Source organism: Varroa jacobsoni, unplaced genomic scaffold (assembly GCF_002532875.2).
Source record: "Varroa jacobsoni isolate VJ856 unplaced genomic scaffold, vjacob_1.0 scaffold_282, whole genome shotgun sequence".
Lineage (NCBI taxonomy): Eukaryota > Metazoa > Arthropoda > Arachnida > Mesostigmata > Varroidae > Varroa > Varroa jacobsoni.
In genome coordinates, this window is record NW_019213184.1 from 79,690 (window position 1) to 209,501 (window position 129,812).

Consider the following 129,812-nt stretch of genomic DNA (forward strand, 5'->3'; position numbering starts at 1 on the left):
TCACGTTGAAAATTCACAAGGAGTTCTAACAGAGGAAGTAATCTGTGCAGTACCTGAGAACATATGAAAGAGTCCAAATGCCTCTGGTTTTCTCTGATTAGAAAGTAAGGTTTATCGTATGGTACTGTCTTTAATAATAGACCGTCAAATTCGTAGTTAAAATGATTACTGTAAACCTTTCGTTCGAACCCAAAGGCCAAACGACGTTATTCGCTAAGAATATTACAAACAACCTGTATATAAGCTGTAAACACAGCTTTCCTAGTTACGCAAGCGAACGTTTCAAGATCTTACATTAATCCTTTCGGGTCGTGTCCGCTAATGTAGCCCCCTGTACTGTCCCCAGTCTAAGATAAAGGCTAAATCTCATCTTGAGCTCTCTAAATCCCTATCTCAGCGGAAATAAATTGACTATCAACATTTCAACTTCTGCTTTTTGCTTGCGGTCTGTTCGAGTTGTATAAAGCTTCTTTGATCAAGTCCTTAAGTCCGAAAAATCGGCCTATTTCTATGAGCGCCAAAACAGAACATTGCTAAGAGAATCAATAATAGATTTTCGAAAGTGCAATCCACGCTCCAAGATATGACCGCAGTAATATGTCGCCATACATATTGGTATCAAAATATGAGCCTGCTTTAGGGCCGTTCTTTGACCAGTTTTTGGGGTTGGTTCCATTATTCAGTATAAGCATACACGAAATTTTTATCAGAGATTCGCTGATGCTTAGCATACTTCCTGGATAATAGTAAATGCCCATTATTTGCTCGTCATCGAGCTTGAAAACTAGGTAAACACCTTTGTATATTATACATGTCCACTTATCGTTCGCTGGAACACCATTCGACAGAAGCCGATATGAGTATGCACAAAAAAGATAACTCCTGTGTTTTTGGACAGCCACCCTCGTGCTGGGTTGGACGTGCTGGAATGTTTTGTCTTGTTTACATTAAACGGCATTTACTTTCGAAATGTCATTGACTCGAACTTTTTCAAGTGGTTTCAAGTCTTCAGGCAGGTATTACCATATATTTGAATTACCATTTACGGCGGTGGCTTTGAAAGCATATGCGGATTTCCCAAAGACAGCCATTTTGTTCTAGTCATCTACCACGTACCATAATAGATTAGGATGATTAAAAAAAAGTAATGTTTTCATGACGTAATGTTATGTAACGTGCTTTCATCAAAATTCGACCCCTTCATATTATATACTCTATTGCGATCGTTATACGTTATTCGTACCAAAACTAAATGGGGATATCGTTAACTTAGATGGAGTGTGTGACTGGCCTTGATTATATGATTTTAGATACTCATATTTAACGTGAAGGTTTGTATATCGTCTACAAAAAATGCGGAAGAACGTAACCTGACTGATTCTTAAGTTATCCTTCTCATCCCCTATTGTCCAGTTTAAGATGAATATGTACTAGGGTAGCTCTTCCGTGCTTTTGTGATTTGTGACGAAATCCGTTATTCCCCTCCATACTATTGACCTTAAAACGTTCTTGTTGCTAGTAGGTAAGTTGTAGCTCGCGATTCCTCTTCAAGGTCTATTTTGCATTCGAGAAGACGCGGACGCGCAGTCGACGCAGGCAAAAAAACTGCTCCGTATCGCCACATATCTCCCATGGCCTACCCCCTAATCCGTCATGGAGTCAATGTAACATCTACCTGTAAGTTACCACACGTGTGTGAAACATGACTTGCTAATACTCAATGACGTTTATTATTTTTGATTACCATGTGCAAACTTTTCTTTGGATAGCAAGGGAAATCGATCAGATATCAGAATTCAAGGCTCATTGAGCCTTGTACTAGATAGCGTTTTCGTTAGCTAGCCATTAATACGCATAGGCAATGTAGTCCCATTCGATGTAGCTTGATTTCAGTCAACATTTGCTATCACCTACGCTTGGGCTGGGTTATTATATTGGTTGCGTATTGTTCTTGTTACGAATTATCCTTCACAGTGGATCGATGGACAGCTAATCACAAGGCAAGAAATTCATTTTGATTCACCTTTGAGTACAAGATCAGCAAAGGGGTCACGTATCTGTGACGTTATCCATGACGAAGATAAATTTGCGTTGCAATTTGGTACCCTGTTCCACATAGGCCGCGAACACTTGAGGCCATTAAGGCTTCCCCCATTGGCTTATCCAGAATACCAGTGTAATCATGGCTTCATGCTTCCAGACCAACGTAGCGAAAATACAGGATTTGTTTGTTCAGCGCACCGTGAATCCGGTAACACTTTACACTTCATTCTGGGCTCAATGCGATTGGATGAAAATATCTGTAACTCAAATAAATACAAAGTGTTGCCTGTTTCAAGGCTCTAACTAAATTAAGTAAAATTCATTACTAACACTCTTATAGATCTTAGATTATGGGCCGTTCGTACGGCTCTGAACTAAGCTTCACGAAGAAAAAAATAATAGTATTTGGATGCTATTCAACGCAAGTTTGTAGTCGGTATTCTATAATTGTCATACTAAATCTTGACTGCGACGAAAATGCGTCGGCAGAAAGTATTCCCACTATACTATACAATACGATTGATATTTTTAAAGTCAGTTGATAATCATTTCCATCAGAAAATTCAAATGAGTCTAACGTACATGCAGATACTGTAGGAAGATCTCCTTTATAGGCATAACGAGAAAAAAAAACAGCAAAAAGACCATGGCTGTTTTCTTTGAAAGCTCCCTTTGACGAAAGAAGCCCTTGGCCCCGCTGTCACTCAAATAGAGTACTATATCGAAGAAGCGTACGGTCCATTCAGAGAAATCCACAGCTGAAGCTCATTCTACATTTACCTGAATCTGATCATTTATTGATCGCATAAAATATTGCCGATTGATTTATGTATGATAAAAATTGAAAAAAAAATGTTTGTGTCGCTCTCGCGAAAAAAAACCGTTATTGTTTACATAAGAAAAGGCTCTTTCCTACCTGCTTTCGTACTCATGGACGGAGTACCTGCTTTCTCGATAACATGGCTAACCAATGTTTTATAGTGCACGCCGCAACGGGCACAATGGAAAACCATTAGCTCATCTATAAAATTGCAATGCCTCTTCAAAAGCAATGAACATAACGCGGCGTAAAGCACGTTTATGGTGATATAAGCAGTGTTTATACAGGCAAACAATATGGTTAGAGGGCGCACGTTTGCTAACCGCATTCTTACACTAAAGCTATTGAGAACAACATTGAGTATATATTAGCTTAATTAGAAAGCAACGGCGGTCTCATTTTTAGATGTTCGTTCCTTATACTTGTTCATGATTTGTTTACTTGTGTGTATATACCTTCTGCGCACGTGGTAAACGGAACTCATATCTAAGTTCGTGTGTCTCTCAAAAATAATGCGCATTTTGCCGAAACTTTTATCAGTCATTACGGTCAAATACAGTAATTCACTGATGACAATGAAGAGGATGCTAAGAACAGACTGGATAAGCTCTTCGACATCGGACCTGAAGGTTCCTGACAAAACGAAATAAATCAATTGGCTGCATGGCAATAGGAGGTCGTAAAGAGTGATAGCGAAAAAAACTTGTCGTTAAGTTATGTCGTTAAGAGATGCTTTCTGTTCTCAGCAACCCATGATTGGATCCAAAGGAAGTTCTCTTCAGTATCTGCCAAGAGTTACTGACAACTGCAGTTATATCAATTAATTCTAAAAAACTGTAGGTAAAGAATATTTTATTAGAAAGTAACAGCTAAGGAAACGAAGCTAACTAACTTGTAGAAAACTTTTACCTATAGCGACTTGTCCTAGAAAGCTTTGGGATGCTTTGATGTTGTTATTGCTTGGAAGCGTTTGAGTCTTGGTAAATGTACGTGTTTTTTGGATGACAAAGAAACTGAAAACCGGGCGATACAATTGAGAACGTAATTCGAAAATGGTTCCCGTTGTGGACTTTGCATAAATTTTCCTTGGTCATTTGTGAAGTTGAGGCGTTCCGATAAGCGCACGTTTTGCAGATGTCTTCCCCTGCCCAAGTAAATGACGGGCCTTGGTGATTTCTTCGCTGAGCCGTACAGAGGGCAGCCTGGTCCCGCGATTTCGTTTCAATCAACTTCTAGAGGGTTAGGGAGACGTGCTTGGCCTGTCGAGTAGATTACGCCATCTGGACAATAAGACTGATGTTTCTCGATAATATTGAGCTTCATTTGGGACTGCAATTATTAGATGAAGCCGAATGTTTAAAGGAAAAAGAAAAACGCGTCTGCACTTTCGGCAGTATGAATGACCACGTCTACCATTCTACAGTTGAACTTAGACGAAGAATTTTGCCAAGATACTTTAGTAATATATGTTTGAATCAGACACAATAAAATAGATTGATCAAAATTAACTCAGGACACAAGTTGCTCTGACGAAAGCAAGATGGAGTACTTTACATGATTACTATTTCGAATGCTCGACCGCAAATGGGAAGTCTTCTCTTCGAAATACGTCGAGCCCGTGCGTTTGCTTACGATCAGATGGTGAATCTATCACTACGTTCTTATAGCCTGATCTGCCAGAAGAAATAACGGTTAAAACATTGCTCAGGTCACTAAACATCGGCCCGATGCGCTGTGGAACGTTTATATTCTGCCCCATCACTAGATAGCCCCTAACTCGAACCCTAGCGTTTGTTTTTTAGAGGGCGCCACCTACAAACGACGGAATGCTAGCAGCAGACGATTACCCATGTGCTTCAGTGGTGGTCGCAAGAGGTAATATGGTTCTCGTAGTAGGGACGGCAAGGAACCGGAAATAAGCTTCCTATAAGCTTTGTTTATGCAGTTACACGTTCACATTTCGCAACAGTCAAGTCCATAGCATTTCTAAAAATACTGTATTTTACTGACCATTTGTCTTGCCACTAGCAATAAACTCTGTGGACCTTCGCTGTATGAATAAATCAAATACGAAGGTAAAAGCAGCAGGCTACAAGGTTCGAGGACAACTAGGGAGCAAGCGGAGTTTGAAATGAAAAAGTAGTACACATTCAAATTCTACTATCTATGCAAAATGCATAAATTTCTATCGGCTTTATAGGTACTAAATAAAAAGACACACTTGTTTTTGTATGGCACAGTTCAACTTCATTCACTTGATATCGTGCACTTTATTTATTCGAGTTTCTTTTTCTTACCATATTTATATTCATCTGGCTGAAATTAACACCGTTACTCCGATAATAATGATATTATTATCATTCTTTTTCGTTATTTTTTCCATTTTCAGTGTATGTTCTCAATCAGCCATATCATCATGTGCGAGCGTGTAACGTTCAACTACCTCTAGCGTGCGATCTATTCTCCTGATATTTGTTTGAAAAAATTATTTTCTGTATATGAAAATAGAGTGAATACGATCATTTCTGCGTCAACATGGCGTATCAGTGTGCATTTAGCTGCGTCTGTGAATGGAAGTTGTGTACATACGGGCTTCGAGAACGTGTTCATAAATGTTTTGCTTTATTTATACGAAATAGAAATAAGAGCAGTGCATGACGTTTGGCTTAGAGGCACTTAGTCATTGGCCTATTCCAATGGATACGCTACCTAGCGGCCTTTGAAATACTCGTGAACTGGTATATGTCCATTGCTGCCTTTATCGGTGTTGTGTCTACGGTAATTGCAAGGTTGACAATCAATGGCTCTATTTTACTAAAATCATGAGTCGCCCGAGCCGCGTACGCGTTATTTTTCTTACTACGCTCAGCGATTACATGCGTAAAGATAGTAAGTTGTCCTAAACTGTCGTAAAATTTATCAAAATAAGCTTTATTAAGGTCTTGATGTCGACTCGACTTTCGAAAAATAGACCTGTGCCATCTCATTTTTTGCATATCTAGCCATAAGTTAACTAAGGGGATGTTGTCCGTAATTCACGACGACAGCCATTTTTCGAATGAGTCCTTTACGAACCATTAAAAATTGATGACTAAAGATAGTAAATATAACAGTAGTATAATAGATCAGCAACGCTATTCGGGAAGCAGTTTTCACGGTACCTTGTGATGATGCCCTGAGTTAAAATGAATAGTAAATAGCGTATATTGATAATAAAAAAAAAATAGCGAATAGTGATATTCGTATAAAAAGGTTTCAGCACAGCCTGATAATAGTATATTTTCACCTGTTATATTCTACGGGTAGCGCTTTGAGGCAAAGGGTACTAAAAAATTCCAGTACATTTTTTGCTCTATATATGTATATATATATATACACGCCCAAAAGTGCTTGATAGGCCAAGTGCGTGGGTGATTGTACATAAGTATATGTATGTATAATAATATATGCATATGTCTAGTTTTGTCTTGCGGATTTTTTGGTGAAGATGGACTTCCGTAGACAACCAGTTTCACTGTGTCACGGTGTGAGCTCTGCGATCGATCGACTCAAATAGAAGTACATCACATCGGTACTAAGTGCCCACGCCCGTTTCCGTTGGGCCTAAGGGAACGAATGTGCGAAGATCGTGTCGTCGATGACCAAGTGTGCACAGGATATAGAGGCTGGTTAGCGGTCTTTCAGGTGTTCTATGTGAGAAAAGCTTAAAAGCGGTTACTTCATCACTATGGACCATTCGTTGATTGGTCTCTGTGGCCAGTTATGCCTATCCATAGTCTTTCTAAACCTGATAACCACACTGACTTAATTTACGACTATAGTTTTTGCTTCAAACCGTAATTTGTCCCCAAAATTCCCTGCCTTCTGTTTCGTATTTTGGTCGCTGTAATTTTACCTTAGATATATCTGCATTATCATATTGTACCTTTACGTTGTTTTTTCTCTCGTTTGGTTTGAGTGACAGTTACCGTTGTGGGCTAATTTTCGCGTGTCGGTGCTATCGATGGAGTGTAGATATTTTGTCGCTTGCGATGGGTTCTTGGTCAATCGTATCATTGCTTTAGTGGGCGTTGTGATGACGGTGGACGTTGCTTCTGTTGCAATGGACTATTACAGTCTTTTTCGCTGTATTTTAGCGGTGACGCCAGCTTCATACGTGTGCTTTCAGTGCTGGGCAGTTTCGTCCCGGCCCTCGAAATTGAACTCAGCTGAGCTCATTCGAGGGGAAATCTGATCCGGTGACGCCGCCTCTGAACGGGATTTTCTTGTTTTTTTATTTATATTCTTAGTTCATTTTAAAGGTGCAGTAGTATCATAGTTATAAGGGGTATGCTTGCCTAGAGCTTATTACATGTTCTTTAATACTCATTTGCTTAGCTGCCATCCTTAACCTTTATTTTTCAAGTCCAACATATACTTTCAACCCTTATTTTTTCGATTTTTAAAATAGCTACCCCATATATATATATATATATATATATATATATATATATGTATATATATCATTTGGGCGTCGGTCCATGCCGGGACCATACGCCTTAGATTTTCGTTGTTTATGAATTCTCAATTTTATTGTCAAGTTGATCTGTGGAGGGCAAGAACAAGCAACGGATTCGCTCAATTCCTTTAAGGCAGCGTGAACATGTATTATCTTGTGAGCATAGCTAGTTTCCAAAGTGACGTGCTCAGGTGCTCATATTGGTGCAGTATTTGATTTTATCGTGGCTAAACGAATCCTGTAATCACTGTACGCCTTCCCGGTCGCGCCCCGTCTTCTTTTAGTTGCGGTTATTCTTTTTTACATTGATAGCAACAATAGCAATCCTATCAGAACAGACTCACCCCCCGCTGGTATACCGATGGCGAAGCGTGATCGAGATGTTTGTCGGGTAGGTCTTCTACTTTGATCAAAACTCTGCTTGTCGGCCAGCAAGGCGTCAACAGAACGCGTTTCATGAATCGATGGCTTTTTCATGCTACGAGCTTGTTTCTCTTATATATATATATATATATGCATCCTCTTTTTCTTATACCGGCCTTACGGACGTACGACATATTGCAACGATAATTGAGTGTGATTTTCCTAATGTAGTGCGTATGTTCTGGTCGGTGTCATCATCTACCTCGCTCGTTGTTGTTGCGTGGTCACCTCACGCAGAGCGTAAGTGGTGTGCTATGTGTTTGGTAATGATTTGAGCATTACGTGAAAACTTAATATTATTATTACTACTGAATAGAAATGTGTAACGGTCAAAATACGGACAAAACGGCTTCTTACTTAGTTTTTGTTCTTTTTTAATCTATATTTAGTACACCTACGATAGATACTTTATACGATGTATTTTTAAATATAAAAGAAGGGAACTGTGTGTGTGTTTATATGTACGTAAGGTCGCAGAAAAATCCACGCACGGCCTAACTGCGCTGACTAGTGGTCCCAATAAGGTACTGGGCTTCTTTAAGTGTTGACATGATTGGGCTTCCGTCTATTGATGTTGTTGTTGTTGTTGTTATTATTGTTATGACAGTTAACGTCGAATGGTTAAATTGTTTGACGGACCGGCCGCCGGTCTGCTAGCATTAGAGCTTTGCCACTTGGGAGTACTGACGGAAACGTTGATGCGAGTGACAAGCTCTGATGTAATGATTCGCTAAAAGTACCGAGGATTAGCGGGGCGGGCTGAATACTGCTTGCGTCGATCTTACAAGCAGACACCTTGGTTTCAGTTTACGGCTCAGGCTTTCTGTTGATGTTCAGGGGGCCAAGCGAGATCACGCGATCGTGGTCGTTCTTGCTTTTCAGCATACTCGTACAGCTGTGTTTCTGGTCGATGAAACTGTTTAGAGAACACTGCAGTGTTAGTAAAGCTAACCAATTAATTAATTAGTAAAATTCGACTAAGTACTGCTTATTTGATAGCGATAGTGGTATTTGTATAGGTAACCGCTTTAGCCTACGTGCACCATAATATTAGAACTGATTTGCTAAGATCAATGACAAAAGCCAAAATGGCTTTTAGAATACACACTCTAGTGGGGATCTAGCCACATATTGCTCTGAAAAATGGCCAAGGTAGAAGTTCCGGAATAGCTTTTTGCACATGGATTGTTTTATTGCCCTATTTATAGTTATTCCCATTGAATCCAGTAAAAGATCCGCATATGCTGCGGTCGTATTGCAACAGCTGTGGACAACAAGGATCAGTCCGCAGTTCGGAAAGCACTAGCTAGATATTGCAAGTTAATACAAAAGCAAAGATGTCCGTTTTTTGTCGGTGTTTTGATCCCGCTTGACACAGAATCGCTAATTTTTTTTCTTAAAAAAACATCACAATATTTTTTCAGTGTTGCAGTGTAGTCGACGCCAGAAGATTTTATGCGAAAAAAATCATTTTATGATATTTGCTGTGATAAAAATGCATATATATATATATATGCGTTGATGCATGTATTGGTCCCCTCTCAGTCCCCGGTGAGAGATGACGTAGAAGCAGTTTAAATTCTATATATTTTTCCTTTAGACTGCACACATTAGAAGGACCCGCAAAGGATTCGTATCGTCTGCGCAGATCGCAATCAACCCACCAAACAGGCAGATTCTAAAACAAAAAGGGATTTTTCCTTACAGCGACAGCAGAATTGTACAAGCTGTTTGCTATTGCCGACGGCTATAATGGTCGCCTATGAAATCGACAGGCCAATCATGCCGTGATCATTAGACAGCTATTCAGTCCTATGAAGGACACGATCGGAACATCAACACGATAATCTATAACGGCTTGCTCGTCTGCTGATTTCAATTAAACAATTTATTGTAGCAATGGGCCTCGTCTCGTGTGATATCGTCGTGGTTATTGAAAATATTACATTATTTTTTAAAAATATTGGAATCGGTATTTCCCTCCTACGCGCAGAGAGTAAACGAGAGTGGATCTGCAGCAAACGGCCAACATCGGTTACCCGTTCAACTACTGATGCACTACAGATAGTATGGATTTCTTTGGAAAAACTTGTGCTTTATCATCGAACAGTAAACAGGCGCAACAGCAATGGCAGCAGTACTGGGCGGTCAGCAACAAATGAGGTGCTGGACCTTGTCACCACTGTCTTCATTCATTGTCTTTGGTATCTATTGCCCCAACCAGGGGGCAAAGGGGGGGGGGGGTAAATAATCAATTTTCTTGCAGCGTGGGGATCGTTGACATCGTTCAAAGATTCGGTGGCGGCATAGACTGGCTCATGAACATTATCATCTGTTCTTCTTTTTCGTGTGGAACTCGAGAGCCGCAGAGCACCGTCGTAAGGCTTTTTTACTGTTGTTATTTGACATTATCAATGTAATGATATCGGCAGTAACGATGGCAGTGTGTCTACCAGAACAGAACGTACAGAAGAGTCTGAAAGAAATTTCGTGCACACGGCTCTTTTTCCGGCCCCGAATGCTTTAATATCCACGCTTATCTGAGTACGAAGAAAACATTTCGAGTGTTAATTTGTTATTGTTAAGCGATGATGCCGTATGTTGTTTGGGAATGATCTTAATTCTACATTAGTATTTGATTTCAGCTAGTCACTCCTCACTCATTGAAAGGATTACAGAGCCTTTTTCGAAATAGGCTTTGTTTTTCATGCTATCATAAATACGCCAACATTTGAAATGGTCAGGGGGAAACTTGCCATTGATACTTATTTTGTGTTTTTTTAGAAGGAAGTCTAGCTAAGCTGCCATACTTTCCCATAGAGTTTCGCCAGCAAAAAGCCCGCTTATAGTATAATGCTCGTTCAAGGTAACTTATTTTTGATATGTTCCTTTCAATTAAGGTATCTGGTTCTATTCGAGATTTAATTTGTTCGCGTATGTAGGTAGTCGTACTTATCGATCTGTCTATCTACCTAAAATTAATGATGTTCAATATATCAGTACATCAACAAAGGTCACAGTTCCTGCGTCGAAGTCAGATTGAAATAGATTCGCCACTTCATAGCTAGTTTCAGAGGGCAGCTTGCTATTAGTTGAATGGATCTTATCGGAAACGGACTTTAGCTAACGGTTAAATTGTATACCTCCTAAATTGTGCATTGTGTTGTGGTGCCAATCATTTCAAGACAGTCACCGTGAAAACCATTAAGCAGAATCGATTGAGACAAGCGATGTTATTTCGGATAATAATATCCTTGTTAAAGAAAAACTGTTCATAAATGTCATTTTCTTCTGGTAGGAGGCAGGTCCGATAAAACAGAAAGAAAACTGATTGGTATTCCTGATTCCTGAGAACTGATTGAACTGAACAGACGCTTTAGGTCAAGCTAAGCATATATTATCTACCTACTTTATGTGTAGCTAATAAAGATGTAAACAAATGACGCTGATCGAAAAGATACAATACATCGCACGGTATAGTTAATTTAAAGTCAAACTCTGACCTTGAAGTATGGCGCCAAACGTCCTCGCATTCTAAATTTAAGACCAAGCCTCTCTGAAGGATCCCAGTATTGTGCATACTCTGCATGAAGTTAACAGGAATTGAATACGAGCGACAAGCACTTCACATACCGTAGAGGGTGCATTAAATTATACGGAAAAAAAGCAAGCCTATATGTTCTGTTCTAGAAATTGGCTTTTGGAACAGCTGTATTAAATTCTTTAATAAATAATCCAAATTAGTAATTGCCGTAGAGTTAGCGATCTGAAATACTATAAAGGTTTGATCACAAAAAGTCTTGAGTTGGCAATAGACTTTGCGTCAAAACCCTACTTTGGTTTCTTCATTCTTTGAGCGAATTGGATAAAATAATCTAGAAACAGAATGTGAATATAAAAACCACACGAGCATTTACCAGGACGCTACGACTCATGGCATGGATACGCCAAACACGCATGATCCAGCAAAACCCTTATCTGTACAGCAGTCAATAATGTATAAAATATAAAAATAAATCTAAGTCAGTCCAATTATCCGTTCCCTTTGGACACGTGTCTTGCTTGAAATCACAATATACAGTTTTATCTAAGATATATACAATGATAGACTTGCAATATCCCTATTCGAACACATTGTGTTGTTGTTAGGACCTAGCATCTGCCATTCTTGGTGCGTCCCATAGAGGCGCCCTAGCCGGAACCGAGTAGAAAGAAACCATATATGCTAGGTCTATATACCTGAGACTGGATGGTCCAACGCCGAATGAATCGAACAGCTTGCGAAGTTTATCAGCGACGGTGTTATCTAAATCAGGTCGCCTCGAGAGGATCATTCCATTTTTGCGGTGGCCCATTCCAGCGGCGTTCACGCAAGAAAACGTCGCCGCGTACGTATCGTAATCGGTGTCCATCACAGTGAATGGCTCCACCCACGCGCCTGGAAGGCATGATTTTCATCGTTTTCTATTAGTTGTAATTATATATTGTTAATAATACAATAATCTCGTCTATGTCGGTTCCGGAATCCATTTAGACGCTAGCTACGTACAATTATACGTGTTGAACTGGCGATGGTCGTCAAGAAAGTAAATTACCTATTCGATAAAGAAGAAGCAAGAGTTGACGCTTAAAAACCAAACACGAAAACATTCTGCCATCTTGATGTGGTGTAGAAACTGCGCCCAGACACACGTCTCACTCGATAACGTAATTAGCTGCGTTTATTAGGCATCACTACGTGAATAAATATAAATTCTATAAATTCCATATGTTAGTTTTTTCAGTGTCGTATATGTGTAGCGAGTCGGCTAACAGCCTCGTACAATAAAATGTCACACAATAAAAAATCTCGTTGAATTTTTTTGTGTGACGAAAATCAGCCGTATAAACAAACCACTCAAAGTACGATAACCGACTTACGGCATTTTCCTCAAGACGTCTTCTTCAATTATCCGTATGATACATGGCTTGCCAGATTAACTTAGCAGAGTCGAACAAATTTATTGGCAGCCTCTCCAATATGTTATTAGATATCGTATCCGTTCATTTGTTTATGATATCATCCTCATCTACTGTATAGCCAACTTTATGATCCGTACAAAAGGACATTATGTTTCACAATATGACAGAACCGTTACAACTTCTCTTTGTGCTCCCGTCTTGCCGCTAGCCACTATTGCGACTTCCTCGCACTCGGTGCGCCTCGAAATAGTTATTTCGTTCAATGTACATCGATTGGTAGTAAGAATCCAAGTAAGTTTCCACGCATATGTACACAATATACTTCACACAGACAGAGCTCACGCAGCAAGGGTATACACTTTTTAACTGAATGCATGAAGTGTTTTTTTTTCGCTTTTGTTTCGCTCTCTCATCTTTGCCTTTGCCTTCGTTTTTTTCTACTACTACTACTACTACTACTACTACTACTACTGCTACTACTGCTGCTACTACTATTACTACTACTACTACGTTACAGCCAGAGAGTAACTGAAAAAATTCAACAATCTTCGGTTACCAGACATTCGTCAAGTGATTGGATAGATACATATGCATACGCGCCTGGCTTTCAAGATTATTTATCGTAGATCTTTGATTTTCGTTCATCTGTGGATCAGACAGACGACCAAATCAGCGGCTTGCGATGGATGCCATCATCGCAGTAGATGTTGGCGACTTGTAGAAGAGGATAACAAGAAAAAATGTTCTGTCTAAAAATGATTTTTCTCTTATATATATGACTAGATATACGACAATCTTTAGAGCACGTCATTTTAACAATAAAGCCATATAAAAGTTGTGTGCAATTTGCCAAATACTAACGAACACCCAGGCAGAAAAAGCCAGCGATATCCGGTGATATCCGGGTGGCTTTCATAACGCGCAAATAATATTATATTGAGCCTATATGTGTGTATATCTTGGTGATACGGAAAAGAAAAGAAATGTATCATGCCCTTCGCCATGATTGTTCATTACTTCAGCGATTCTCAGGATCTTCGGTGAGCGAAAAACGAATCCGAAGCCCAGCCTACCGATACCCAGTCACAGAATGAAACACTCATATAGAAGTACAGCTTTCTTTTCGTTTCTCTTAAAATATGTTCCCATCTCTTTGTCTATAGGCAAAAATATATTCTTCTACGTTATCCCAACAACCCCTACGACAAACAGCGCTATTACAATTATTGCTACAAATATCGTCCAGTTAGCAATGATCAGTATACTGTTAGTTAGATCACTAAGAACAAAGCGGATACGAAGATAGCTATCGATGAAGGAACAGGTATGATGCGTTGCAGGGGCAGAGCGGCAACAAAATAGGAAGATTAGCAGGATCATAACTACATGGGCCGAACGCGTCGGCCCAGTAGATGTACCTAACAGAGTTTCGAAAAAACAAGTTCGTAAGTATTTTTTTGTTTGTTTGAGTGCCCATATGCTTTTTCCCTATGCAGCCTCTTACGAAGGCAACTGTATTTATATGGTGCGCAGATTGATATGGTTCTCCTGCCCGTGTATACGCATGTATCGAATACGATGGTGATTAAAGCAGGCTAGCGGTGAATTTAAGATAATGCGAGTTTTTTTTTTTATTTACTATTAAAAAATCGAGCCCCGCTGACTAACTGTTCCCTAGGCGGCCGGGCAAGGTAGCTCGTCATCGTAAATTGTACATCTTCAATATAAATTATAGTTATAATAACAGGTCGAATGTACGCATTGATTGTAGGTTTACGTATAAATACGAAGTGGAAAAATGTATTCAGTTAATCTCGGGCAACAAAGTAGATTAGTAAAAACGACGTTTGTTATTGTCTAGCTCGCATACACTGCGAGCTAAATAATAACATCTCAAAAATGCACCAATTTTAACTTGACGAAGTAAGTACGACGTATTATAGTCCTAGTAACAAAACATTTAGGCCCATAAAAGCGATAATTATTGGAGCACAAAGGGTGAGCCGCACATTATCTGGCACAGAGTTTCTCATATACATTGGTTCTTTCTTACCCTATTGCTACTGCCAGTCTTTGCGCAAAGGAGCCCCACCACGAGCGATGTGACCATTATTAAGTTAAAGAGTATACATTAACTAGCGTCGTTACATGAAGCAAATAAACACATCTATAACCACAATAACGGCTATGTTGTACAAGTTCCTTTCCAACTTAGTTTAAGGGAACATTTTTATTATTTTAAAACATAGTTATTTAACATTTTTGGTCAGACGTTAAAGGGTATCCCTTGGTACCATGGAGGGCACGCCTATTAACTAAGATCCTGAATATTCTTTTTAACAACCCTCTAAGCCATGCTCTCGTTGTTGTATTGATACACACTCTTGCCTAAACCTAAAGGCTCAATTTGAGTGAGATGTGAACATGTAAAATCATCTCAGTGCTAAGGCTTTCTGAAGGTTTTCGCAAGAGGATTTAATATTTCTCGACGCCACCATATGGTATACAGTATTGAAATCGAATGCGCTCTCATTTTTACACCTGTAACAATTACGTTGATCCAAGTTTAAATGCGGGGACGCTTCCTAGCAATGGCTTCCCATTTTGGGGTTGATACATTCGTTCGGGATGTATATCTGTTCCGTACTTAATTTTCAATGAAGAGTAAAAGCACGCGCAGATTTCGATTTACGAGTTGGACTTTCTGCATGATATCGTTGATGATTTTTCGTTTTGAGGCGACAAAAGCCTAGCGCGCTAATCTATAAAAAGGACAAATGATCTTTCGTTGGTTACAACTGACTACAGTCGAATACGGGAAAAGTTATTGTCAATTATATTAATAATAGTCGTATCCGGCTCAACTCATCACTTATAGCTTAGTTATTTGGGCTTCGCGTTTCCTGTTGCTAGGGAGAAACGTAAGTTGTAATCCCGTCGACTGGACCAAGTCCCTCCAGGCTCCTTTCCATAACTTTCCCCTTCTCCTTCCATAACTCGTTTTTGCTTTTCGGGCGCCAACAGTTGAAGATAAGTGGCTCGCCTCAAAATAGAATATCTAAATCGACAACAGCGGGCCCCCATACGACTATTACACAATTTCGATTTGCTGATTGGATCGGACTGCGCGGTACCGTGACACTGGCACAACGTTGTCAGCTTTACGCAATTCGTGGTGTCAACATGAAACGTAACAGAAATCTGGCTGGGAGATAAAAAAAAGCTTCGAGTAGAGAAATAAGTGAGAATGGCCGATTTGGAAAAAGGTTTAGAACAAAGGGACCGTTTTGCTGAAGTGACGATTACAATATTGTTTATTGTATGCAATAACTAGATGACAATTTCCACAAGCGAATTACTATCACTGTATTAATATTTGGACTAAACATATAGTTTAACAATTCAATATACCTTCTAGGGATTTAAATACGTTGTGTACAGGTCTGCTTGTCACTGGAGACGAAATGGCTGGGTCGAGTTATTCAGCAGGACAAAGCAAAACCCACCTGTACGTTGAATTAGTAATGGTACTGTACTTGGATACTTTGGAGAGTTAATGAACATTTTGTGTCTAATCAAGCTGCGACATATTAGACAGGATGTGCGGTATCCCTCGATAGCCCAGTGGCAATGTGTTTCCTTACTAAGTGTAAAAACAGGTAAGGTTGGAAACCCAGCACAGACATACCTCGCTTTATGTTGGAAGAGTCCAGCCGTCTATGGCCGTCAGTGCTTAACCCAGGCAATGCCACAGATAAAACTTGGACTATTTATCGGTTCATGTAAAGAAGCAATGAGATGGAAACACTTAGATTTTTTCCTGTAGCACGGAAAGAATCCGATCACACAGGAACGTTTCTGTATCACAGAATGCATACAAACGAGTCAGGTTAAATACGTTGGAAATAAAAAAAAGAGAAGAAAATCTGCCATGTTGCGCACAGATCTATGCAAAAGGCCATAGTAGGACATTTTTCTGAAAATTCCCTCTAGACAGGATACAGGTCGCGACGCATTTCTATAAGCAACCGTTAAACGGCCCAGATGAAGGAGAAATGGTAAGTAACTACATCTGAAATAGCTGACAACAGAAACACACACCTTGCACCCACTGGCTGTATACAAATAGTCCCTTCCCTGCTAAACCCCTCATTAAAAAAGAGGAAAGGAAAGTAATTTGACAACGAGCGACTTCTTCTTTGTTTCGTCTCGGGACGGACATGCGACTTGAAAATAAAAAGAAAAATTTTGTCTCTGCTATACGACAACGCTTTCTTCCAGAGATTTTCAAGCGTCTGCACAATGATACAAGAAGATGCAACAAGTTCGGCGTAAATACTGTTCATTGTGACGGTCCGTCTGATGCAGCGACAATCTAATCTGATCTCATCATCTGCCGCGCGAAAGGCTATGCTGTCATGACAATGCGGTTAACCAGTCCGTTCGAGGATAAGAGACACTCGACTTTTAGATATATATACTATGATATGGCATAACAACGACGCTCAAGGGTCTATTGACAACCATAGTGTGTAGAGGAAACAAGGTGCGAGCACCGGCCATCTTCTTCGGTCCCATACTGAGCTGCTATAAATGATCCTATGCCACGTACACAAATATCTCAAAAAAAAAAAAAAAAAGAACGGCGTACGAACACTGAATATGGATACCTGTTTAGTGCCGTACGAATAACGGATCAAAAGAAAAGTCAGCGACGGCGGTCGACAGTCATCCACTAGAGATGGAAACGTACCTGCAAACAGGATTCGCACGCATGATAAAAATCTGTTGCTTGAGCCACAAGCGACAAAAGACGACGGCCAAAAATTGCTAGAAAGGTTGCTTCCGTTGCTGATAGTAGCGCCGCAGGAGTAACTCCATTCGAAGCAATGCTATGAGCCGTTCCAATGCTCGAACTCTCTGATTCGTGTGCTCATAAGCCTCTATTGTAAGATAAGGGCCTGTCGCTGTCGTTATCGTTTTCGACGTCGATGTTAATGTTGGTTCTTGGGTTCGTAGCTTGTGTGTGTATGATTAATGACGGTAGTCTTTGAATGATCATTATCTGTTCAGCTCTAATCCTCGAGAGGGAGACGGGCAGGGATAAACAAGATCTATGTGCGCACAAGAGGTCAGCTACAGGCGACAGCAAAAATAACTGATGGTGCAGAAAATCACTTGGAGACTTTACAAACACATGAGTTCAGGAGCAAGAGCGACCGAATGGATAAGGAAAGACAGCGGAATATATATAGCCAGACGCATATGAAAAAGGCATAAAAAATAGGCTTCAAATACGATGTGTTTTGTTTGTATTTGTAAGCAAACATCCAAACAAGATAGAAAAAAAAAAAGGTCAAACTCATTTGTTCCTGCTGGGCATAGACGAAGTTCATTACTCCTATTGCCTTTAAACCTCTCTTCGTCAGTTTTTCTCTATCCTTCTTTAGCTTTTAAGTGCAAAAAAGTCGCTTCGGTACACTTCAGTTAGTAACTTAGGATATACCTAGTAATCAAAGAGCTTCAACTTCGTGCACCACTGAACGGTCAGCCTTATTCGAGATGTATGATCGAATAGTTGCTATCCTTCGTATTCGTCTGGTTAATTTATTTTTTAAAGTTTTGGTTCAAATTTAGAGTTTCTTGTTAGTAAGTTGTAGTTGATTTAGCTAGAACGCGGGCAACACAAGGTTTCAACTGCTCAAGCCCAATGCTCTCATCTACACTTTTCACGTACGACAACGCTGTCTTCGTGTACACAAAACCTTTTTCTCCTTCCGACAGCTTTTACATAAAAAATTGTTCACTCGCATCTTACCAAAATACTGACGTAAAGTTCTCCACAAGCGAAACAGGATAAAGGGATCTTTTGGATATTAAGGTTCTCAACAAGGGTCGGAGCCGTAGTCCTTAGGAAATCCTAGTAATTGCCTCGTACGCGATTTTAGAGGAGTCGGCTAACCTTACTAAGTTGGTAATTGACTCTAACCTGGTGCGGATGTATTATACGTTTCCGTGAAGGAATTGCTCCTTCTTTCTTTAGAGAGATTCAGGTGAGAAGGACACCAACTAAAATGCGGCAAAGGTTCACGGCTGCACCCCTAGAGCTAAATTGGAACGTAACGTACAAACAGGGACGTCTGGCAGTAACGTGAATTCGCCTCACAAAGGCATCCATTTCTCTCAGATTGCGAAAAACATGCCCTTTCCGTCATATCTCTAACACTTATCTCTTCGGGGACCTCTGTAGGGTCGTGCGAGACGGCTCGACATAGGATACACCTTGAGACCATTTAAGTTTGAGGAAAAACAGAACGCCGTTTTTATATATTTTTATTTATATTTGCATCAAAGCAAACAATGTGCTGTTTTGAAAGTAATAATAATAATAATATATGATAGATAATAATGGATACAAACAAGGTCCGAAGTGGTAAGAAAGAATAAAACAGTCTCAGGTGACTGTGTATACGTAATATTGGTATACTTACTAAGAGAGAATTTCACATTCATCTTGGCTGGCTCAGTTGGATCAGGGATTTTCAGCACTCCGACATCAATAAGCGTATGGTCCACAGCTTTTTGAAGGAGACCAAATCTACGATATTCGGTGATTTTAAAATCCTCATCCCCTCTCCGAGTGATGTTTACTTTCAGACAAGACATCGTCGAGTGCGACTTCTGAATCACAAACCATACTCCAAGGAACTGCAACAAAATCCATACACATCGATTAGTTATATTGCCTCATTTTAGTCAAGCAATGGTCATCAACCCTCATTCTAATAACCATTCATAAATGAATGAAGCAGCCAAGGCCAACATGCTGATTCAGGTGGCAAGCACCTGTTTAGATGGGTCTGCCCGACCAAAGCTAACTCGAACGGTGAGGCCAATCTAATATAGCTGCCCTACCGTACAAGATATGACTGCACGGGCAAAGAGTCATCTACCACGTATGAAGCGCTTCTCAGAAAAATCTCCTCAAAGCGTGTTGTATTATATAATTAAAATGTATATTTATATTTAACTTATATACCTTATTTCTGATAACTTCGCATTGTATTCGATACTTTTATTCACTGTCTTTGTTGTCATTATTGTATATGTTTCAGCAGTAGAATTGAGCTGTTTGTTCTGATTCTGTGCTCTCTCTGGGTAGAGGGGCTGGCAAGGATCACGGGGCGTGTTCGGGGGCGAGTTCTTGCATGGACACCCCGAAAGAATCAAGCAGCAAATGGGCAGGCGATGTTTTCTGGTTCCGCGTTATTGATTTATCGTCGTATGTATGCAACTATTATTTTGTATGGAGCAGCTGACCATGTTTTTTTTTGAACAAACCTTTGGTATTCACCTTTGACTTTGTTCCTCGTGGTTTGCTCAATCTCGACCATGATCTGTCTAATGTCCGTAGCTATAACCCAATGGCAAATTTGCGGGTCAGCAGTTGCTGCTAATGTAAAAAAAAGCAGAATTTCCTGCTAGGTAATAACATTATTTCGACGAAGAAAAGCGCAAGTGCACCCATATTCTCTCACATACTCAGGTAACATACATCCATGTGAGGCGGATCATTTTGTTGCGTCATCTGCGCCACACACACGGGTCGGGTATTTCCTGCAAAAAATTGCGTTTTCTGTTCTATACGATGATCTTCGACTGAGCTCAATACCGTCATTAGCAGCGGGAAAAACAACAACAATGCGACAATCAGGAACGAGAAAACGTATAGGTGAATGTTTGCTAAATTGGTCGCTCGTTTTCCCCTTTGAGACGCAGTAAATTAGCTGAAAATATTCCAATTTTATTAGGGCGCGCCCTGCGTTTTTCGTAGCGATCTCGCTACGATCGATGCTTCGCCGGCCGACAGAGAAAAACAATAATCCTACGCAGCGTACACATAAAACATGAAAGAATTTTTTATGTTTTAAAACAAATTCTTTCCTCCCATTATTTGGCTATCTGGCTTTCACTTTTTTAGCGATTTTCTTTTCTCGAAATCAGAAAGAAACATACAAATCTAAGAGAACATCTGTTTCGTTGACAACACAAATATTGAAGCATTAGTTTACAATTATGTAATCTTAGCTTACTTTTGGTAGGTTAAATTATAGGTTGGGTTATGATAATTTTGAAAACGCGCCACAATGTGAAATAAATAAATGTATGTATTCTATTTATGTGTGTAAACCGCAGGAATACAAAGGTAAGGAAGCGTGCTATATTTGCGGGTTGATATGTTCACGTCAAGCGACATTATCAGGAACAAATCATTGACCAAGAACCAATCAAAAGGCGGCCAATAGTCGTTTTTAAATCAACGAACGCTTGGACAGCCAAAGGTAACCGTACCAGCGGTATAGATTATTTATGATGGTCTCACACGCTCTTAGCTGTTTCTCCGATATGTTTGTATTTGTGGTTCGCCTCGATAGTCTACACAATTTATGTTGTTGCTATTGTTGCCCTCCTGGGTGCTGCCTGCCTTCCTACGTAAGGAATTTGATGGCGCTAGCAACAAACTGTAAGACGCACCAGTTCGAAGCTTGTGGTGACTATTACGCTATTGTATTGTAGCTGACAAAGGCCAAGCAATTCCTTCCTAGTCAGATTCTCTGTGGGGGCTCGCATAATGGTAAGCAGCGGGTGACTGTTAGGGGGCGCCGGTAGCGATGCGCACAAGTCAATGTACCATGCGAACATTCCGCTTATTGATAGAATAGATAAAGTCAGGCTGGCTGACTCACTCTCGTCTTCCTTTATAACTGACCAGCCGACTTTGCCCTTGTCTCTAGGTAAGTAACCACCCGTATAAATATAATACACGTATTCCATATTGGACTATTGTAATACCATACCCATAGCTGAAGCCAGCAAACACCAAAATAAAGCCTTGACCGACAGAACCTGAACAAAGGACGAGAAGCATTTGCCGAATACTAAAGGCTTGGGGGTGCCGTCAAGGCATAAGCCAGCCTTTACTCCGTCTATGACATCACTGCGCCTACGACGAAACCATATCCCCTCTTTCTTTCCATGTTTATATATATATACAGCGTACACAGTTTGTGTATACGTGTCTTGATAGCGGTCGCCACCCAGCAAATAGTCACATGTTTAGTAGAACCCAGTTTATCCAGTACTATTAATTATCTAGCTAACAAGCTATGCATGTTATATATTGTGAAGTATACAAGCATTGCAAAAAGAAGTTACCGAAAATTTATAAGAGGACTGCAAATCTGACTTCTGTTTATACATAGGCAAGTACTATTAGATGCCTCTTCATCTCCGGGTCTCAGGGATCAATATGGACGCCCCTAACTACGAACAGGCATGCTACACGTAATTGTACGTGCTGCATCAATGTTTCTTCTATCCAACGTCGAGAGCGTAACGTTTGCATTGAAAGTGACGGAGTGCGCCACTGCTGTATCTTCCTGCGTTCAATCAGCTCAACGATGTTCCATTTCAGACAAAGAGAACCCTTTTTTTCCTCATAACCCCAATTATCACGAGCGTTTCTGTCACCACCATACCCCTGCCTCGTGTTCCATTTGCGGTATTTAGTGCCGAAAAAAAAATCGCTAAAGGAAGCCTACTTGGCATAGAGGAATATCTCCTGTGCAGATGATTCTTTTTATCCATTAATCGGTTCTGTTTCATCTCGTATTAGTTGTTGTTCTTTCGATCTACTACTCGTCACTACTATCATGTGTGTGCGTAGCATCAGACGCAATCATACAGGGGGGTGAAAGAGTCGTTTTAGTGTTGTTGCTACCGTGGCTTTTGTACGATGCTAACATCATCGACGACATTGTCTACGCTGCGATCCTTTCATGGCCATCAATAGCATTTAGAGATTCGCTCGTGGCGAGGTGTTCAATTGGCCGCTGATTTTTACCATATGCATGTCGTTCTAGAGCCTTAAAGGGCTCAAGCGAGGTGCATCGACAACCAGTAGGTGATAGCCCAAGCGGACCGAATGTTGACCTTGTAAGTGGACAAACACGCTTCAACGAAACGACACTATGGCTATCATATGCTGGCTGCTTTGAGCTAGGCGCGCTATTCCATTTTTCTTTATTCATCTACTCCAGATTGGATAAAGCTGCGTCGGGTAATGTGGCTGATGATGACGGTGCTGGCTGAATGGTTATGGTAGTCAGTCAATGCAAAATCAACGTTCATGACACAACAGAACGATTGAGTTTATTTGGTTTTCTCTCTTGCTGTCTCCTTTTCATTGGCCTTTTTGCGCTCTTTGATATGATTGTTCGTCTGCTTGACTGTACGCATGCTGGTGTTGCACCGGCTAGTAAACCTGAGTCGATCGCTCCCCGTACGCGTAGGATTTGACAGGTCGCCGCAACTACAATTACTATAACATCATACGATACAGCCTGCAGCCATTACTAGAGTCAATAGCAACTGGTCTATAGAAAATGGTGCTATAAAACAGTGGTCGACCGTTGCGACGGGCAGTTGCGTAGGCGGAGATGGCCGTCTATAATGCCGAGGTTGTCAATCTGACCATGTTAGATTAACGCGACCGCTGTCATAGAAACACAGCAAAAAGAGGGGACGGAAAAATAGCAAACACACGCGGTCGATCGTCAGGCAGGCAGGCAGGCAGGCAGACGGGGAGCTCCATTGATGCTTTTGGCTGACGGCTAACTTCGTCTAGACGTATTGATGGTTAACTGTATTCTTTCCGAGCTGAATCTCTGTACGACGACAGAAACATCTCTTCATTGTCACTGAAGGGGACAAACGTACTGAAGAAGCTACTGAGTGAATCGTGCCTTCGTAAAGAACTGAACCAATAGGAGGCTCTGTGACGACAAGAACTGACGTAACTATAGGGATCTCTCGTTAATTTTATGTGCTTGCAAAAAATTTCTCAATTTTTATTTAAATATTAATCATATTACTATAGGTAATTGCGAGGTAAAAAAGCAAGCATGTATCCAGTAAGAGCATCGCTATATGTGATCATGTATTTAAACCTGCTGCATCCTTTCAGCGTTTTCAGATTATATTATTCTCGCAATTGTTCTTCCCGCACCTCAAGTTTAGCCTTATTAATAAAATATTAAACTCGGATGTTATTGTTACTGAATTTCCGTTTATAATGGAAGACAAGCGTAAAATGTCCAATGGACAAACGTTATTCGTTGCTTCGTTCTAGTAGCGGTAAAGTTCTAAAAACATACTGGATTAATAAAAGTTATATCATCATGTTTTGCTTTCGTGTTAAGTTGAATTAAAATCACATCACACTTCTACGGCCTTTTAGAACTTCGGGTCAACTAGCCCAGTGTTCAAGCACATTAGCTAGTACTTCAAGCACACAGCTAGACTGTGTGCTTGAAGACTGGCATAGCCGGGAAACTCACGAAGCTCGGCCCGTGTTCTTTCACGCCAAGAGTTCAGCGGCGTCTAGTTCGTTCAGTAGAGGAAGGACTTTTGAGCGTCTCGCGACTTTGGTCGAGTCGCACCAAGCTGAAACAGAGGCATTCTTTGTGTCGCTGGCTTTTCGCTCAGCCTCCAATTTTTCCTGTTTCTTTTCCTATCAAAAAAAGGATTATTGTCACACGCATACGCGTTTTTTTTGCTGTAAATTTATCTATATGTACATACATGTGCCGCCCGCACTTTGAACCGCGTTGGCTTTTCGATTCGAATACAACTGGACGCCGCTGGGCGCCTCTCTTGTCATGTCCACAAAGACTGTTGTGATTCCCTCGAGCACAAATATAGCGGGAAAGAGGGAGCTTTACCATGCGCTTCGGTAATACTTCGCCAATGATGACAGCGACAACTATAACTCAGTCCGCTGACTGTGCTTGGCTTCCCGCCTTCACGCGATTGCTGTTGCCGTCGGCACAAAAAAGCACAATTACAACGAAGTACAATATAACGACACCAGCCAGAGAAACATAGTAATAATAACAACGAGAACGACCCGCAGAAACATCAACGCCACCGGAGTCAATACAGATACTGCTATGACATTTTTAGCATTAACCTCCGCAACCTTCAACAACAAAAGCCACCTTTCAATGTGGCCGACCAAGTGAGTGAAAATAGGCGCGCGCGTGCGCGCGCGCGCGCGCGCCTAAAAACAACTGAAAGAAAAAAAACGATCCCAGTCTTCGTTGCTCGACGCGATCTGTTCGATGTTAGTGAGTCACTGTGAGATGCCGTCGGTGTTTCCATACACCCAACCCAGCAAGTATGCCCAGTCTCTGGCCACTTCAGTTGTTCCAGGGGTTGTAGTCAATCTGATTGTTATAGGCCAACAACGACAGGAGAAAAAAGTTGGACGCAACACGATTCACGCCTTCAGGCTATCCACCAACGACCACGAAATATAGCCGTGACGTTTATCGCTTATCGAAATGAACTTTTTTTGGTGTCGCTGATAGCAAGCCGCTTTTTTGTTTGTTTCTATGTAGAATACGTATGTCTCTCCGTTTGACGTCCAGCGTCAGTTTATCAGCACTGGCTTCCCGTTGCTAGCCTGCTAGCCGACCGTTCCTCTAAAGGCCTCTAAAGACCCGATCTTTAGCTTCGATAGGGTTCACACAAACAACAACTGTCACTTCGTATCTATTGGTGGAGTAGGCAGTGGTCAACGCCAAGTTTTGCTGATGATTTGGTATCTAAAATGACACCTTTTGCTACGATGATGATTACAGATGCACGAATTACTGTTATCGTCAATGTTGTTGATCTGCTGTGATCTGTATTCCTCACGTCGTAATAATGAAACGGCCAAAGTTGCCAAAGCGAATAAGTTAGCGTAGGAGCGGGCGTTTGTTTGGTGCGAAGCTCAGTCTCGGAAATACACGTAAACACAATTCGGATCAGGTTCTTGAATTCCGTTCCATTCGCTTTGATGCAGCCGACAGATTCAAGCTACTGAATCTGCCTGAGCTAAATCATTGCTGGGACATGAAAATCCACTCGTTTCTTCTTGTTCATTGTGTGAAAAAAACGAGACCGATTGGACACGGTTTTTTGTCGCACATAATAACACAATTAGACTGCCCGGGCGAGTCGGCCGCTGCTGTTACTTCTCTTTAAAACTGCAAGCGCGACTCATCCATGCAGAACAGATTGCAACTTAGCGATCCGCCATCAATGAGACACGACAGCGGTATTGCGCGGCTGTCGCGCAGCGTCAACAAACACCCCATGACGGCCATAGTGGTCCGCAGTAGTCAGAGCCTGCCTTCTGTTTTCTATTCCATAGATCGGTATTGTGCCGTATTAGTATATAGCACCTCCTTATCGTATATACATCCTGAATAAATGTATGAATAGATGTTATATACTACGCGTTCGGTCCGGATATTCCGTCGGTTGTGCCCGTGCTGCCAGAGTCTGTGTGTCAAATAGGGCAGATAGACCCTTAGCCGTTTGTCTGCTCATGCCTTCGTCAGAATCGCAGCTAGGTAGGTGGTCGCAATAATCGCTAACATATACATGATAGTAGACAGCTATAAATTAGGTCCAGCTCGATTAGAAAATGATCACATGTAGAGCAATATGGTCACGAATATTGACGCTTTGTATATGCTGTACAGGCCTTTAGTGGCCAACACTTTTTTTGTTCTGTTTTATAAAAGTGCTTGCTTCGCAACAACGGGTAAGAACTAGCCGACGAAATACAGTAGATTCTAATCACCCTCCATCGTCGCCTAAAACCTTTTTTTAGGTGAAGTCCTTACTTGATACCTCGCCACGTTTGGCCTTCTTTTTTCTGTTTCCAGTACCATAGCTGTGAGCAGTCAGGCTTTTTGCCCTCCTACCATAGCTCTCCTCACGAACAAACGCTATATCTATCCGTTTTTCTTCGCCCTCATATACCTAAGTGCTTGTACTGATATCTCGAACCAACTCGAAATTGCTGTTTGTTTTTCCCCATGTCATTCTGCAGGCCTCTTCTCGGTCTCTATTCTACTAGTAACTTAAAAAGCCAATGTATACGTATGCTTTTTTTGTTTATTATGGTCTGCTTGCCTAATCCTCGCCATGTGGTTTCCGTTTAGTCGGTTTTTTGTTGTCTCATTCTCGGTTTACTATATCTTCCCTAGTCAGTTCCCTACAATCCATTCCTAAATCCCTCTCAATATCTCCCAGCGCGTTTTTCGTTTGTTCGCTTCGTTTCTTCCGCTTCTATCGACATTTTCTTAGGCGCTCCTCCCTCTTCTACTGCCTCCTCCAATGCTAATGGCTACTGCAGCCAAGCGGTGAGCCCGACGTAGCCACCATGAGGAAAGCTCCCACGGTGGTAATTTGTATTGTCACAGACGAACGCATTCACGTACCGAAAAGTCAGATCCACAAGCGCACAAACACATCGAAACGCACAGAATAAACTAGCGATACACAGGGTAGATACGCAAGCGGCGTATGTAGATCTACTATAGGGCGGAGATTGAAAAGAGTATGCGCCATTCCATGCGAGCTCGTAAAAGGAGAGCAGGCGAAAAAAAAAAAATAGAAAATACACGAACAGCAACAATAATGACGATAATAACGAAAAAACGATGTCCATGAAAGGGAATCACGAAAAACGGGCCAATCGTAGATTAGCACCAACAGAGATGTTTTGGTGGCATCGTCTAAGCCGCGGTGGTGGTAAAACCTCTGGATGCGGCGACTCGTGTTCCTCGGCGTCCCCCCATACGCGTTTGGCGGAGTGAATCATTGGCCTCGCCGCAGCCGTGTGCGTCCTTAAGTCAACGAGCAGTAAGCAGCACGAGTGTTGCTACTGAGTGTTGCGTTTCTGTTACTAACGCCGGCAGCTAGATCGACGCCAGAACCGATATTACCACGATCGGCAATAGCCATTATAACAGTAGCGGCACCGTCATGGTACACGAACACATCGTGGGAAATCAATCGTAATAATCATCGGCGAACGGATGATTGCAATATGATTGTGTGGATAGTCGTGGCCGTTGTCGTCGCTATAGTATCGTAGCAATAGGAACTGTGGTAACCGGAAGGAGGGACGTGCTGCTAATGTCACGCAGCGACAAAAGAATAATGAGGGTGAAGTCGCTGGCGGATAGTCAAAGAAGGCGCATGATCAAAAGGGCGCCGATAGGGGCGTCGCGTTCGTGGACCGCAACAGTAGCTGGATTTGCTACCGAAACTACGATGGGAGTTTGGGAAAGGAAAAAGCGGTTGACGTATGACAAACGCTCTTTGCTCTGAACTTCGTTTCCCATTCACAGGCGCTTTTCCAGTGGTGCCAGTACCGGGTTTTTAATCTGTGTTGGGCCATTCGTATGTTTCGGCATAGATGAGAATCGATTCGTGTTTGTTGATCACGAGCGACATCAGAGTATTTATTTGATCAGTGCAGTAAAGAAAGGCGGACGGAAGTGAGTCCCCATGATAGGTTTATCTATAGTTAAATCCGTAATGATGCAGTAGAACTGCGGTAGAATAAGTCAGTCACTGGGAGATTTGCGCAGACGAAAAAGATGACCGAACCCGTTTCGAAGTTATTAGCTTTCCATCGAAGTGTTCAGTCTAAACCGCAAACCATATGCATTTATGAGCTAAGGCATGGATGCAGATACGAAGGCACTTGCGGTTGACGCGCACCGGGAGATTTTTCTTTTCGCTGTATTAATCATCATTTTTTTTCTTCATTGCTCCGATGCTACACGCACGTCACTGCAGGTTATCACTAAAAAGGCTGAAAATATTGTCTGCCCAGTTCAATGAGACGTTTGTACAAAACCACTGTGTACATGTACGATTCTGAACGATCGATAAGGCGGTCTGAAGAAAAGTAATGCTATAGAAAATTATCGAATTTTTACACGTTTTGCATTTTCGAAATTTCTATATGCGATTGAGACCCCAATCGAAACGGAGATTGCAGCGTTGAAGACCAGCGAGAAGGTGATGAAAATCTAAACACAAAAACGCATTACCGTTATAGAGGAAACCTTTCCTGAAAGTAAGCCTGGCCAAAACTGGTATTTATATGTAATGCATTCCGGATGTATAATTCAAGTACTGACAACTGAAAAAAATTGATTCTAAACTAATTGTAAGTGCGTTTGGCGTAATATACGTGCAATTTGCGGAACTTCAATGTATAAAAAGGTCACCATAGACGAGGCATCACTACCGCCAGACAAAGAAATGGCATCAGGCCCGGGGGACATCTAGTATGGCGGCAGTATCGCATATGTTCGGACCTGAAGTACTATTGGACTCCGCAGTGGACATAGTGGGCATCCGCTATTATGAGCTAGTCGTCACAAATTAAGTAATGAATGCATCTTGTCAGGTTGCAGGGATTCGTACATTGTTAGCAATTGAAAACACGCAATTTTGTTGTCAATTAATTCCTGGATTGAACAAACGAATATCCGACATTGACCTCAACCCGTCAATTTTCCCAATCCGAGTCTGGCCTCAACACGTCAATTTGCCGGATCCGAGTCCGCGTGATTATGGGACTTCTGATGCCCTGAAGCGGGCAATAGGTGGATAAGTACTATAGATTTACTTCGGGAAGCCATAGAGTAATGGCATATGGGAACGCAAATGTCTGTTCAGAAGCTGCTAGAGCGTTGGCACAAGCGCGTAAAAATAATGTATAGTCATCATTCTAGCTCTACTAGCTTAGAAGTTGTTGTTTAATTTCAAAGTTTGCCAGATCCGCTTGTAACAGCCTAATAGATACAGAAGCGATCAATTAAATGACGACGGTGCCACGGTTTCGTTCCCATTCTGATTCCCTCATTCCGCCGCTTGTGCAAATGTCCCAAAATCCTCCCTTTAAATTCACTAGAAAAATTAGTTTTTGTACCCACACGTAAATTAAATCCACTCTCCTGATCGCCCATGTAATCATACAACATGCTAAATGCACGTAAGGAACGTTTACTCCTATTGTCAACTAAGCTTTCGTCGCCTGCTTGCCAGCGAGACGTAATTGCGTTATGTTCATGAAGGTCTTGTGTTCATTATAATGATTTCTCTTAGTCTCCTGGTCGTGTATAGCTTTAAAGCTTATACCATTTGACGCTGACGGGAGTCTGTTCCTATCATGGTAATAGGCATCACATTCGCTGCAGCAGCTGTGGAAGCAGCAGGGTCTATAGAAATGATTTAGATCCTGTCTACTGGAGTCTGTTTAAATTTTATTACACATTCTGATTCTGCATTTTTCAAAAGGAGTCTCTTCTTTATTTTAGCTTACTTGTCGGAACGTACCGACGTATTGCTTCAGGGAAGGCCTTCTTCAGCTTACCCTGTCCTCTTTGACTTGTAGTAGCAGGGCATCTGCTCTGACTTCGGGATTTTTGCCCAGCACTTTTCGCATTTGGTATCAACCGCTTTAGGGGCAGCCGTTGGCCGCAGTGCCGATGATCCCTCCCGTCAGAAGATCAACAGAACAGTGGGCACTCGCGATCCCCAGCAGAAGAAACCCGAATAGCGAAAAAAAGATAAAATGAGCCGTATGTATCTCTCGTACATTCGGTGCCTATCTGCGTGCTCTCGCTTGGTCTTTCGTCGCGGTAGTAGCCGTTTGAAGTGGTCCGGTCGCTCTAGCCGGTGAAAAAATCGTTTTCTTAAACTAATTAAGGCAATTATTTGTATCCTAAGAGAACCATGCCTATGAGTGTGCGTATGCAACCCTGTCCGGCCGTCGGCCGCTGAAGTAGGATGCGTGCATGCCTAAGACTGGGTGTTTCGTCGATATATGTACTCGTTATACATATGGTAGGATTTTTGATATATTACGATTCAGGGCAGGCAGTCGAATAGGTATAAAAAGCGCTTTTTGTGTGTATATAACCTCGTACCCTGCTAGGTATAGGTAAGATTTCGACGTGCGTTGAAGCAGTTACTGATTTGTCACGACGAGCCGGAAAGTAATTCCTACGCCCGGATGAAAAAACCACCTGCAGTCAAGAAACAGCCAATCCGTACAATCCCAAAACGCTGATATAACAACGAATACAAGTGCTGGGTCATCGCGTAAGCTAGGGAGCTCACCTCGATGCTGCACGCCCACGAAGAGCGGAACCTGTCGCGAAGTTTAAACAGTTACTATCATAAGGAAATGCTATTAATAGTAATAGGATAGGTCGTGAGTGTGGCAAGGTCTGGCAGAGCATTGACTTCCCTGTTATTAAGCTCATGTACGAGGCAGAACAGATATCTGGTAAGCTCAATGAGCGTCTACTTGCATCTAGATAGATAGTGCTATTTTCACAGAGAGCAGTGTCAACGATCTCAATTAATCAGCGAACTTTACTCATTCTTGACTACGGGGTCGCTCTGGTCGAGGAAGTTGCTCTGTGTTAAGCCTCGTTTGTATGATAACGCTGGGAGCAAGCGCTTACGGGCAGACATCGCATAAATTTCCATATTTTTTGCTGATCATTATGTCAATCGTCTCACTCGTCCCGTATCTCATACTTTTGTTTTTCACAGGTGCTAGCTTCTGCCGTTAGTGCGTTATTTCGATACAAAAACAATGTCGATTGTGGTCTCAGTGTAGTTCGAAAAGTTAACGTCATACCTACCATATACCATCACCAATTACCACACCTCGTACGGGGTTGAAGGGGCACAAAAGGGTCAGTTAAATTCTCACACACAAACATCTCGTACAGGGTCAGTTTTCTAGCCCTTGGCGCGCCTATTTATCAAGCCGTTTGCCCACTGCAGAACGCGACGGTTTTGGCTATGCACTACAACAACCGTGGCCGTAAACACGGTCAGAGTCGATACCTGTCGTAGCGCGTCGATGATCATTCCATATTTTGCTCCTTCTTTATCGCGCCCATTGCCGCACGCATTACGTAAGTACGCGGCACCGTCGCCGCCGCCGCCGCGGCGTACCGTCAACGTAACGGTTGGCACAAGCCGCCCGTAGCCTGCGGAGCAGTGCTTGTTGTAAAGCATTAGAGCCGTTAGGGATCATAAAGGCGGACTGTGCGACAGTCAATCCGCCTGCGTCGACAGGGAGACCAATACAAGTCCGAGCGCAAACGGATGACGGCATTTAGTAGAGCTGCTTGCGAACGCGTTGTTGTCGAAGCCCAAAGCAGAAAATCGGCAGGGAATCTGTTATTCGATGCTCATTGTTTGTACGTGCTCTCGTTCAATTGTACTATTTTTTTCGGCTCTGTTTGCATGTCCAGCTTAATGTCATCCGCATATACCTGGTATACGAGGCTTGTCTACGTATAACGTGGTATTATGTTATAGTATGTGAAAGAGAATAGGGACACATCTAGGAAACGACGGCGGAGGCATCGAGGCGACGAAGACGATTATCCTATAAATGATTGTTGTGCATTTAGCTCTTCTCAGTCTCTCTATCTCCGCATCTAACTCTCTTCGGTGCGTCATGAAGTAGGCAAGCCTGCTCGACAGACCCGATTCGAGCGCTGCTGCTACCGCTGGATACATCGGCAGACACGAGCGAGCAGACAGAAACGAAGAGATAGAAACAAGTACACGCGGGGTCGTAACGCCAGATTTGTCGAACAGACAAAAGTCGGGAGGGATCTAACGAAGGAAAGCAGCTAATCAGGCCATTCTTCCGCTAATATATAGAATCGATAAGAAGTGCCAATAGAACGACGTCGCAGCAATAGCTAACGACATGCAGCTTCGTCGTTTTAGCTGATCGTTAGCTGAACGCGATACGCTCTTGATCCTCCGCCGGTGTGTAAACGACATCGTGTAGTGTGTCATTTTTGGTTGGCGTTGCGCCTCGTCGACGAGGATAGAGGAGGTGCTCAGCGACGCTGCGCAGTCTTTGGCATAACGCGGCAGAGAGTATCTTCGGTACTACTACTGGCGTCGCCGTCGTCGCCGCCGCCGCCGCCACCACCATCGCTGCTGCGGCCGGTTATTTGCTTCTCACGGTGTACTTTCGAGCGGAAACTTGTGAGGACCATTAGTCGAATACAAACACTATTTAGTCGAATAAAGCTCTTTGGTTCGGCGGCCGCTACTAATGCTGTTCTTGCCGCCGCTGCTCCCGCCGCTAGCGCTAATGCTGATGAGTCTCGGCGTGTCGCTCCGGTCGGTCGATCCACGTATCTTCGTGTCGCTTCGACACTCTTTAGTTTTCGGCTTCTCTGCCTGACCGGACCGGGCTGCGCAACATTCTCTCGTTGTTCGGCCGCGTAACAAGTCATCGTTGCTTATTGAACTCGTTTTCTCTCGAAGAAGAGCAATGGGCAATTGGCACGACGGGAACGGATCGAGCGGCTGATAGAACAGTGAAGAAGCTACCGAGCAGGACGTAGACCGACTTTGCCTTCTGGATGTAAACGGAACGCCGTCCCGGTCCATTCCCCTGCCCTCTACTTGGGTAGCACTACCATCTCCGAAGTTTTCCTCCTATGGATGGATGAAGTAGATCCGTCTCGCGAATTCCACCGCGGCAGCGTCACGTTCCGTGAATAGATTGGCCTTGTAGCAACGACGATAGAGGGCAGGAGCGGGCTCTGAAGACAGTCCGAAACGAGCTACAAGCTGATTTTTGGGAATCCACGGACGCAGACAGTGGCGCGACTGTGCACAGGGGCAACCGGGAGAGCTAAATAGCAGTTCTAAATGGCAATTCTAATCTAAAATAACAACTACTGAATCATGCTACGACAATGATATCGCTATGCCACCGGCCGCCGCCACCACACCGAAGGATACCGTATGCTTCCATGCCCATCTTGTTTTTTTAGTGAAATTACTGCTATCCTCTCGTGTAACCGGTTAAAAGTACCGCGAGAACTTTTCCAAACGCGCAGCCACGCAAGGAGCGTCAAGAATTGAACCTCAGACAGGGAACATCTAGCGCTGTCTACCCCGTTGCCGTTCCTGTGACACCGAAGGATGTCGTTTCACTACACCGCGACAGCATGGACGGGGCACGGGGCGCGTCTCCACGAAGATAAGTTCGTTTGAGGCATTTCTCGTAGCGGTTCTACAAGTGACAGCCACTCGACTGATGAAGTAGGTAGGGACGCCGGCTCTCGGCTGAAGTCGCTACTGATGAACAAGGAAGTGCCACCTAGCTAAACGCTACCGTCGGCATTCGGCTGCCGCGACCGCCTCTGCTGCTACGCTCTTTCTTCAGCTTGTTTTATCGGTCCACAGGTAAAATAATGTTAGAGGAAAACATCACTGTAAGATTTTTCTTTTTACCCGGTAGCGCCGTTGACAAAGGCAGCAACTGAGCTTGTACCTCATATCGTAGATCCGACACAACTCGTCTTGCCAGTTCAGCTCGTATTTGCAACCTACTAGTCTGACCTTCTCTCTCTAAAACTGTTCTATATCATTTGTTCCGTTTGTCAGATCAGATGAATATATAAATAGTAACCGCTACTGCTGCGCACGGTACCGATACGACGTTTTGTTCAAAACAGGCAACGGTGCCTGGAGCCTGATTGTCACTATTTTAGTGGTTTTAATTCTTCACCGTGTGCTATCTTCTGTGGGATTCTTAGGAACACATATTCAGCACGGCTGTAGCTGCGAGAGATATTCGCGCTGTTTTGCCGTCGTATTTCTGTTCCTTGGACGACAAAGAGGGAAATAAAGATTAGAAGAACGATGAATAGCAGACGAGGCTTAGAGGAGGGACAGGCCTGTCTCTTCATTCATTACTGGCATTGCAAAAGAGAGGTCATCAGCAGCTAAAGAAGACTGCAGTAAAATGGAAGTAACGAAGTCAAATAGATTTACATAAGATACAGAATTTCGTAAGTTAAAAATCAACCAGCCGCTAAAACCACTACCGTCACCGGTGCGAAAACAAGGCCGTACGTCAAAGACAGATCTGTTATCGGTTGAAGTCGAAGCTGTCGCTGACGCTTTCAGCTGTTTCGTGCACGTTGGTCGTTTGATATGCCCATGCGTTTCCTATGCATAGAAGTTAACCGCAAAAGAGCGAGTGAGAGATAAAGGACCGGTTTTGCCGATAACACCTTGATCAGTGGCTGAATGTTAGCCTTGCATATTTTTTCTTGACACTGGCATTGAATATGTTTTTTTAAAAACTGTCACATACTAAAAGTTATTTTGTGCATTTTCGACCAGACGTTTCGTTGGTACGACAGCTCGTATCGTCCCTTTATTTTGACTCTAGACAGAATAACGCACAGAGTTGAAGGAACTTATTTTATATGCATTACGATATGCATGGTCTACCAGTGTGATACTGACTGGCAAATATCAAACATGAGGTAGGCTTTCCATCTTAACTGTAGGTCAAAATTTGTTCGATACTGTTTTTTCCTTATGACGGCAAGCTATAGCATGAAAACGGTTTTTCGTATTCGGTCAGCGCCGATCTGACGACTGGCACCGAATATCAAGCAGTGTGCGAACTTCATTGTAAACGCAAAGCCGATGCCTCGTGAGCTCACTCTGGATTTCTCTGCGTAGGGTTTCTAGTTAAAAAGCCACGATCTTTGCACTTATTGCGGGTATCTTCCAGTCAAACTTTGATTTATGGTAAGTTGAGGCAAGAATAAATACCTGTATAACTAAAAAAAGAAAGCAAAAGAAACGAGACGCGTCGATCACGACCTAGTTTGGTTTATATAGCATTTCTTTATTGGTTCCGACATTATGGGCCATTTCTGGGCTTCTCTCCCTGATTGATTTTCTCCGTGAGCCTGCACTTTTCGATTCGATTCGAGTCATCAGCGAACTAGCGGTCAAAACGAGTTAGTCGCCTCGTTCGGCCTTAACCCGTTTTGCTCAATTGCAAATAACGGCTAAGACAATAGCAACAACACGCTTGTTCATGCGGTATTTTGAACCCACGTTGAACCCGCAATGATGAGATCTGGGATCTAGGTGCTGCGAACGTATATGAAAATGCTAATGTTGGTACCAATTGCCCGAGACAATACATAACCCGTATTTTTATCTACAGCTCCTGCTTAGACTTTGGCGGGTACTCTGTATCGAACGCTGACTCGTGCGGGCACCACATTGTATAAGCTTAAATACTACAGTGACAAGACCCGATTTGTCAGTCCATCACCGCCTCCACACGCGGCTGCTCAGCATTCTACGTAGAACGATAAATGCCGTTACAGAGAAAGGAGACCTCCGATACTGGTCCACCATATAGAACCACAGTTGGGGGTACTGACCAGTCACCAGAAACACCTGTCTGCACGGCTGCCGTCGATGTAACAGGTACAAATATGCTCGAACGGCAGTGGACTTTTGCTCAGAAAAGACGAGAAACGCCAGGCCTCTGATCCGCGAGTTGTTGTTGTTGTTGGCACGAGATATATGTCTCGCGACACGGGTTCGGCACAATTCTGTCCTCGTCCTTGACTTTTTTTTGGCCTTCTGCAAAACGCGGTTACACAAGATCATTGCTTGCTTTTTTACTTCGGCTGTTCGGCCCAATCGAACCGTGATAAATCGACTGAAGGTTCGCTCAGCAATGCTGTTTGTTAGTATGACATTCGAGGATTGACGTCCAGAGCAGACAGAAAGGTGGCATTCTAAATTGCGGATCCAATTATCAGTAGGGCAAAATGATTGTTAAAATTAAACGATGATAATAGCACAACTGAAAATATTTACTTTGTCTGCTATAACGAACATTGCTTGGTCTGTGTAATAGAAAAGTATCGGTTTTAAGATAGTCACCTATAGGGGATCTTTTCTTTAGTTTCGCATTCTCGAGAGGTTCACACGAGAGCTGACAACTTTTCAAAGCAGCATCCGAGAGGTACGGTATTACTTTTCCGACCTTTTATGTTAAGTAGGTGCTCCCAGAAGTTTAATCTTTTCAAGCAACCCATTAGCATATCTAATTAAACTTGATCATTTCGGTATAAAGTCCAGTGGCCTGTATCATTGTTAGGGGGCAAACTAGCAGAGAGATGATGCTAAAGATGTACCAACCCAATACGATCCCAGATAGAATTTTTGCTAGCAATGTTTTTTGACAAATTGCCTCATTTAACCTCTCTCCAGTAGAGGCCAGTACCGCCCGTTATCGCCACGATTTTCGCCAACCAAAACGTAACTATTCAACATAAATAACCAACTTTTATTTGTTTGCATGAAGCGCGATTGATCAATGCTTCAAGCCATTAAGATTGCTCTATCGATCTCTATTATGACCGAAGAAATAAATACCCGTAATGGCGAAGTAACAGCGTCTTTAAAGTATTGATAGGAGTGATAGGTAATGGTTAGGTGCTAGTGTCTGGCTTCCCTGATCAGCTCATAGGAACTTTGAAATGAAGTATCATTAACTTAGTCATAACTGTACCCGGTTTGGACGATTATCGCCTAGGCGATAGGCGGAGCAGTTTGGCCTGATAGTGATATCACTTAATCAGTGAGCAGGAAATGGTGCGTTTTTGACTTTACCGTATATTTAGCTGGTTCGTCTTACCAGTGCCTAAACGTAAAGTGCAAATTTAGATATTAATCTTTTCCAGAACCTGCCTGTAGCAAATCCTACTAATGTAAGAACCTTTATGGCCTTAATCTATCTGAAACATGCTACTGGATTGAAACTGAATCCCCATAAGTAGGTATATTTTGTTTCCAAAACGCTCCGTATAATTTCGTTAATTTCTATACGATGGCTGTAAAGTTGGTCGACGATGCACTTAACTTCTTCGAAGTCATCGCATCATTAAATCACGGAGTATTTCAAACCTCTCGTCCGTAAACTGGTCTCAGCAGCTACTGTGAAGGTAGCCTGACCCATTTATCTCTTCCCTACCTTATAGTTCAATGAGCGAATAGTTTCCGATAATGTAAACTTTACGTTTTCAAATTTTCGCAGCTTTCAAATCATCGTCTGCTTGTGTTACTAGCACCCCCATGACCTGTCGTTGACGGAAAAACAAATCATGGACATTAATTACTCTTTGCAGAACCGTCAGAGCGCGCTAACTAAATCGAGCTAATGTACATGTCATATAGGACTGTTTCTGAACACTACATGTTTGTTGCTTTTAATTAGATACGTATGTACGCTATTAAGTAGATAGGTAATATGTGCATCTGGTACATGTGTGGTACACTGTATCCATCCCAGCGGCGTTGACAGCGACGTTTATTGTATAAAAACGAGTGTACGGACAAACACGCGCTACGTAGATCAAGCGAAAAACTAGACGAAAGACAAAAGTGTAAAGGGACGAAGACAGATGGCAAATTAACACAAAATCATTTCGTTTGATTGTTTGTTGCTTGCTGTTGTCGTCGTCATGGTACGCCAGAAAAAGTTGTTCTGCCTGGCATATCACTGTCATCATTACAAGCACCACTTTATGTTACATTAGCAGAGCTGAGGAAACGAATATCATAGACGCCTTCCCGTCCGTCTGCCTGCCGTCGGTCTTCCTGGGTATCATAGCGACCGCTGCAGCCGCCGTACTGTTGATCCTCGACTATGCCGATAGTATCGTCATTGAGGCTCACTTGATTATTAATACTATGGTGCTCGCGCAATTGTTGTCGAAACATTTTACAGATTACGGTCCCTGCCGTTTTGTCCTGTCTTATTTTTGATCGCTGATCTGCATGTGTGCATTTGTGTGTTCCTGTTTTTACGTATGTTTAATGTATATGCCTGCGTCGCGATGTCCTTATCGCGTAAAGCCGGTCCGCAGAAGAGGTCCCGGATTGTCCGCAAGCAAGGTCCCAGTTGGTCAGTCAGGTCGATACGAAGATGCTGCGCCGGCCAGACAAAGTGGAGTGGCGGCTAGTGGGGGCCTTATCGGCCTAGTACCTGTCGTGTCTATGAAGGAAACTACACGGAAGGAGCTTGCAAAGACGAAGTATGTAATTCGAGTGTCTTCTCTGTCATCCAACAACGGCAACGGAGCCGTACTAGTGGCGGCAAATACGAATACTGTTGCTCGTAAATCCACCGGCGACGACAGAAACAGGAATGATCAGCGAAAGCAGATTCAATGAATACGAATCTCTTTGGGCTTTGAAGGTTCATGACCATGTGAATGAATGCGCCCAATCTATGATATTTGTGTTATAGATTGGATAAAAAAGTGCAGATTAAAGTGTACATCGGCTAGGAAGTATTACGGTGGTATGCAGTAGCCAGACCCGATTTCCAATCTTTAAATCTGTCACCGCGGATATCACAGCTCGTATTAGTCGGCAAATATATTGGTAGCGGAAGCAACGTAACAAAAACCCAGATGCATGTGTTATATCATACACGTTGATATGGTCGCATTTTGACGGAATATTTTTTAGGATGGTGAAACAAGCGGGAAATAGACTCCCAGAGGAGTCTTCGGCACCACAGTAACTCTTTGGGCGGGAAACGAGTAATCACTACCGCGCCACCCAGGGACAAAGGCACCGAATAAAGGAGCCACCGGTGCCTCTCGTATTTACTACCGACTATAGCTAGCAGATTGGATGGATTTCCTGAGTGCCAAAAACAAACACTACCAGTTGATGCTGACTAACCGAAATGAGCAAAATCGCCGACGAGTCTATGTAACGAACAGAAAGCAAAGTTGATTTCACACTCTTTTTAATAGGTACGACATTGTGGGCACATTTATAACACTCAGACAGCTAAACGTACTAGGTTTTAGGCCAACGACAGTGAAACGGGCAATCGACGAAGACAAAATACACATGTATATTCAACTGAGAACAGCTCACTAATTAGCAGTAGATAAAAGTACGAACATTCGAGTATGGGTGTGACGTGAATCTAAGAACAACCTTTACATAAAAGAAGATCTACGTAAAGAAATTCGGCAGGTACAAAGTGCTAATCTAGAACTTGGCGGGCAAGCGTTAACGACAACCCATGACCTGCACATTATCCTCTAAAAACAAGAACGGCAAGCTTCGCTTAATTCCGCGTAGAGCTTTTGTCGCTAGAAACATTATAACTGTCCCAGCTTTAGTCAATGGTCAACAAACCAATGTTCCCGCTTGGCCGGTCTCGGGTCAGAACCACCTTCGTTATCCCTCGATCGTATAAGGTACAACCAATAAGTAGTTAGTCCCACTTAGTTGCTAGTTCGTCCGGATAAAGCCGCCTCGACACTGCAAAAACCCCACACGAATCCCAAGCAGCCGTTCCGCCGCTCGGACACTTGTGGAAAACAATGAACAGCCCCCGGTTGATAAGCAGGTATCGCGCAATAGAAGGAGATCAATGCAATATAGTGCTGTGTATCTCCGTACCATTAGAGACGGAAAAACAGGTTCGGTCTAGTTGTACGAGCTCAGGATAAAAGCCACTATAAAAGAAAGGCATAGAACGACAAGAATCAACGGACATCGCACGATTACCAAGAAATCAGTTGCTACATCCACGACCTTTGGTGCAGTACCATCACGAAGTGATGTGACCGCATCTTACCAGTATGTTTACCATCATCATTACCATGAGATTATATGCCCATTGTCGATTTAATTGAGATGCGTTTGTCGGATCAGCCGTGGGTTCCGACAGTTAGCGACGACACGCGCTAAAACAAAGTATTACATTTAAAGATTGCTGTTATTGTTATGGCGTGGCATTTTCTTCGTTTAAATCACTTTCTCCCTTCCAGTCTTGTACCACCTGCCTGCCCTGTCGCAGTCTCGCTTCCTCCTTCTATTTATACCTTGGCCGCACCTATGCATCACGAAGAACAAACTACCTGTGGATGTAGATCAGTGATCAGACTGATTGACTAGAACAACAGCGGCAGTAGGAGCAGCAGCAAAGGAAACAACGTGCACGGTCTCAGTAGAGCGTTCGGTGGCGTGCCGCTGCATCTGATCGAAGCTGATTAAGCGATCAGAGTAATAGGTGACGAACGCGAGTTGCTAGCTTGCTTATTTGCTGACTTGGTTATACCTGTTGTTTATTCGACTAGTTTTGGCAGAAATAGTATAGTCGAAATGCCGACAACAGGTTCTAGCCACTTAATCGGGATGTTGCTATCGTGGCTGTTGGTTCTAGCATTAGAGAGTTGGAGGGTTGTTGTCAAGCGAGTTACTTAAGCTTGGACGGGATTTTGAGAGAAGTGATTCTGTTTGTGCTTTATGCGTCTATAGTTGTGCGTCGCATTCTACTTGAGGGAACCGTCGACCTCTGGATGAGAGAAAGGCTATGGGGACTAGCTATCCTGCGACTCCATGCGACCAGCGAAGACGTCAAGCTACTGTTCTAAATATATCACTAAATGGGTTATTACTTCGTTGTGGGCCTTTAATAGGCATTAGCTTTATCGCTGCAAAGTTGCTATTCAGTTGATGTGTGAGTGCGTCGTGCGCCCGCACCAAGAATCTCTCCACATTGGCGGAGCCACTGCTCTTGCGGGAACGTCGAGGAACACGATTCCCTGCTCATCCATATCATCCTGGCAGGCAGTGGGATTTGAGCTGGCGACTACGATTACAGGTAGTGCCCTTTGTGCGGTCTACCTTCATAAAGGCCAACGATATGAAGCAGCTAGCGCCTATATAACGTCCGACAAAGCCATTATAGTATCCTGCCTCCCGTGATGGCCCCTTTCGCTATTTTGTCAGTACAGCGATCGAGTCGGCAGTGATGCCCAATAATCCAACCGCTACGCCGCGGTCTATCTCCTCAAAAAACGCATAGATAGCTACAGTCTCTCTGCAGGGATATAGGCGGCCAGATCTAGACCTACACATATAATGATGGGAACTTTGGTTGTCTAGCGATTCATCCGAGTTCCGAGAAATTCGGAGGAATCTAGATGAAGGACGAGTATTTCGGTAAATATCCACGACGATGTTGAACGAAGCAAGACAGACAGGAATGACACATTAATACCATTACTCTGATGACATTACCTTGTTGTTGTCGCTCTTGTTGGTGTAGAGGTACAAATATATAAAATGGCGAACAGTTAATAGTGGACAGATTGGGAAGTGTCCAGCGAAGCCGTTCTCAACTGGGATAAATCGATTAGTAAACTGGTATGGATAGGCACGCTCGTCAAGAGAAAAATACAGTCAAATATAAAATATGACACCAACGAAATGAGAGCCAAAAAAAAATAGGACCCAGGTCTCCATGGCTACAAAAGTCTTCGAGCGGCACGAATACGAACGCGAGTTGTTGAAATTGAAATAGCTCTAGTAATGCAGCTAGTTTTATAATAGAATTCGTTGGTCGGCCACGCAATTCCAAAGGCGTAGCAACGAGCCGAAATGATGCTCGCTTTTTCGTTCTCTGTTGATCGATGACAGCTTTAGCGGTCGCCAGATTGACTGGTGACGGAAAGCATTTAGTCAAGACAGAACTCCAAATCGAGGCAAAGAAAGCACCAGCGATAGCAATGGCAACAATGCCGGCTATGTTTGAAGAAGTCCCGCTGCGGCGATGGGTTTTACTATGGGTACTTCACGGTTGAAAGCACGCCCACCAACCAAACACTCCCTTACAATGCAGTCGGCCGTATGCCCTGATCTTGTTGTCTGTAGCTAGCTGTGTAAAATCTGTGAGCTAGCGTGTCTGCGTCGAGAAACAATCCTATTGCCGGCCATCAGTGACGTCTCATATTAACGACATCAACAACGGGACAAACTGATCGCGACCAAACGCCGTGACCATCATCATCATTATGTTACCATCGTCCTTATTGTTATCGGTAGCGTGTCGTAAGTAAGAGGCGGCAACAACAGCAACATTTGCTGACATCGACAACAAACAAGTGTACTATACATATAGAAGTAGACCTCGGCTCGTTGGATCTGTGCCTGATGCGGATAGTGCAGGCTTCCTTCTTTTTTTCTTTGTTCCTCCAAGGGTGTTCACCGATACTCGTACTAATATCTGGTACTTTGCTACGAATAGAAGCACCAGTAGCAGTTGCTACAGCAGTGGTTCCTCTGGACTCAGAAGGGTGTTCACATGAACCCATGCCACGAACTTAAGTCCTGTTTCTAGTTGTTTCTTAGCCTCCGTGACATGTCAGCCGACGACAACTCAGTCAGCTCGGTCCCAGTGATAGGATAGGGAAAGCAGCAGATGGCCATTGAATGGAATGATGAAATCCGCCAATGTGCTCCTCTCTTTCGCTCTGCCTTACTGTGCGAGTCCGTGTACACAGAGATATTGGCACACAACCCATGCAAATCGTGATTATTTGAAGGTTGGAAATAAAAGTAAGCGTGAAGATCTATAGACTTGGCGGGGGACACTACAAGGAGCAGCCCTGAAAGGCACGCATCACTGTGTTGAGGACATAGATCGGAATAATCATTTCTAACATGTTAGTGAATATCTTGATTTTGGCGTCTCTTGGCCGAACTGTCTCGTTGGTACTGAAATCCACGGCGTACGATAACGGAGTAAAAAGTACCACAATACCGACAAATCGAGGTCAGTTGAGAGCTTCATGTGGTGTCGTCTAAAAAATGTCCCTACGCAGATTAATGCAAAGAATACGTGCCGGAAATGTACGCTGCATGATTAGAGTGTACGGCGCCCCTCACTTGTCAGATCTGTCTAACCATGCTCATTTGACTTTTAAATTGGACACAATGTCGGCAGCCACCATGCCGCGTCCTGGAGTAGTTAGGGGTGGTGGTGGATGCGAGACAAACTAGACTGGTCCGTGTAAAGGCTTGTTGGCTTAAAAAACTCTCCTTCTGCAATCAGTTGTTTAGTGCTGTGTGTCCTTCTTGATCGCTAAGGCTCGCATGTACACCGCTGGATGAACACCGTGCAGACTCTTAACGCTCGCACTTTCAAGCGGTGTGAAGAAGCTTACCGGACATGCTAATATTTCCTCTGCAATTTTATGAATAAAAATATGCGATGAGACCCAGAAATAACAGCAACAACAACAAAAGTCACACTTTGCGCAGAACTGAGGCAGTTTACCTCTTACTTTCTCATGACCTCCTAAGACCTCAGTCAGACGCCCAGCTGTACTTCTGTTCCCTGTTCTGTCTCTGTATATGATGTGTCACAAAACATTTGAGTCAAGCAGTCTTGCTACGTTTATTGTCTATTTCTAAGTGAACAAAGCCATGATGCATAGCAGCCGATACACTTCTGTCAACGATTATATCCCTAGCGACGGCTGTGAGGACCGCGGATTCATGGCGGATACATCCGATAAGAAGACGAACACAAGAAAAGAGTGGCTAGAAACGAATAGATCTGTCCTTAATACTGTAGTTGATTAGGCTATCGGACTGGTTCGAAGCTTCGATTCGTCTGGCACAACTGGATTTGCTCGCCATCACCATTTGCTGTCCTTCATTTCCTAGAACAGTGCTGAAGATAATTTATGAATCGGGACACTTAAGGCTGCAAGGCGCGAATCTACAGCAATAGGCACGTCGAAGACTCTTATTCCATTTATTGTTATGTCTGAGTGTGTGACGGGATCTATTGATCCCGTATATGCAACGACGACCTCAACACTGACAGCTTGACAATAGCATTTCGTTTGTTTGTGAAGTAATTGATTGGTGAGCATCCCCTGGTAAAGCTTTGTTGAGAAGTGCGTATGTCGTCGTTTTTTAAATACCTTCTTTACAGGTCTTTGCTCGGCGTAAGTTGGTCAACAAACGGTGTTGATGTTTTGCCGCGCCGGACGATTTGAACGCTACGAAGTTCGAACGTTGATCCATCACTGGGTGGTGGATCTGACTCGGGGCGTTAGCTCCTTCGAATGTTCGAGAGCTACTGAATTTCGTTACGTGTTTGCTTTCATGTCAAATATGCGATATATAAACACCTATGCGCTGCCTAGTTTAGCTGAATAACTCTCTCCATTGGACGTGCCCTAATGTCTACTTAAATGTTAACGCCTCCATCGACTGTTTTGGCACTTTCTTTTTGATTATTTGTGCTGTGTATTTCTCCCACGCGTTGTTAGGTATGTAATATCGATGGGTAAACGGTGTCTGAGGACGACGCAGTCAGCTTTCCTAGCGCACGGTAAGCTTGAAAAGTCGAACTAGCGCTGCGATAGCAAAATCTACCATGGTATTGTTTCTCGATCGATGGATCTTTTGTCGAAGCTGCGGTCTAAGCACGGTTCAACGGGATTGCAAGCAGGAGAAATGCTCCAGAGAGCACCAATGTAGAACAATTAAAGGGATATTATAAAGAAGAATAGGATATTCGATCACTCTTCAGCTGCAATCGATTCATTATGTACTCAGTATAGTTCCATACTTGACCCAATTAGGACTATGTTTGGTCAACGATGACAACGCTTAGTGAACTTTACAGCATTACAGGCATCGTAAAAATCTAATCAATCAGTATGCGCGTCACCGTTCTACCGCTCTGACGTCTTTTTCCAGCGGCTAACGGCAGCAGTAGCATGTCTTCTTTCCTTGTCTTTGAAATCTCGTCTCTAGCATATAGACATCGTTCTCGACAGCAGGCAAACAAATACATGTATGTAGGACAGCATAGTCCACAGTAGCTACCCGTCGAAAAGCGCCATTTCGTCGTTAGACGAAGGGGCGGGTCCCTCGCGCGTTGAGTATCCATTCGGTCGATAATAATCATTTTCACTCCTGATTCTAGCGCTCATGATATGCTGCTTCGGCTGCCGCCGTCGCCATTTCTGCTGGCTTCATTGCAACCACTTCCGCTCTGGACGCGTCGTACGCGCCGTGTGCATTTTCTTGCATTTTGGTTCGTCTGTATTTCTGTTTTGTCGTGTTACCTTGCGCGCTCCTACGAGATAAATCGAACTGGGTGTGTTTGTGTGGTTGTTTCGCCTCAGCGTTAAGTGTTAGCGTATTTCTTCTTGTCTGGTTTGTCACTTCATTTTTATCTAGAAGCCTTCGACTCGTGTTGTTTCAATATATCGTACTTCTGGTCTTCTTCTGAAAATGCTAGACAAAACGCAACGGGAGGAAGAGAAACAGGTTCAAGGAAAACGAGCGAACGACTTGAACGCAAAGCTAACGCTAAGGACGAAACGTTGTCCTTACTATTTTTCTTCGCCTTGACGTCGCTGCCGTTTACAAGAGCAAGTGGATTATCTAGCTAAAATGACCCTCGGTCGAGAAAAGTTTTCTAGCCAGCCAAAAGCGGCAACTGAACTCCGGCACAGGCGCTGCATGACATCGTCAATACGACGATGAACAACAGCCGAAATCGTCCATGACAGGACCGAACATCATTTGAATAGATGTTGGATCAAGCCATTATCAATCATTGTAGCTCGTCTTGGCCGTCGACTGCATCCTGCCACAGCATGCACTCTCGTAAAAACGATAAAGATAATTATAATAATCAGCACATCATGATCATCTTTGCTATAATCAATTCCGCATCGAAAATAGAGACGACAGTTCGCCGATAAGGAAGGAGTTGAAGCGGAACGGCACAACAACACTCATCCGATTTCTATGACAATATTACTATCTCATTGCCGCCAGAGTCGATGAATGTCAATTAGTTGAATCACCATCGATAATATGATAAATTAGAGAGTAGATCAATGGTGGCTACAGACATGGTAGGGAGAAACGAACCCTGTTCCGTCCTGACAACTCGCAATGTGCCGACAAAATCGTAAAAGGCGACCGTATCGTTGACATCTACTAACATACGACATGCGCATGTACGTTACTTATACTAATACTGTGCATGTTTCACTTGACGTTAGTGTTGTCAACGTCGCAACTGTTACTGGGTCTTCGCGCTTCTCTCAAACGCCTAAGAACAGACAGATGCATAGACAGACGCACACACACACACACACACACACATAAACATGTAAACCATGCCAATTGCAGCCCAGTGGACGCTGGTCCAATCAATGGGTGTTGTCGTTGATCTCTTCTGTCTTCGCAGTGCCTGCAGATGAAGTCGGCACTGTTCACTCATTCCCGCTTTTGCACCCTCTCAAAAAGATGATTTCGTTGTGTAATAAATGATTGGCGTTTCTTTTCTCCTGGTGGTAATGTCACTGGCAGACAGACGAGAGATACGTGGCCGCACATCGCGTGCTAAGACGAAGAACGGTACAATCATTACTGCTGCTATGGTTATTATAGCGATTGTCAACTAGTTTTCAATCCAATGTACGCGCTTCTACTGCGAACGACCGCTGAGGTTCGTTTTTGCCGTTGTTTACTCAGCGCCAGCCGGCGTCATGCAGGCGTAACGTCTGTCCTCGTAGGCTGCTTTAGATGCGGCGCAACCCATTTGCATTTCATATGTTTGCGGTTTGCATCTACGTCGTGCCGCTGTCTTCACTGTCGGGCCACCACTTAGTAGGGTAGAATCGGACGACAGCGTCACCCCGAAATTCCGCTCCGCAACGAACTGTGTGCTGGTAACGTTTCGGCCGAGGTTCCGCATAGAGAACTAGTGATGTTCTCAGTTTGCCTTGGCCAAACAGGCCATCCGAACAGAGTCGGCTGATAGGGGAATCCAATACCACTGGTATATTTAAACAGATAAAAATATATAGGAATTTCAAATCAACTAAAGGTTTCGCACTAAATGGCAGCGTTCGAAGGAGGCACCGGGCGCGCAAGCATCGCTGTTTGTATCATGTAGTTTGAACGGTGCGCCAGAGGACTGCGCTGCTGACGGTTTTATATTATTATTCTTTCTAAGCGTGTCTGCGTGGTCGCCTATGAATGAGCTCCGCCGGATTCATGCCACTGCATAAACGATCGGGCGAATTACCTAAGTCGTGCAGAAGTAACGTTACGTGTCATCACAATCATTCTCTCACAATGCGCCACAAATGACTCACAATGCGTCTGGTTAAAGGATCTTCGTCACCCCATCGATATTAGTTGGAATATTATCCTTATCATAGCCTGTTCAGTGTCACTAAAAATAACTAGATCGAGTCCTACACTCCTCTCTTTGTGCGACAGCTTTCGTCCGTCCCTCTGGAAATTTTCGACAAACGCGGATGGTAGACGCATCAACAAATAAATTATTCGAAATTCGTGTCAACACGTGGCTGGCACGCTCTCTGTCTACTGTTTATTTCGCTATTCTGTGAGACGGGTCCTTAACGTTTTACTACTATACCGATGCATAATATTAAACAGCAGAAGCAAACCGCAGACGAAATAAGGCAACAAAATTGAATCACAATGTTCGTACGACGAACCGTCGCGGTGGTTTTTTCTACGGGGGGGGGGGGGGGTAAAAACCACCAGTTGAAAATTATAGTCATGCCTAGTTCGATTCTGCACTGTCGTTGTTCTGGCTCCAGGACTGCTGCTTCTCGGATTCGCCGAAAGGCCGGACATTCGAGTAATGCAAAAATCCAATAAATACATTAGCCTGCTGTTGGTCCTGCCAGTCGCCCCGTGACCTTCACCGGCAGACAGACGATCGAAAGTGCTCTTTATAGAGTACGCCGAGTCTCACATAAACGACAATCGAGAAACATGAATTGTACAAAGGAGAAACGTGCGCGCAACAGGGCGATGATACTCACTCTGGCGCTTGCGTGCGGTCCTGGTTGACTCAGCTCGGCGCGTTATGACAACACAATACAAGGCGAGTGTCCTGTAACTCGAGCATGTTCCCTCGGCCATATCTTCATCGCGCAGCTATATATTGTACGCGTGAGCCGCTATGCCCAAGTTGTTGCTGCCACCATATATATATATATATATTATAGCGCTGATGACAGCGCATTGACCGCGACCAGTTCGTGTATTCAGTTTAAATGCGATTTTTGCCCGTGCCAAATATCACGATAGCGTACACCGTGCAGATCTTAGACCGGTGACCCTGATGACGACCGGAGTGCCGACGGCCTAAAATAGTTTGCAATAAGAAACCGAAAATTATAAGCCAGATTAGCCCGTTTACGCATGGCCCTCTCTCGCAATTGTCACGGTACTATTATCGCCAGACCTGGGCGTCGTTCACCAACAGTCGTCGCTGGAATCAAATGCACGCGACGTCATCCCAACGGTCACAGTCTTGCAATTATATAATGACATCATTCCAGTGGTCCACCTACAAGGTATTAGCTTCGCTGCTATCATCACAACCGGCATTGCCCAATAGCTCATGCATACGGCTCATACTGAGAAAATATGCCGCACTGATGGGATGTGCTCTGTAATACGGCAACCCTGGTACATAAAGTATCATCATTATAATATTTATAATAATAGTAATAACAGCAACAATAATACACAATATGGCAATGGCTCCCTGCCCGCCCTTTTTCAGACCTATCGGCCCCTATCGCTATCCATCGTGTCATTTTGACGTTCCCGCTTCCGACAAGTTTCCCATCGTTTCGACTTGACTAGTCGCACTTGGATCCCTCTCCCTTTCAATTATCTTTCTTCATTTCTCTGAGACCGCCCGGAGCGGAAAAACAAGTGGGTACCGGCCCTTTCGCAGCATCACGCCAGCGTTCAGCCTAAGTACTCCTCATACATCGGACCACTGCCCCACAAAGCGGGCTGCGCACTGCCTGCCTGTGTGATTATATCAATTCTCTCTTATTCTCCATTCTGCAATGGGCTATTGCGTACGCCTTCCACATCTCGCTTCGACGACTCTGCCACCCATCTTCGATTGCGTTTAGTCTTTTTATCCAGTTCGTACCTCGCTTTGGATAGTGACATCGGGTCTGCTGAAGATTATGGAGTTTACTATGTATATGTGCCTGCGTTATATACATTATAGACTGATAGAAATATATATGCTCATTCTCGTTGATTTCACTCCGTTTGACCGGGCCAATACGATGGCAAACGGCGGCGGCGGCGGCGGCGGCGGCGCGACAGGAGCTTCGCTTCTGTATTATCTTAACACGTTGTCGTTGACGACGCTTTTCGATGTTTCGTCCGTTCCCTATCGTCTTCTTCACCTTCGACTTCTTTAACGAATGGCAGCAGAACGGCACCTGAACCGAGCTACGCCGAAGTCCGTTCAATTTAGCGTTTATTGGTTGTTTCGTTGGTTCGTCCGTAGATTTTTTATTTTATTATTTTTGCTCCTTTGCTGCTATACCCCGCGGCTCGACGAACGGAACGCCGCCGCCGCCGCCGCCGCCGCCGTTGCCGCTACAACCGCTACGAAAAACTCCTGATCTTTTCGGTTTCTTGCAATAAACCTCGTAATCTTCTGGTTCTATTGCCGCTGCTAACTCTGCTATATCTGCAAAAGCTGCCGTGACTGCTACTATAGCTACGATTGCCAGCTCTGAATCCAACGGCATCAGGATCAGCGGCATATTGACGCTGCTACGACTGGTTTCTTCTCGTCGATCGAGAGCCCCAGCTAACAGGTTTTGTTTTGATTACGGTTCGACATGAGTGCGATGTGCATGTGTATAGTTGTGTCCATTATATGTGCTAGCCACGTAGCAGGGGCCGCTAAGGCTTCGGTAACAACAACTGGCTCTTCATCAATTTATTTTTGATTCCTCAATCAATCGTCTTCGTGGACGTTACTGCCACTTCTGCTGGCTGCAGCGACACCCTCTCTCTGATCCGCGGATACGCTTTGCCATTTCTGGCGACGGCTGCCGTGGATCGGATAAGTTGCCATAGTGATGAGTCAAGTGGGGTTTTGCTGCTCTGACATTTGGCCGGATGGCTGTACACAGACGTCTAGTCAGCGCATAGCCATCTGGCTTATCGTAAGGCATAACTAACAACAACAAGCACGCAACCAGAACCCGCACAGAGATCGAGTGCTGTTATTTTAAAAGTCATACAATAGAAATATACCACGATGACTGTGAATGTGACTACCACTTCGATATTGCTTGAGACGTTCGTGGCGGATCAGTTGATACCGTGCTCTGCGCGTATACGCTCCGAGAACATACACCAATTCACGCGGCGTTGACGGGCCGTCAATAGTCATCGCCCATATTTGGCCTGCACTCTAAGTCGTAATGACTCACCTAAATACGCTTATAACCCTAGCTAGACAGGGAGAACGGCAAGAGTTAGGCCGCGCTAACTCGTAATGCCGATAAGCGGTCGCAACGCATAATCTAACCTCCAACCTATACGGTCAATTTCGAGAGATCTTCGGAAACGTCCATGAAAGCGTCCAAACTATAGATACAAATAAAGCTATTAAAACGCTATAGAGGGAACTGAAAGACATGTTTTGGCAGTATCCATGCTGTTTCCATTGGACAGTTATCGTAGCTTCCTCGAAAGCAAACCGACCAAGCGGCAGCTAGATAACTCGTTACTGTCGTCTCATAATGGCTGGCAAGTTTGGTCGAACGCGACGTGTGCGTCGACGGAAACGCAAGTTCAACTTTCCTTCTGTCAAGGTTAAGCCGACTTTTGTGCGATCATCCAAAGACGCTCATCATATCCACTTGCCAGCATGTACACAGACAGGTACACATAGCATAGACAGATGCACCCAGCCAAACAAGACTACACCGTTGCATCATAAAGCGTGCGAAAGATGACATCGCGTTACCCGGCAACCGCGGCCATCAAGGCGTTGTTCGCAGTTTGCGTCTGCAGGAGAAGTAATAGCACTAGTTTTCCGTTGTAGGAAACTTCTTCCCCAGCAGCGATAACGGCAGTGGCTGTGGCATCATAAAAACAAACTTGTACAACACCACGCAGCGCGTATCCGCTCAGAAAAACTGAACGAATAAAGAATAGAAATAGCGCCGGATTGGGCGAAGCGGCTATTGGTAGGAAAGGGCGCGCACTGGAACCTTTCTCGCTGCTCAGGACTGAGGACACAGGCAGTTAAGGTGCACTAAAAAAAAAATAAGATAACTAACTCGCTGCTCATCGCTACCTAGAATGGTAACTGGCTAACGATCACACTAAAGATTCGTTCTCTCCTTAAGAGGCAGATCATCGAGAATTATCGCAAGAGCGTACCCCAGAGTAGTAGCTCGACTTTGAAGATGCAGCTGAGCGCTTGATGTTTTCAGCGTCGCTTCCGATGAATAGAGACTCGACCTCGTTCTGAGTCATGGGGGAGATATATTTGTACATTTAGAACTTTCTGGTCGAGCCGTTTGGCAGGCCAGCGGCTACGCGTTGAATAACAATGTCAGCGATGGTCATCGCGACGACGTTGCTTTGGCTGATGCTAATACGGTAGAAAAAGGCATACAAGGAACTAGCAAGTTATGTCAAAGGTCTAGTTGAACTTGAAACAACTCCGAATAGGCGCCAAACTAACCTATGCGCGTGCGCGTGCGCGTGCCTGCGTGTGTGTTTGTGTCTCTGTGTGCATGAGTGTGCCGCTGTCATTCGAATGAATAGAGCATTATATTCGTTAACAAAAAAAAAAAAACTTTTTTTTAGTTTAGAAATTTTAACCATCATAACAGAGTCATCTGATTGGTCAGCGATAAAGTCGCTACGCTTAAGAAAGCGGGAACGTACGGAGTATTGGCAGTTGTAATAGGAGTGTTTGGGACGGTCTTGCACGGCGAAACCGATCCAGCCCGCTAATGCCGGTTGATTACTCGATACACAGCCAACGCACAAGTCAGCGTAGCCAAAACTCAATCATGCACCAAATAGACGGAACACAGAACAGAAGGCTTACGGGACCGAAACGGGGGTCTGCCCACTACAACGAACTTGTTTTAGACAGACAGTCGACAGACGCTAAAAGGGATTACGGGACTGGCGAACTATTACTATTATGGAGATGGCGATGATGGTTATGACGACGACGATGATGAGGCATAACGACCCCCATCTACTTTTCGATTTTTTCTTTTCGTCGGCTCAGAACAGCTGAAGATGAGATATGATTACTGGCTGCTGCCACTAAAAACACCAATATCACTATCTTACAGCGGCGTTAAAAGACCAAACAGCGATAGACTGGCAGGAGAGTAGAGGATCTTTGGGCAGACTTCGACTGACCACAAAGTCATCTTACGTAATCATGTTTGTGTGTGTTATAATCACGACGGTCGATTCGTCTAAATATCCGTTTATACGTTAGGTTATATAGATTTCATTTGTGTGAATTACGGTTGTACGAAGAAATTTTCGCCATCGCTAACCCTGCGGCTCGTGAACGAATGCATGTTCTCGGTCGAGAGCTTCATTTATATTGCTTCATTGAAATAACTAGTCTTTATCATGAAGTAACAAATAGAAATTAATGACGTTATAGCTTGAGAGAGTAGATTCTAACAAAAATATTAGTACCTTTACCAAATGGTGCATTAAGCTCGTTGGGTCGCACAGAAAAGACAAAAGCAGAAAAAAAAGAACACGAGGAGAGTTAATGATACTCTAATCAATATTTGGGATTTCTCACAAAGATGAATTTGTTCATCTCTGCCTATGATAGCACGCGCGCAATCTGTACAAAAAAAGCGTTCTTTTTATCTCTAACAGGTTTCGTATTGGCTCGCTATCCTTGTAGACATTTCAACACTCCTATGGATTCGTAAATAGTCACGTTTGACCTCCATTATGAACTCGTGCAGCGGAAAGAGTATCCTAGTTGTTAGGTGCGTCTCTTTCTACGTATCGTACGACAAGGTGATATGGTGCGTCACGCGAGTCTAAATGCAGCGTTAGTGATAGAAAATGACTAACGTAAAAAGACAACTCGCTGTATTTTTACCACATCAGCTTAAAAAAAAACAAAAGCAATCTAGAAAGCAAGTTCACTATACCTTCCTTTCGTTAGCAACTCCTTTAACTATTGCTTTGTTACATCAAGTGAATCATGTTAGACTAGGCTCATCGTCAAGGCCGGCGGCTCCCTAGCAACCCTCCTGAACCCGCTGCCCGTTGTATTTACCCATTTTTCGAGCTAGGCTAAGAAATTGTTAACGGATGACCGAATCTGACATAATAGTATCCATCGTAGTAGGTAGACGACATTTGTTTGTAGAGACATTGTCATACGTTTATTATAGGAAATAGAGATGGCCTAAGTACAATGTTACAATATGACATTTGTAAAAGACTAACTCAGTAACTTTTCTCGTTGGTTGCCCTGAAACCTTGACTCGCTGCCACAAACCCCGGAAATGCAGTATTATTGTAAAAACTTCCGCGCCTTTACGAGGACAATCTTAGTTGATTTCAAATCAGCTCACAGACGTGCATGTACATGCATGCTTAGGCACGCCCAGCAAAATATCCCATCTTTACAACACAACAAATGAATTGAGCTTTATTTTATGGTCAGTCAATTCTAGATTAACCTCGTGGGGCATCTATCTAAGAGGGCTCAGACGCGGAAAAGTAGACTTTTGAAAGCTTGCCTAAAAGATGACCTCTGCCAAGCTGATTATCCGTCGCTTCAGGCGTCGTTCGGACACGAACACTGGCCTCACAAGTACACATTCACATTATAGTCATATTAGCTAATATAAGACACAAATCCTGCGTGAAGTGGCGCTGCTGTCATCGCTGTTGTTGTCCTTCTCTTTTTACAATAACATGCTTTGCACTATAATCGTGTATATTCAGCATGTGTATGTACTTACCCGGTCGACGTCAAACGACTTCTTGAACGGCACTTCCGGCGGACATGCCCCCAGGCTGTACTGGTGAGCCTGCGCAAATCCCACAAGGCCCAGCAGGGCAAACAGAGTCAAGGGCCTGCAGCAGTAGGCTGAGGCCCGGCGTGTGGCCGGGCCTCGCACAGATCCCGTCGGCGGCTCGGCCGACGTCGCGTCGCGCACTTTCCTCGCACAAATAACGCCACAACAGCGGTTGCTGACGCCACTGACGGAACAGCGTTCGCTGCCGGCGCGGGCGAACTTCATGACTCGGGCTTCCTTCTCTCTCGTTCTGAGGAGTCAACGAATCAACGTTGGAGAGGAGTGGTTGATACTGCAGCAGCAGCGGCGGTGGCGGCTGTTACTACTGCTGCTGTTGTCGTTTCTCCGCACGGATAATCTTTACTCTATGCCGGACACGCTGGGCTGCGATGGCTTGGCGCAGGCTCGAATAACGAGAAGAAAAGCCGGTCGCCTATGTGTGTTGATCCGCAATAACGGAAATTATTTGCTGGTAATATGCGGAGACGGGGCTGGACCGCACCGTACTACGGAGATAATGGCGTTACGCTAGTTGAGGAAAGTGACCTAACGTTGGGACTCCAGAATGCGCCCATCGAACGAAACTCAGATCAGATGATGCGGAGACCGGTTAACAATGCGGAACGACAGGTTCAGCACTGAATACTACCAGACGAAGTACGTCAGCCTCAGTTTTTAAAGTTGTTGGCTTCACAGCCGCTTCTGTCTATGCGAACACAGGTATCTTCCTCACCTATTCTTCTACTAACGATACAATCCAGTTGAACTTTGACACCTCGTTTAGGTAAAGCGACAATTTCGTGGTGAAGATGGCTGAACTTGTGGTCGCAAAGTATCGCACAAACACGAGTCGTCTAGATGATCCAGTTCCCCTGCGCTCGTAGAGTAAGCCGTCTTTGCCTCTGGTAGAATGCAGACGTCTCAACACACAAATAGACAGAAAGCGAATGGGAGAGAGGAGCCTCCCGACTACCGTTTTATAGCTATGGTAGAGATGACGCAGCGGTAACTTTCGTCGATAGGATCGTGCGATATTAACGCAGACGACAACAACGCACCAGGGGGGGAGGGGGGAGGAGTTGGAGTTAGTCGAGGCGCCCCCAAACATCGTGCCTGTGCAGCTATAGAGAGCACGCAGTTGTCGTCGGCGTTTAGTCATCATGGGTGAGAAGGAAAGGTAAGGACCGGCGGATGAAGATGTGGATAGAATAATGCAGGAAAGAAGAGATAACGGTGATAGGAGAAAAAAAATCCCGAGAAGCGTCGATGATAACATAGCGAGTTCGCTGAACACCCGGAGTGTATATCGTAACCGTTCACGATAGACGTTGAGTGGATAAGGGTCGGTACGATATCGGCATCCTGTACTGCAGAGTTGGACACGCGACTATTGATGACATGGCAATAGTTCGTCCAAGTGTCACGTATGTCAGCGTTGTAATTAGCGGATAAAACAGCTGATATTGGACGAACGCGAAACGGAAATCGAAGTTTTTGCATAATTCTCTCTGTTGTGTAACTGATTGTATGGGAAAATTCAAAAACCAAACCAATAGTTATTGTATTGCCTTGCGTTCTTATAGTGAATTTCGATGATGCGGAATTAGCAAAGCCTATGCTAGATTATGAAATAGTCTTTCTCAGATGAGAACGTACTGTTATGTAGTAGATACGTTTCTGCTGCTTGTTGCTCGTCAACAACAACAACAACAACAACAATTTATCGAAGTCATTTTAAAATAAAACCAGCGGCCGACTTCCTCCTGTCAAGATTGTCCTTAAGCCTCTCGATGCCCGAAACCCGCCTGTGTACTACGGTCTCAGGCACCTATTGAGAAAACTCTTGCCATATCTGTTGGGTTTTTTCCAGTAAAGATAGAACTAGCCGCATAACTGACTTGCTTTAAGCTTGAACGGTTGCCCGTGTTTGCGGTCCAACGAGGCCTTACCTGGATGTCGTCAACAGCGAAGTAAAGCGAGTCCTATTCGCTCGAGAATTTCGCCATTTTCATCTTCTTTGTTCAACAACGCTCGCATTTCATTTGCAAAACGAGTTTTTGTTTTTATTCGACGGCAGCCATCGTCGTATCAGAAGATCGTGCATAATAGCTATCACGTTATCTATCTTTACCATAGGCCCACCTCATAAGCTACAATTGACAAAAGTATACAATTAATTAGATTAACAGATCTACAAGCGAGAAAGCAAAAAGCCTACCTGTATGCTAAATTACATAAATAGGACAAAGTACATTTTGGGCTTCTTCACAAAGGATCTGTTGCAGTTCTTTTATAGGCCATATACAGGTCCTTCTTCGAATTATTCGTATGAGTCAAGAGTAACATGAATCTGTTCCATAGTCAACTAGCTAGGTTCACCTGATTTATTCCCTGTACGCTGATATGACAACGTTTACAGAATTCGTCTACCGCTTCCGAGCATCACATCGAGTATGGAGTACTTCTTAGCTCGAAACGCTCTGGAACGTCGATGGCTGCGGTGGAATCAAGCAGTGCGACAGACACACTCATCCATAGACGAACGTAGCATAGGGCGTCTCGAATACGCAAAGCTGACATTAGTCACTGCTAAAGGACAAAATGATGGCGACGGCGTAGAAACCAGCCCACAGCGGTTACACAAAAAACGGCTTGTAGGGGCACGAGCATGAACTATATTCATCAGCAGCAGGTAGTATGAGATGTGAATTTTTTGAAGGTACCGGTACCAATGGTAAAACTAACTAAGGATCAATCGAGAACAGCCTGATCAGAAAATGAAATAATATTTTAATTTTTAGTAATTACAATATGCGTATATAGTTTTTTTTCATACTGATGATGAACTCGCCTGATTTTTACTCGACTTGTCACTGCAGAACTCTACACCTGTAAATATGCTCAGAAAGCTGGTCTTATGTTAGTGGGTCAGGTTGCAAGATGGGTTGAAAAATAGAAACATCGCCCTGCAATGAAGGACAATTTCGAACTAAATCAATAGGTTTCAAGCAATTACAGCCACGTTTTAGAAAAGGCCGTCTGCAGGTGCGTGCGCAAACAGCTACTGTAAAGTGATGCCTACGGACGGACAAACTATAGTTAATATCTCGTTATGTAATGGCTTGGTCTGATCATTTCTGTGGTGATCTGAACTTTTCTCTTCCGCGTTCGTCTTGCATCCATCTGACAGATAGTTCCATTCGATCCTTTACCTTTCCTACTACGGTACTGAATTCATTCATCAACTCTAAAATACCCCTAGCATTGTTTATATTATTTTAATATATATATATATGTATACCGCTTGCATTGTATAACCATGAAGTTTGTCGGGATCAGCAGCCGTTCCGTCGATAGATTTTAACACTGAGATTGTGATAATGAGTTAAAATTGAACTGGAAAAAGATTATATATACGTATAGATAATTAGATAAATATATGCCTATTATTAAAATGACTGGCCGACAAATTATATATGCAAAAAAAGATACTAATTTATATTAAGTAGGTGAAATTACAAGTTTTTTTCACGTTGGCAATCAGTCGTTACGACTGGCGCAGTATCTATTTTATAGAATTACTTCTTATTCTTATTGTTGCAGAGGACGAGGCCACTGAAAAAGAGGGCACAATTTTATAGCCAGTCCTCAAAAAAAGATAAGCACGAGTCAAGCAGGATACAATGAAGTCCCGTAACAGCTGCTTTCCAGTAGGGTGTTCTTATATTTATTTTTTGTTGTCTAATCAAGCTTCTCCTCTAATATATGTCCTTGGCGGGGTCCGAAGCAGTGACTGTCCGCAGCTAGAAACTTAACCGAATAAGCTATTCCGCCGACTATGGATGGCGCGAATAATATTGTACGATGTTTCCTAAAGGAACCGTTGAACTCGACGCAATCGGGCGATCCGGTAGAAGCATTCGCATCACCTATAGAATGCGGCTGACGGCAAAGAACCTAGGCACAACTTACCCTCCAGAAGATGCATTAGATTCGCGCGGACCGAGGGGGGTAAGACTGTAGGCCATCCATTGTTTATATACTACATATACGTTCAATCTAATCCGGGCTTATGGTCATCGACGGAACCCAATGGTGCTCTGGGAAAGAGCTGTAATCAGTCGCTCCGAAACCCACCAGCGTCCGAACGTCTGTGTACATTCGCTTTCGGTGTGTACCTATATATATATTACAGATATTCACACCGTGAACATAATGAATAGACGCGACCCGAACCCATCTATGAGCGACTGTTTGGGACGGAATAGGTCAGCAGCGTAATCGAAACCCAAAACAACGCGATGCGATCGATCCCGTGCCGTCAGGCCTAGCGGGTTTACGGAAGCAGCTATTCAGCCAGTGCTATGTACATATTAGAACTTATACCGCCTGACCATCTAAGTAGGATTGAGTATGAACATTAAATACTACCGCTGTATAAGTCGACGGCGAAGAAGATACTTCTGATACACGACATCATATCGTGCACCTGTTCCAGTTTATGTTGTATGGTAGTTTAAGAAGTTGCGACTGGGCGGTCAACTTACGAGACCAACGCAAATTTACCTCGTATTATTAAAACGACCGTGGAAGTGCCGACTAGTTGGCTGTTGACGACAAAGTATTTCGGTGCCTCCGATAAAACAGGCCACGCGATTATTTATTTATTCAAGTATGAGCCTTAACCTTTACATTATGGGACGGCGATAAGGACGAAATTCAGCTCAATTAGTCAACCGGCACCTCTCGCGGATAATAAAAATAGTAATTGTTGATAACGTATGCTGATGTCTTGACAAAAAATTTTAGAAATATACCTAGACGCACACTACTCACCTAATCGTGAGTACATCAGCGACCGCATCAGATACGGTAGCAGATGTACAGACCTTTGAAGCAGTGAACGAATGGCATAATTCATATGATCCATCTAAACGAAAAGAATGAAGTAGTTAAGCTTCACCCGTGTTTTACGATTTCGCCTTGTGTTGCTTCAAACTTTTTACACCCTAATAAATGAGGTGGAGCAAATATACGGTCAGATATATATACACAAGTATATTTGTGTAGATAAAATTACAAAGACAAAAACGATCGAGTGAGAGAAGGAGACTTTGGTATGTAACACAAACAAATATAACAGTAAGTTTAATCTGCAGTAAAATCAAGTTTCAATTTTTAAAATACAGAATCAAAAGGGGGCTACAGCCAACTACGGACCCTTTTTTGGTTGGTAAAGTTCCAAATAAAAGCAATATTTTGTCTAAGGGGATCGAAAAAGTTTGGATATTTTCTTAGCTTCAAGGTTGCTTGTCATTCCACAATTCATTATAGGCTGAAAAAGAGTCTAGGAAAAGAAGTTTGCTATTCCGTCCGAAGACATCTGTGGAGAAGCTGGGCGGAAGGTCAAAGCTTTTTTGGAAAAGCCTTAAAAAACTATGCTACAAGTTGAAAATATCACCTATAGGCTTTCACCTGAATTCGGTTTACCTTGTTCCTGCAAGGCTAGACCTAAAACATCCCTGTGAATTGCTACGAGCATCGTGGGCCACGTGGTAAGGTGGGTGTCCTAGCATAAGGTTGTTATATTTATGCATATCCTGTACAACGCAAATCTAATTATAAATCGGACCGTACGCTTGCACTGATCGAAACATAAAAATACCATTGTAATATCATTAACGGATATGCTGTGCTGACGTGGACCGAAGTTGATCGATGGCGCTAAGTTGTCATGGTCACGCAACTTAACCATCGATTAGTAGACAGTAAGGCAACATTTATATCGTTGGTAACTAAGTCTTGCATATTCATGTTGAAATAGGCGTCTACTTAAATGGCAGCTTTCCCACCGCTTCGAACAATCATTTACTTCAAGCGCCAAGAAAAAACAGAGAGTACACGCTACCTCTTTTTTCAACTGTCGATTTCAGATTATACAATGGGTAAATAGGAAACGTCGTTTTTAGATACCAACAAAAATCGGCCCCAGAGTTATTTGCCACTGCAAGAGCTCTCTGTATGTATTAATAGTTGGCAATATTCATATGGTCAATTTGTAGCAGTAGCAAGTGGTGTTCGATACCCACCTGATAAGTGCGTGACCTGGCATACGCTAAACAACCTCACAGACTGCGTTTTGAGCTACTGGCCTTTTTCGCTTTTCGGCATGAAGGGTTGTCCTTGAATACGACAGGTCACCGATAATAGGCCTCAGTCTGGATAACTTAAGCCGTTGAAGTTCCGATGGTGTGACCGAGAACCGTATATTATAATTCACCCAGTAGTTTAAGCCTCCTCTTGTCTTTAACGAAAACTTCACTTCTACGGCATTGGACATGGTAATGCTATTGGGACTCATCCTCGTTTAGCGATAGCGTCTGTTACTAAGAGTCCTACGTAAATGTTTTAGAAGGCTTCAAAGGAGCAATATAAAAAATCGTTTACGTAATTATTGCGTCTGGCAGGCATAATTGCATTGGATTTGTGCATCGGGATAGGAAAAAAAAGGACTTGGAGAGATTACGAAGTCTACATGTACATTGTTGCGGTTTGTACTGTGCAGCTTTTTTCTGAGGTATTAGATGAGTCGACGAGTTTCGTTTTCTACGAAAACCGTAAACAATTACAATTCTGGGCGGGTTCTGACGCTTCGTGGCTGGAACTATCAACCAACCATGGCCAAGACACCGCGGTGTCATCTTTGTTCATCTGCTCTGTCTGCGCTGGGCCGATCAGGCCAAGGCTCCTCCAAATAGTAGCGCAAATGCCGTAATCATTTTTTTTTTACTTGATGGGATACAAGTGCTCGCTGTGTCCGACAGAAAGAAATGATAGCCATTGCAAAGCAACTCGAGTACTCGTCTTGTCTTCATGATTCATGAATCGCCGTAGTGAAAGCTGAGTAAACCACGCGCTCCGCGTCTGTAACACAACAACAACAACAACAACTGAACAGCGTTGAATGGGTAGTCAACAAGTGAATGACAAAGCCAATCGAGTAGAGCCATCAAAAGCAAGCGCCTGGACGACCAAACGCCCGCCCGCCCGCCGCGGACTCGGCTGCCGCCGACAGACATCGGGTTTCCTTCGTGTACCGTGAAGAACCGTCCGTTACTTATCTGGCATGGTAACGGCGGCGGCAACGGCAGGTGTTACCAGCAAGAATCAGTAATGGTAATGGAAACTTCGAGCAAAAAAACTGACCACAATATCTGTCCATGATTTGTACGGAACGCCAGATGACCGCTTGCCCATTGAACGACTTATTTTCAGCCTAGCAGAAAGACAGCGCCGTTAATTGAGCTGGGTGGTTAAAGCGGGCAAAGCTGTACAAATATGTGATTTTTTCCTCACTGAAGTCATGTGGAAGTGTAACGCGCCTGGAAAAAGGTTAAACAGCTATCATGTCGTTCCTAGAAATCCAATGCTTGCATAGATCGGAGTAATGTATTGTAGTAAACATGATTAATAACGAATGATTAAAACAATCATGCGTTTTGCAAATCTTATACGTTAGCTTCAGACTTGCGCGCGCTTCGAGGGCTCGGTCGGAAAAACCTCAACCATTACAAAATCACCCACAGATAATACAGATACGTTTTTGTCGTACGTACGAACCAGGTAGACGCAGCCGGAACGTTTTAAAAACGTATAGCACAAAGATAATGATTTGTATTTCAATAGTCAAGTAATTTCCTAGCCATGTGCTAGATACGAACGACTTTAAGCCAGCGTTTAGGATACTACTATTTGTCTACTATGCTGATTGAAAACGACTACCTTGTTATTAAAGACCTATTGAAAGTCCTAATACTGGCCGCCTTATTAGATTGATCTGTGAGTCACTAACATAAGATCTTCCATTTTGCACAGTATCAATCTATTTTGGGTGCTGTCAAGTGTTTCAATTTGTTTCCTGAAATAAAAACATTATGCGGTTGACACACATATATACACAATATTATTATGTAGCATCGTTTCAGTCTCTTAAACAACTAAGCGGCGGGATGCTGTATAACATGTCGAATCGGCTGTTGCTACACCATCGGTTCTATTAGAATCAAAGTCTAGGGAAAGATTAATAAGTCAGTTTATGCAGAATCATAGAATAATGTTCGTTAGCTTCATTTGTACAAGATATAAAAATGACAAATTAAAAATATTGTCACCCGAATAACGACGTCGGTTTCTGCCTCTGCGGATTTGTGTGCCAAATTAACGCGTTTCTAACCAGTTTGCTCAGCATTAGATAAACAGGCATCTACGGTACCTATTCTATTGCACTGCTTTAGATACGATTAGAACCATTGCCATTTGGTGTCGTACGTTAGTCGTCGTGTAGGGATGTATTGACCTTCATATACGTATAGTCCATCTAAGAGACAACACTCGGTAATGATATTATTAAAGAAAAATACCGAAGATAAAATGTTCCTTGTGAGGATGAGAAGTTCATCTTCTTCCGATAGCGTAAGCAATGTTTGTAGGCGAATATATAAAACAACAGAATCTTATTATCATGTAAATAAACATGGATCGGCGTAGAGGGTAGGAAGTATTAGCAGGAGACTATCCCGTTCACCGAAACAGTTAGTGAATCAGATGCCATTGATTTATTAGTTATTTAGTTTTTTTTTTGGTTGAACTGTTGTGCAGGTCAACATAAATTACAACGCTAGTCGCGGAATTCATGGTCCAGACTATTATCTATTGTTCTCTAACCGTATAAAAGAGAAAAGGTGCAAGCGGAGTCTTCGCCTATCCTACGAGCCTACTTATGAGCAATTGAAATTTCAGAATCAATAGTATATGTTCCCCAGACTACTATGCCGATATGGTGTTAGAGTCTGGCGGCATTCATTTGGCTGTGTGTGTGATGGTGCAGTGGTAAGGTGTCTGCCCACCAGCTTTGGCGACGCATGAGACGGTTGCGCTTCGGGGGCGAAACTTAAGCTCAGAGATCGAATGCTATAAGTGCACTTGAGAACAGTAAGAGCTCGCATAGCAAAACAACTTGACTAGGGCTTCCAAATGGATAATAAACAAAGGGCGTGGTCCTAGTTCTCCAGAAATATTTTATTTATGAAAAGGAAGTAATGTCCATTGACTAGAGATTTTTTAATGCACGAAAAAAAGTACATTTAGACAGGGGAATGGGGGTTACACCCAATTCGGTCTCCGGTGAACAGAACGGAAGCTTCATCCGTCAGTTAATGAATCTATCGTTCTATTTGAGATACCGATTTAATTTGAGTCAGCATCAACGGCTCAAGGGGACAGAGCGCATGTTGCCATAATCGAAACGTATTTCCGTAGTCCTAACCTTAGCGAGATTAGCTCGATCTTATGTGTACTAACTATTAATGAATGGCGAAAACTATGGAAAATCAGAACGAACAGGGTGAAATAATTCTAGCACGAAGTACAACGTGATCTGCGTGAGAATTTGGAAGCTTCGGTCAGGGACAATATTCTTGTAATCGCTAACTAGGTTGATGGGTCTGGGGCAGAAGTGACAGGGAAAATGATCCAGTTCTTACTGGGATATCGAAACTTCCTTATTGGCACAGAGGTGCCTTCGCCAATAGGCGTCGATGTTGACTGCACTTCGGTGAATTTTCCTATTTTAGAGTTAACAAAATCGAAATAGATCGCTAAATAAAAATCCACATGCGTTTGCGCGTCGGTCCCTCCGACCTTATTTAATAGATCTGTGAAATCTGCTGGTTGTAGTTTTAAGTATAATACTACTAATAACGGACTCTAATACGAGTCCGTTCCGGACTAAGGCGCATAAACGTGTCTTTAAGAATTTAGCGGGTAATATTCTTGCTATACTAGAGAAATGCCCTACTGTTAAATTCTGGTCCGTGTAATACATCAGCTTTTGACTCCGTGTAAAAAGAGGTCAAAAGGAATAAGGGTCAAGTGTTAAAAAGTCTGTTAAAAAGCTTAAAAGTTAAAAAGTGTCTGGCAAGAAAACGTTCGAAGCATGCTGAAACTAAAGACTAGCTGATCCAAGTGTAGATCTGAAATCATTACATACATTCAGATTTCCTATAATATGTGCGTTACTCACTCAGACGCAGAACAGGAGCACAGGATTTCCCAACAAAACACCTGTGCCAGGTTATGTCTATCAGTGCATTTTACAGATGTCGAAAAAATCTTACCTCGATATGCTCGCGACGAAGGTATTAGGTGTTGAAGAATCTAAAATTGAACGCCTCAGACACCTGAGAAAATGTTGGAACTACTTCATCCGCAAGGACACCCTTTCAAGAATACCACTCCATATATTATTTTATGAGATTTATAAAATGATTTTTGGTACATTTTTGAAGTACTATATTTTTTGTATATATATCATATATTCACTTTTAAATGAAGTTGTCGAGCTTGTGGCGATATCCATCGAGAATCAGGCCCGGTCCTGTATTGCAGGGCTTTGCAAATAAAAATTTTGATATTGAAGAATTAAAGATAGCCATGAAATTCGAAATAATTTTGCCTACGTATAAACGTTAATATTTAATCTACGATCCTGCCGGCGTAAGTGCGTCTTTAAGCCGAAATCTAACATAGCTCACGTAGAGATTTCTAATAACTGAAATGGCTATTCCTTTGTGTTACAATGCCATTTCATTAAACTTTAATTGCCCTTATTTAGATTTAATATCACAGCCTGGCCTAGTTTATACAAGTTCACTTAATAGGTTCTCGTACAGCAACGTTAAAATATAGATCCTTAATGTTCATTCTTTTCCTCCTTTCGTTAAGTTTGATCATTTTGTTTCGTCAGGAAATGGATAACTATCATTTAGAAACTTTATTGCTTTATTACTAAATGACTTCGTTTTCTATCGGAAACTGAGCTCTAGCTTCGTCCTAAGGTCGTAAAATATCTTAATTTTCGAAATCTTAATGGCTACGGCACTCAACTTACCGCATTGAGTTAAATTTTAAAAGACTTCTTCCTCTACCTGCTATAGAAGATATCTTTTTCTTGCAATTTATTGCTAAGCAGAACTTCTTTATTGGTTATGTTGAGAAATTCTTAAGCAACGAAATTACGACGATTTAATTAAAGAAAGATTGGAATTTTTTTCCCTATTCGAAGGGAAGTATTTCACGAAGTCGATTAAGAACTCACGTAAAGTTGTTCCGAAAAAAAATTGACCAAAGCCGAGTTCAACCTGTTCAGATGTACGTAAAGTTACATCAGGGCTTGCAAGTTGGCACTTTGGCGTGTGGAAGGATTTTTCACAACCGTAGATACGTTACAATATTTATATGTCATAGATTGGCAAATGGCATTCTGTGTAGCGAAAATCTGTATTTGAATTTTTGAGTTTAACACTCACACATTACAATAATTAGGTTAGAATAAGACGTTCTATCGCGTATATGTGTTGCGTCCTGATAGCTTGTTTTTTTATACACTCATAGGACTTGCCTCTTGGACATGGAACTTCCTAAGTACGAGTGCGATCCACGCCTGCTTTACGATTTTTTTCGTGATAGAGAAACACTCACGTTTGGAAACGGGGCGCTGCCAAGGGAGCCGAAGCGTAACCTCGATAAAATGCCATCAACGAACCCGTAGCTACAACAACTGCCGGCCCTTAAATCGAAAACTATAATTAGTCGATGTAGCTTCTTTTGCTGATATTTGTTCTTTTTCTCCGAGGCAAAGCCTCTACAGAATTGGCGTTAGCCGGATCATCCAATTTGGCCGCTCTGCCAGCTAAGCAAGCTTCCCCGAATCCATCCTTCATCAGCGGTACTTCTCACCGAGATCATCGTTGCTCGTCGCTTGTATTACTATATTATTATTGCATATTAGACATTAATCCGGGCGCCAACTGGACAATTCGATCGGATTCGTCAGACTGACGTATCGGTCGCTCAGCCCTTGTAGCCGGGCACGGTCAGTAGTGGTAATAGATCAGTCGAACACTGGCTTTAACGCAGGTGGCTGTGGTCGCCATTTAACAAGCACGGAGGCAATAATGCTTTCTTCTTCTGAATCCTTTATAGACCCTGCAGTGACGGTGGTAACGACGCCGATGCTGATGGTCGCAATGACGATATCGTGTATTCGTCAATAAATGCTTTATCCTAAATAAATTATCGGAAATAGCTGATCAACAAACCGAGTTTACGCTGCTCTAAATGCTGTTTGCCACCATCACCTTTTGCTGGCAGTGGTCGGACCCACCCGTATGCCGTCGGGCTAGAACTTCGTTTTTGTTACTTGTTTTTTCGTCGCTCTGTTGGTGAACGTTCAGATCTTTCTTTTGCCGTCACTGCTGCTAACGCTGACGATACAATTGTTATTATTCTGCCGCGCTAGAAACAAATTGAGGATGAGCGTGGAGATAATAACGACACTCGACAGTAATAATATCGATAATTACACTGTATTCAATGATTCTATCGAGGTCCATTTGGCGGAAAATTGCCGAGGTACGTGAAATAGTCGCTTTCGGGATCCAATGAAATGGGAATAGTCTCTTTTTAATAGAAATATATACCCAGCAAACAATTACTTTCAGTTTATCCTAAGGAGGAAAGATTAGTAAGAGACGACCAGGTCAGAGAGGAAGAACAGAATGAAGTTCTATAAATACGTTTTGGGTGTCGGCCATGCTGCCACGTCAACTAACAACAGGCAAAATTAGGAAATCGTGATCCTCGACGTAGTGCAACGCGGCTAGAGGTAAAACGCACTTTCAATCAACGTACATCTAGCAAAGGGGCATAAAATCGAACCTGTGCTCGATAGTAACCACAGGTTGGCCCCTAAATGGCAAGCGGTAGTTTCGGGAACTCGTTTATTCGATTACAGTCATATAAAGATGTCTGCGTTACATTGTCGAGCAAAACAGTGCTTGGCACCGACGTGAGTTGGCAGCAAAACTTTCATTAAAACAGGAAATGCTGGCTAGAGTACTTCATTGAGGTCGTTGACAGATTGTTATGACCTTGCAGATTCCCTTGAAACAGTCAAATGACATGATACTTAATAATATAGGCATATTTAGTTTATTGTAAGTATTCCATGCAAGTTACACATACGAATTTTCGTCCGGTATGTATTTGCGTATTAAAATTTCACTTAAATATTGTGCTCTTTTATGTAGTTAGAAGGCTGGCTGCTTATACTGAGCGTCCGACTCTATCTGCACACCCAATGACAGATCGGATCGATTTGTTCTGTTTCTCAGTACGGCTATCAAGCCCGACCTTGTAAATAATTATTCACTGCATGCCGACGTAGAGATGACACGTGGAAACACCGACAAATCGTGCCAAAGCTTTTTCTTTGTTCTGATATTTCCCACGCTCGAATCCCTTCTGAGCATCGTGATCTAACTATTTCGGTCCCTCTAAAAAGTTTAATACGGTCTCTACTTATAAACCTGACTCGTGTAGCATGGCTGTGTGCTTTACGTAATAACTCGAAATAGTATATTTGTCATCGACTACTAGACATTAGATGGAGGTCTATCTAATAAATGCAGATCAATATCGATTTATTCTTTAAATGCCTGTAAGTGGCTTGGTGAAACGTGGATGACTCGGACGCATCTAACGGACTACTACGGTAACGCTAACGACTATACGTGATCGGCTTACGCAGTGCCGCTGAAAGTATCGATGGGCGCGCACTCCATGATTATGGGGGGTATCTGCTATTAGAAGGCAATCGCTGAACGGGTTTTCTCCCTTTGCAGACGATGTCGCTTCAATAGACTCGATAAAAATCCAATCAAAATAGAACATAGTCGTCTATGACTAAAGTAATAGAATGATTAATAGTTAACTAGGCAGTGAATAATGGTAATGCTAATGCATGCGTTGAAAGCAAAGTTATACCGCACGACCACGACTAGACTAAGATTTCTAGAAGGTCCGAGATCTAGATAAGTGTGTGCGTTGTTTTTTTTTTTTTTTTTTTTCCGTCATCACAAATGGCACGGTTTGTCTAACTGGTAGAGTCGAGACATCAGAACTTCGTACACTATTTTGCCATAGGCTCAACGCTATAAAACATTCTTGACAAAAATTCAGATTATTCGTCAATTATGTCAACTTAATTATTAAATCTGTCTACTGAGTTAAGGCCATTATGAGCCTCTACTGCACTAGTACACTTCCCAGATGATATATAGTACATATCGACTGAATATTCATATATTTCTAACAATACTGAATGACAAATAAACACAGTGTGACGTTAGAAATTTATGCCTCTTCTACCAAATTACTGCCAGACTCATTTCCCCTTTTCGTACATATCTACTTCGTTCATCTTTGCTTCGTTTTCGAAATGCTCGGATCGCTTTAAATGCAATGTTGTTCCATATTATCCGAAATATCACGTTAAAAATATTTTTATGTCGTAGCAGATAAATTCCATCTAAATTTTACCTTAGCAAGACGAACGGTCACATGCACGTTTAGGAAATAAAGTCCAAGAAATTTTAGGTATTACTATTAGATTTTATTTTCTAAATACAAGGATATCGCTCGAAATTTTAATTATTAATTTATAGCACGTAATATTATATAGAACAAAATATTAACCTTCTATAGAATTATTTTTGGTGTCACTCTTTTGGAAATTCGTTCAATGACGAGTTAACATTGATCCATGTAACTTTGGACTATCTGTCGTCTCCACACGCAGCTCAAGTGAGTTGGAAGCATACTAAATTGAGGGCCCCTATACTTAGCTAAGATGTTTATTTAGATACATCAGGTACGAGAAGGGCCCTAAAAGCTCTCTGTTTTGGCTGGATTTAGTAGTAAATCCTTCATAGCCCAAAAAGAAAAACAAGTATCGCGGCTGAAAAATAAGTAATGCTTTTTATTTGTGCATCATATATTTACAACCGACGAAACACAAACGAATATTTCCAAATACAAGTTGACGCACAGTTTCAAGCCAAGCTGACGAAAAAAAAATACTTTTTGTTGTATGGTCAAATAAATATTTGTTTAAACAAGCCTGCTTTACTAAATAGTGTTAAAACGGACCTGTAGATCACAGGCGAAAACGTAAATGTCTATGCGTATATTAATCACATTTAGGCAATTTCCGGTAAACACAACAATGGTTGCGTACGAAGTAAAGCAATAGTTTTTGCTTGTACCCACGGAGCATGATAGCACGACTTATGTCATTCGGAGAAACAACCAGCGAGGCTGCGTTCGAGAAAACAGCCGTGCTGTAGAAAACAGGCAGCGGCTAACCTAAACTCAAGCAAAAGGTTCTTCTGCAGCTTGAATTCTACCTGTTTTTGAACATCGCTGAAATGATGTCGACGAAGAAACTTTAGCAAGAACGCATTTATCGCTATAATGCAGGTACATGTGTATGAGTTTGTCCGGCCGAACGATGTGGATCGTCTGCACGCATAGACTTGAGCTAGAGACGAACGCCTTTGGGTGGCTAGTTGAAATGTACGGTGCTGCCATTCAGAGCTAAAAGAAGCTAATCAGCGATTACTTTTAGAATGTTCACCTAGCCAAATTATCATACAGCGATTAGTGCAGTTGAAATTAGTAAGAGAAAAAAAAACGTATGAGCTGCGCCCTGTTACTCGATATATCACGCATGCGTTTCACATACGATCTAGCTATAATTTTTTTTGTAGCCACTCATCAAAATCAAAGATGTACACGATCGTAAAAAAAATATGAATATAGGTTTTTCGTCATTGACATACGTATGGTTATTTCGGAACAGCAATGAATCTACGTTTGCTTCCGTAAGATAATTTAAATATAAATTTTCGACTATTTGTCTATTTCAGTCGACTGAGCCCACGAACATGTAGATGGACGCAGAAACATATTTACTTCCGACATTGAATTAGGCTACATGGAATCATGACGATAATGACTGCATAGTTTTTGGCCAGACTGGGCAATTGTAATAGCAAAAAATCGTCTTTTAGGCGGTGCTATAGCTAAAGGATGATTTCGAGGTCTTGTTGACACAACAAAAATGGCCGACAAACTCTATAAATAACCCTAGGCTAAGCACTTCTATTTAAATTCGCGTTTATTTAAGACGCATCAAAAATTTGGTATACTGTGGCAAACGGAAAAAATGCACTTCTGCACAAGATATCCGCGGTTATCATAAGATTTCTGCCGTATATAGTCGCTTTGGCGTCCCAATTGTTGGTTGTAAAAGATCGGAGGGCACAGACTAAACTTCGTAACGTAATACAGCTCATTAATAGGGGCGAACCTGACATATATGAAATTGAATTTTAGTAACCAATTTAGCAACGGCGAGCACGTGTAGTTGCCGCCTTAAAAGGTTCAGTATTAGGCTACACCTCTTTCAGGTGCAGAGACTCGTTCGAGATCTTGCCTAAGCTAGCGATATTCTGTTGGTCATTGCCCCTGCAACAATGGCAACAGCAGCATGTGATTTTTTTCGCAAAAAATAATGCACCCACCAATTAAAGCTGACTCCTACAACTGAACATTTTTCGGGTAAAAAGCCAACGTCTCGTTTTAGCGGTCATCATACTTGACGGGCGAGTTTTGCTCCGACTCACAGATCCTTCTTCATCATAGGCCTGAAGCCTAACCCTGAAATTCCCTCTTGATTTTCTTATTTGGCCATTTTAAATATATTTAATTCAATCTCAAAAGGAGAATCTAGATGTCCTATGAAAATATTGATGATGTTTTAGCCCGTGAACGAGCCTGTTGAATTAATTACACTAGACACGTGATGAAATTGGAAAAAATAAAAACAAAAATTATTTCAAATCATTAACTATCTCCTATATGTTCGCCCTGTAAAGCTCGAATGTCCAAATTTTTTAATACCTGCAAAAACCAACTCGGGTCAAATTCAGACTGATCCGTTATCTCCGTTTCTATTCGTTGCGCGGTTCAATCAGCTTAAAGAGCTGTCTAAATTTTCTAAATGACGAAATTTTCCCAGGTTCACTATTTGTAGTACGTAAAATATTATTACTTGAGTTATTTTCATGTCTCTGTATGCTTTCATTTACCATTTTTTCCACTCTTGTGTTCAGGAAACTCTATAAACTGGCTTTATTTAATAAACAACCCACTCTTTGTTCGTACGTTCTCAGCATATTAGTGACACATATATCGCACTACGGGGCTTGAACTAAAGACCAGAAGGCTTTCGTAGGCCTTCCGGTTCTGAAACGGGTGGTGAGGGGCGGGGTGGGGTGCTAATAATAGTTAGCGTTGAGATTTCGGATAACATTAATTTAATTCGGGTAATGTTAGGGTGATATTAGAATAATTACTAGGGTAATATTAGGATCCTAATAATTATTATTATTATCCTGAATAACAGTACTATCCTAAATCCAAATGCTAACTATTGTTATTCCGCCGCTTCCCCCTACCCCCTTCCATCCGTATCAGAACCGGAAGACTGACGTAAACTGTGTCGGTGGTCGCTCGGCTAACTTGTGGTCAAGAAAATTGATAGCTAACTACACTCCGCCCCTACATCGCTACCGAGCATCCGTTTTAAAATCACCAGGCATCAACATATATATGGCTTTGCGGACGAATACATTAGTTTCCTGGTTCTGATTGTACGGACGCGACTGGAGTCACAAAGGCAAAACAACTCGAATTCGCTTTGAAGGTCGGTATTTGCGGTGTACCTATCCTATTCGCTGGTAGCCCTAAATCGGTCCAGTAAGACAAACTTCGGTTAGATTCCTAATGGAGGATAGGTCCTTAATGATGGTATAAAATAAAGTGATTTTCAGGATTTGTGTGCAAAAGACAAAAACTGACGATGCTATCAACCAAAAATATTCACTCATAACATCGCTCAACTCCACACGGCTCTTATGAGTTGTAACGGAATCGATGTGCTCACTGATCTGCTGCTGAGAGAGCGTTAGGCTAAGGTTTGATCCCTCCGAACCCCATAAGGCAGACTGTACTAATTATTAATTTAAGAAGGCAAGTATAAATGGAGCCATGGATTACCTGAGAGCGGCGACAGGAATAAACATCTTCTCTAGCTCGGCGCAACAAATAAAACGATACAAATTCTACGCAAAAATGAAATATCAGCAAGAGTAGCGACAATTTGTAACAGATTATACTGTAAATTTGCTAAACTTCGACGTCTTCATAATACCAGAATAAATGAGCATACATTGCAAAAAATGTTTGCTTTTAACCATATAAGAAACACACCGTTGCGATATCGCTGTCGTAATTTTCTGTCAAAATCGTCCGACACCGAAAACTATCCTTTAAAAGCAATAAAACTAACTGACAATAGGTCTCAGAATTTCAATGTCGCGAAGCGGAAACAAAAATAGAATACTATTTGGCTGGCAGCTGAACGATGCCGTCACAAAAGTAGTTTTCGGACTTACCCCGAAGGGCAAACATGACCTGGAAGCAAAAAAAGCAAACACGCCTTTAACATAGGTGGAAGCTGTGAAGAAACGCGCAAAGATTGCTAAACGCTTGTCGGAGCCTTCAGAGCTTTGCCAAACTGTTTTGCGAATTGGGAAAGAGAAGACAGAATAAAAAATGCGAGTCAGCTGCCCGGGTCGATTGGTAAGTCTGCCCCAAATACGACACTGACTAGTAGAACGTGGCGCAAATTGTTTTTTCATTGCTATACCGAGCCTGCGGCAAGTGAAAGACACCGCAATTAAGGCACTTATTTTTTCGTGGACATACTAGTTATGGCCTATGTGGATGGCTCTAGCTCATCATCGAAGAATAAGGGAATTGAACGAAGACAGGAAGAGTTTATCAGTTCCTGTCTATGCAAAGAACTAGCAAATAGGAGATCGATTTGTTATTGTTGCTATTATCGTAAGATGTTTATAGATTGGTTAGGATAAGTCTTAAGAACAAAATTTATTAAAGCTTTATTAAGGTAGATCAACTTGTCCAAGCAATTGTTGGGCTTTTTCTACAGAAATATATTAGGCTCTGTCTATATCAATAGTGAATCGAAACCCAATTTTTAATACTCATCTTTATGTAACGAAAAAGTTTAAAGAGGCTTTCCTTGCATAATCATTTAATGCATATTTATATTTGAATACAAAATTTATTAGAATTTTATTATATGAACCTATGTAGTGTAGATCAATGATAGACATTTAGCCCAAAAAGAGTATTTTAAAGTGTACCAGTAACCGCTTTATCTTGCACAAACTATCTGTAAATGAATGTTTCAGTTTTACGTTTGGTACTGCTGTGGCTGGAACATTGCCTCAGATGGCTGGTCCTTCCCAGTAAGAAATCAAGTGTCTTACGTTCGGTTTCGAATCTAGGACACCTCACCTACCCCTAAGCAACACATTACCGCTGCAAAAATAGCTTAATTTAGTTAAAAAGAAAATTCAATTTTTTTAACTGTAATTGTGGGCCATTCTGGTTTGATATAGGTTTTTAAGAAGTTGCTTTGCTTGCAGGCTTCTGAATCCAAACGTCTCGCAATGATGCGCCGCCACTTCTCTGTAGATTTACCAAATCGAGTAACTACTTTAAGCAAAATCGATATTTAGTAGTTATTTAGGCGAAGTGCTTCCAGAAAGCAAAAAAAGATTCTTAGATCAGTCGTTTTTTGTTGTCGCCATAGCTTTATTTCCGCCTTTTGGTCTTCATTAGTTCTTCCAGGAATCTTGTTTCTTCTTGATGAGGATCTGAGCAGAACACAAATGTCTGCTTGACATGTTTTCCATTTTCACGTAGCCGAAACCTGCAATACATCGAATAGAATTTCGAAACGTTTCCAAGTGCTTAAATCTACTACTGCACGCAAATATATTTTCCACGTGCAACAAGGGAACATGTGTGCAACTGTCATGCTTCTCTCGTCTCAGAATTTATGATTATCTCTTGATAGTTCATTATCGTCAGTGCTTGTTGATTGGATTGCTAGGGAATCTGGAATCGTTCTTTTTTGTTGACGATCTTAGCGGGCTCGTGGCTTAACTTATTCACAGGACTGACGATTACGAGAAAAAATCTTATTGATACATGGGTTGGTTTTCTTTTTGAAAGGGCTTTCGAGTAGAACGTAAAGGGATGTTGCTATTGACACGTAGAAGTTCTAGCAACATCCCTTTAACTTCTACTCCGATTTTAGTTATCAGTCCGATAGAAAGCCCCACGTCAGGATTGCGACTCATCGCGTTCCTCCACCCACTGCTTTGACTGTGTTTGTATATTATATAGGAAAACTAGAGCAATGAATAAATTTTAGCTAGTAATTCAATTCCCCCAGCCTCCTCTTCAGGGTCAAACATTCAATACGTGCCCACTTTTTGCTCATATAGGCTCAAAGGAATTCCAGAGCAACTTTGGGCGCAAATAAATACGAGCAAAAAAATGGCTTCGCTCATACAAGGCCTACACCATGATAATAATCGTTAAGTAAAACTACAGACATCTGTGCCTTTTCTGAAATTGTTCTGGATTAATTTGGAAGGAATACGCTTCCGTTATATAACATTCATGGCATCTTCCGTAACCTATGGGATTTTCTATATAGCCTCATACCAAAGATAAGCTTAATGAGACAAAATCCGATATCGCGCAATTCGCTAGCATGGCGCAAGCACTGTGCAACAATGTATTCACTCGATTATGTTAAAACAACATGTGCTAAAACTGTATAGGGTTTCACCTCTCGATTCAATCCAGGAAGCTACTTTAATAGCCCCCTGGAGCTTTGCAAAAATAATTATTATTATCTATCAAGCATCATTAGCCATTGCTTACCCCCGCGCTAATAGAAGAAAATCTTCACGGCAGCCTCATTTCCGTGATATAGGGAACAACATACGATAAAGATTTATCCTGAGGTGAGCTTTTACCACTTATGCGAACCAAACTTACGATACCATTGTATGCAAACGAAATAGCGCCTGGTTAGTTTGCCCCTCTCCGTTCGATAGATCGCCCTAAAACGATATTCGTCACACTCCACAGCACAGAAAATCCTGACCGTCAATGATACAACAACAATGTCTCATGAGCTGCGACAGTTGTTACGATATTATTCCGTAACTTCATGTAAGATCAGTAAGGTAATATCAAAGGCCTCTATTAAGATTACGCATTAATATCATCATATCTATGATATTATTGATATGAACTTAGCTATGTTTATCATTTTAAACTCTATACCTTATATGTAACTACCTAACCAGAAAGAAAGTATCAACGAATAGTTATAAATTCGACGACACTAATTCGAAAAGAATCTAAGGGACGTCTCGCGCATCAGTGAAAAATCTCAAAATTTAGGGGGCAACACTCAGTCGTCATAAGCTATGGAGACATCCATAAACGATACTAAACTATAATGCCATAATAATCATGTGTATACGCTAGTCCTTATCAGTTCCGCTGTAAGAGATTTCTCAAATCCAGAGAACAAACCCTCAAAAACTCTCATACTGACTTCATACTGTTTGAGCATCATCTGCTTTCTGAATACATACGTCCTTACTATTGGAAAGTTAGAGGAACTCAGTACAAATTTAGAGATCTCGAAAAGCCTATATTTTTCGGTATACAACAGTATCTAGCTTTGCGGTGGTCTACATTCTAAGTATGAATTAATCGGTGTCCGTGTCAGTGTCCGAAACAAGTGTGGTTTTGCGTACTTAAAGTAACGACGGAACCGAAAAAATCAATAGGAAGTTTTCTGCCTTCTTTCTGCCTTGCTTCTACTCTAAATACTAGACTGACGGCGGGAGAATGCTTACTAGCACAGCAGAACGAAACAACTAGTACAACTTTCCACCTGCTTCTTCTGTTTCACTCACAGTATCCGAAATCGGTCGGACTCGGTCCATCCAATGACCTTACTCATCCCAAAAAGACACCAAATATCAGGATCTCCGGGGCAGGGAGCCTCTTATCCGTAAGGCCACGCCTAGCCACATTCCGCCTACATACATGTACTGTGGTTAAAAGTCTGCTTAAATTTCATGTTTATTATATACTACTAGCATCACTACCGCCAGTGCATTTTTCAAGATGGAAGAGGAACAGTTTGACAACTTCGGTTGGGACACAAGATACGTTCGAACTGTCGTTATAAGAAGCGTAAGCGATCAAGAAAGACGCAGATAAATTACTTCGTTAAAAATCTTACTTAGCGAAGATTCCATCTAGGGATTGGAGCCACGGCCCAGCATCTTAATTAGTTTGCGATCTCTTTCTTATTTTTTTAAAGATATTTTTCAGGAATTATATGCATTTGACCCATGAATTATCTTCGCGAGCACATAAAATCTATGAATTTGTTTTGATTAAAAAGAATTATTAATGGCCAGCCACTGGTTTTGCAGAAAAGTGCAGCTAGTTATTACAGATCGTCCATGAACGGTTAAAAGTCATAACACAACATAAAGTATGACGCGAAGTGTTCTTTCACTTAATCCAGAGGGATCAGGTATAAAGGTAATGATTGTTTAAACTGAGGTTAACCTGAGGTGATTCTGAAAGTTCCGCTAGCTTTTTGAAGATCATTTTTGTCATTAAAAATTCGCACAGAGTAATTGTAGGGCTGCCAGCTACTATGTGACAAGAAGTGTCCACTTGTTCGCTATCCGGGTCGCTGTTGGTCATCCTCATTCATAGTTTCTTTTTACTTTGTTCGGTGATAAATGTAATGATTTTACCTTAGATGATTGCGCTTTGAAAAGCTAAGTTAGATAAAGCAGATCAGATCTTGGCCACTTCTCAAAATCTCCAATCAGTGGGAACATGTTTTAGGACAAGGTTCATATGCCCTATGTCCCATTCTAAAAACTGATAGAAAAGTACAACAACTTTGCTGCAATGTTTCTACTATGTCCGTACAGTCTATTTCCGATATGAGCCGTCCTTCCGTGACGCATTCGTTCTACACCGATACAACGATAAAAATTAAAAAAAAACATTAGTTTTTTCTACTAATGGTTAAAAATAAGTCAAAAGAGACCAGCTGTTGCTTCTAGTGGTTTCTTCGGCGCTTACGGCGCATAGCGTAGTAGCTTCCTGTGCGTCGAAAACGCGTTTACCCTTTTGTTGCATCATCTCCATTAGCCTGCCGCTGCCGACTTTAGTTAGCATCGGCTTTTTCATCGCTGCTGCTTTTCTCGCGCCCTCTGACGCCCAGCTAGTTCTGCAATGGACCCATCACCCGTTTACACACACAATATGCTATGTATATATAGAGGCTATGCCGTGTATTCCTCTCTACCTTTAAAGTATCGCTCGGAAGTTTAGCTACACCTCTGCCGCCACAAGTACTCGTTCGCGAAGTTCACAATCTATTTATGCAAATAGAAGTGCATAAAGACGCCGATAACGACCACGATCTCGGTGTTGCCTCCGAATAGAATTAAATATGCATATATATGACTTCTGAACTGCGCCCGGCTGCTAGCCAGAGCTTAAGTCGCTCGCTCGCATTTCCGGAAAGTTAACGATCGACTTTGATCCTTTTTCATCGGACGATTTCATTCTTCAGCAGCGGTCGGTGCTAATGTCGCTACTATGATTACGACCGAGGTAGCCCAGAAGATAAGAGAAATTAAGAGGACCAGTTAAAGTGCTGGGTAGACTCCTATCTGCCTATCGGTTATTGCAGTGGACGATACCTGAAGTAGTGGAATGTTGATCTGCTTTAATAGTTGGAAAATCTCCTGGCACTGAATTGTAAGGGGAAGTGATATCGTGCGCCCGTACCTTACTTATGTACCCCTTTTCCCTTTTTTGTTGTTTTGCTTCTTCACTTTTTTTTAGGCAAATTCAGGACCACATACATACATTGTCTGATGTCTCTTGTAAACAATGATATAAAACAAACATCCGGATACAATTAGATGTTCCATACGGAAATGGCATTAAGTGGAACGTGAACCTTGCTTCAAAAGAAAAGTCATTGCCAAAAAATGGCATTTATCGAATGGGTTCGAAGGTTATTGCTGCCACAGAAGGTAGTATCCGATGCCCGGGTTATTTAAAGGGGTCATCTTAGTTTAGAAACCCACAAACGACAGAATATGCAAGTAATATACTCAGAGACCTATAAAAGTCAATGTATTTTGAGAGTTCGTAAAAAATCGACCTTTTTTTATTTCACGTGTGAATAGTCCCGTTTGTTGGCTTATTTGTAAGAAGACAAATACTAATGAAATTCAGTTAAGTTTTTCTTCTTCGTTCAGTTTGATAAATTTCAGCATCGTGTTATGGCCTGTGTCAGAGTTATTAATAACAGAGTTAAGTTATTAAACATTTTCATATAAAACGTGCACACCCCCGATTGTTTGCGCAAACATTTGTTATTAAACGTTTTATTTATTCATAATATTTTGATAATGATGATAATTATAACCAACGCAAATACAAGATCGTACTTAGCCGTGCGTCTCCCGTAAATGCTTCCGGCGTCCTTAGATAATGCCAATGACTTGAGGAAATATTCATGGAGCATTTTAGTTGCAGAAAAGAGTTAAGAGTAAACTTCAAACGTTTCCTTCTCTTTTCTTTCTATTTTAATGCCCCTTGACAACCGTTAAAAGTATATTTGCGTTGTCTTGTATTCGTATCTTGTGTTCCGCAGGAGTGAGCACTCTAAACTTCAGCGAAGAGGCGTCGTTTCTGTGAAAAATGGCCTATCCGAGACGTTCGCCCCGGCTATCCTACAAGTGAACCCCAATGCGCTTTGGAGAATCTATGAAGTGTTATTCAAACCTAGAAAAAAAAGCTAGACAAAACTGTTTCTACCTACACGTAAAATTATCTCACGTGTAAATGTATATGGATACTACATATTGGATTGAATACTACATATTGCCGACCAGGATCAAACATTCATGTGACGCAAGGTAACCGGGTTTTGGCAGATGCTGAGATGGCATGTGGAACCGCTATAAAACGAAAACGACTGGTATAATAACTACCGGTGGTACTTTTAACGTGCTTGATAAGTGCTCCCTGCGGCAGACCGCCGTAATGTACGACAAAAATGGATTATAGCTTAGTTAAGTATCTTTCTATTATGGAAGTTGTAACAGGTTCCGCACAAGTTTCCACTTTTCGTCCTGGACAGGGCAGCCGCAATTAGTAAAGCAAATTGCCTCGCGCAATTTTTAACTTGACTAAACAACCGAATGAGAAATTTCCTGGAATAGAACCTTGGTTTTTTATTTTTTACTTTCTTTTTCAATTTACATTTCCTCACTATGCTCTCGCTTTCTCAAGCGCAAGGAACCTGTTAACAGGTTCAAGTTACTTGTCACAGCAATGATTGCTCTATTTCCATTACAGGTACTACTTAATTACCGAAATTCAAGCTGAAAAGTGAGTATCTAAGAAAATTACATATATAGTTTATTTTGAAGTTGTTAAATATTACTACCATTAATCATTTGATATTATATACAGCAGTTAGCTTCCACTCAATCGGCACGCTATTGTCCAGGTATACTTAGTAGTTCATGTACCATGACTGCTCTGGCGTTGATCGTTCGCGGCTGAATCTTTCCGTTCTTTTTTTGTACGACCTCGAGCAATGTTTTCGATGTTTTGCCCCAGTTGTGGTGCCGATGTCTTCTTACCTGCCAAGAAGAAGCGGACCTATAACCTGAGCTAAGCAACAGCGCTTCGGCAGACTTGGCACGCATTCCTATCGGCACTTTTTGTCATCTGTCACAATATGACGGACATTCGAGGGCGAGCAACTTGCGATCATTCGTATGAGTATATCTGTTTACAGGTCGCTCACGCGTCCAGCAAAGAGTACAGCGTTCGAGTGAACATCCTCAATCAGGAAAATGAAAGGTCGGTCCGCTCTGAATTCGGCTGTTTTTGGATTCATGAGGCTTGAGTGCTGATGGATAGCGGCAGTGGTTGCCAAAGCTTCGGTACCTTTCTCATCTACGTCAATAAGCGCTTTGTGGTAAATTGTATTTAGCGCGATCACTGGGCGTGCCGCGATTCCAGTTAGGTTGGCAAAGTTTGGTGAGAACATCGAATTAAGACCGACTTCTTGAAGAACTCCGCGCATATCGTAAGCAAGACTCAAAGAAAATTTCGGCAAAGTCAGGTATACTTTCTGCTTGATTGTTTGACCGAGCTCCTCAAGAATCTGCGAGTAGCTTATGGTGTGCTCGAGTCGATAAAGGTCTTTTGTGTTCTTTGGTAGGATGACCACCATAACCATATCCCCGTTACGGTATGGTAGCTCAATTGCCTGATAATCCTTGTTGTCAATATGGATGAAGTTGCCTTCTTGGTACATAAGGGCAACATTGTTTACCCTATGAAAGCCGTGAAACTTGTCCTTCTGGGTATTCTCTGAAGGAAACGGATACTCCCAATTGCCCTGAAAGTAAACCGCGTTTAGAACCACGAGTGGTATAGTCGGTGGTAAGGGTCTTTCTAGCAGTACTGGAATCTTTCCTTTGGTCTGATCTTTGACCCAGTTGTTCAGATCCGATACAGCTTCTTCAGGAGCAGTTTTTAAGGGTGCCGAGTATAATCCTGCATTGTAATATTTCTGCAGCTCGTCGCGGTATTTACGATTTACTGCCAGACCCTCCGTGACGAAAACTCCATTGGCTATCTGAAGCTCAAAGTCTTTTACGGCAGGTGCGAATGACGCGAGTAGATTACCGACAGCCATATCCAATGTAGTCTTATTCAGCGCATAGCGAGGCAGTTCCAGAACGTCCTCTATTTCTCGTTTCGTCAGGCCTCGCGCGCCCAGATGGATCATTCCAACAATCGCTGACACGGCTATGGGTGACAGAAAAATGTTGCCCTCCTTTCGATTCAGCTGCCGATAGATTTTCTCCCCAAAACGATTGTAGAGCATAACCACCTGTTTGGTATCCTTGTCGAGAGGCTTTTTATCGCCGCGGACTGTCACTACGATTAGAACTACAATCATTGACGCCGTTCTGATTAGCATTTTGCTTGACTAACGTATTTTGGGTCTTCGAACGCTCGCCGTATTCACGTATGCCCCGTATTTAGCCAGTTGCTTTAGCTCGGCGGCGTAGCTTATCGTTGGGTTATTTTCAACTTTTTTGCTTCACAAAACCATCAGGTTGACTTTCTGTAATTTTGATTTTTAAATCGCACACGTTCGTTTTTCTGTAGATCCTTAGTGTGTGTATATAGGATGCACTATGTACGACAGCAGGTGGCGTTCATGATGTACGCGGTCAATGAAACCAATGGAGTTATCAAGTAGAGGATCAAGTTTAGGGTAGGCTTTTTACTTGTTTACCTGCTTCGATTAATTTGGTTAGAGGAGAGATATGGTCGTCGTGTGTTACGTCCAGCCAAGCTCACATATTCACTCTAAGAAACAACAGAATTGGCAGCGTGGACACGTTCAATCGGCGGACATCCAACGAAATCTCGAAATGAAAAACACAACGCAGTGGTAAGCAAGTGTTGAGTTTCGTGATTTCTTTTTTTTCTCACTCGTTATTTCCTACATTACATTTTCGCGCAAGTACGGCCGTCGTCTGGAGGCCGCTCGCGAGGCAGACAATGAGATAAGCTGGTTACGAGCTGGGTACTGGCGCGGCTGCTGGCTACAGAGATGACAGCAAGTAACAGTCGTCAACGGAACAGACAAACAATAAAAATCTGATACGAAACGAACGGAGAAAAGTAACCCATATGCACGGCGACAGACCAGACAATTGCTGGTTCGTTTTGAACGTTTCGAAGGTAAGGAAGTCAACGCGGCAAATATGAACCTCTCCGGTGACAGTAGCGATTTTGGCGGTGGCTGCACCGCCGTCGCGAGGGCCACGGCGGCGCGATGCTGTAGGGGCGTTTACTTTTACTGCCACCATCTGGATGCTGTTAGCAGTCGCCACAACAGCCCTCAAGAAGAGACTGCGGTAGAAAAAGAACCTTAGAACATATTACAAGGGAGAAAGAGATAAACATGCATGTACACACAATAATATCATCCAGAAGTTGTCGCAGCGCCACCGCGGGTATATTTGACACCGAAATAAGTAACAGACTCAGCAAGAAGGGCATCGTTGACATCATCACCAACAACTTCATCTTTGCTGGGTGTAAAAAACTCTGCCCGTGGGATTCTCTCTTCCGCGCGGACGCCATGCACCGTACGCCGCACACCTCACCCCGTGCAGTCGGCAGACGAAAGGGAGAATAAGTCGAGACGAAAAATTATACAGCGGATGTTATATTGCTGGATAATAGTTCTTGCCACTGCCGCGAAAGCCTGACACAGTAGCAGATTTCTCTATTAGAAACGATAGCAGCAAAATGCTGTTGCTTGGAACCATCGAAACAGAAACAGCGGCAGCATCCATTACAATGGATGCGATGGAAAGTACAGTATTAATCGTTGCATTCACTGCTATTCTTCCAGCTGTCACTGTAGCTAGCAACCACATAAATTTGTATTCAATGCCTGTTTTCTTGCCGGCGTTTGACGGACAACGTAATACGTTGGCGTCACTAATCGTTGTGCCGATCCTTCGTTTGTCGCTTATACGTCGATCGGACCGATGTTCATATTCTGCTTAAGGAGGACGCTTTTAAAAACTCATTTTCTCATTGCTTCGTATGCATTTCTATTTTGGTTCGGTTCATTAGGTTTCCATTGAGCTATCAAAACGAAAGGAGGTTCTGTAGACGTCTGGAAACTGTGACAAATTCTGCATAGCAGCGTTTTCCTATCTTTTATATCCTATGCGTAATACGTGTCCGTATTATACACGTATTCTTGTCGATGTATGTATTTCATATCGTGTCTACACGACAATATGAATTTCATCGTACACGTATAAACATTATAGCCGTTTATGCAGTGGCTATCATATATAAATCATGTGTAAAAATGGTAAGTGTTCCCAGAAAGGCACATCTGGCTTAAACTGTAGGAAAGTTGAGTGCCTCGCACGCAGCCGGTGAATATAACTAGCGTTATTTGCTCTGTGTCTTCCTGAAGGACCTTCGTGTGTACGCGTTATATGACCGAATGTAATATAGAGACATGCACTTGGTGACGCCTGCTAGTCTGAACCGCCTGACTTTGGGACCGACCTGTTACTGATTTGTCGGTCAATCTGACGTCAAGACGTATGCGTAATAGTGGTACGTTATCCGTATTCGAAATTGACCATCGTTAAAGCGATGACGATCTCTCGTTCTGTACGACGATTAAGGTGATAATCGGGTTTCGTTACGCAGAAAGGACTGCTGCAACAAGTCAATCTGTTCAATAGAACAGCTCGATCCAGTCAATATATTTCTTTTATTTATTAAAGAAAAAATATTTATTTATTTTATTAAAACGCGCTTGAACTTGCGAAATGCATAGGCTCTATGTGTGTAGCTTCTGTCAAAATATAAGTCGGCTCTGGGGTCGATTGTAAATTCAATTTGGTATTTTTGCGGCAGTATAAAAGCAGTTTTGTGACGGCTCCGAGCATAGGTGCACTCTATTTAGGCCTCGACCTGAGTAGGCGGAAGCGATGCTTAACTGCAGTAGCCAATGTAAAGCCGAAAACGTCTATTTACTTAGCTGAGAAAACCAACAGGCGTCAAGTAGTCTAAACGAATTCGGTTATGTAAAGTACGGATGCCGTTCTGCCGTGTATGATAACCGTGAACAAAATGGAAACATACGTTTGTGTCAGCTATACGGCCCGAGCGGCAAAATCGTCTGCGCGCGTTCTGAACGAAATACCTGTCGACACATTGTAACAACGTTTTCGTGCTTCGTATCTAGTACCTAGGCATTCGTTCAAAGGCTGGCTCACGGCAAGGACGAAGAGTCCCTACCGCCGAATTTGAAAATCTATATCCGTACGCTTAGCAGGCAAACAAACACCCACTACGCAATCACGGACACACCTCGTCGCAGTGGCGTTATGTCCAGTGATACTGCATTTCCCGTGTGAACGATCGCTTCCTCGTCCCAGCTAATTTGAACAGTCACAATTCGATTCCTATCTTAGGCGCTGCCTATTTTTAGATCTCTCATTATTTTTATAGTTAGTAATATATGTTTCAAACGTATGTACACATGGCCAAACTTTACAGGCATGTAAACAGGCACCTTTGTTTAGACGCGTACAGACATATAAGAACCTCCGTATTTTCCCATTTCTTACAGGTTAAAATACATACATACATACATACATATAGATAGTATGCGATTCAAAGATACAGTGGAAGATCTTTGATTTTCAGTTCTGAGATTAATCATCACTGCAGATGTCCTGGAACGATTAGGCCACAGCCTAACAATGATCGTTCGTAGAGCTTCTTGCATAGAAATCGTATCATACAGCTTCAAGCAGCTCATTAATAACCGAAGTCCTTCAAATTAGAAATCGAGTACATTTTTAATTCGTATTCTAAATTTTGGCTCAAAATTGTTTTAATTACTCCCTTATTCTGCTACCGGTAACGAACGGAGGGCAACTGTACCAGCCCTGAATTTCGTTTTCGTACCAGAAAACAAATAGACTCCAATTTAGACACTCTTTTTTTACGACACGTAGATTCGCAGAGATTAAAAAAATAGTCCTGAATTAGGTGATCTCTCGGGGCCTCGGAAGTGTTTATTATGTTAAATGAACACATAACGCTGTGGGATATTATAGATCTCTGCGCAGTTCATACGCGATAATCTTTTTCAGTGAAAGGCAATTGCGGTACACACAGACAAAAAAATTCAATAACGCGTCCCGCGAAAAATTCAAATAAAATGTTCAATAATGATTCACAATGTGTACAATACACGGTACTACCGATATGTTTTACGCTATTTAATCGGTCCATTTTATCGCGATGAGAAATTCCGGTCTTTTTATCCGTTGAAAAAAGTAATTTTTCTTTGAATTATATAATTTGTTTATCTCAGTTCGGTTGCTGTTTATCCCTAACAGACTAAACATTGTTTCGAGGACTCGAAAAGCGAAAAATCGTATATAAAAGCTAGTGAAAATTGAAAAAATAAGGCAAAACTTAGCAGTAATATTGGGTAGATACGCTAAGGTGTCATCCTTCAATGGTTTGTTTACAATAGAAACATGCCTTCTTTAGCTGGCCGAATGTTTTTAGTAATCACTTTCACAGAACTTTGTCTTTGTCCAACCATTCGAGAGGATGTGTTCTTAAACCGCTTTAGGTCTAACCTCGAAGTATTTACACTGCGATTATCTCTTCTAAGTTGTTTTTTTGCCAATACATATATCGATCAGAACTTGTCAGTCTAGGAACGCCCCACATGCGATAAGTTTCGTATAAACAACGTATTCAGATGTCAAAATGTAAACTTTTAAGCGTAATACGTATTAGCTAATAGCTTATACGAACGGCAGGAAAAACAATCTCTCGGCCGACTGCTGTTTACGAAACAGGTAGTGTTATTTACGTGTTTTTTTTTCCTTATCAAGGGTTACTTACTAGCAGGACTTATTTACGTACCTACTTACAGTATTTACATACTTACTAGCAGTTAATCATGATATAGACATGTCGATGCTTGCAACATGTATGAAATAGCCACTTCAATATACAGAAATCTAGAAATTTTCTTGTTACTGAACACTGCGGACAGGCCGAACAGCCTGAGTTAAGTTAGACATATTATAGGTTGACAAAAGGACACTCAGACTGGTCGATCGCAGCGCGTTATCCTACTGTTATTCGTATAACTCGTACGTACTATAATATAAGAAAGTTGACGCCACTGTTCTATTCAATTTTGCAGACATCCATTACTGGAGTACCAGAACTGACTGGCTCAATTATCCTACCGACCTTTTTTTTTTATGTTTCCACCAACTTCTTATATTAGAGATCAACCGAAGATATCGTTTTATATGACCAGTCGCGATGTCATATTTTTGCGTTTGTATACTGGATGCTATCGGCGCCGTATAGCGTCCCCATAGAACGATGGTCGTCTTTAATCGATAAGCTGCTCATTTTGCAGGAAATCATTGGGTTGAGCGTCAAGCAACCTATTGTCAGTAGAGATAACTTAATTGTATGAAATAATCCTTATCGAATTGTTGACTACGGGCCGGTCTCGGGTCGTTGTATCTGCAGTTGAAATGCAGTATCTAAGCTAAGGGCCTGACAAAAGCACCGAATCCCCCTGCATCGACTAAGTCAGTGAGTTGTTGTCTAGGCCAATAGCGATCACTTCGACGTCGTAGCGATGTACTCTGTACCTAGGTAGGCTTCTGTCAATTTATAGTATCTAGATAGATATTTGGATTCAATCAAAGGGGTCATGGATTCATGCTATTCGAAAGCATTTTCTGAAAACCGCTCGACGCGGCAAACAAACACCAGTATAGTTTATTGGAAAACTAAAAGGTCAAACACGAGAGGTTAACGTGCAGTTCCATTAAAGGGTCTTCTTTCTCGGCTTTTTCGGTGTTAGATATAGAAGGAAGGCGTAACAATAACCCCCCTCTAGCGGTACAGTTTACGATTAGGTAAAAGCTAGGATTGGGAAGAGGTAGCAGGACTTTACAGGAATCGAAACGAAAAACACAAGGCGCAATTAGCGTAAGATAATAAAGAAGAACATGAGCGCAACTTCAATAGGAACACTTAACAGGGATTTGATATTTATTTCGTAAACATTCCTTAAATAACATGCTTAAGCTAACGTGGTCATCAAATAATTCTAACAAATTGTCAAGCCACTTGCCAAAGGCGGGTTTTACCTGTTCAGCCGTAACGAATAAGGTAGCCTTCATAATTTGACCATTAAAGGATGTAACTGAGGAAGCCTAGTGCTGTTAAGATGAACAACCGGATCTTTCAAGCCATATCAGATTGAAACAAACGAGTTACAACATGACATTTTCTCACGAGGCTGTTAAATGGTTTTAATTAAATTCTTATTACTGCAAATCATGTTACAGGTTTTTTTTTTTATAAGCAACTGACCCTTAGCACCATAGGCCACAGTCCTATACGACCTTACGACATATAAGCTATCTTCGTCTAGTTTTCCTGCGAAATGCACAACTATTAGACTACACATTCCGCTGAGGACTTTTAATATAGTAGTGAGACCAGGACGAACGCCTGCATAATCTCTGGGTATACATATCTTTACGTGCCTACCAAGCAACGATGTTTAATCGCAGAACATCTATTGAACCCATTTGTATTACAGCTTTGAAACTTTGCCAACGAAAAGGAAAAGTCCTGTACGGGAGTCTCTGATAATGAACAGGAATGGCGAGGTGGCATGAAACTTGACGACCCTGGAACGCGTAGCATGGGCCGCGGCTGTCGATGCAGCTGCTAGGGTTCCTTGCTCGTTTACCTGTGGAAAAAAAGGCAAAATTATCGGTTGATGGTCGTTGGTATATTAATGGTTGTTTAGGACCTTAAGGACGCTGGTTGTTTCGTAGGCTTTCTTTACGAATAAGGAGCGTCATCGATAAGCACGAGGCGAGTATATGGCGAGATAATGAGGCGACTTGCCCTCGATGCGGGACAAGGCACAAAAGAAAAGCCAGAGGTGGGCTATGTAAGGCAATTCAAAAGTCATATTTTTGTTCTATAGGGCCATTGTTGCGTTAGTGTAAGTGCGTAAGGCAACGGTCTAGTTCGTTTGGATATGTCCCAAGATCTGTGCGACACTTTTAGGCAATTTTTGTCTAATTTTTTTCGAGTGACCAGTTAAGAAGATCTTTGTTGTTCCGTTTGGCAGCTACACTGTGAGGTCAGGTAGCGCTAAATTCCCTCAAGAATACACCCTACTACACTGAGTATGTTACGCCTATTAACAAGCAAGCGTATTATCATAGGCGATGGAGTTTTTACCCATAACTGTACTGCTTTTAGTAAAGAGCAATTCTTCAGATCGAGCAGATGGCTTCCAAAACCAAATCTCTCATGCAGAGTCACCCACCTCAATAACAGCCTGATGTACGAATTCATTAATGTGTAGACTATCATCTGCGGTGAAGTATGGCAACTCCGCAATGCCTTGATTAAACCCAGAGCGCATTCCCAGCTTTTGTAGGTATTCCTTTAGATTAAGTCGTGAGCTTATCTGTGGATGCAAGAACAAATTTATCTTGACAACGACTGATATCAACTACGATTGCTGTATCAAGTACTCGTATCCAGCATGCAAGGATACCGTTAGACAACACGATGCGATTCGAGTCCGTTGTAGATAACGTCATACTTTTTTTTTTATAATATAATAAGGATATTTCTGTTGACTAGTAGATAACCAATTTGAGTAGTTATGTATCAGAATAAATTGTGAACTTTTTAGTATATAGGGCTACAATATATAGAAACGACAGATACTGTATAATCAGTACAACCTTAAATAGAGGCAGTATGACCTCGACCAGAGCGGGCTCCATCTCCAACACGATCTGTCGCACATCGTCCGTCTATATGTCGAAAAATTAATGATTTATTTTTATTGCGTGTTACTATCATTTCACTTTGAATCATTGAAAGTTTGGGTCAAAACCACTGCCGATTTATTAAGAAGTTTAGAAAAAAAAGAACTCTTTCATATTACGCCAGAGACAAAACAGGATACAGCTTTCCTAACACATTGTATACTCCTAGAACGACATTTACGCACAATACGTATAGGAATTATAATATTATCAGCAATGATATCTGTATTGAAAAATGGCAATTCCTACAAAACAAAATTAAAATGATGACTATTGTTAACTTGTATTGCCGACTGAGGGTTTGGTTAAGCATTCCGATATTTAGCCATGTTTTGAGGTAACGAACTTCGAAGACAGCACATTCAAGAATAACACACTTGTAGATTGGCTGCTAGCCGAAAAGGTTTGAAAAATACAATATTTTTTCTTTTAAATCTACGTATGTATACAAAGCAACAACTTTTCTAAGTATACTTCATGCATCGAGTCAAGTCCAAAACAATTATAGCTAACGTAGGCCCCTAGTACTGTAAAAATATCAAATGATAGACGCCTAGATCTTCACCGGTATTTAAAACTAAATTGGGCTGAGAGAGGAATTTTAATTAAATAATAATTTAAAATAACAATAAACACTGTTCACAGGTAGGCCGAGTGTTGCCGAGGCCGACTGCCGAGGTTGCATATGCCTCATGATGGACCTTCAATCGCGTCCTATTTATAACTGTTACTAAAAATCGCAAGGAATCGGTCGTCAATTAGTGATTTTAGAGTACCTACTCGGTTAAATTGAGCTATCTATTTTTCCTTTGAACTGAAACGAAGGTCTTTTGCTGAAGTAAGCTAGCTTCTAACAAAAATTGTTTCTATATCAGATAGGCCCGATCAACTGAAAAAGCTGATCATTTTTCGTTGCCAGAACCGTTAGACACTCGGCATAATAAACATCAAGGCACACACGGATGTAATCAAGGGATTAGGCACGAGGGACAGGTAATAAACAGGCATGCAAATTGCACTGTTTTGAAGGTGTTAGGGTATATAGAGCTGGCTTGGATGCTTTAATTAAGGTACCAGTTATATATATATATATATATATGTATAGGTATCTTTTTTTAGCTAGATAGCAAGATGCCACTGTGATCTGATTCAGCTTACATTGATATTATCCAAGATGCTACCCATTCGGGATGGGTCATCTGGCAGCAAAATGGTCATTCTCATTTGGTAACCGGTGTACGGCACGTCCAGGGCGGAAAGCTTCAGTCTGTAATCCCACAACAGTTCAGTGATGCACGAAAAACGTTGGCTGAGCAACTTGGCAACGCCATTTATCCCTCACGTTGCTACTCTTAATGGAAATATACGAAAATGGAAGCGTAGCCACGTATGTACCGGTACTTCGGATATTATTGTATATACCACTGACATTGCCTATTAATGATCATCCATAAACAGCACACATTTTACAGTATTTTGAGGTATGTCTTATTAGGAAGGAAAATGGAATGGATTGGTATTATTCTTTGTGAAGAAATGCTACTCCTAGACCTAACATGTACGTGATTTTTGGACCCTGAACACGTTCTCAATCTGTTTGTGTGCCTCAATAAATCGATTGGGTGGTTACCAGCCTGCTTAGCTCAGTTTTTTGCTTCAAAGAAGACTGGTCAGAACTCAATATGCCGGCTCGTTGCGAGTAGGCTGAATAATGTGCTAGCAGTTGATTTTTGTGTTTTTTTAATCTCTAGATGGAATTTATTCGAATAGCATCAGTCTTCATTGGTTTTCTGGTTCCTAATCATAAGAAGCCAGGGGGTCCAGGATGTCAATGGGGGGTCGTCGGTGTACTTCGGTATACTTCGGATAGTAGGCATATTGGTAGTAGTCAAGCATCGTCATGAAGTCGACTTCCTTTGCATAAGCCTTCTGGCCTTCGTTGAGGAAGATGCCCTTTATTGTGTTTTTCGGATCAAACTGCTTGGCCCACACGCCTGAAAACACGAAGTAGCGGAATCCAGCCCAAACAAATAGAAATCAGGTTGCGTTGTCTACAAAAAAAAGTATCTACAAAAATAAAATCACTAAGCTCTTTTTGTTAGATGACCTTTTTTAACCCTTGATTACTATTCTTCATCGGGGAGTCATTGTTCCTTATTATCTATGCGTTATAGGAACACAGAGAAATTCTGATAATTGATGTAACACAAGGAAGGATTAATAGAAAAAAAAACATGTGTTTATTTTGTTTGTATATGAAATTTGCATTAAAAGAGAGAATAAAGTTAGGAAACATGTTCCTGACAATCGTGAACCGACAAAGTGGTTTTATGCGCAAGTGTCGGGTGCTTGAACACATGATAGCATAAGTCTAACATGATCTATTGGACTGGTCAATAATTAATAACAACATCTAAAAAACAAAGGCAGCTCATTCACATTGAGGACACGAATATCTACACTACAAAGCAAAGATGTCGATCTCAGCCAGTACACACTCCTTTTGCTTACCCTTAAAGAAGATAACGTTTGCCAAAATCATGATCGTGTTCGGAAGTACTTCGTGGTCACCAAAGGCATTTTTAATATGACCTTTTGTCTTTAGCGTAACTAGCGTGTCGAGAACTTTCAGAGTTGCCGATCGCTGGAAGTTTACCTAAAGGAAATACTTACATTAAAATTGTAACTGTATGGCGCCGGCTTCATTAAGTGTATATATGTTGAACCAGACAATTTTTTTACTATTTTTTGTTCAAAGTATGTAAAAACAATGTATGTTTATCCCAAGACACATTAGTAATCTAGGCAATTTATTTGTATTATAATGAAAATCACATACAGATTCTCTTATAAGTACCTCTTGTACAGAAACTCCATAATAGTTCTCCAATTTTCCCTTGATTTCAGGCAAAATTTTGATTTTGCTGTCAATCAACATTGTGTTAACGTCAATCAGCTCGTTCGTTCCAGTTTCCTCATTGACCAGACTCCGGGCTGATTTGAATCCGTCAAGGAGGAACTGCTTTAGGTCCTTTGAGTGCTCGTAACCTGCAGATGAATTAGTTAAACACCTATTATTCTATTACTGATAAAACTGCTGGACATTACGCAATTTACAGGGCATGCGTAAAGCATCATAAAATCGTTTTAAATTTGATTCTGTGTATAAGATGGATCCCAAGCAGTTCTTCTTTGATTAGTGGAGACCAAAAATTTCCGCTTTGTCCCTTTTGCATGGGGTATGAAAAACGCTGAAGTTTTCGAACTCACCGAGCACTTTTGCCATCTCTTCCGCCGTGCGTCCAGCAGACCCCTGGTACGCCATCGAAAGAACGGTCGATATAGCGAATGGTGCAAAAAAAACGTTGTCATGATCGGCAACCCGCTTAAATAGCTCAAGTGCCAAGCCATTGCTCGAGTTCGCCACCCGGATGGCCTTACTGTATATGGAAAATTCCAACATTAGATACGTATCAGGCGAAACGAACCAAGTACCTATCGCTCATTGATATACAGTTATCCCTAATAAATTCAGTCATTAGGTAACCTTTCGCTTCAAGAGAGCAGCACATATGATATAATCTAACTACGTGTAACCCCCATCAAAATAATCTAGGAATGCAATTTGCGTAATAAGTATATATATATATATATATATACATGTTATTAATCGTTTTATCTATTATACATAATCTGGTTTTCCCTAACAATAAACAAACATATGCAATATTACTATAGGATTGTAGTGGCCAAGCCTATTCAAGGTAACGCAATTTGCGCGTCGTAAGTTCAAAAATTTCAATTACTAAGTTGCCGGGGTGCGTAAAGTTGAAAGGCTACGTTTTATTTCCAGCTTCATATGATCGTCATTATAAATCTCCGATAAATATAAAGACTAGAATGGAATTTTTTTCTATTAGACTAGAAAATATCATACCCATAAAACTATACTTATGAGAACTAATCTAATTTATTAAAGAAAACGTTAATATTAGCAGTTAATAGTGCTGACTCACCCAATTGTGCCTAGCACGAATGCATATTCTGGCACCTTTGTTGTTGTTGTTGACGGCGGCAGTTCCTGATTATTGTTATTGGTACTATACAAATTAGCCTGGATCGTATCTTGACTACGGTTGTCCCTGTTGTATCTCTGATTGCCGTGAATGTTACCTATTCTCGGATGGGAAGATCCTGGCGATCCAGCTGCAGCACAAAGACCAATGAAACAGCATACCAGGAGAGCGCCACTCATCCTGGCTGCTATAGACGAAAAAAGGATATTCCCACAGGTTTGTTGTCCTTTACGACACACTGCCGTTGTATATGACGATGAGCAATATCCGGTCTGCTACGCTCACGAGTACCTATTCCTCTCTTCTGTGACCTGTAATCAAAGTCGACACAATGTAGAGACGTGGTGTGCATAATACACTGCTTGACGCCAGTTAGTCACTAGCGAATCAGTCACACTTACCAGTCAAACTGATCTTCTGCTGCCGTAAACGCTATTACTGTCGATTCATCATTCAAAAGGCATATATACACACACGGCAATACAGTCACAACTCTGTCCAGCGACAGAACTAACCTTAAACATCGTCCGCGACACCGCCGCGATGAAGATAAACCGAAGAAAGTGCTAGTTAGAACAGTGTTTTTCAAAATACTCTGTGCCAAAACATGGTCTTTTTTCAGCCATTGACACCCCGCTGTCCATCATTATTGCCGCCCCAATTACGCTAGCGCACGTCTTACCTTCCGTTTCAGATGTTGTCTGGCAACTTGCACAGCACCTTTTCGCCTGTTACCAACAACAGCAGTAAATTGCAATAGGTGCAGTATCGAAAGTCTTAGGGAAATCCACAGCCGATTTTGATAGCATCAATGCCACCACGTACCACCAAATCACACAGAAACTGGCGCTTACAGCTACCACGCAACAGCAGCACCCGCAACAAACTGAGTAATCTTACGACGCTCACTCGCCCGCTCGCAGTAGCGTCAGCTAAATATATCATCGGCTTTTCATACCATTTTCTTTGTTTCTCTTTTTTTGTTTTTTTTTTTTATCAGGATAGCGCCACCTCGCCGCTATGGCGCAATACGGACCCTTACCCAGATGGTGCTGCTGCTGCTGCACCATCTTCCCTGTCGATGGCCGACCACCCTCGTGTCAATAAATCATATATCCTTATGCTTCTTGTCATAGTCCAGCTTAATGCTTTCACCGCAATTACTATTGCTGTTACAGTTGTTTCTCCTGGAGCTCGCAGTCAATAGGCGCCGATGGCCAACAAATGCACGTAAACGTACACATACTTTGTGGCTCAAGATGGCTACGAAAAGACAGGCGCGGTATTTCGACGAAACTGAACTGTCTATGAGACAGGACATAATATAATGTGAGATCGCATAATTGTTCGCGCGGGGCCCCATATGACAAAATTTACACGGGTAGTATAGTATGTGTATAGGACCCCATGTACGAATTATGCAAGGGACGTAAAACGATAAACGGGTATAGAGGAAGCTCTTACCCTTAGCAGAAAACGTATTATGAAAAGAAAATAATTATAAGAAAACGTAACTCCCTAATAAATACGATATGACCATATCCAATGATTATTGAACGATAAAAAGATCATGTGTACATGGAAAGATCAGTTTTTTAACTAGCTTCAAATTCGTACGCTGATGAATAAGACAGGAATTCTAGTTCCATGGTACGAACATCCACGGGTTTGAAAAATTGACGCGAGTTTTACTTAGGCTGAAAGAAAATACTTCGAAATCTTGGGCTCAGTGCCAGGTGGTTGAGAAGCTCTTACTGTTCCCATCCGAGGTCTAGGTAAACGACGCGAGCTTCAACATCTGAAAACGTTCGAGTGAGGTGAGGCTTTACTCAATGTTGATGAACTATTATTTAGCAAAAGTACCTTTGGGTAGCCCGAATCTTATTCCGCTAATTGTTGAATAGAACCAATTCTAACCTACCTAAATCTACGATGGATTTCCTATTTTGCCAATGTGACTATTGTCTACAAATAAAGCGTGCTTGTTTTATAAGAACATAAAACATAAGTCATAAAAATGACTACAATTGACGTGTGAAAGGCTCACACCTCGGGCGGGCCCTCATACCTAAATCCAGTATGATCTGTTTGCCCTTATACTACATAAAAATCTTCTATCTATTTATTAGCGAATGCCTAACGAAAATCTGTACAGATTTACATACGTCAGTGATTAACTATGAGGACATCTACATTAAACAGCCGCAAACGATTCCTGTTCACGAAGATCTCATCTTATAAGAAGAATCATCTTATAAGAGGTTCGCTCAAAAAAAGCACCGCCCTATCTGCGGAGTTCATCTGTCGCACTCGGATCGACCGAGAACAGCATATGTGTTTAGGAAAGCCGCTAAATAAACGGAAAGTCTATGATAGGACACTTTTTACTGAAATTAATGTAGCGCTTTCACCATTTGGACAGTGGAGGTACGGTAACTTGTCAGGCTGTCCTCTGCGAACGAAAATCTGATGGGAGCAAAAAAAAAAACACAACAAAGATAGAGAGGAACCTGAATTACTTCTTCTACTACGAAAGATACGGTAACGACGACTATTTTGAAGAAAAAGTGCCAGTTCTCTAAAACAACTGCAATTATTCATTAAGATATCGAAAACGACCAAGCATAAGTTGCAGCAAGTTGCGCAACTATGCAGACTCTCAAACTTACAATGGCCGTAGAAGCCAATCGATATAATATATTAGATTTGGCCTATTTAGCTATAACCTTTACAGCTATAACGGTCTATTAGAAGATTTTCGTTACTTCAATGTAAGTGTATACTGGATTTTTCACTGATAGGCTCCTCTTTATAACCGTCCTGAAATCGAACGAGTGACGAAAGACACCACAGAATCATCGATGCTTCTCGATAACAATAAAACGATATACTTACATAATCTGAACATATCAAAAGTACAGTAATAGCAACAACTTAAGATGCTAACTAATGAAAATATAGACGCGTTTTATAATTTGAGAAAAAAAAATATCTACCTAAGGTCGATACCTGTGACCAGATAGGTCGATGAATATTAACTGCTCGGTCCTACAACCAAATTGCGTTGCTCAGTTTGAACGTACGTTTAAAAATAGCTATGATGTTTAAGAATTGTTAATTTCTAATTGCTTTTGCAAACAGTCACCTAGTTATTTATTTACCTAGTTATTATATTATATAAACTAATTAGGTGGAAAAAGACCGAGCAGAACTTACTTTGAATTAGTCAGAGAGGCTGTTCTAACAAGAGCTCGTGCACACTTTGACGATAAACCTTACGAAAAATATAGAGACGCCGTTTCAGGCATAAAGCTAACTAAGTCTTCGTGAAGACAATCTATCCGCTTTTTGGGAAAGCCTTCTCGTACCTATATGCTCCATCTAGGTGTTATCTAGACTCGGACTAGCCTTCCAAGTGGCGGAGAATTGCGGTCTCACATCTTTGCTTCACATAAACACATCTCACGCTTGACATGTCTGCGTTGATGTTAGCGCACCTGCATGATATGAAACATTACACGAATACAAATCTTAGATACTCACTCACTCACTCACTTTATTGCTTTCCTCCTTGATCCACAAAGCCCATGGACTGGAAGACTACAGTCTCCATCGACGGCTGACTGAGATGAATGTTTATGAAAAAAAAAAAAGACACAATTTAAACCAGTCGGTGCGTACGTAAAAAATCGTCGTTTGTTGTCACGCACAAGCAACGATACAGTAACGCATCGTTTCGTACGGGAGGCAAATGTGGCTAAAAGAAAAATACTGGCTACCGCATTATCCCGAACCGATTGCCCCCCCTTACCCAGACGGGTTCTTCGCTAAAGAAAACCGCCAGTTAAAACCACACCGTTGTTATTCTGTTAAAAGATACTTTTCGCTTTCCCACAGCTGCCGCGGCCAGACGTATGTCGGTTGTTGACGCTGGTGAACGGGTGGACGGCGGCCGCCAAGCCCATGCTGCAAGCAAGGAGAAGACGCTGACAAAATGATAATAGCAAACTGCTGTGATGAATAGATAGTGTATACAGATAGGACGGGGTGAGAGGTGATCAGCGGACGAGGCCGTTCGTGGTAGTTACAGCTGCCTGGAAGAATCACCTGTTTAGTTAAATAGCATAATTAAAAAAAAAAAAAAAAAAAAGAAAAGAACAACAACAAAGCTATTAACCTGAGTTAGTTTCTGGAAGCTTGCTTTTTCGCCATTGTACGCACTCGTCCTCTAATTGTTCGATTAAAAACGCCACCAATTAGGCTAGTCCAAAGTAATCTTGAAGAGCTAAATCCATTGAATGTACCTTCACTTAATGAAATAGAGGTTTCGCGATGTACACGGCGCCGACGCGTTCGTTCTTAAAGATAAACTCGTGAAAATCTATTGGATTTATTTCGGCGTATTTTTTGATCAGATAGAAGAAACGTGTACGGTCATCTCGTTGGCCGGCTGAATGCAACGTACGTATATCTGTTCCTTGTGATTAGGATGTGGCGCCGCCAGTGGATCAGTTAGTTCATTTTTCAATGTTAGCTTTCTCCTTCCTCTTGTTATTGGTTACATTTTTTTTGTCTATCCAAATGGCGTGGCATAGATTCAACTGACGCAATCCCTCCTATAGGAATGGTCATATCTCAGACTTTGGCGGGAGGTTCACGCAATCCCGATGTGTAGGTCATCATATAGAAAGGTCAAACACGAAGGCAGAAGACTACCTGATGTCAGTGTTTGGTCACAGTAGAACTGGACAATAAGCTTTGTTTAAGGACAGAGAGAAGGGTACGCCTTTACCAACGACATCATATTACCTAGTGACTATAGTAGAAGCTGTACTTTGACCTGCGAAAAAGCCGGAAAGTGTCAATTGTTTTGCACTTACCCCTCATCCATTGTGGGGCTGATTTTCATTTGAGCGATTTTAGCTCCCGTACTGTTTAATACTATGCTTACCTAGTAACTGGAAGTTACTAGGTAAGCATACCTAGTTTGGTTTATTTGTTATGTATCTGAATAGAAGCGAAACTGCATACGTTAGCAATTTTGGCACTATGGGTGGGAGGCAAAACGGCATTGATCCTGATCCAAAGAAACATATGAAGAAGACCAGAAAATGACTGCTGGTTACCATTGCAGCATTTGTGTCAACCCACTTGTCAGCTACTCTGCTAATACATATATATTTTCCTTTAATACACCATGTAAATTAGTCTCAAATGAATGCGTTCAAGGTAACGGAATAAGTTTCAAATGATGAAAAACTATAAAAAAAACATTAAATAGAATGGATTGAAGTTAGCTAAATAAGATAACAGAACTAAAGATCTCCGCTATTCGTAAAACCTGGTTTCTTTTCCGATGCTACTTCTCACCCAGATGTTTCGAGTTGTACGTCCGGCTCTCTCCCGGTCACCTATACCGTAGCGTGTTCCTAAGATTAACAAGCACGTCAGTTATCCGCTATAGCTGTTCTAACCGGATTGTTTGCCGTGTGCTAGAACGCCGACAGACGCCAATAGTAGTAACAAAGATTCCGGTTGCCCCACGTCTTTGGCTTCACCACGGAAGTTTTACCACCGTACATTCAAAGCAATATACCAATGGCTGAGAATAGACTTTCGCCTGGGGTGACGTCGTAGAATGTTTACGTCAGCAAATATATTCATTGAGGGTTGGCCACAAAGTATTTCCACATATCTTATATACCATGTGGAATATTCAAGTTCCAGCTTAAGTTGTTCCTATTCGTCACTTAACTACGCATCAAACAACAACAAGCATGTTGAACCCCTACAGTGATTTGCCCAAAAAAATATATTTAGTCGATTATTATCTAAAGCATCTTCTAAATATTTGTTCGATCCTTTTGATATTATGTTGATTCTCGGTTCTGCGAAGGGCTTATGCTGATATAAGGGACGCGCGAATTCATTGGATGCCTCACTATGTGATACTTCACTGTTGACTGTTTTGGCACGGTGCGCACGTTCATGCATTAACAAGCTCCGTTGTTCATTCATATAAACGAACTCTATGCGAGACCAAGTTTTGACTTACGATCGCAATGACGTTATTACTTCCAGGTTTTAAATAAAATCTCGATGATCAAATCTATCCGACTATCTTTTACCAGATAGAAACGTAGCCAGTACTGGCGTTACGACGTATGCCACATGAGTAGAACTATTTCCTGGATACTTCAGCCTGCGAAGTATACAGGAGACTGTGATCAGTCTCGTACAAAATAGTTGACCATACTTCACCAACGATTGCTGGGTATCCTCCGTTTGTCATAAGAAATAATTTTATACAATTCTTAAAGACTATAACAGCAATGTTAGGTAGTTAGTAGAGTCGCTACTATATTATTTCCAAACTAATAACATTTATTTTAGTTCTGCCAATAAAAAGGCATCTGTGCAAGGAACAGAGCGAAGCCCTTTGTCGCAGTTGAGGTCAGTTATTAATCTTTTAGGTCGCCAAATAGCCTAGTGCTCTTATAGTGCTGCCGACATTCTGCATTTGGCAAGATGGCTGCAGTCTTGATTGAATTGTCTGAGATTAAATTCCAACCATTGAGAACCACCATAAGAATAAATACCAACCATTTTGCGCGGTAGCTCCTACCTTTGTGGCAGATAGCCTAATCTATCTCAAGGTCTATTTTAGAGACAAGCATGACACTGTCAAACTGATTGGTGCGGTAAGTGCATACAATGGTTCAAGGGTGATTAATTATAGGAATCGCACAGGCCAAAAGATCTGCTCTTTTTAGCAAACGAAGTGTGATTCACGGAAACGAATATCAGACGATAAGATCGAGATTGTACTAACAATAGGTGGAGAGCTGTATCATATAGAGTGTCAATTTGACGTCTATGCGCTTCGCTGGTGCTTACTTAATTTGGCCTAAAAATTGATTGATTAAAGAAACTTCGTAGCTCTTTTTTGTTGCTGTTGTTGGTACCTTCGTCATTCGCTAGTTTCCTTTCAAATAAGCTTGGTTCTAACGTACAAGCCTTAAAGCCATGTCGATTTGAAGTGACTGAAACTATTCAAAGATCACTTTTTTTTAGCGGTTTTGTACCAGAATTAGGGATAAAATGCTCTTTCTAAGAGCCCCGCTGTATTCCTGCGTATATCTTACTTATAAAATCCCGTCTACACGGTATTCTATATGGAAAACAAATCGCCCATTATTGTTGAGTAATTTTCCTTTTTATTGGAAAGCATGACTAAGACCTTTTCGTTATCTCAATAGGACGGCGTTGTCTGGGTGGCAAGTGCATAGAATATCTTTCAAGGCGTTACCGTAGTAGGCATAACCAACAAACATGCCATCACGGTGGTACAGATCTCAGCAGCCGCAAAAATGTTTATTGGGTAGCAAATAAGGAATTTAGAAAAATAAAGTGTCATTATTAAGCCTAATAATCGTTTGTGTGGTTGCCATGCCGCTATGAAATTACGTTGGAAGCCCGTGTTAGCTCAGTGGGTAACGTGTTTTGGATCCGTTATGGTCTAGGCTCGAACCCGGGCGTACACAGACTTTGTTTCATGCTTTCCTAATAGAATGCCAAACGGCGATATCCGACGTAACACGAAGAAGTTATAAGTGTGCTAAAGGGGCCTTAGTTATATAGTTGCGGCCAGGTCCTTGGTGCACTATCTAAAATGGCGATTCCGAACACTTGTTGACATAGAGAAAAAAACAAATTGTAATTAAGAAGGAAAACTTAAGTACTTAAATAAGGGTTTTTCTCCGGCGCGGGCTGATTGGGCTTTATCGGTTTGTGCGCTCCGCACTACCGCGGTAATAATCTAGAGATGTATTCTCTTCGTTTTTCGCTACCCAAGGGGCAAAATGGCCATCGTTTTATAATTTACATCTCTCAAGGCTTTCTCATTATCGATGTGCAGCAAAGTATGTCTCTCACTACGAATTAATCTCTGAGCTACCCGAAAAACCGCTCGAAGGCCTAAATGGCCGCTCATTCAGTCAATCTAAAAGCTACCCTTAACGACGGCGTACTCAGATTTGATTTTCTCCCTAATCTAATCGTTGACAAGCTTTACCCATCTCGTACGTCCTCCATGAGTAGAGAATACGAGTGAAGACTCGAACACTTTAATTGGTCTAGTGGCTTCTTAATTCGATTACATCTACTCCCAGATTCACTGAACAGGAGGTGCTATCCTCGATCCTCTTCATCGAGGAGGTATAGGTGGTGGATAAACACTGCATGTTCAGAATGCGTTCTCTCTAACGATCTACTAATGGATGTGCGGGTTTGCAACGCGAAGAGACAATGGCACATTTTACCATAATGTATGGTTGAACTTATTCTTCCTAAAAAGGCGAACTAATAAGCAGAAACAGATTAGTACTTATCCACGTCTTAAGTGGTGGATCTTTAAGTTCGAATACGGAAAACATCGGTTAAGGATGATCCAGTAACGAGACGTATTTTACCGCATTTCATATGACGATTATTCAGAACAGCTTCCGTCGCTTCCCTGTTTTGCTCACAACCCTTAAGGAAAAAAACCAATGCTATTATAACAAATGTATAACATAACTTAAACAGGATATATAGCTAAATGAGGCCAGTCACAACTAAGGTACTGCCATCGGACCTCTGAAACCATGCAAAACTTTTATTAATGACACAGAAAATCAATCCATATCTAGCGTGACGGCCATTCAGTACTATATTCATCAATCAGTAATTTACCTACTAATTTACATTCAACTACAATTCTTGGCCTGTTGAAGGTCGATTAAGCGGTACTTTTTTTTTTTTTTTTTTTATCACTACAATTCGCTCTGAAGCCCTCGCTGTCGAGGCGAGTTTGAGTATATACTTTGGCAGTGACATGCGTTAGATTTGTTATTGCTACGTCTAAGCTTATATATAACAAACATACAAAATAATCGTTTGTCAAATGTCTGAAAAAGAAGTTGTTGTTTTAAGTTATGCCAATATCATATACTAGACGAGCGATGTGATAGTACAAAGCTTTCTCACGTGGACATATTGAGGTTTTGCCGAAACATTGTCTATTCAGCGCAAATATCTGTTAAGCCCAAGAGGAGTTAATTACCTCGTTATCTAAATCGATGTGTGTTATGCTTTGTCTTCATGTTATCCATTGTAGTTACATTATCTAATTTACTTTCAAGAAGATATCTAGAAGTTACCTAGATAGACATACATATCATATGCGTACACGTATTCACCATAAGTCTGTCACGAATGCTCGAAGAAGATATGAACTTTCCACCCGTGTTTTTACCTGACCGCCGTTTAATGACCGTTTAAGGAATTAAATTTATAAAGTTTTCCTCATTTCACATAATCTCTCGGCGCTGGCCGAACTCTATACACGTTAGAAGACATTTTTTTTGAGCCTGAAACCGATACCCTAGTTTTTCAAATTTTCAATGTGGCTCCTAAAAATCCGAGAAGGATTTCCGTTAAGTAAATCAGAACACCTCAATGGGACTCGAAAGGCTCAAAGGGCCATTTTTAATACACTTGTATGCATAAAAAGATGTTCTGAAGAGAAAGATATGAACTGTAAATTGGGCTGCTGTCCAGACAAGCTCGAACGGTTTTATTGAAACCTCTTCCTGTTGTTTTAGACCTTTTGGACCTTCTGTTATAGGTGTTTTGCGACCTGCTATTAAACCTCAGCTGAAGTTTTTTGCGTGCAGCATGATTAGCGACATTTCACTAGGCTGATCATTTCGAATATCCTTCGACGATGGGTTTTATTAAACAGTAACTTGTGCATTAGAGAAAAGCGATCTTGGAAGTACTTCCGAGAGATTTAGAACTTAAACTGTAAAACTGAGGCTGTGATCGTAGTGAATGGTTGTTATATCGAATAAGGTTCACATGTAGAAAAATGTATTGAAAAGTGCTATAGCTTATACATAAACGAATGGTTGTTTAACCTCATGGGTTCTAACCCCGCCCGAATTCGAATAAACGGAAATGTTTAATGTATCATTAAATAATAAAAGTCGATAGAAATTAAGCGTCGGTAAAATGGAGTATAGTACACAAATACACAGTATTCCTTGGAATTATGTTTAGTTCAAGATGGCAGCCCATTCTCACAGACCACTGGGTGCTTGTATTTGTGGGACTTGAAACGATCGTCGAAGAGACCTAAACAATCACCGGCTTGGCGATTCGTGTTTCCTTGAAGTGATACTATATATATATATATATAATGCAAGAGTAAAATATTTACGAAGGCTATTTGTTTTTCATTCAGAAGGAAAATTCCTGTCGAGACTTCGAAATTGTGATATCCGTTAAGTCCAGGGTAAGGCCAAATATTTTTATATCGTTTATTAAGCACTTACTACACGATAACTGATTTCGTAATCAGATAAATCATGCAACTTCGTAACAGCTGAAGTAGTCGTTGTACTTACGGAAAGCTTTCAAATGCACCCAGCATGCAGTATGTTAATTCTGTTTTATCCGCGGTTACAGACTTAATTTGTTGACACTGCATGTATCAGCACTGAAACTTGTTACATCCAGCAGCCTACAATTACAGAAAAAGTGATAAAGTCTCTATGATGGAAGACAAATAACTTCTATTTCTACGGAACATCACCTAAACATATGACTAAACACCACAATGCGTCTTTCGCGGCATCGAATAGCGTCCGTTCTGAGTATCTTCACTTTTGATATCTTTCTTTCATGATTGTAATCCTCTTTGAAAGAAATAATTTAAGTAACGTTTATCTAACTTCTTTACCGGACTAATACCTTTTCACTTCTCTAGTGTCAACCTACGTTGGCCTTACCGATTACAGCGCCGAGAAGCATTAAGCCCGTTCAAGACACCTTGTCCCTGTCTTGTATGCTTGCTTCTCCTGGTATTTTGCAGGACTCGCTATGGACGACTATTGTTTATCATGATACTATATAAACAACTTCGCGCATATATAATAGAAACAAGTTGAACTCATGTTTTAGTAATCTACCATTTATTTATCATTGTATGTCGTTAAATTATGCCATCGAATACATTATCTTCCTTCAAAGTAGGAAAAATATAGTTGCGTCTTGTGTTTGGTTCATCGTTTTGCCGTTGAATCAGTTTACCGCCGCGATCAATCTTACGTTGAGCAGATATATAGTGCGCTATACAAAAATACTACAAACTGAACAATTATCTCACCGCTCTATATCTTCATTAACATAATTCTGCTCATCGGTCGATCGCGGAAAAATTAGCGAGTATTTTTCTAAAGGATTCTGTGAGGACCGAGACATTTTGAGGAGGCAGAAGGATACGAAAATTCGGTGCTCAGTTGTCGTTGCTAGAATTGACGGAGTTATCGTTAGGTTTTATTTAGTTATGTGAACTTCTATTAGATAATCCAATTAGAGATTAGAACAATTTATCATACATACGTATGTGATAATTTTTCTATTATTTTTTCCATGCGTTTACCCTGCCGGAAGTTCGGACATGACGTTGCTACAGGCAGACATGACATGATCAATGTCCTTCCCTCAGGTCCACAAAGATGTTCCTTTGCCCAACAGTTCAAATCGACGTTGTTCGAATACTCGTGTCGCGTTTAGGACCGTACTCGTTCTTTGCCTACGGCTAACTGCTAACTTTATTTAGCGCAGTGTGTTCATCATTATCAGTGTGATTTTCTTCGTTTTCTACCAATGAAATAGCTATCATTAAAGCAGATCTTCATATTATTGTATTGGTGGCTTTATTATTTTATTTGATGCGGTCTATCTGTCGTTCGTGACACCGGCAACACGCTCTACGTAGCCGGGAGTACAACAATTAGGACTAGGTTAACATTGCGTTAATCGCATATTTTGTATTGGCTCGACATAAACGTCCTATCTACGATCGTCATCACCGTGAGCCATCGTTTACGAAAGCTGATGAATGGATGCATTCGCTCATATTAGATAATGTCACTCGCTGTTACTCTTACAGTTCGATCATAGATAGCTTCCTTATAGATTAACGTAACTAAAGTTCAGGTCTGATCCATATCAACATTTCCTAACTAGTTAACAAATATTATTCGTTACTTGTATGTGGCTATCTATGATCGCTTTGGTCGTATTAGTCTTCTAAAAGACACGCACGTAAACGCACGCACGCACGCGCGCACATATTCACACACCCGTGCACACGCACAGATACACGCACACAAACATAAACAAAGTACACTCCCAATTTACATGGCCAATGATGCGGCATCCTATGCATATACCTATATCTGATCGGCTTTTGGCTTCCTCTGTCTTCCCGTATCCTTCTATCTCTTTTTTCCTTTTAACTTACCGTTATCATTTTATGAAGCATACGACATAGTTAGACAATCAGGCTTGACAATGATACACATCTGAATATTTAATAGTCAAACTCGGAAAATTGTTTTGTCCTTTCCCCGGCTTTTAAGCCCACGTTTTGGTGCTGCACCAAAATAGCCTATATTGCCTCATTCTGATGGGAGATTTTTGACATGTTCGATATCCTCATCTGCCTGTCTCATCCAACATTCTAAACCGCCATTAAGCATGAGCAACTTCAGTGGCTTCTTAGGTGATGGTCAAAATATGAGGTCGCCCTTAGCTGTCACCTTTATCCTTTTTCGTGAAGATGCCCATTTCTCATTCTAGAGCAGCAAAGACGTATCCATAAGCGTTAGGACAAAGATCTACGATCGAAATCTACGTTCGCAGAATAGCTTTCGCAAGCTTATAAGCAATTCGTTAATATAGTAGTTAGGTGAGCTCGGCGTTACTGGTCGACTATTAATAGTTTCCTGTATATATTATGATTGAGTTATTTTTGATCCGATGGTAGTAAGCTCAAGGCCCGGATGCACCCGGAGGATGGCTACATTTAGCAGTTCGTTCTGTGCAAATGCATCTATCTGCCTGTTTGTGTTCGCTTGTGTGTCACGCTTCGCTTCCAACAACAATAACAACAAAAAATCACGAATCCAAAACGCTTTGACACGCAATTTGGCACAGTCCACATTAACAGAAATGTCTGTTGACGTTTCAGTGTGACGTCTGTCGCCAACGAACATGAACAGTCGATAAATTCGTAAAAAGAACGAGAAGAACTGAGACCAACCGCAAGAATCATCGTTGTTGCTTTTTACCGTGGGTGCTGTTTTTAGCCGCAATTTAACTTTTCCTTGTAACTTCCTCTAGCGTCGGAACTCGTGGCACAGATTGCTAGGTGCGCCTTTACTCAACCTGAAAATCTACTGTACGGTATGAATTTCATGACGATGAGTTCGTCTGTCGGTGTATGTACAACATTTACATGAGGTGTAAGAGTGTAAAGGTTAGTTGTCTCTCATGAGTGATAATTTCAGTCCAACAAAAGATGGCGCTGATCCGGTTGACCTGCTGACGTTGGTCGGTTCTTGTAGGCGACTGCGCCTATAAGAACAGTTTTGACCGGACTCGTACACCGACACTCAAACGCCAAATTCATTCATTCGTCTAATTTGTAATTTAGTGGTAACCTCCATTAGACATTCCATAATGACTTCGATGCGGATCCTTTGATGATCGCTGTGAGTACCTTTAATAGCAGAACCAATCAACCAAAAAAATGATCGATATCAGTAGATTTTGATTGAGGGTTACGTTTGTGGTTGTCGGATTCTTGACAAGTTCTGGCGTCATTGCAAAAAAACTGCAAGTAGAACTTTTTTTTCCCCCTAACTTAATCACTTTTGATATAAATCTACGAAAATACATATGACCTTGAAGCCGGCTTTGTCTGATAAGTATTTTTCGCTTTCGTGAAACGAACGAAGTGAAAGGAACTTCAAAAAAATCAAAACTCCGATGTCCTGTTTAAAATTACGCGCTGAACTAAGGGCCAGTAAGAGTTACTAACTAACTAGCTATCTAGCTTTCATCAACAATTTCGCGACAACGGCGACTGTTTCGAGTCGTAGGGACTGCCGAAGATTAAGGCCAAAGGTTCGACATTCTGACACACTTATTAAACACTTAGAAATTATTGAAGAAATGTAAAAAGTAATAGCCTACAACAAGGACATGCATTAATGTCTTACGGTTCCATACGAGACGGTATATATCATTACGTACGCGCTTTAATTAGGTACTTTGCTCAATTTCTAATGATGTGTATGTGAATTGATCGAGGATTGATTTGAACATTTTACTCGCAGTTTACCTGGAATGCGGTCTCGAATGTACTGTCGTGTAATGATCGCTAGCGTTTGAGATGTGACTTCGTCCTCCGAGAGTATTCACTCCGTAAGCCGATTGCTGAGGCTGTTGCTTGTGCAAGGTCGTGTGCGAGCCATAGTGAGAAGCTGGATAATACGATCCGCCTTTGTACGGGTCGTAATCTTCGATTTCCGATGACTCCTTTTCTTCGACCTGCTTTTATCGAGACAGAGACAACAAGGGGCAGAGTACGTGTCAACGTCGTAGCTAAGTCGTAGGAGTATGCGCTTTCTCAACGACCCGAACAATATAACGGGCCGTCCCTAGGTCCTAAAAACAAAATATAAGGCTCAGCTTCTACTGGCCATGCGAGTATGCCCTTCTTGGCTAATCCTTACGAGACGCTTCTGTGTGGATAACCCATTGTTGATGCGTATGATTTGACGTACCCTGGCATCGTGATTCGATCGAAGGAACGTATAGAATAGGGCGGACAACGAATTTACGACATCCAGCGTAATACGCCGCTAGATTCGGTACAACGTTCCAATATCTCATGGATAGGAGATAAGTGGCGATATCTACTAGCTGTCTCGAAGTTACTTCATCCAGTAAGAGAGTGACGGACGTTAGTTTATTGATAACAATCAAAATACTTTCTTTGGGATATTTGCCTCTAACATGAACGTGAACACGCATACTGTCGTATTTGGCCATAGGATTTTGATGGCTAGCCCCTATAACGGAAAATCGTCCCGTTCACGTAAAACAACCTTAGTTATATTTTTATTAATACCTTACAATATAAAAATTACGTCAATCTATTGACATTATAATGAAATATTTAAATACTTCACACGTATATTAATTATTACAGAAGCAAATCGTACCTCTGTATTGACGCACGAGCAGGTCAGCGATGAACAAAGGAAGATGTTGACAATTAACATAATCAACAGTAGAATAGCCAACGCAATACAGAGTCCAATGAGCCATGGGAAACGCCACTCGGTGCATTCGCGCAGGGGGCTAGCGACTGATTAAATAAAAACAGCAAACCATCCCAGTTATATACTATACAGTATCTAATCATTTCTCCAATAACTAGTACAGATAAAGTATCATACAACAATGTGTAAATATAGAGTCGTGTTGGCAAGCCTAATAATAGAAGAGCATAAAGCTTCAGCGAAGCTTGATCTAGTCGAAAATAGCTGCGTAAATATAGATCGATCTGTGCTATAGATGCACGTAAGTACATTATATATCACTGAAACACGTATACACACCACGTGAACGTAACACAAAAAAAGTTCTGCTTCCGAGGGAAACGCACTCTTCAATCGAAAGAGGAAGTCCTGGCTGCTTCGTTCCAGCCGTTTACGTGTCATCATTCCGGCCATATATGTAGAGTACTTTAGCGTCTTTCCTCAACAACACCCGCAACAGCGGCACAATGCAGCCATTGCTGAATAATACTTCATTGTAATTTATCATTGAACAGTTACCGATAGCTTTTGTGTATTCGTTGGCATGAAAGCGCCATGCCAATGCTTCAGCCGTAGCTGCATATATACAAAAGTAACAGTTGTCAGTTTCACTTACTTGACGCTTGCCCCGGTTCCACAACAAACACGGAGGTTGACGCGGACAAAGAGCTTTCGGCTTCGCGACCTTTGCCCGCGGCCCCCTTGGTAGTGACGGTCTCACGAGGCTGACACGAGTTCTACAAAGGAATGACACGAGGTAACAAGCGAATAAATAAATTAATAACGGCCTAACGCAGAACATGGCTCGACTGACGTTATATGTTGGTTGCGTTTATGCTAGAACAAGCGCCGCTAGAGAATAACGTATCGTTTCTTGATGTCAAGCTTGACGTAGGCTGGTTCGCAACACCAAAACGATATTACAATAAATTAGGAGAGTCAAATAGAAAAAATAAGATAACCGCTAGTGCGCTACAGCTTAATTGATGAATAAACTTATAGCGTAATCTTTTCTTGCGATCCGGAAATTTTCCTCTAGTACAAGAATCTTCATTTGAATCTCAATAGATATCGCTCTACCAATTCTAACGTACCATACAAATACATATAGAGCAAATAAAAATCATTGCGCGCTTACTGCAAACGCAGACGTTATTTTCGTCTTAATTATTATTAATAAAACATATTCAGACCGCGCGCGGAACGCCCTCGATAACGGCAACTACGGTATAATGGTGTTCTGTCTCTACTATAGCGCTATACTCGTAGGTCAGTGACGGAACGTCGCGACGATCCCATATGACAAAGCAACTGCCCACCTCTATAACAAAAATTATCTCATTATCGATGTACTTAATTAATCTTATCGATAGTTCGTCGTCACATCATTTGGCTCGATCAATAAAAATATGCCGAATCATACAAACTATTGCATAGGCGTCAGGCAATCATGGCGGCTTTGCTTTCGGTGGTGTCCAGGCTCAATGGTTACTTCGTATCAATGAATTGAAAACTTTACGAGATAACAGTATTGCAATATAAACAAGCGACGAAGGCCATTATCTATTTCGCGAAACAGTGATAGATTGAAGTTGATGAAAATGATATATGTCGCTTGTCAATCATTATCAGTGACCGCATCGCCGCGTGACGCAATACTAGACGACGCCTAAGATGGACTAGCTGAATTACGTCCGCTTTTTCATGGTCTGACCGGACAGCAAACCCCATTATGGCTTGTTCTCGCCGTCCAGTTTCTGCGCAGTACTCTGACCGCTGGTCGAACAGCCGCTTACAACTGTGAACTATACGAGATCGAAAGCATGAACTAGAGAAAAAGCGTCCCAAACGAAGCCGGTGGCATTTTTTATATTGATATCGTTCTAATATGGTTACATTAGTAGATGAACGTAAGGACCGCTCGTGGCTACCTATGCTTTGCCAGCGTCCAGGGATGCTGCATCGCTACTGCAATTGCTAATGCCATCTAACTGCTCGTATCCTGTGCAGGCGGTAACGCGTATTACTTTAATTATTCTGAATATTTCCTTTTTCCTTTCGTCCCAATCCTCTTTGTCCCGTTTCATGCCGTCATATTATCTATATGTGATCTGATTTGCTTATCTGCAATTGCCAGGATAGCTTTAACTTCCGACAACCTTAAATGAGCAGAATCTGTAGTTAGCTTCAAACGCGACACCGGCCACTGTTCGATTGGCAATTGATTGACTGACTGAATTATTTGGCGAATAGAATTAAGCGATTCCTTGAACATTGATAGGTCCTTATTATAGTGCGTAGGTAATAAATTTGAAATTTTTGAAGTCTACAAGTATGAAAATATCAAACCTTAGCGTCCATTACGCTCAAATGCTTGATTTTTCACCTACTTATGTTTTCTACTAGACAGTTCTATATGGATAGATACTGACATATACGAACGCGAGAAACATACTCTTTGTTTTATATGATTTTACACGGCCAAAAGATGGCTTCGCTCGAGTCATAAGAGATGATGTTTGTATATGTATGTATAACGCAACCAAAATATTACTAGCCCATCTACTAAGTGTCTACATTTATTATCTATAAAAAGGTATTTTCATCCTATTACTTAGCATGGCAAACAATATAGACGGGCTGAGGCAGATAGAAAGTAGCCTAGTTTTTTTTGTAGTCGGCCCTCTGTCACTTCTTTAGAAAATAGCCGCCACTTATAGAAGTCTCTAGTCATACCAGATAGTAACAGACAGCGAGTTGCACAATGAAAAGTCAACAACAAACGATATTCAGCGAGGGAAAACTAACCTTTTTTTTTAACCTTGTTTTCTCTTGCTCTTTGCAACAGCAAGAGTGCGACGATGTCTTAGTACTGGACGTGCGTCGACACAAGTTCGCTTCACATGGCCACTAAGATTTTTTTAAGTTAGCAGAAACGAAGATATTGTATGCACAGTGTGTACATACAAACAAAGCCATACATATGCACGCTGATACACAGCGCACATGAACACACTCGAACCCACAGCTATGATCACTGACAACGTATAGTCTGTACACATAGCATATGCGTTTGCAAAAATGAAAATTACTAAAGAACAAAAGCAAAGAAAAGCATACGCTCTGCTAACAGAAAAAAACAATGCCAGCACCAATGGGCCGTCCAATGCAGGAGACGATAGGCAAAACCAAGACTGTACGCATGGTGTACTGGATCTGGTCGATATAAACAGCTTGGCTTGTAAACTGTAATAATGCGTCCGCGTTGGGGCACCGCCGTATAAGCGTTTTGTCGGCCATCGCGACTTCAGCAACCAAAAGCGAACGGGGGTTCGGCGTCGTCGACGAGAAGCGGAGGTTATCCTTTATGTACGCGGATGGAACTAATCAGCTTCGTTCGTCGTGAGGCGGCCAATCGCCAACATCGCCTCCGGCCCGATGTCACCGGATGCGTGGACACTTGGACCGGCAGTTAGATAAAACATCGCCTATGGCGTCCCACTATTATTCGCCCATTAAACCCGAGCGATAATCGTTCGTTTGGGTATTCCTTGTTCGTTGCAATGAATTTTGGCAAAAAAAATCGCTTCTCTAACTTCATCTTCTTCTTCATCGTCGTCTTTTTCCTGCAGCTGCATTTCTGCCATCGGTACATCAACTTCGGATTTGTTACCGGACTAGGCAGTAAAAAGCGTGTGTTTTAAAATACCCGTCGCACGGTCGCGCGCACTCCAGATGTGCTCATCCTTCTGGCCAGCGAAGCGTCGTCATCGACGAAGCTCGTGCTGAGCAAACAGAAAGACAAACTAAGCTCTCAGTTTGTCTTTCTTTCTTTCCAAATAGTTTTTTTTCCAGATGAATAGCCGGCGCTTTGTTCCAGCTGCAGTGTGACGGTATGCGACTTTTATCTGCGTCAAGGCATCGCTTCTGGTAGAGCGGGCCTGCTGTTGATTCCGTCCCATGCTTGATGCAGCGACTGTGCATGCCTCTAATTCTGTTGTTGCTGTTGCTATTGTTGCGTATATATATACACACGAATCCGTAGCCGCACTGGCACGACAATGTTATATAATTGCAATTTTTTAGAAAATTCAGGGGAAGACGTCACGGTTATGCTGGGCTGTTATCGTCGGCATTGTCAACACCATCCACTTGTAGCTAGGATACTAGCGATTAAGAGGAGAATTGAACAGGAGAGAAAAATGTGGGCATGACGCAGCGGTCAGACCCGGGTAGTTCTTAAGACTTTTTTTCGAACTTTTGTAGCGTTGGCGATTGGTTTGTATTCAGCTGTGCTAAGGTCTGTGGGGAAGACATGGAACAAAGCCGGTGAATTGAGATGATCGTTCGGGTCTGGCGTAGCACGGCTGACACGGGCGATACACGTTCCGATCGCATTGAAGTAAGAAACGCAACCGGGGGTTTCCAAGAATGAACAAACGTTCGACTGGTGACGGTGATTGGGGTGGCAGCGGCAACAGTGTGCGCGGCTAAGCTGTACAACTTCGAACAGAAGGCAAGTTATTTTTCCACATTGGAAAAATTTATCGCGTAAGCCAAGATTTTTGTGATGGATAACAAGATATTTTCATTCGAAGCACAACCTGACCTAGGACGAACAATAGTTGTTTCACGTAAAATATTCTTTCAAGATATCGGGGCAAGAACTTAGCAAATGAAGCTGCTTGCTTCTGAACGGCAGGAACGTTTCGTTGCCATTTTACGTAAAGACCTTTCATACGATTCAATACCTTCATCCGAAAATTACAATTACGTTCACTCTTCAGCAGAGGATTATCGTTCGGGCTAGACAAAAAGGCTTGCACCTCCTAGGAGTTACGGTCGATGCCTTTGCCTAGCAAGTTGCCAAAAGCTGATTCTATCATAAACGAACGCATGTAATGAAACGAATTCGTTGAAGCATCATTGAAGAGAGGAAAAAAAGTACTTTTTTCTAAATCTTTCTAGGGGATACAAGTTTTGCGTGTAAATCGATGGAACTCCATGATGCATGTGAATCTTAGCTTAATAAGCGTGAACGTTTTTACCGCACTATTATTGAACAATAGTAACAACATCAACAATTGCCTGCGCCCATTTGGTCAGACACACCCGCCCTTGCAACTACGCAGCGTAAAATGTTGACAAGGGCGTATGGGGAAATTTCGCCCTCGTTTTGTCACGAACTTCAGCGAGACGGGACTGTGAACTCATTACTGTTTACTTTGTTCGTACATCAAGAAAATATGCTATTTTTGTCCTAGTAAATAGTTTCAATATACGAGTATATAGTAACTTGAAAGTTGTGTATAAGGTGCTCTTCTTATTTAGATTTTTAATCAAGACAATACAGAAGTATAGATATATACGAGGCTTTGAAATGAATATTTTTATTCGTTTGTTGGCTGTCGTTATTGGATTATTAAATAACAGCGAAAAAAAAAAAAAAAAAAAAAAAAAACTATGAAAAAATTGCTTCGTATCTTTATCAAAAGCGAAATTTTCACTGCAAACGTTTTATCGTACGGCAAAGAAAAGGACTAAATAAATAATCCAATATCCAACATAATTTGTGACACCGTCTTCCGTCTTTCTTTGCGATACAAATATTTTTCTATTACACAATCACTTCGAATACACACCTCTGGACATTCGTTCTCGCCGGAACAAACGAACACATCGCACTGGACGTGGATCTTGTTCGATTCGGGAAACTTAAATTTTGCATTAAGTTCTGCCTCCGCATAATCCTTATCCTCAACAAACTTGAACGATTCAACAAAGTTTGCTATAGAACAACCTTTCCTATCGATGAACTCGACATCGGAGTGGTTTGCGGAGAACGCAAAGCATGACCGAACCCGGATACCACTCACACCTGGAATTGAGCAAAACGAAATGAACAAATGCTGCCTTTTACAGCCACCTTCTCTCAATCATACTGACACGCATACGGCTGCTCTATTTACCTACAGATGATTCATTGACGTGTACTATAGTTACAGACGTATTTTTGACTACAAGCGTTACATTAGTGCGATTTTGATGCAGACATTCATAGCCGTAAGGCTGCAGCTATCAGCATCACGAATGCTAGCACAAGCAGTTGCGCGTAAAATTAACGATAACGTGTCCGTTAGTTCGCGCGTCCATTAGTTATTTCCTGCCTAACTGTCCATCATACAAGAAACAAATGATAGCAACAGATGGGGTGGGTATTATATTTTACGAGGGTTGCCGTTATTACTATGAATGTTTGCACGTATCCCTTTTATGCGCCCGCTGTCGCATGTCGCATCGTAATCCTATCATAACGTGGCAACATTTGTTAGTTTAGTATCATTCAGTTAAGCTTGTACTGTTGTATCTGAGTGTCTCTGAGCCGCTATCAGTTCACTAATCTTCGTCGGACGAGTCGATACGGGATACTGTCTTTGTGAAATCGGCAAAAGGTTGACAGGACAAAGAAATCGCTAAAGTGATTATTTCCTTTAGGACAACTGCTGCCGTCTCTCGTTTCTGGACTGCTTGATACTACGCTGGACCGCATTTCTAGTCATGGTACAGCAGCGTACATATAACATACATGCATGTACACACGGAGAAGCTGAGTAATAGCAAACGAAACGAGTTAAGTTTGTTCGATGTTGTCCTTAGCCAATTCAATTTTTAGGTAGAATTTGTCTAACTGGCAGGTCAGACAATACTAATAAAATACTATTATGTTATCCCCGCTTCAAGTAAGGGGCTCTTCAAATAAGATCATTTTCGTATGTATCTGAAATTTTTCTATGTACGTACGTTACTCCTATATGCAAAATATGTAACGTTCGTTCCGACCAGATTAAGTTCTATGTTGAAATACTCGAAGACGTAGACGAGTGATTTCAAATCCTTGTCTTATTACGTTAGTTGTTGATCTCCGCAAGCAACTATATATGGCAAGCGATAGATTTAGGCTCGGTACAAACTGGAACTCTGCACAGACCTGCAAGGGTCACCTTAGCTGAAGTAGGCACTCAGCCCAGTCCTGCTGTAACGGACGCTGGTAACTTGGCACACAATTGCGATTTTAAGGAGTTGTCTCTATGTGAAACTGTGGCAACTGCGTACATCACGTGTACGCCATCTAACTTCAAGCATTTTTTTGATTCCGTATCCGGTGTATGTATACGTCACGTATACGCTGCTCATATTTATGGCATATTTGCCACGATACGCCAGTGATTTTCTGTTTGGGCCCCAGTATCGTTTATATTCGTATGAGCTTAAGACGACGCTAGTCCTTAATGTCTGTTTACGGTGTCTCGATTTATCGTCGAACAAGCAAGTTTTCGTGGGATAATTCATTGGCAGACTTTTTGTAAGACAACTGAATATGGGTCTTCAAGATGTATTCCCAAGGAACCGCCCCAGGAAAATCCCCTGTTATTTTAATTGTACGTATATCACTTAAATCAAATATGATACTATCGGAACGTAAAGCAAAAACCAAAGCTCAAAGCGAGCGTTACTTGTTTGGCGCGCATAAATTGTATAGTACTTATGTGTCGTTAGCGGAAGCCAAACTAACAACCCTCACAAATCAACACCACGGATAAAAATCATAGGGTAAACATCCTTTTCAATTGTGCCTAGCCCAAGTGCTCGTTCGTCAGTCGTCATCCACATAATATTCAATATCTCACTTGTCATAGCAAGCCATTATTAGCAGCAAAAGTCTTGCATAGACTGACGTGTCTAAAACAACCTTAGATAGCTCATCATAGATCATTAGGCTAAATTCCTGCTGGCTGCCGATTCACCCAACTTGTCTTTCTTTGTCATTTAATCCTGGTAGATCTCTCTCACTTTAGCCCTACTTCTACAGCACTTCTCTTGTGAGGCACTAAAAGTAGTGATGAAATTAACTCAGTAGTGAACACATGTACTCAGAATCGATTTATGTTGTTGAAGGTCATTTCCAGCCTCCTCTGAGCGTCAGGGAGGCGGCGACCCACAACACCCTTTGATGACGTTTCTTCCCGTTCTTTATTTGATTTCTGCTAAATTCATTCATTCTATCCATCCGTCCTGCACGCCCTTCAAACAGTGGTCTTCTGATTTAAATAGGTAATAAGACGATCCGTCGTCCCTGCTATCTGGTTCTAAATCGAATAGTGCCAGTGACGTCTTACCAACTATTTCGTCAATAGACGAACATAAGTAAAGAAAAAAAATAAACGGAGACTGCATCATATATGTTTAATACTTATCTAACAAGAGAACTCTTACCAGGAGGAAACATATGAGCCGAAAGTAACTATAATTGAGTGTTGCCGCCTTCCCAGCTGTTCATGCAGAAGGAGTGAAATGCGTTGGAACGACAGACTCGATCAGCTTATACGGATGGCAAACACAGGGGATCAGACGACTACAACGATAGACGAGCAATTAGATTTACACCCTGATCCGTTGATCGGGCCTGGGTAAAGCGACTTCCGGTCATCTGCTGCTGCTACTGCTGCAACCGGCTACAGCAGAAGGTTCCGCTCCTATCTGGCTACAACTGATTCTAATAGTATTAAAGTTATGGCGTTTAATACTGTTTGGTGGTACCCCATGATGCGTAACGGGAACTGGGAAACATCATTAGTAGAATATATGATGATTTTATTATTCGGTACTAAGAGGCCCAGCCCTGCAGATTGGTTGCTGATTGACCTTGGTCAGTAAGCTATGCAGTTTGCGGTATTTGCCTGATATGATCGCAATCTTCATTGTGGCATTGGGCAATATAATCATATTCCCGTAGAATCCCGCTAACGAGTTAGGATATGTTTTGAGTGTGATCTTTTTCTGCTGTTACCTTTGCTGCTTAAGGAATCGCATTACTGGCTAGCAGCTCTTCTACTTGCCACCAAGCATTTTGTATATCTATGCACCTACAATATACCTTTGCATGCACAAGTTCGGCTTCATGCAGGTACGTACTAACTGAACTCATCAAAACAAACACAATTGACACATACACGAACAGCTGCCAGGCTCCTTCGTTTGTGTACCTGGATCGTGTTCTCATCTCCCGTACGACACGTCGATAAGCAAGGATTATTAAGCCGTCTCGGTAATTGACAGCGCCTATAATTATTAAGTGTAAGAGCAAGAAAATGGCTTCAACTGTTTCTACGGTGTAAACTAATTTTCGGAATCACCTTTTCTGTATAGCATCAAAGCGCCGAGGGCTTACCCCAACATGTTTAAAATTTCTTCAGATTATTACCTTGTAGCCATTTAGGGTAAATGCACGGTAACTATGCATGTCAACGTTTTAATTGTGACGCATGCTCGCGTAATGGAGTCTATATAGCTGTTGATAAACTCCCCTGGTTTTCCTTGTCAGGTTGAGTGCATATGCTCGTGAAGTGAAGGAAGGCGTCTAATTATCCGTGGTCCTATTTCCTCAGAGTGAGGAGTCAGTGGCGCCCACAGTTATGATTAGTGAGCAAATTTAGCTGACGTATTATTTAGCTGTTACAAATTATGTACAGTTTACTGAGGGTGTTGTCGTAAAACAACTGAATGACATCAAGCTTTCGCAACCAATGAACTACTCTGTTCCTGTTGTTTATCGCTTAACAACTGCCGCTAGACATTGAATTATGTATTCCACCGTATCAACGTTGATTGTTATGCCTACGTATTGCACTTCTACAGAGTTGAAATCTGCTGTAAATTCGGGTACTTACGGCCCGGACCGGAGACGGTTGCCCGTATTTGGTACTTCCTGCCGACGATCAATTCGGGCACCTTTTTACCGTCCTCGATAAAATTCAACGTCACTCGATTTAGCTCGTTCCTAAAAAACAGGAGAAAAATAGGACAAGGCATTCGTTACAAACTACGGCTTCTACTCGTATGGCTCCATAGCGCCAACGATGCATTCACGGAATTGCATAGAAAGTACATTTGCTGTCGTACATATTTGATTGAATTATAAACTCGATCGCTCTGATATATTACTCAGTATGTTATCATAGGTAGCTCGACGCCCGAGCTGATACTTACCGCAGACAAGTGTTAAACCTATTGAATTTGTAAAGTATTGAGTGACCAGTAAAAATATCCATCCAATATGTCCAACCCAAAAATGGACACGACGTGAGCGAACGTATCAAATTGTATAAGCATGAAAAACATCCACTAGTAAGGCAAGAATCGCCTTCTTCGGATAATTATTATAATTATGATTTTTAATTGTCTCATAATTAGGCCAATATACGATGCTGATTCTCAATAGGCGTTTGCCTGAATAGTGGTAAATTTTACTCACTCAACTATTATATAACGTTTGCAGTAACCGTAATATTTTATGCTGTTCTTAGTTCATAATTATTATCGGTGCAATAGTATCAGATAAAGAAGCACAGGCCAAAGCACAAATATAAGAATTTGATAAGGCACCTGTTTTTATTTGTGGACAAATATTAACTCTGTCAGGGTTACCAAACCAAGCAAATAAATACCAAGAAATAACACGTACGGATGTGTCAATATGCGGCCTGCAGAAAGGCGTATATTGTGTTGTTTTTTTCTATTCTAATATAAATTGATAACTGGTTCCAATAGTCACTAATTAACTAAATAATAATAAATAATAACTAAATAATAATTAACTAAAAGCAGTGACTGTCAAAATGTGCGTTCCATTTTGATACGCGTTACAGTCACAGCAAAAAGAAGTCGATTGTGATCGGGAGCTGAATTTTCATTTTCTAAATAAAGGAAGATCTGGCATTTGGCGGCATTTGGAACATTTGGCGGCCTTTGGAACATTTGGCGGCATTTTTGAACTACCTCTGAGACATCCGATGTTGACATAAACTTTTAATGCAGTAGATCGAGCGTACATTGTCAACATAGTTTATTCGAAGCTAAAATTTTTTAACATATACATCTGTCAAAATGTGTCGATCTGTGACTTATAATACCATATATAGCTAGAAATATAAAAGACACTGGCATTTATTGCTGATATAGTGCTCCTTTCTGGTACAGCCATTGATAAGCATGCGGCGTGGACGCCGTTCAGTCGAAATAAAAAGAATTTCGTGGTACGTTTTAAGTGGAAACAGTGCACAAATACCTATTTGTGATTTTTCTATGATTTCTCTTGAACTCATTATTATTGCTCTTATTATTGAAGTGACAGCCTACATTCAGGTCTTTGCCTCGTTCAGAAACATGCGTATCCTGCAAATTTACTATATACTCACACTTACGTTCAACGTTTCTATTCACGGATCGTATTTACTTTTCCGGTAGACTCTGAACGTTAGAGATTACGAGCATGTGATGTCTTTCCTTTTTCCGTCTTGGTAACCTATAATATTCTTTTTCCCAGTTTATGTAATAAAACTAATGGCAAAAATACTACTTTTCAGGGATAAACGAATATGTTAAGACGCTTTTTCTCAGGCTGCCTAAACGCTTATAGGTATTACTATTGTTTTGTAAATTAACAAAAGCACTTTGCTCTGTGAGTTTGATACCCTTGGAGACATAGGAGACAAACGATAACATGCTTTGCATTTACAATACTTCTTTACTAAATCGCCATCTGTTAGCTGATTTACAATCGTCCGATACTAAAATATCAGCGTGGTACAACGTGTGGGAAATAAACAACTATACTGATACATGCCGATAGTATGACACGTTCGCATGGCCTGCCAATTGGATCAGAGCAAAAGCACTACTTAGTCGAAAATTTGTCATGCGTCCCAGCCGAAATAAACTAGAACTTCTTGTCCGTATAGGGTAAAAGTATTTTCGAAAATGAATACAACTGAACTAACGGTAGCAAACGAAGCCTCCGAGTCTTTCGTTGTAGTCGGTGTTTGATAGGCGAAATGCGGACAACAAGCTATTAACACAAAATGACCAGTACAAGTTATACTAGTGGTGAGACCATATCCTAAGAAAACGCACGAGGAGTGAGCCGAAAAGCTGGCGATGGTGACAAAATCCTCGATAAACGTTAGCTATCCATTGGTGTTGAGATTAACGACAAAGCTGTCGTATGCTTTTGAACCGTTCTAGCCAGCGTTCTACGACTGCTATAATTTTTCATGGTAGAGGTAAGTTGTACGATAGGAGGAGGAGGATGGTGGAAAGATGTTTTAAATATCCCTTCGAGAAGCAGTTGTCCATCTTCAAAACAGATTTAAAGGTCTCAGCAAATAGGTGAAAGTGCCGTTGACGTAGATCTGAAAACTAAAGACACTTCCTGTTTCAATACAGGTTCACAGCTCAGTTCAGGCTAAGTCTGAGGATTTGATGGAAAAGACAAAAACTAACCACGCTTTGGCGTATTCCGATTCCGCTGATTTCACGATGATTGCTAGCTTAAAACTTGTCTTCAATCTATCGAACAGTCACCACGATTTTTACGCCGTTCGAATGCTATTGGAATAGTACCAATAGTGTTGACAATGTCGCAGTCATTGTTAGCACAAGACAACCAAAATTGTGTTTTACAGATTTGGCGTTCCCACCTCTTTTCCCGCACTAGCATCCACCGCCTCCCCGAGCTTCGTAGTACTCCAATTCTCTGTATCGTCGCAATAGTGAAACTTGAACAATGCTGTTGCGCAGATGACAGCGCGGAGGTTTTTTTCCATAAACCAGGCATAACTGTGATTCGATGCCGCAGCTAAGAAACAGGCCGACTATCAAAAAAGTGAAATTACCATCAAAAAACATCACCATTTTTGCCAATCATCAAACATCCAGCCAGTCAAGCGCTGATCTTCCTGCCAAATCGCTGGAGACATCATCGGCGTCTCGAATGTTTTTCACACCTCTCAACGAATGCAAAAGTCGCACAAAAAAAACGCGGCGGAAGTTTTTTCAACTACAGGGAGCTGTGGGGGCACAAAAACCGAGCACGCGTGGGTACATGGACAGCACAGATGAGAACCCAAGATCAAATTCGCTCGAAACGACAGAGGTATGACGTCAAATAGAAGTTGTTACAAATATGGATACAACAACTGCGGCGGGAGCCACCGAGGCAATGGCAGACACACGACAGTAGACATATCTATGTATGTATACATATAGAATCACTAGGATCAACGCGGGCACGCAAAGTGACTGTTGATGCCAATACGATGAATTACCAGGCCATTCGGGACCGATATACGGCTCCTGAAAAACATACCGCCGCAACTAGAGCCACGTATGCAGAGGTTAAAAATCGTCTTTAAATTAACATGTCAATATCAATCAAAATGGCTGGCTATGGCACGTGTCTGCTAGAGATTTGCATGGCGCTTTTCGCCCTATTGTTTAAAACAGACAACTGTTCAAATTACGGAAGTTCTCTACGGAAATTTGAACCTTAACACACCTGAAACGTGACGTGGTCTGACACGCGGTTCGGGCAGATAAATCCCGTTGTTACCCCCTGTCGTCTGTATTAGGACCTAGGAGCTTTAGCATAATCGGACCTGAGTTACGTTTAGTGCTTTTAAATAAAGCAGTCAACGCGTAAGTAGTGCGGCCGTTATGTCAGCTCGTGTTCATCAATCACCCAACAATGATTGTTGAGGAAGCGGAGGGTTGAAAGTCAATCGCAAGCTATAACCTTTTATATTCATATATTTCCGTCAGGTATGAGTTAGCAACACTTGGTCCAACGCTGTGTAAAACAAACGGCGTTAGCAACTGTTTACCAGTTTCAAACATCTCATTTATGGCATTATCTTGTACCTTCAAACTTTTTTCGATCTTTTTACTCGGTGCCTAAAGGAGATTGTCCTTCGCAGACTCCGAGATCGCCGATAACCTTTTACATTGACCGGAGCTAGACAGACGTGACAGACGAAGTGACGATCCGCCTAAACCTCAAGAAGTCAACCACGTGGAACCTAATTATGTGGCTTAAACCTGATTAAAAGATAAATATATTTGAATTACCGTACACTAAGAGATACGACTGCGTTTATGGGTAGTTATACTATATGTGTCTGCCTGAGGAAAGCATTCGAATGTCTTTTTTAAATTTTTATTAATTTTTTCCACTCTCTGGTCGTGTTGACCTATCAGACGTATGGCTTTTACTACTTGCACAAACTGTTATACCAGTTGTCATCACGCTGTTGTCGCCGTGATCTGCGCAATCATTAATATAATGGATGCTACTCTTGACTCGTCCACAGATGCGACACCGCTTTCTAGCTGCGGTTTAAAACCAGATGCAAACGCGCGAAGCGCCCGCATTTACGCGACAGCCAGCGTCACAGTGGACATGTCACGTTCTGTTTTGTACTTGTATGGCCATATCTATCTGCGTATGGATGCTACCGTATTTTGTATGAAACGTCGCCAGACAACGTCGCGGAGCAGGCAATCTCTGGTCGTCTGGCCGACTACGAATTCATTTTGGCGCTGTAAATGCGCGCATCGATCGTAGTCTCCTCCAGCAGAGTCAGCCGCGTTCGATTTGCGACGATTGGACTTCAGTGTTTACTGAAAGCAGCGAGCAACAACCCACTAGGCGTTATGTTGACCTTATGTTCCGCGCAACATATTCTCTGCGTATGTGTACGTGGGTCTCCATGTGGTGTGCGTATATATTTATTCGTATATATGCGTCAGAGCAGCCACTAGATACGATAGGTTCCCAACTTGATTACGTCGTGGCGTGGTTATTATCATTAGTATGAATATTGTTCATTGGCAAGACGGGCTTCGACGAAGATTACTGCGCGAATGACCTTATCCTACAATACTACTACTGCTAGAGCGAGCAAGCACTGGGGGCATGCGTATAGAGACCGTCTAAAAAAAACTGCTAAGCGAAGGGCACAGATCTGGTTAGTTAAAAGGCTAAACTCTACTAGCGGAGATAACAACGGCTACCATCACTGGGACGGCCAAGAAGTGCGGCACCAACAGCGACCAAAATCGTGAGTTCTGTCGCCGCTGTTGGCGCCGACGCCGTTCCGCTACTGCACTCCTTGCCGCCGTTGCAGGAACTTAGCTGCAGCCGCTGACGCCCTGGCTGTTGATCATCATACAGCCGGTAATGATAATCATGTTCGGAGTGAGCCGTCCGTCAGCAGCTGCTCATGCAAAAAGTGGGTAACGGAACACGTGCGTAAACTTCGTTCGTTCTGTTGCCGTAGTTACGCTAATCACCGCCGATAAAATACTTGCTCCCGTGGGGTTGCTGTTCTGGTCGCTCTACCGTTTGCTACGACTTTTGCGCTGTTGTTGTTATTGCGGTGGTTGCATTGTCTCTGGCCACCAGCATCGCCCAGTGGAAATCGCCAGTCGATGAAGAAGAACGACAAAGAGACGAGCAAAGGCCAACGAAAAAAAAAAAAAAAAGAAAACAAACGCAAGCGAAAATAGGAAAGCCATATATCTACTATATGTTCGCCAGACGTTACCGCATACGGCCGACGCGACACGTCTCAATTTTATAATAACTACGCCACAATTATATACCATACACAATGAATACGGACGTCGCCATTCAACACAGCTGATGCTTTCAGCTCGACAATATTGGGAGTGGATAACATATTGGAAACACATATCAGTGGATCGGTATCGGCGTAAAACTTTCCATGTACGGATTAGAATCAAAATCTTTCGGTTGCCATTAGGCTGCTTCATAAATATGATCGGCAAAGGACGGAAAAACATTTCGTGGAAGTCGACGGATCGACCTCACATCGACCGTTGACTACCCGCGCGGAGATTTCCTCAAATGCTTCCTCCCCTTTTGTCCTCTCGTTTCTATCTGCGGAGTTGTCACGCAGCGTATCAATGGATCATTTGTCATATCCTTAAATAACAAAAAAAATCGCGAACCGACTTGGCGTATTGAGATGCAATTCATTTTTCCTCAACGGGTGCTACGACCCTGCGTGTTACTATACATGTATATACTTATGGATTGTCAGATGAAATGATTAGTAATGGCATAGATAAAATTGAATCTGAAGACTACACCAAAACGGGTGATGAGAAACAAACCAAAACTATTTCTAGTAAAGGAAAAATTGTCTAACTAATACTAAAAATCAACAGGATAGCGATCTAAGAAAATAAAAAAAATGATAAAGAAAATGTCTGAAAAAATAGGTGACGTATTTAGGTACATTATGTACGTTACTTAAGTGTTTTTTGCGTGTCCTGCTCTGCTTTTGCGATAGAGGCCCTTGAAATAAAGAAACTAGGCGATACAAGTGGTACTGATTAGGATCAGGCTTTAACGATAAACCAGGTTGGACTAATTAAGTGTTTGATTTCATAGAATTTATTATCGCAAAGTTCGCGGCTGATCCAGTATCCATATCTTGTTAAATATGATCTCGTCTGACCCCATAGCGCTTTGATTCTATACTGTTAAGCGTTCTTTCGGATCCATTCTATGAGATCAGATCATTAAGACAAAGGACGAAGCTGTTTCGTATCGATGTTTATAGCGATATACGCAACTTTAGACCTGACTCTGGAACAGGGGGCTATATATGTGATCTTAAGATCCTGTAGCAGTTCGGGTGAGTCTCTTTTATAGAAACATGCCTCACTCTAAAAATACACTTCTTCAAGTGACGAAAGGTTTTGAATACGAACGAAAGAGCCTATTTAGTCGTCTTGCGTTTAGCCAAACAAGAACTACGGTAGCATCGTGGTGTTACGACACTGCGTCCTTGTCTGTGTGCAATATGCCCCATACAGCTTTTTGCACTGCATTAAGTACTATGGCTGTTGCATAGGGAAGCACCAACCTTAGGTTGTAAGCACCATACCCGTACCTGAGCTATTGAAAAGCGTAGTATCTAAGTAGATCTAATTATCTAGCGTAGGTCCAACGACAGACTGTTCAAGTAAATGCGTCGACGGCTTGTACAGATATTATTATTCAAGTTCAAGTTTCATTTACATAAAAAGAGTGTCCATTCGTTAAGGTCTGACGGTTGCAAAGTATGACTGTTCTGTATGCTTATAGGAGAGCGCGCCTTTAGTAAATTAACTAATTATTCATTCAATTTTTAAACGTATGAAAAAAATATTCTCTGAGAAATTACTGAGAAATTGAGGAATTGCTTCGGTTAGCAATGAAAAATATTTTTCATTGCTAACCGAAGTCAATAACGTATTCCCTTGTAACATTGAAAAGACTGATTTCAATTTTTTTTTTTTAAATGATACTTAGTCATCATGAACGATATTTAGTGAATCAGAGATTTCTAATAGGATTCATGCTTGAAAACAGTAAGAGTGCCTTCACACTCAAGAGTTCACTTAGTACGACGTTCCTATACAGTTACTAAGTTGAAAAAGTATAAATACTTTAATTTTGCGAAAGAAAAACAGGCGACAGTATTTCACTTGGCTCAAGCATAGAATACAATCAGATTTTAAAACAGCCCCCACTTTTCGACAATTTTAGCCCACATTCGTTTAGTCTGTTTATACGCTAGCTAGCGGCAAGTCATCGCAACAAATCCTAGTTTATTCGGCCGCACCATCGGCAATTTTTTGCTAAAGAGGCGATCTAGCTAAAATTCTCTCTGCCGTTCTCTATTCTTATGGTCTACTTCCGGTCGTGCTCGCCTTTGGACGTTATAGTTTCTGAAACAAGTCATGTTAGATTATTTGCGAGGTCCCAGATGCACACATGTGAAGTCTAGAAGTGAGACTCGTACCTTAGTAACCATACCTACAATTTGAGCTGTAAAAACTTTGCATAGTCTAGTTAGTCATCGTGGGGCAAAAAAAAATGAATATATCATAACTAGACCTCAGGTTGGGTCGAATAGAGTTATACTAAGGCTACCATTTGGTGCTCCTGTACACTGGATGTACGACTAGTATAAGATACGACTGCTATGCATCCACTGAAACGTGTTGCAGTTGTAGTTCACTACTCAAGTTCCTTTCTTACTTAGTGTTTTGTGGCTTGACAAATTAGTGTTGGGCATAATGCTATACAAACACGACACAGTCAAGTAAAGCTTTTCTTCTTTCTATCGCCTTACAGGTTTTTTTTTTACTTAGATCTAATTGACGTATAGATGGAAGTCCCGCCAATGATGCGTAAACACTACATAATTTGTGTGGATAAAGGAAGTTAATCGCACAATATATATATATTCGATTAAAAAAGCCTTTTGAATGATAGAATTATATCCGGCTTACAGGTGCCACTGCACCTACTAGACGTCGTAATTTTGAACTGATATAAAAATTATTTCTACTCGTATCCGCGCCTGCATTATCTCTGACGGTTCTAAGGACACACAGGCATTACTCGTACTTACCTTGCATTCCGGAAATTTCCTTTGCCACACGAGATAATGTACGACTTGTCTTCCTGCAGCTCAAGCGATTTATGTGCCCTAACATACACGGCAACGTAACGTTCCTCTGAAAATTCCTGCAAGCGAACGCACATTGCCGCCGCAATGCACGGAAAGCAGAAACAAAAAATTTTAATTTAAAATTTACCCGCGTAGCGGTAACAGTTTTCGTTAGTGAGCTTTTCGTCTTCTATCTCTCGCTTTTCGTACTCTATAAACACAAAAAGGACGAAGAACAAGGGCAGAATCGCACGATTTTTGTCCGCCAAATTTGAAACAAAGGAAAGGTTCTGGTTCTGTTCAAAGTCAAACATGCTAGCACGAGTTCCCAGCGATACGTAATCCATACCCCGACAAAATAGCGAATTTCATAACTGGAAGCGGCACTTTGAGAACAAAGCGCAAAAGGAAGTTCCTGCGTTAAATCGCTTTCAAGATGAAACATCGCGATGAAAACGAGAGGCGAGATGCCCTTTGCTGCGTTTCGGACTCAGTGCCCTCGAGCCCTCTATGTGCTGTACGTCATATGAGTGAAAGGTAAAGTATAAGATGAGTGCCAAAGGCTATCTTTCGAGGAAATACGTGGACGCCACGCTCGTGGTTATTGAGGTTGGCAAGTAAAGCTGCTGATTATTGACGGGCGCATTGAAAATTAAAGGAAAAAAGCTGAGCAATATCGGAGAAGTAGGAATGCAGCAAATAGTTGCGTCATGTACGATACGCGATGGAAAACAGAAAAGCGAATGGGATACTGTAATAAAATGCGGGGTACGCAATTTAAAAAATTGTCACCACGGGGACAATAAAAATAGGTTGAAGAGCCGATGTCCCAAAGTAAAATGCACGGGGTCGGATTTAGGACTATTCTAAGGACGCTGCTTTGAAAAGCTTCCATATTGATCGAACTTAGACGATCTTGAAGGATCATTCTGATAGCCGTTAGATTTTTTCCTGTGGCCAATAAAAAAAATCTAGTTATCGAAAAATTTCGTTATTTATTGCTTATATAGAAATCAGAGTGCTGCAGTATGTTAGCTGGCTTTTCCGTACGACCGTGTTGGACAAATATAATCTGTAAGCTAAGCTTCATAAAACTAGTAACTCCTTAGCCGTTTTGGCCAGGGTTTCTCGTGTTGAAGAGAGGATTCGAAAGACTTCAAGATAATTTACTTGTTAGACCCCTGCTAAGTTAACTAGCACTTGCGTACTACTTGTCGAGGTCAACTGTTTCCATCGACGTGATTCCAACTGGTGTTTTTTTCCTGAAGTTTACGTAAGTGACTCTGTCCAGAGTTATGCTCCTCCGGTAACTGAAATGAAACCGTCAAGACTCAACATGGCCGTCAAGTTTATACAATCGTTTCACTTTATGCCAATTAATCTTGAGCCAAGAACATCTAAATTAGGTGCTCGCGTCTTGATATCGATTATTGATTAGTGTTAAAAAATAACGAAACAACAATAAATGTGATTAAAAAAAAAAAAAAGAAAGTAGTAACGATTCGAGCAAAATTATCATTGGGTAACTAGGTACAAGAATGCTAGGTCTCTTCCATACGCGACCTTTCCACTTTTTTCAGCCAAGTCCATTCGGCTAAGCCTTATTTCGCCTTTATCTTACCGCCTATGAGGAAACTTCAAATGAATCATTTTGCTCTATTTAGATTTACTGTTACTTATCGCATAATAACAGCGTCAACATAAGCAAAAAAAAAAAAAAAAAAATAGGTAACTCATGTCGGCCAAAGTTGCGTCGTATATTAATGGTCAGTGCTTGATACTTGTCCTAATATTACGATGTCGGTATGAATGAGCTCTTAAACCGTAGGCGGATATTAGTTCCGGCTAGGGTTCGTTAAATTTTACAATATCTGAAAATTTACCTCGAACGCTATGTATATAGTTATCATTGAAGCGGCTAACGTAAGCGATGAAATGCAGATCATTTTTTCGGAGATGGAGGGACACATTTCATTATCAAGATAATTAGTACGTTTGCATTTATATGCGTAACTAATTAATAAGCTGACTAGGCGATAGTCTTTGGCAGTAAACCGTAAAAGTCGCAATAGTATTCACTAGTTTGACGCTCGTTGGGCTGATTATACAACGGTACCTTCTGCTTATCTTCACTTCGATCAGAGCTCGCATCGGAACGACGATTCGCTAGGGGTCTGCTGTCACTAATGGCAGCTGGAGATTATCTAGTACGTAGCTAATACGTCGTTCTATATGATGATATACGTTTCGATAAGTAACAAGTTGCAAGTAGATCAATTCGACTGGCATGCTGAAACGTGTAGCATTTATTCCTATAACTATGATGAGTACATTCTGTAGCAAATTAGATGGAACGTATAGGCAAAAAGATCGGTGATGTCTAGTGTCGAACAATTTAATTAACTATTAGACATAAAGATAACTCGTTGAGAGACGGCCGTGGAGAGTATTAAAAGATACAATACAATATCAATATTGAATACCACTGGCATACAATGCTCTTAGTACGATTCGGTTTTAGATCATGTCCTGCTATATCTGCATGTTTCGCTACTATTGATTGGGTGTTGATTTGGGCTTTGGTCAAAAGATAGAGCATCGTTCTTGTCACGAGTCGGGAATACCTCTTTCATTGCATGGCCAGATAACCGAAAGTCCTGCTAGTTAGACCATGATCGTATTATGTCACAATCTGTGCAGGCCCGACTTATATTTCTGACGATTATACTTACTGGCTGGAGTTATCGCGGCCGCGGTGGTGACGCTTGCGCTGTACGCAACGTCAACGATGCTCGCACTGAAGCTGAATTACGGGTCGATTTCTCTAGGCTAACTATAATACAAGGACACAATTGTATTATGCCGCTTGCAGCAAGGGTCAGCTATTGCAATACGTCGTAGCGCAGGAGTCGGCCACTCCTGTGCCGTCTCATATTCATAGCTTCTTAAGCATATTTAAATCGTTTCGCTATTGGGACCTTGAGTGCGGCAGTCCATTGATCTTTCGCTCGCGTGCGTGTCCTATTATACCATGTATTGTTCCGTAAATAATCTGATTGAGAGTTGTGTAATTTGTGTGGGTAACGTGCGTACTATATACATACGTGACAAATTTATAACGGGAGTAATTTGAGGCGTAAAAGTTGACCGATGCCGACCATACGCTGGCAACTGTTCGTCTTGAGTAATCTGCGTTCTGCCCTGCAGTGGTTGGATGGCCTTAGAAGGAAAGCTTATGCATTAGGTCAAAATCGAATACAGGTGCTGTCATACATTTGAATACTATTGAGTTTCGACCAAGCAATATCGTTGGCCACTTGATAGAGCAGCGATTACACAAATCGTCAAAGTGTATCCAACGAAATTTTCTATCAGACCCTTATTAGGACAGGATACATCGCAGGATG

The 129,812-nt window shown here is 41.8% G+C and overlaps 3 protein-coding genes and 1 long non-coding RNA gene across 5 annotated transcripts in view; 1 reads left to right on the forward strand and 3 right to left on the reverse strand.

The window, feature by feature from the left end:
• Positions 1–5,084: 5,084 nt before the first annotated feature.
• LOC111258979 (apolipoprotein D) lies at positions 5,085–55,176 on the reverse strand. Its single transcript, XM_022830604.2, has 4 exons — positions 54,209–55,176; positions 19,238–19,454; positions 12,024–12,222; positions 5,085–8,700 (listed from the first exon to the last, which is right to left on the reverse strand). Exons 1-4 carry the CDS (start codon positions 54,488–54,490, stop codon positions 8,592–8,594), a joined length of 807 nt encoding a protein of 268 aa, XP_022686339.1. The 5' UTR covers positions 54,491–55,176; the 3' UTR covers positions 5,085–8,591.
• A 169-nt stretch (positions 55,177–55,345) lies between these two features.
• On the forward strand, positions 55,346–57,076 carry LOC147753704 (uncharacterized). Its single transcript, XR_015310384.1, has 2 exons — positions 55,346–55,442; positions 56,685–57,076. It is a non-coding gene; the product is annotated as an uncharacterized LOC147753704 (long non-coding RNA).
• Positions 57,077–79,454: 22,378 nt separating this feature from the next.
• LOC111258973 (uncharacterized) lies at positions 79,455–94,423 on the reverse strand. Its single transcript, XM_022830594.2, has 11 exons — positions 93,502–94,423; positions 92,760–93,130; positions 92,014–92,183; positions 91,601–91,791; positions 91,255–91,399; positions 90,605–90,737; positions 89,902–90,010; positions 88,657–88,728; positions 88,230–88,373; positions 87,483–87,638; positions 79,455–81,257 (listed from the first exon to the last, which is right to left on the reverse strand). The coding sequence occupies exons 2-11, from the start codon at positions 92,996–92,998 to the stop codon at positions 80,046–80,048; spliced, it is 2,571 nt and encodes an 856-aa protein (XP_022686329.2). The 5' UTR covers positions 92,999–93,130; positions 93,502–94,423; the 3' UTR covers positions 79,455–80,045.
• Positions 94,424–103,812: 9,389 nt separating this feature from the next.
• LOC111258975 (uncharacterized) overlaps positions 103,813–129,812 on the reverse strand; it is an 85,268-nt gene continuing 59,268 nt past the window's right edge. The window contains exons 3-9 of one of the 2 annotated variants that reach the window (XM_086967676.1): positions 126,367–126,482; positions 117,769–117,878; positions 113,683–113,918; positions 108,657–108,777; positions 107,942–108,087; positions 107,056–107,267; positions 103,813–106,431 (exon numbers count right to left, since the gene is read on the reverse strand). In XM_086967676.1, coding sequence (XP_086823802.1) covers positions 106,362–106,431; positions 107,056–107,267; positions 107,942–108,087; positions 108,657–108,777; positions 113,683–113,918; positions 117,769–117,878; positions 126,367–126,482 — 1,011 coding nt within the window. In that variant the 3' untranslated portion in view covers positions 103,813–106,361. The remainder of the gene's footprint in view (positions 106,432–107,055; positions 107,268–107,941; positions 108,088–108,656; positions 108,778–113,682; positions 113,919–117,768; positions 117,879–126,366; positions 126,483–129,812) is intronic. The other variant, XM_022830602.2, reaches the window with a different exon arrangement.

Bases quoted from the DNA above. Each gene is read 5' to 3' on its own strand.
- LOC111258973 (XM_022830594.2), bottom strand. From the start codon at position 92,998: ATGAGTGGCGCTCTCCTGGTATGCTGTTTCATTGGTCTTTGTGCTGCA. The intron at 90,738-91,254 runs GTAAGCAAAAGG...TCGTGTTTTCAG, and splicing joins AAACGTTATCTTCTTTAAGG to GCGTGTGGGCCAAGCAGTTT. The intron at 87,639-88,229 runs GTGGGTGACTCT...TTTTTTCCACAG, and splicing joins TACATCAGGCTGTTATTGAG to GTAAACGAGCAAGGAACCCT.
- LOC111258979 (XM_022830604.2), bottom strand. From the start codon at position 54,490: ATGAAGTTCGCCCGCGCCGGCAGCGAACGCTGTTCCGTCAGTGGCGTC. The intron at 12,223-19,237 runs GTAAGTATACCA...CATGCCTTCCAG, and splicing joins GAATGTGAAATTCTCTCTTA to GCGCGTGGGTGGAGCCATTC. The intron at 8,701-12,023 runs GTATATAGACCT...TTCTCTAAACAG, and splicing joins GTTGGACCATCCAGTCTCAG to TTTCATCGACCAGAAACACA.